The following is a 107,420-nucleotide window of genomic DNA, read 5'->3' as shown; positions in this document are numbered from 1 at the left end:
GTATGTTTATTATTTTTGTTCAAACTGACAAGGATTTGGAGAGTTCTAGATGTTCTGTCTGGAGATCTCTCCATAAGAATGACAATGAGTTTGGTTACATTAGCATTCATTTATTATCATGATAAATTTGTATTTTGTAACAGGTTCATTATACTGCACGGTTTGCTGATGGCACTGTGTTCGATAGCAGCTATAAGCGTGGAAGACCTCTTACAATGCGTATAGGTGTTGGTAAGGTACGTCTATCAACTAATTGAAATACTGAAGGATGAAAAATGAAGAAGGTTGGACAGCATGAACATTACAGGAAAAAGTGGTTTTGAATGTCGGTACAGGAGAATCACTGACATGTGCATAACTGTCATAAATATTAGATCATTTTTTAGGATGGTATGGTATATGAGATTTTCTGTGTTTCTTGGATCAAATGGTTGCATAGGAGAAATCATGCAACAATCGAGTCTCACAAGGATCAAAATGCAGATCACATGCTGAAACAGATTTTGCTGTTCCATACAAAGAGGAAGCAACTGTGTGAAATCATATATGGTCTAGTAAATCATCAAAGAATAAAGCAATATTATGTAAATATCGACAAAGTTCTAGTCATCTTTCGAACTGATCAATAAGAGGTCAAAAGATAAAAATGATGTAGAAGTATAAAGGTTTTGAACTTTTGCTCTTAGGAAATATATCATTACCAGCCCAATGTTACTTCTTTATATTTACAAAAGCGGAACATAGTGTAGACAAAAGTAAATAGTCATGTTATGGCTACAGACAGATAAGCATTGCAACAATTGTTTCTGCAACATTTATCCATGTTATAGAAAATTAACATTTCATATTTACATAGAAAGGAGAAGATAGAATAAAACCACAAGAACTGGTGAAATTCTGCATTTGTAAATAAATTTTAGATTTTTTAGTTTAAACTATCCTATGTCTGCAGTTAATTGTAGGCATAGTTTTTTCGTGTTTCTGACTGATCGTTGACACCATAATCTCAAATGCTCACTTTTTATGATTTGCTCATTTGTCTATCTTACTTAAAGGTCCTACCAGGACTCGATCAGGGAATTCTAGGTGGTGGTGGTGTACCCCCAATGCTTGTTGGTATGTCATCGACTAAGCAAGCCTTGAGACTTTTAGCTTCTTCCTATCTATGTGCATTCTTGGTTTCTCAGACATGTTGTTCATCTCTTAACACTTCCAGGGGGTAAGCGTAAACTTCTCATACCGCCATTGTTAGCTTATGGGCCAGAACCAGCAGGATGCTTTCAAGGTAAACTTCCACATTTTCAATCGTAATATCTTAACGTTTTCATTTATGTGTTGAAACAAGATTATTCGCGTGATTGTAATGTTCTAGAACTGTAATCCTGTGTATGGACTCAGATTTTACGGTTCAAATGTTCATGACAGTAATTTGCTTGAAGATTGGTAGATGATTTAGTGACTGCATCTTAGTAATGGTAGTAACTGCATTATTTGATTGTCACTCTTTTGTGACCATTTCCTCGCAAATTCTCCATTCATCCTATATAAAATGGCCTAATTTGGGAAGCCTAGTATATAACTTTTCCCTAGTGTAAGTTGTCCTGTCTGCAGCACTACTAAAAAGATGGTTGTTGCTTGTAGCAACTTGACTTATTATTATTATTATTATTATTATTATTATTATTATTATTATTATTAACTACTACTACTACTATGATTGTGAGAAGTTTAATTTGTATGCTAATTTTTTTTAATCTGTTCTCATTAAATCTTATTAGAACATGATAAAATAAAATATCAGGTCTGTTGAAACTTTGGAAGGTTTGCTGAAGTCTCAGTAATTTCCTTGGCCCAAGTATGTAATCTGAACATGAAGAGTTCACAAATAATGTCTTTCTAGTTTAGTGATCTCACAAGTAGAAAGTTTGTCCTCCATTATACTTAAACTATGTGGTGAAATCCCAATCATGACAGTTGCATGGTATTATAGATGAAATTATTTGAAAACTAATATTGAGTTCGAACATATCCTACTGTCAACAATTTTTTTAATTATGTTTATACTGAATATGCATAATTTCTGTAGGAGATTGCAACATTCCAGCCAATGCAACTCTTCTCTATGACATTCTTTTTGTTGGAGTGTACAAGTAAACATCATTGCAGCAATCTTCATGGCTCCCGGTAAACGAAGGGCTCACTATGCTAGTAGAAGTTCTGTACTTTTATTTCCTTCTTCACTAATATCTACAATTCTTTAGATTGTTACTCATGACAAAGGCAGCAGAACAAGATTTATTGTAAGCAGAGCGAAACAAGTTGCTTTGAAGCTCACTTCTGTTTTCACAATCTGTTCTTCAGCAGTATCTTCAACCAAATGAAATTTTTTGAACCAGCATTATGTTTTAGTCTTCAGCTTGTATCCTGAATCCTACCCCGGTGATTTATGTACATAGAAACGACAAATCATTTTATGTAAAAGTTGTACTGATGCACCATGAATGATGACAACACTCTATCCTAACTTTGCACAAGAAAATGATAAGCGAATGATGCTTAGCGTGCTTTTATCCTTACAGTGTCCATCACTATTCAGAGACTGCACCCATAGCAGATCATTTGTCCTGTTTGAAGCCTGCATCAGTCTCTTTTGTATTTATTTTATTTAATTATATTTATGTAATATCATTTTTTTTCTATTTAACTGGCCTCATGCACTTGAATTACTAACTATTTGTATTCTTTTAATGAGTTTGACACAAATCATTAGGTTTCAAAAATTAAGCAAAATTCTCTGCCGATATGTTTATACATGAATCATAGTGTCTAAAGAGAAATCCCAGTGCCCAGTGTCTAAAGATGTTTCATAATTAACTTCAAAGACATAGAAAAAATTATTTACTATATATATATATATATATATATATATATATTCACTGTTACCAAATTCCTTCTTGTCTAACCTAGAATGTTCTTTGGAAAAAGTTAGTCATCATGCTCTACCTTCTAAAAACCTGGTTAGGCACTGGCTATGATCAAAATAATGCAATAATAACATGTCTACAGAGTATCCCATGAGAAGTAGAATATTTTCCTCCCCCAGATCTGATTGCTCTGCACCATATTGTTGTTGTTGTCTTCTGATACATGAAATCCTCTCCCAGTAAGTATTCAATAAGAATACTTGAATCCGATTGTTCTGCATCAAACTTCTAGTTTCCTATCTGAACTCATCCCAAAACCCAACTTGTTCTATTTTGCTGCTCAAATTGGTTTCAATCCTAACTAAAGAGTATTGGAAGCATTTTAAGTGCACTGCAAAACCTGACCCACCACTATCCTACTTCTCATGTTAGTAGAAACTCTTCTTGCTGTCTACTAGTAAGTTGGTATATATTTATTTTAACTGCTTTGTTAAGCATTCCTTTTGCTTATTAGGTAAAATTTGGTTTCATATCAATGTCTACTTTGTTTGTTTATTTGTTAAAATTTCTGCACTCCCAATCAGCAAATTCTGGATTGCAGATTCAACTCACTTCATTTTGTATTTCCTGCTTCTCAGCTCTTATCAAACTCCTGGTTATTTGTGAGCTCTTGCAGATGATCTGAATGTTTCTTTGTGTGAAAAGCAGCTTGATTATTTGCAATCTCAATCTTAGATGGACATGCCACCTGGGCAATGATTATTTTAATAGACTTAATTCTATGTCTACTTTGTATAGCTGATCCCAATGCATGTTTCTATGGTTAGGAGGTGAATCAGTCTCAATGAGACCCATGTTTTCCATCACTGGAAGGAAAAAACAATAGTGATAAAGGAAAAAAAAATTGAGGGTTGCTGATGTTGGTTTGATGTTTGTTGCCAACAACAGCAATAGAAAATGGGCATGGAGGTGGTGGGTGGATGTTGTAAGGCCCTCCAAATCATCAGGTCAACTTCATTTGTCTGTATCTCATGGCTTTCTATTGCATTTGTAATACAAACAGTACACCAGTGGGTCACAATTACCAAGCAAAACCTCTCCTCAACAGAGGGAATCAGAACATGCTAAGCTCCCTAATGTTGCATCTTCCTTTTGCTTGGACTGGTGGGTGCTTTGAACATTATACAGTACCAAGAAGAACTAATTCTTCTGCCTTGATGCAAACAAAAACTTTTCTTTTCTTTTTTCTTCTTTTATAGTATCATTTTCCAGCTTTTGAATTTTATCTCTTAAGATCAGGATTCTTGTTCCAGCTTTCTTATGCAAGTCCCTCTGTGACATACAAATGCAATGCTTCATTTTGATTTTATCTGAAGTTTATCTGGCATGGTTCTATTTAGATTCTTGACTTCACCTTTGATTGCATGATTAAATTCTAAATTAGTTGCTTGTCTCTTTTCCAGTACAGTAGCATCTAGGTGTTAGCTCCAGTATCAGCACTCTTGCCTCAGCTTCCTTGTATCAGTGCAACAATGCAAATGCAATGCTTCACTTGATCTGTTTAAAGTTTAGTTTGGCATCATTTCAGTTTTGATTCTCATTTCAGCTTCAACAGGGAATGTTTATTGATTAAATTTCTATTCACTCTTATTCTTTTTTCATTTTGTTTTTGTTGCAACACACCACCCTACTCAAGTACTAATATTGTCTTGTTTAACCAAAACATGAACACTTTTGATGGTCTCCCCTTGTGTCTGATCAGAGATGAGGTTTTTTCCTAGCAAATGCTTTGCTAATACTATTCTGCTGATTGCTTTGGCTGCCTGCAAGAGAGCAGAAAGACAAAAAAAAAAACCCTGCAATTATAACTGAGAAAGAACAGTTTTAGGTTCATCTGAAAACCTGCCCTTTTGCTGCTGCTGGAGTTCCCACTGTGATGGTCCCAAACATTTGATTCTTCAAGAATTCTTGGAAGGGTCAACCAACTGAACTGGCTGCTATCTTGATAGAACATTACATTTGTTAGATTGTTGCAAAAATCAGCCAAAATTGTGAGACAAATTAATGTTTTTGCACATTCTTAAATGTGCAGTAACAGAAGGAAAACAATGGAGAATGTATTATTACCTCTATGCAGTTCCCACATCTCTAGAAATCATTCTCTAAAAGATTTTCCACTAGAAAATCTTATTCCTTGCTCTCATCAATCAATTTAGCTCATCATTGAAGGTGTCATTCTTTATGGGGAAACTCCTGCCTTTTTTTTTTCTTTATATTTTCATGACAGTGATATCATAAACATACATTTAATACATTGGCAATGTAATTAGCTGCTTTAGAAACCAGTGGTAACACCATCATCTTATTTTGGTTTGTTTTTGCTGTAGAACTCTCATCATGTTACAGAAACCAAGATCTGTAAAAACATGCTTGGTTAATAAATAAATAAATAAATAATATATATATATTAATGACAGGGATCATTTTGCCTTTGGAGTGGATGATGATGATGATGGTGTCCTGGTTTTGACCATGAAAGGAACACAAAGAACTTGATATGGTAAGTTCATTGCAAGATGTTCATTTTGCCTAGTTTTGTAGGATTGCATTCAGTCAACCCTCTCGGTTGTTAAAGAGTCGTTTGAATTGGCTTTTCTCTTTTCATCCACGCATTTGTATTATTGTAAAATGGACGTCGCAGTGAGAGGTCGAAGAGGAAAAATAAAAGGAGAAAAATAAGGGAAAAAGAAGGGAGAAGCGTCCGCGCCCTTAAAAATCGGTTTTTTGGCTCCTCCGCAGCCTGTATCGACAGGGGAAGACTCCCAATTGGGGATTCCCTGTTTGGCATGCGCGAACCCATCAAGACCCAATCTTGGTGCGAGGAACGCCCTCCTAGGACGGGTTGGCATCGGCCTCCTGAGCTGGAGTCGGGAGATTTCGATCTGGTTGATCGTTGTGTTCCCTGCTCTTTGGTCCTGGAGTCGAAATTTCTGGAGGGGAAAGGGGGTTATCTGCAGCCAAGCTCGAAGGTCTGGTTGCTTGGAGATAAGGGGGGCTTCCGGATTCGTTGTCAAAATCTCTTCTTGGTTGAGGGCCTGTATCGATTTGTTTGTAGAATTTTAATCATCCGTTTCTTCTGGGGGGATTGAAAGAAAGTTTCAATCCCCCATGCAGAACTAGATCAAAAGTCCTTTTTTTTCTTGGGGGTGTTTCGGAATGGCAGAAGAGGAATCGATCGAGCTCAAATTTAGGCTCTTTGATGGCACCGACATCGGCCCGAACAAGCATGATCCTTCCACCACCGTGGCATCTCTCAAAGAATTCATAATCGCTCGATGGCCGCAAGGTGAGAGCTCGACCGTCGTGGTGTCTGTTTGTAGAATTCTTTCCTTATTATAAATCTCTTTCTTTCTTCTCTGCATTAAGTATTGTCGATTTGCGATTATGTTCAGGATTTAATTACTCTCGCTGGATGGTTTCTTTCTTAGACTAATTATTCCTTGCAGGTTTCTCAATTGGTAGATTTAAGTTAAGCTTTTGGGCACACACAATTCTTTTTTGATATTCAACTAAATGGTTGGTATCTTATAACTCATTGAGAGATTGTGTCTACATGATGAATGTTGTGGTGTTATATTATAATTTAAATGTAGACATCAGTGATAGTTTTCTTAATGATGTCTGCTTATAAACTGTCCTTTGTTCAACTTCTTTACAGAATCCTAAAAGGAGATAGTCAGCTGTTCTTTTTTTTTTTTTCTGCTTTTCTGTTTGTGATTGGTCTTGTGGCAGGTTCTTATTTGATTTCTGATACATGTGGGAGACATTACTACTTCTTGTGAATCGGTTAAAACGGCATCGTTTAGTGCTGTACATTTAGCCTTGAATATTTCCATACAAAATCATATGATTCTAGTTGCATTCTGTGGACACCAATCAAGTAATTTTAGAATAGATGATCTTGTAGTTACATAAGCAACTTACACAGAGCCAACTGTTGACTTGTTTTACATGTTAGATAAATATCTTTTCGATCCATTGGTATGAGGATTGCCATTAGCTACTAAGGCTTTCTATTGCGTAAACTCTTCATTCAGTTGTTATGCTTTGAAGCATTCAACTTCATGTATCGTTCTTGTTTCTTTTTTTTTTTTCCTGCTAAACTTTACTACCGAAGATGGTTTTCTTTTTGGCTTTGTTTGTAGACAAAGAAATTGCTCCAGGAACAATAAATGATGTGAAGCTCATAAATGCGGGAAAAATACTGGACAACAACCAGACTGTTGCTGAGTCCACGGTGTCAGTTGGCGGGCTTTCTGGTGGGGTAATCACTATGCACGTTGTGGTTCGGCCTCCTGTGTTTGACAAAAACAATGGTATTTCATTTGATTCCTAACTGCATTTGACAAAAACAATGATGCTTTACTCCACAATATATATCATGTTGGTAGTTTAAGCTTTAATTATATATATAATAATATAAAGTGACAATGCATTCTCCATGCGGACCACTTCTGTTGCTCATTGTAAATTACGCTTGAGTTTGATTATCATCACAATGTGATGCTGATTGCTGCTCTATGTATTCATTATTCCAGCACTTCAGATCTATTTGCCAGTTTAGACTGTGTGTCATACCGATGGATCCAATGTCTTCTATACCACCATGATATTTCTCATTATTTAAAATTGTGACTTTCGTTTATCCATAAAAAAACAAAGTGATTGTGACTGCATCTTCTGGACTGTGGATTATGCTCTTACTTTGGCTACAAGTTTGGAATTTTTGTATCACTGTCATGCTTTTAATTGATAATTTGACTTAGTTTGACCAGATGCTAATTCATAACACTGTCAACTTGCTGGAGTCAGGCACTACCCAGCCAATATGACCAGGTAGCTGCTCACAGCTCTACTGTTCTTCTTCTTGTGCGTGTTGTTGGGGCAAATAGCTCCCTAGATTTGTTTTATGCCGTTGCATCGTGGAGCTATATTAGTGTGCCCATGGCCTGCCCTAGTGGCACGACTTGAGCTGGATACGGCCCCTTTGAACTGGGTGGTCTGGCTCCTATATCTGCTTAGCTGAGCTTGAAGAGTGGTCATTTGGGTTTAAAATCCTAGAACCTGTCCAGGCTTTGTAAGAGAGAAAGAATAGATACCATAAGAGCAGTAGATTGCTCTCTTAATCAGTGATCTCTCTTTCCTTTTCTTTATCGTGGATGCTTGTGAGCTTTATTTAAATAAACATGGAAGGACACTTCTTATTAGATAAACTAGTGTCCGTGAGCTTCTTTTATTGCACTTGTTTTTTGTGCATCTAAGAGCAGTTGGTGCTACTGATCGCATGCATATTGTCCGACTACATAAATAGGAAACAAGAGAACAGGTGGGCTCTTTAGTTATGGATGGCTGACACTCTGAGCAGTGAAGTTGGCTCACCTGAAATAGTCATTGGCCATGAGCTTTTTCAAGGAAATACCAGAGGTCATCTAATATATTATATGTGCTAACCTCCATTTCGAGAACTAGCTGCCGTTGTAGTGTCATGTATAAATCATGACCCTTGTGACACATAATCTTGTTTATTCTTCCCGGACTGACTTCTGAAGTCCAAGATACTTCAGATCTTGTGAATGGCATTGCTACCATAGGACATTCTAGTAGGTGCTAGTTCTATGAAATTGTCATCTTTGTATATCTGTAATGCTGGTGATGTTTCTTTCAGTGCTTCATTCGGCAAATACTCATGTTATCACTTTTATAGCTCATAGCTCAAAATGTGCCCCAAATGTATAATGCTATCTATTTTACTGGATATATTTTGTAGAAAATTTCAAGTATACTTGTCAGGAGTTATTTCCTTTATGCACTACTATTGACGACGTGTTCTAAATGTAAACATGCTGATTCGTAGTCTTATCATACAAATCTGTGGTCCAGTACTGATATGGTTCTTCTTTACAGAGAAAAAGCAAGTCAAATCCCCAAAGCATAACAGATGTGGCTGCTCAATCCTCTGACTCAACAAATTGCTATATTTTGGATCTCTTTTGTTCAGCTCACTTTGTGCTCAAATCCTAGCTTAACGTTTAGCTGACCGTGGAATCAAATTTAACAGCTCTGGTTTGGATCTCTTCGGCTTGTCTCGTGCGAACAACAGTCCCTAACAATGCGGAGGAAAGTCGACAAAATCTTTTGTAAACATGCAACATTAATCGTTGTATAAATTGGAGTCTGAAACAAGGCCATTTGTTGCTACTTTGCTATGAAGATAGTATGATTGGGTGATTCTTTCCACGATTTGTTCTGTTCATTTGAGTCACAAGTTTGACAATATTACATGTCTTAAAATGGAAGCAAGCTAAAGTCTAAAGGTTTTGGGACAAATCAGCAACTCAAATGGAATACTTGGAAACCAAGAAACACTGTCCATGAATTGTTTGTCCTGCCCACCTTAACACTTGATTGTTGGTGGAATGTCAAATCTTGCCATGCATTTGCTATTTTACATCACCCCTTAGATGATTATTAATAATCAATCATCTAATCTTTTAAGTGTATATATCCTTCATTTCCACTTTCTCTTTCCCATTGTGTAAGTAATCAAGAGAGATGTAATGTGTAGTTGCTGCAGCATCAACCTACTCTTTGGTCTTGAGTGCATTCAGATCACCTTCTCTCTCTCTCTCTCTCTCTCTCTCTATATATATATATATATATATATATATATATATATATATTTACTAGTTAGTATGGACGCTTTCTCTAAGAACAAAAAGAGAAGATAATCCCTTCTTCTTTAACTCTATATATTTTACATTTTTGGCTTTTCTACTGTGATTAAAGCTTTGAACCAAATAGTGGTAGTGAATTACTGATGGTTTGGTGGGGTTTTTGCATATGAGGAAGCTTCAGAAATTAGATGAGTCATAAATGAAGTCCTTTCAGCATGCATATTTCTGCACTCATCCACTCTATTATCTTCATGAACATTACTTTCATCTTACTTGCCCCTCCCTTGCTGATGAACTCACACTTCGGCTCATACCCAATGATTCAAAATCATTGAAGTGGCGAAAGCAGAATTTGATTAAATGAGTTTTACTTGCTAAGATGAGCTGATAGATACATCATCATACAACATCGATCACATACAGAAACTGGAGAGAAGGGTAAGCCTGTACTTGCGATTTCTTATTTAGTTCCACGTCGTAGTAGTACATGGATATGGAGGTTTAGTATGACGTATTATCGTACATGGCTTCACCATCGTGGCGGCGGTGGTGGAGCAGGTGTCCCAGGATGGCCATGAGGAGGAGCGAAGGGGCCGGGACGTGGTGGTGGTGGCGGCGGAGGGCCAGGAGGAGGCGAAAAGAGCCAGAGAGGTGGTGGTGGACCATGCTGTGCATGAGGCGGCGGCGGCGGCGGCGGCGGCGGCATGAAGAGAGGAGGAGGAGGAGGAGGAGGCGCATCTAGCCACGGCGGAGGAGGAGGTGGTGGAAGATCGGGAGGCTGCCGCCCTCTGCGGAAGAAAGGGCCACCGGGGTGACGGTGGGGGTACATCTTCTTCCTCCTCTCTCTCTCTCTCTCTCTCTCCCTGCGTCCTCTCGGTGGAGGAGAACTCAGAATAAATAGGCTCAATCGGCTCTCCGGAATGGACGAGAAGGTGGCGGTTTCCCGAACTCACAGTCAAAGCTACCGTTCAAAAGAAGAGAAAGGCTCCGTGAGATCACTGTAAGAAATTTCGATCACTGCTTTAAAATATTCTTAGATTTCATTCTTAAATTTTAAATTAAAAAAATTATTTTTTGGTGATTCTATATGAAATCTTTTGTTGATCATATATATATATATATATATATATTGGTATCGAGATAGATTGAGCTAAAATGGTTTCTTTTTGTTGTATTATAGACATCCAGTCCCAGTCAGCTTTGAAGGCTGTCACTTCAGCGTGAGAATGTATCTGTCACGACGGAGAATTGAGGCGGCCAACTCAGGATGAGGACATTCTTCGCTGCGGAGATAAGACATGTCTCTCTCCATTTATTTCCTCGTTCTCACCAACCCCTCACTGTGTCTCCCGTACTTTTTGTTGGATTTCCTCATTCCCAACAAGGATCAGTGGGTGTCTCAATATGATCATCTTGCTGGTCCATAGCTTAAGGGTTCTTACACGGGCTAAGAACTGTCATGTTGCTCCGAGATTGTGGTTTTTGTACCTCTCAAATAGCGTCTGTAATCTGCCGATGCTCGTTGTTTGGATGATTAAAGCAATAAAAAAGTAATGTTAGAAGCTCAGTGGTCAGCTGCAATGACAGGAATATTGATCGATCCATCCTTGAATTGTGGATGAAGAAGAAGAAACATAGTTCTAAAAGGGAACGGCCACTTACACAATCAAACTATTATAGCACAAAGGTAACGACTACATCATGTCTTACAAAGACGAGGCGACATGGATAGATGATCGATTTATGTTAAGTTCATCCACAACATGAACAGCTGCAGAGACTTTATTTGGACCCTTAGAACATGAGCACCCGCACGATCATAGTCAGGCGATCCTTCAAGGAGGTGGCGGGCCATGTCGGCCAGGAGGAGGAGGCGCGAAGGGGCCTGGAGGCGGCGGCAGTGGAGGGCCGCCGGGTGGAGGTGGGAAGAGCCCAGGAGGTGGCGGTGGACCGTGCGGTCCAGGAGGATGCGGCGGTGGCGGCGACGGTGGTGCAAAGGGAGGTGGAGGACCGGGAGCCGGCGGTCCCCTGGGCGGGTCAGGACCTCCGGGTCCTGGACCATGCGGGTGGTGGCGGTGATCGTGCATCTTGTGGTTCTTCTTGTTCCTTCTAGAGATGAAGTCTGAATGGTTATATAGACTGCAGACTGGACCGGAAGGTGGGATTTCTGTCAAACCTACGAGTCATGGCTATCTTCTCAGTGAAGTTTGCTGCTTGCTTCGTCTGTATGTCTTCCGATGTCGGTCAATAAATGCAACTGGATATGACAATCTTTGTCAAACATCGCCAATCGATATGATTGTGTTCGGCACACCAATTCCAAAAGTCTTCTTGAGATAGGAAACATTATACTCAGTTACGTCTCTTAGTGCACGGAGAAATCTATTGGGAAGAAGGCCAGTGACAATGATGTTGATGATATGAAGAGGAAGAGAAACCAACTTGAGATAACAGCTCTATGTGCTCATGAGACAGATGATGACAATATAGTGCTATCGAATTATTATGCATGGACGGAAAACTGCTCACTGTAATGATCATCTTTATCTCACAGCATTGCTTATGGATCCATGATGATGCTTATTACACTAAATAGCTAAAAAAGTCAGAGATCCATAATGCACACGATATTAGAAGATATCAAATATACAGGCATAAATGACAGACTCGCCACTTACCCTAATTAGTTTTTGGTCACCATCAGGTCCTGCATAAACTGCTGCTTAGTTTACATTGAAGTTTAATACCCCATGCATGCTTAGAACCAAAACTAAGAGAGGAACGAAGGTGTGCATCACACATCTTTGCCATACTTGGTATTACTTCTGCCATGGATAAGGGGAATTATATTTAATCAGCATCCTCTGCAGTGAAATCAGGCTCTGGTGGTTTTTGCAATCTCACCAACTCCATGACACTTCTGTTCCGGAGTCGATGAACGCTGCGGAGAGCATTTACTGCAAATCGCGATGCGTAGATGGCTGCAGCTAGGCTTGATGTGCCTCTGACCAAGTTCTTCCTGAGTCCTGCCTCTTCTTCCTTCCGTCGGAGTTCTGCTATCTTCCGCTTGCTGTAGCGCCGCCATGCAGCTTGGATAAAGCAAGCAGCCCAGGTCCTCCACTGCGGCGAATAGAAGCGAAATGTATGCTGCACTTGTCTGCTATGGAGGCGCCTGAACTGGCTTGCCACAAATTTTAATTCATCAGCATTTAATGCAAAAGCTTCGACCTCCTTCAAGGCTTTCACTGTCCTAGTGGAAGTTGGCAGATTACCACCGGACTTTGGATCCAAAGCCCAGGTCAACAACTCTTCACCACAGAAATCACGTTCTTTCAAAAGAATTCGATTGAAAAATCCACTTCTTCCACCATCGGTGGTTATACTCTCCAAGCGTCCTCGGATGATGAAGAGCATCTCATCTACAGGATCACCCTCCCTCAAGATATAAGTATTCTCTGTATAAAGAGTAGGTTTTAGCCGTTCACAAATCGCATCTAGCAAACGCTCATCCATGTTCTCGAACAGAGGGACCTGCACACCAGAGAGCCTACAAAATTCCAGATATCTGAATGATAAAGAAAGTACTGATGATCAGACAGACAAACCTACCCTCGTCACCAAAGCTAAACAGAGATGACGTTTGATATCCCGCCTAAGGTCCTTGGGAAGGCTCTGAACCAGACCTTCTTCATCCACTCCTCTCGTCTCCAACCACTTATACTGATCATATCGTCTAACTCGTTCCCTGAGTTCTGATGGTAACATCCGGTGGTGCATCCACTGCTCTGAATCACGTCTTTTAACTCTCATCTCTTCAAGTCGTATTGTTATCGACTGAAGATATGTCTGAAATGATAGTAGAAAGTATCAGATAATAAGTGTCCATTTAACTGAGAGCCGCTGAAACAGAGATGATTGTCGCAAAACAAAAAGCCATTTATAAAGAAACATCAACGTCGCCAACTTTACCTGCATGTTACCTATAAGGAGGGCAAAAAGAATGAGTCCAAACACAGCAATTGCAATTGAGAAGATAACCTCCTCCAGAAAAGTACTTGTTTGCAGCCCTTGGCCAAGGGTACTGTAGGCAAGTATGAATGGTAAACATTACATAGCAGAATACTAGAAAATTCAAGGCAATTTCTATGTGCCGATGTAAAAGAAAATCATTACCTCAGATTCTGCAAACCCCACCAGAAACAATAAGCAAGTTTGGAAAAGAACTTTCTTGATGCAACAACACCAGAGGTCAAAGACTGTGCAAAGATTCCAAAATTGAAGGACTGATTGTTATCATCAGGTGAACAGTAATTCAGAAGATCCTGTCCACTGGCATTCTTCCATTTGTCATAACCATCAAGATGCTCATTACCACAATACAAGTAATTTATGTTACAGACAGTGCTGTTATTCTTACAAGCTGAATGCCAACAATCATCTTCACGCTTAACAGACAACAAGTACCAGCAAGCACCAACTATCTGCACAAATGCTAATAACTACAATGAGAACAATAATTATTCATGTAATATAAATACCAAATAGTCCAAATTTATACAAGACCTAGAAATATCAGACGGAATGTGTTTCTCAACCCGACTCTTCAAATTCAAGATTTACCGAGCCCTTAGAAAATGGGCCCATGCTCAACATGTTATAACCATAGGCATAATTCCAAGATCTGACCTAGACTGACATACATCCTGAGGCTCTTGATACAGCCACCAGACAAGTCAACCATCACCAATTACCAATTTCAAGGAAACACAAAGAACTAACTAATCAGTATATAGTCACAAATTTAGATTAGTTGTCATAGAAGTATCAACACTAAATCCCCAACATGGTTAGAGACAAACAATCTATGATTCTGATGGATAATAGAAAACTAATACAGAAGCTAGAAAGACAAACTGCTGTCAAACTCAATCCAGCATGAAAATAAGAAAAGCCTATACTATTAAAAATAGTAGCCTATGTCCTATGTCCAACCAAAGAACAAACAAGTAAAAGGTTATGCATAAGAATATAGAGAGCAAGGATTGAAATATAGTACCGTACCGGAGTTTCGATATTCGCTCGGTATGGTACGGTACTACTGTATACCGAGTGGTATACTGTTCGGTATATATATATTTATATATATATATAAATAAATATATATATATATATACCGTTCGATATATATATTTATATAGATATATATAATAAAATCGTTCAGTATACCGTTCGGTATATATATGTGTATATATATATATATACCGTTTGGTATACCGTTCGACGACGTCGCCTCTCTCTTCTCCCCACGGGGCAACGTCACCAAAATCTTTTATATATATATATATATATATATATATATATATATATATATATATATACCGCCCGGTAACGTACCGGTCTGCTAACGGACCGGTACGTATCGGGCGATATTATTCAAAATTGAAGACCTTGATAAAGAGCACCTAATCCAACAATTATCTACAATTACAGGTACCAAGAAGTATCCTTGATCTAGTCTTAAGTCTGAGGATTTAATTTCCACGGTACAAGGAGTTACCAATAATATGCCAACAAGATAATTGGCCATTGACATTGATCCGTCGTCGAGGCTTCTTCTCCCCGCGCGGATGAGGAGAAGTTGCCGACGATGCCTCGTTTCTTCTGCCCGCATGGGGAGAAGAAACGGTTTCTTCTCGGTTTCTTCTGCTCATTTTCTTCTCCCCACGAAGCCTCGGCGGTTTCTTCTGCTCGGTTTCTTCTCCCCATGACTTCTTCTCCCCGCGCAGATGAGGAGAAGTCGCTGACGATGCCTCGGCTTCGACGACTTCTTCTCCCAGGTCCTTCGCTCCTCGCGGAGAGTAACCAACTTCTCGTTCATCATGTTCGCTACCACACTCCTCCTGAGTGACTCCAACAGCATGAGAGCGAGTATGCATTTGCAACCCACCTGCGGTTGCTTAGGGCAAGGGTCCGACTTGCCCCATCTTGCTTGATTCGCCATGATGCTTTGCCATGGCGAGATTGCAAAGTTCCTTCGTTGCTTGCTCGAATTGCTTGTCGGCTCTGATACCACAATGTCACAGACTTAGCTGGAATTGCCTAAGTCGTGAGGCACCCTTGCGGCAAAGACGCGAACTTAACTTGAGTTGCCTGAGTCGTGAAGTGCCCTTGCGCCAACTTTTCGGACTTAGCTGGGATTGCCTAAGTCATGACGCGCCCTTGCGATATGCGTCTATAAAGGGTCAGCCAATTTGCAACCTCACTCAGGTCGCGAAGGACCTGTAAAAGAGAAGGTTGATTAGTTCAAAAACGAGCGGCGGACAAGTCCTGACGTCTCGCAGAAAAGGAAGCTTTACAAGCAATTCAGCGAGCACCTTGCATGCATAAGAGAAAAGAGGGGAGGGAGAAAAACAAAGACTTTAGAAGGTAGAACGAACAGTTACAAGTCCATAAACAACTGCTCACCGGATGCTGGGCGCGAAAGCAAGTTCCCGTCAAGTTAACGTGCGAACTTGTGAAGATTGTTCAATGCCCGACAATATACTAAAGCCCCATCCAGCCTTGTGCCACCCAGGGGGTTCCAAAGTGCTAAGATGGCTGACGTTTCACGTGCAGTTGCGGCTTGCAGAAAACAAGTCGTGGCACGCGAAAACGGAGCCATTTTGGGGCAGTTCGACCCGACGCGGCGAGCGGTCACACTGCAGCGTTGCAACCTGGTCGAATATGCATTTTTACAAGCAAAAACACACAAAACCAAGGCAAAGTAGGCTGTCATATCTCTGTACAAGCATGCAAGAGCGACGAACAATTCGTTAAACGAAGTTGTTGCGGGTGGCGACAATCGTTCGTGACAGTACGCTACCTCGGCGACGTCGCCTCCTCTTCTCTTCGTCGCCTTAGATGAGGAGAAGAACATAGTCTTTTTCATCTCCTCATCTACGGTGTTCAACGAAGAAGGCGACGAAGACGTTGAAGGCCGCAAACGTCTCCGGCCTTCAGCAAAGAAGAAGCCGCAGAATCGCAAATAAGGCGACAAAGGAGACCACCTCTTCCGTTGCTCTAGCCGTCGCTTGGATGTTACCTCCTAGATCGGGATCGTTGAGGGAGGGTGGTGCCGGATCGGACGCGTTGAGGTTCTCCTAATTCTTCCTCTTTTTCTCTCTCTTCTTCGAATGCTCTCTATTTCTTCTTCTCTCTCGACGCTTCTTCTTCCCTCGTCGTAGCCAGGCTGATACTGCCTAGTAGCAGGCGGTCACAGTCAAAATTTTGGCCATTACTGCCTGATACAGCCCCGTAGTCTGATACGTGGCTATATCAAGCGTTCCGCCCGGAACGGGTGGTATCATTCGAAATTTAAAACCTTGTTTTGTACCACATAAACACATCAAACACCCACAGTAAATAGCATGCAGTGAGATCTCAATCTAATGCCAAACAATCTAAAGTATTAATTAGTTGTCTACCACTGCCAACTCTTGGTTAGGAGAATTTAGAAGATCACACTATGGCTATGACATATATCATGTTAGTTATGCACCAGAATTCATCAAGAGAAATTCATAACCACCTATTATCTCCTTTAGGCATGATCTCTTGGTTATTCTACAAAAGGAATCAACAGGAGAAATAATATGTCATTAGTTAATTGGTTAGTTAAAAAGAAATGGAAAAGGATACTCACATGACAAGCTAGCATATACCACAATAGATAGTACGCAGCACCAGCCCAAGCACTTTCCGCAAAGACACCAGCTGTCCTTTTCAGTTCTGATGTTAAAGGAAGAATGCGAAGTAATCTAGGAATATACTGTAGCAGAACAATGGCCAACAATGCATTCTTTGTGGCCGATACATCAGAACCTTTAGATCTTTGAAGAAACCTCCAAACTACAATCTGCATGCAATTATTGAAACTGAATTCATCTTGCATAATGATATGAAAACCAACAACAAAAAAGATAGAGCTATTAATAGATAGAACAAGCACAAATAAGCAACAAAGAAGTTCAATAACCAAAGAGTAAACTGACACAAATGGGGAGCAAAAACAGTCTTTGTGAAATAAACCAAAATAAAAGGAAATCCTTTCAAGTTTACTCTCATATACAAAGCAAGAAACTAAAGATATATGCTTATATAATAAACACACACATGGACAGAAGAGAACTGGGATACACCAAAATGTATGACGGACTGTTTTAATGTTTAATTTTTTTTGAATAACTTTGACTAGTTTAGAGTGTCTTTTGCAAGTTTCATAAGTTGTCATATGACAACATATCCTAAAATCGTATATTAGTTATTAAGATTGCCCAAGAAGAGAATATTAAGAAACCAAACTAAAGGAAGAAGACCCTCATACTTTTGATTGAAGATTTTAAAGAAAAGAAACGAGATACCTTTTGGGCTTGATTGATTCAAGGGTTTTAATAAGATTTTACCCTATAAGAAAATTGATGTGCCTTAGTGGGAGTTATTGTATTCTTTCTTATTTTTACATTTTTTTATATTTTTTCTTTGTGCTTCGAGTCTATAAAAAGGGGAAACGGGATTATAACTAAAACATCATAAAATAAATGAATAAAAATATGTTTTCACACATTATCTATGAGCGGTATGAGACTATATTTGTTTTTCGATATATGATTTCATCATTCACGTGTGATACATGAGGAGATATGACGCTTCATCATCGGTGTTTTCTCCTTGAGATAGAACGAATCTAGTAATTATCTTTTTTTTTCTTTTTACTATATTATCTTTCTTTCCTCTCTCGTTTCCTTTCTCTATTCTCACAACTATAAGAAAATCTTCCTCTATTCATCGCGAACTTGTTCAACGTCAAAGTATCACAATAGACCCTCAATACTTCTTATCCAAAAATCAATGAAACACAGATCAAAATCAACATTGTTAAATATAATCAAGAATGCCTAGCTTGCAAAGAAACAATTTTTTTATCATTCATATGATCTCCTACTTGTCCATCATGCCATATCAAAATAAAAGATACCAATGGTATGATAAGCTACCTTGATTTGTCATTTACAACCAACCAAACAAATTTTTTTTCTCTCAAATATATGCTTTAAGATGTAGAGATTATGAACAATTTTTTGGATTCACAAGTTACATGGTTTATATTTTACTTCCAACTTTTTTAATTTGATTTATTCTTTAAAAAAATGTGAAGGAACATTTTCAATATAGTGAAGAAGCAAAAGAACCATAAATGAAATCCATGATTAAGTTATCAAACACACTCTATGTGTAATCAACAATGAAAGCTACAATAAACAATATAAGATAAAATAGATGGAAGGAAAACATTTTTCAGCAAAGTAATTGTGAATGAAGAGCTTTATGACTTCTATACAATAAATATCTAGCTGAATACATAAGAGTGCAACACACCTGTGGAAGTGGTAGCACCGAAAGAAAGTCAACAACAAAGTTGCTCCTTAGGTACTGCTTTGCAATCTGTGTAGGGTCAATAACAAGTTCACCTCTGCCAAAAACCCGGGTTGATGGAGCAATGTAAGCAGTGCGGAATTGAAGAGCCATTCGAATAAGATAGAAAAAATCAATGATTGTTCGCAATGTAGTTGATACAACTGCTAGCTTTCGGTCTATACCAAGACACATTGATTTTTCATTTTCATCTTTGATGGGAAGATAATAAAATAATGGATCCACTGATACTGCAAGAATACATGATATTAGAAAAAGCCTGTTCATATGGAAAAGAAATTTGTCTTGAGGATCAAAAATTTTCTTCTCAGATACTTTCAGATCTTCTGGAAAAACTTCCTTGGAAGCACCGAACCGAAGAGATCGACCTAGCAACTTAAATCCTTCAGATCCCTTTCTCAACCCTCCCTTGGAGGATTTTGTTGAGCTCTTTGATCCTCGACTAAGTCCCTCAACATTGAATGCACATCTATTCATTCTGCCAGTGTCAGAAGTACAGGAAAATGTAGGGCTTGATTCTTCCAGCCTATGAAGAAAAATCACAACATGAACAGTGGTAAAATGTAAATTCAGTAGAACAAAGAAAAAGAACATAGTAATTTCATGTTCTATAACAAGTTCACGCTGTCAAGTTGCATTAGAAAGTTTCAACTAAGAATTCATGGTTTGCTAAAGGAAACATTTTTCAGCACAAATGCACCTAGCCAGAGAACTTGTGGCCCCTTTATAGCGACATTGTATATATTCACCTCCTCACACAATCAATTCTCTAAATCCAGGTTTTAAATCTAAGTCCACTACTAGTTTCAATGATCTACATGGTAGCAGGATATCGGGAGGCATACTGCCATGCCATCTGGTATTAGTTGAAAAAAATTATTAAACAGATAAATACAAACCCAAACTATATGATCCAATACCAATCCCTGCTCAAATCAATACCGGTCGACATACTGACTGGTATTTGATAACATGATCCAAGCCATGGAAATTATCATGGAATTCTAACCATGTTTAGGACCTAAACTATAGGTGAGTTTATAATCCAAAAATAATCTGTTTTCCTCTTCCATTTCACAAGAAAACCACTGAGTCATTTTCCAGAATTATGAATTCAAGATGGCTTGCACTGTAGTTTATAAAGCTTAACCCTGTATGTTGCACATTACTGTACAAAATAATGTTTCTATGGGAAGTGTGAGAACTCTCTATAAATGAAGAATAAACAAAAGAAAAATGTACAGTAAGCATATAACCTCTAGAGAGAATGCCCTAAGATAACATTTTGACATGAAAATGTATCTAAATCAGGACCACTTTTAGTAAAAAATAAAAAATATAACATACATTTTGTTAATGGAGTAATGCAATATTAGATGGAAAAGAAACGGCCAATTAATATACAAATTGGCAAAATGGCTTCAAGTAACAAAAGATATTGTAAAATAGGTATACAATGATACAAACATTTAAAATTAGGCAACTTGTCAATAAACACACCTCACAAATTTCTCTTTCTGGCCATCCATATATTGTGCTTTGTAACCACAGTCAAGCATCTTGTATATCTTGTACCACGAAAACTACAAACTGTTGGCTATCATGACCTGCTGAATTATAGGATGTTGTAATCCAAGAACCAACCTGAGCATAAACAAAGAAAATACCAAGATCATGTGAGGCACCTACACAGAAAAGCAATTAGCCTTGTCAACCACAAAAAAACATAACCTACAAAGAGAAAATTGAAGTTTATAATACTAATAAGATGCCAAGATTTGCCTCATTATTCTATGTGAAGCCTCATTATTGGTTTACATATTTCAGAAATAGGATAGGATAAGATAGCTTTCCCAACATAAATGAGAAGAAGCTTTGCATGACCATGCATCATCTAGCAGAAAGAAAAAGTAAGCCACTGAACTGGACAACTAAGTACAAGAATCAAAAGAAATATAATTTTAGATTCAGATTAACTGAAGTGCCAAACTTCAACTTCAATGTACGTGCATATATTACATAAACACAAGAATATGCATATACTTCTTAAAGGAATTGAATGGTAATGAGACAATATCATAAGTTGGCAAAAATTTTATTTGAAATATGTTAGACATGTTGTCTTCATAATCGTGTTTAGCAGCTACAATCTATTGCAGTCAAGCATGTTTGCATATATACAACAAAAGAAGTTGCAGGATACACAAAGGAATAGCACCAAAAGCTTGCTATAACAGTAATCTTTGTAGGGTTGAATTTTTTTACTTAATTTATTCTGAGTCAAATTGTAAATGTGGATGGTTTTTTTTTCCCTCAAAGATAGATGCACTTGGTTTGTGAAAGAAATAAATTTCAAATTTTCTTTTTCTGTGTTGTGTGGCCATCACAGTATACAATCAACAAATCAAGTGCCTAAATAACCTCCTAGAAATCAGAGCAACACTAGGTGTACCACTCTGCAACAAGTTTCATGAGTTCTCAGGCCACTGCTCACAAAAACTTGATTCAACATGCTACTGACATCTAAAACTATGGGTCTTATTACAAGATATAACTGGATTGTGCTTATCACAAATCGGATCAGTAATAGTGCAAACTGACAAATAATGGATTTAAGTTTAACCATCAAAATCTTTGATCTTTAGGGTTAAAGATCTTTTGACAAGCAGCCACCACATGATGCCACATGGGTGGTGTCACTTCATCACTAAATATGGAAAGGAGGTCAGAAAAAATTGAACAACCTGTTAGATTATGTGGTCCTATCTAATTAGATAAGATATATTATAGATTTCATTAGATTTTGGTTATAGTTATCAGCTATAAAGGAAGTCCAACTATGATAGAATTTTTTAGGAGATGATCTTGATAGGAGAGACTTTCCTAATTACCATCCTAAACCCTCTGCTCTCGCCTATAAAAGGACATGACCTCCTAAGGACAAAACACCAAAAATTGATATTACTGTTCTATTATCAATCTCTCTTAGTGCCTCTTTCATCACTCATAGTGGTCTTGTGAAGGATTAGGAAGAAAAGAGAACGTGAGTCTAATTCTCCTTACAAAACGATATCGCTATAGTTTTTAGGTTCGACGGTGGTATATTTACAAATCAGATAAAGATTTTCTGAATGACATCCAAAGATACATAATTTTGATATATCGTTATTTGATTTATATTTTGATATTAAATTTTTTTGTAAAATAGTAGCATATTGCAGTTTTTATACTAACACAGACAACATGAAAGAAAGTGTGCTGGCATTTTATGTAGTGTGGTAATTCACAATGATGTGCCAGCAACACATTATATCACTAGCTAAAGCAAGAATATTTCCTTCCTCATCTTTTTGTTTAACATAGATTATAATCATTAGTTTTACAGTATATTGGAAATAACTGATTTTCTTAATAAAAAGTAAAAAAACCCAAAAACCAAATCGCAAGTTCTGAAAGGTTGAAACTAAGGTTTTCGGTACAAAGTCTCTGGTGTTCCGGATGCAATTGTTCGTGGCATGCTAAAGTGTAGAATAACGATTTCAATCCAAAATTTCCACCAACCAACGAAAACCCACATTAATACATGCCAAAAACACAAAAACCTAATCGGTCAACGAGCAAATTCAGGCGCGAAGTTTGAGATCCAAGATTAAATTCTAGAATACAAGCATTAGCAGTAAGATTTGACGGCCCAAAAGAAAAGGATTGGAAGGCGGTGATCGCGAAAATTACCTGGAGAAGCTTAGAGAGGATATAAGGGCTTTCTTGATTTTGCTCAAGAGGGAAACCAACTGAAGAAGATCTCGCACTCTCCACCGGCAAGGAGTGGAACTTGGAGCACCGGGAAACAGAGGCGTCCGAACCTGGAGGACCTGCGAAGCTAGGAAATGGCAGTCCGATGAGGCCGACGAGAAGTCTCAACTCTCGAAGCCCTCCATTCGATCCGACCCGAGTCGACTCGGAAACAAACTCAACTGAACGAGTTCAACAATTGGACAGCCGAGCCACCAGCAACCTCTTTTACGAGTGCGTAAATACAGTATTGCCCTCTGACTTTACAAAATTACATGGGAGTCCAACAACGGACACACTTCTCCCACCCAAATATAAATTACCAGGAAAGTACCTTTCTTGTTATTAGGTGAGAATTGGGCTCCCAGGCGGGGACCCACCAAACGCACAGCAGAAAATTACTGGAAAAAGTAAAATAAACGACACCTGGCATCACACGGTGGAGAGCTGCTGTCATGGAATGGCATCTCAGACGACAATCTTTGATCAGACGGTTGATGTTGATTCACAGGAGAGAACTCGGGATAGAGGGTTAGTTTGGTCATATAATAAGATAGCACGAAAAGAAAAGTCAACAGGACACCTTATTTTTCATATTTTATATGAATATTTTATTTTCATTGGGAAAATTATCTTTATCCTGCAAGACAAGTGCCAAGAAATCATAAATAAAATATATCTTAGAGAAAAAAAATGGATGTTTAAGGTTTATATTACAGTAAAAAGGATGATAGGGATGAAAGAGCAACAAATATAATATTTTTATTTTTATTTTATAAATTAAAATAAATACCATTAGCAAAATTAGGTGAATTCTTGAAAAGAAAATCTAAAAATTCGCATGCATCAATTTTTAAAAATTCCTATATATTATGTGAAAAGATATTGACCCTCGTCGAATCCACCGTTGCCCTACATCGTTGTCTCTCCTTCCTTTTGTCCTAATGGATTTATCGATGTTTTTATCGATTCCATCAAACCCGTCTTGCCTTCGTATGAAGAAGAAAGGGACATTATCTCTTTTCTCACTTAAGGGCTATAGGAGAGTATAGCAAAAGCAAGACACATAAGGGAATGTTTGACAAGGATTATTGAGATTTGCAAAGACAATAATGACTCTTATGCCATTGATTCCTTGTGTAAAGATTACGGATGATGATGTTAGTCATCTGTGCAGTACACGAGGATAGTGAGCATAAGGTGGCGGGTATGATGGGGGCCAAGGGGTGAAGGTAGGAGGGAACGATAAATTTATTAGATCAGACGAGAAGGAAGATGGTGATGAAGACGATGCAGAGATAATATGAAACGGAGGTAGAGGCATTTTTCTTAGAGGTATTTTTCAAGAATTTATCCATAGAAAATTTTAAATATTTTTAATAATAGAATTTTTTAAAAATAAAATTTAAAAGTATATAATTGGGGAGTCGAATCGCCACGTCGGAGCAGAAAACGGAAACGAACGACACCGGTACACGACACATAAGGAAATGTTTGATAAGGATTATTGAGATTTGCAAAGATAATAATGACTCTTATGCCATTGATTCATTGTGTAAAGATTACGGATGATGATGTTAGTCATCTGTGCAGTACACGAGGATAGTGAGCATAAGGTGGCGGGTATGATGGGGGCCAAGGGGTGAAGGTGGGAGGGAACGATAAATTCATTAGATCAGATGGGAAGGAAGATGGTGATGAAGACTAATAAGTGTAAAAATGGCGATGTAACACGCCATGACGTCAGCCATGCCTGGACAACACACTGCCCAAGGAAGTCGGCATTAACGCCTAACTTAGGCTTAGTTATTCACGCCACGCCAACCCCAGGTCAGACGCTATCAGCCTGCCTCCTGCAAGCAGCTACATCAGGTAACATCAAAACTCATCTATAAATACCCCAGAGTTCTAAACGAACAAAGGGGGGGAGGACGAACTCACACACAACACTTGTATGGAGGCATCTCTTCCTCCAAAACCCTCTCCACATCGCTAACTTGATCGTCGGAGGGGTCGGGCCGAGCTCCCGGTCTGACCTGTGTGCAGGTCCGAGACGGTGTCGCCTCTTCCCAGCGCTGCGGCGGAGCTTTCTGCCGACCCGACCTCCCGACCCGAACCACCGTGCTCGGCCTTCGGGAGACCTCGAGGGACGGAGCCCGAGATCCCTGACATCCGGACCCCCGAACCGAGCTGAGACGGCCTCGAAGCCACGGCTTAAACAGATGCCCCCCGCATCATTTTGGCACTAGAAGGAGGGCTCGAATGTCGAGGGATCCTCATACTGATCCCGACGAACTCCCTTTCGAGGGATCGTTCCTAGCAGAAGCGTAGGCCGTGCGTCCCTTGCGCGATGGGTCGCGGGCTGACGACCTCCCCATGACCTCGGAATGCTACTGGCGTTCATTCGACAACCCGGATCTGCTTCCGCCCGAGGGCGCTCCGAGCGCCCCCTCGCTAGTGTCATCTGAGGCTTTTCACGACCTCGCTCGTCAAGTCCGAGCTCTGATGGATATGGTGCAAACCATCATCCCGCTCATTTCCCAACCGACACCCCCACTTATGACTCAACTGCTACGGCAACAAGAGCCGCCCGCTTGGGCCCACGTGACACCTCCGGAGCCTCCCGCTTCGCCTCGAGTGCGACCGACCCCACTCGGGGATCCAGTGATGGCAGACCCGAGCGACCCCCCGAAGCCCGAAGTATAATCTCCGGAGTCAACGAACTCCCTACGAGCCCAACTACGCTTTCTTAGTCAGCGGCTCGACGAACTAGAGAAGGAGTTTCGCAACTCAGAGGGAGAGCTCGGGATGGACACACACCGAGGATCTCCGTTCGCACCAGAGATACGAGATCATGCCATTCCCCCGAACTTCCAGCTCCCTTCTTTGGACGCATACGACGACTCCACTGACCCGACGGACCATGTCGCCGCTTTCCGTGCCCATTTGGTACTGTACGGAACGTCTGACGCTTTAATGTGCAGGGCATTTCCCACGACCCTGAGGGGACCGGCCCACACATGGTACATCGGCCTGAAGATCGGAGCGATCACTTCCTTCGGCCAACTCGCCAAGGACTTCAAGCTCCACTTCGCAGCCCATGCCCGGTCGAAGCCCTCCGCGGCATTGCTCCTCGGATTTAAGCAAAAAGAGGACGAGCCCCTCTCACATTTCGTGGATCGCTTTGCCACGCAAATCCGGAGCTTACCGGACACTCACCCCTCTCTGTTAGTGCAGGAGTTCATGGTAGGCTTGCAACCTTCCAGATTCTGCTGGTCCCTCGTAGAGCGACCCCCCACCATAGTACCAGATATGCTCCAGCCAGCCAACCGGTACGTCACGACGGAAGCTTGGGTGACCGCAAGGAAGAAGAGTGATGCTGGGCGACGAGCCCCATAGCAACGGTCAAGCACCCGCGGTTGCTATTCGGTGTAATCCTCGTGCAAGGAATCTAGCCCCTTCCTTAGTCTCTTCCAAGCAAAGGCTCCATGTTTACCTGACCACCTCTTGGCTCACGGTTAGCTTCGGTCTAACCCCCCTCTTTTTTGCATTCGCACGGCTCGGTCGGAGAGGCCCGAGTCCACCTCAATGCGGCCTACCCGCTTGAGCGGTGCCCCTCGGCCGCAGCCTGCCTGCGCCGAGCTTCTCGGCCATACACCGCCGAGTTCACCTCAGTGCGGCCTGCCCGCTTGAGCGGTGTCCCTCGGCCGCAGCCTGCCTGCGCCAAGCTTCTCGGTCATACACTGTCGAGTTCACCAGCGCGGCCTGCCCGCCTGAGTTGGCTCTTGGCCCGAGCCACTTCCCTTGGTCATACAACGCCAAGTTCACCTCAGAGTGGCCTGCCCGCCTGAGCGGTGTCCCTCGATCGCAGCCTGCCTGCGCCGAGCTTCTCGGCCATACACTATCGAGTTCACCTCAATGCGACCTGCCCACCTGAGTTGTCTCTCAGCCCGAGCCACTTCCCTCGGCCATGCACTGCTCGAGTTCACCTCTCGCGGCCTGCCCGCCTATGTCGTGCTACTCGGTCACATGACCATCGCGACCACGCCTGCGCGGTCTGTCCGCCTGCGTCGTGCTACTCGGCCGCATGACCAACGCGACCATGCCTGCGCGGTCTGCCCGCATGCGTCGTGATCCTCGACCGCATAATGCCCGAGATCACACTTGCGCGGCCAGCCCGCCTGCGTCGTGCTCCTTGGCCCCATGTTCCCGAGACACACCTGCGCGGCCAGCCGCCTGCATCGTGCTCCTTGGCCCCATGCTCCCGAGACACGCCTGCGCGGCCAGCTCGCCTGCATCGCGCTCCTCGGCCGCATAATGCCTGAGGCCACCCCCTCGATCGCATAATGCCTGAGGCCACCTCCTCGGCCGCATGATGCCCAAGCCCACACTTGCACGGTCTGTCCGCCTGCGCCGTGCTACTCGGTCGCATGACCATTGCGACCACGCTTGCGTGGTCTGTCCACCTGCGTCGTGCTACTCGGCCGCATGACCAACGCGACCACGCCTGCGTGGTCTGTCCGCCTGCGTCGTGATCCTCGGCCGCATAATGCCCGAGACCACACCTGCGCGGCCTGCCCGCCTGCGTCGTGCTCCTTGGCCCCATGTTCCCGAGACACACCTGCGCGACCAGCCCGCCTGCGTCGTGCTCCTTGGCTCCATGTTCCCGAGACACGCCTACGCGGTACGCCTGCGTCGTGCTCCTTGGCCCCATGCTCCCGAGACACACCTGCGCGACCAAACCCGCCTGCATCGGGCTCCTCGGCCCTTCGGCTCCATGTTCCCCGAGACCTCGTCCGCGCGGCCAGCCCGTCTGAAGACAGAAGCCATGCATTAGACTCCTCTTATACAACAACCGACGCATAGCTCCTTTCGGGGGGGGAATATGATAAGGGTAAAAATGGTGATGTAACACGCCATGACGTCAGCCATGCCTAGACAACACACTGCCCGAGGAAGTCGGCATTAACGCCTAACTCAGGCTTAGTTCTTCACGCCACGCCAACCCCAAGTTAGACACTATCAGCCTGCCTCCTGCAAGCAGCCACATCAAGTAACATCAAAACTCATCTATAAATACCCTAGAGTTCTAAACGAACAAGGGGGGGAGGACGAACTCACACACAACACTTGTATGGAGGCATCTCTTCCTCCAAAACTCTCTCCACATCGCTAACTTGATCGTCGGAGGGGTCGGGCCGAGCTCCCGGCCTGACCTATGTGCAGGTCCGAGACGGTGTCGCCTCTTCCCGGCGCTGCGGCGGAGCTTTCTGCCGACCCGACCCGCCAACCCGACCCGCCGACCCGACCTCCCGACCTGAACCACTCTTCCCGGTGCTGAGGCGGAGCTTTCTCCCGACCTGACCTGTGTGCTGCGACGGAGCTTTCTGCCGACCCGACCTCTCGACCCGAACCACCGTGCTCGGCCTTCGGGAGACCCCGAGGGACGGAGCCCGAGATCCCCGACATCCGGACCCCCGAACCGAGCCGAGACGAGACGACCCTGAGGCCACGGCTTAAATAGATGCCCCCCGCATCAAAGACGATACAGAGATAATATGAAACAGAGGTAGAGGCATTTTTCTTACAGGTATTTTTCGAGAATTTATCCATAGAAAATTTTAAATATTTTTAATAATAGAATTTTTTTAAAATAAAATTTAAAAGTATATAATTGGGGAGTCGAATCGCCACGTCGGAGCGGAAAACGGAAACGAACGACACCAGGCTGACTTGTTTCCCTTCTTCTATAAGAACGCTTGCGGGTACTCCTCGCTACTTCTCTCTCTTAGACGCATGCGGCGTGCACGTGCGACGTCCCCAGGATCGGCGGAGAACGCCGGTCTATGACCTTGTTCCACCGAGTAACACTCTCTTCGAGATCGGAAGCAATGGACGGCCCCTCTTGCCCTCCCGTCCGGTGGAGATGCCGCCGAGAAAGCTGGGTTGATCCAATGGAAGAGGAGGTAAAAATTATAGTGTTCCCTCTCATTGATTGTTGGTGAAACTTCATTGATTGCATGGTTTAAATACTGTTATGACAGATCCATGTGGCCATCAATGGTAAGTAATGATACAACGGAAGTAGAGGAGGTAAAATAGCAACCATCTTCTTTGATTTCTGCTTAGAAACTATGTTCTTGCTATATCCCAAGTCTTACCAGCAATTTAAGCTATGCCCTAAAGTTGATTGTTTGGTGGAACCTTCATTGATTGCACGATTCGTTTAATGTCATGCACCGACCAATGTGATGATAAGCAGTGATTCAACCTGAAATTTCTTCGTTGGTCATCTTCTTAAGTTTTATTTTAGTAAACAAGCTAGAAATTGGATATGATGTTTGATCCAATGGAAGAGAAGGTAAAAAACATCCACCTATGGTTTCTTTAAGTTCTTTTAGAAAAAAAGAAAAAGAAAGGCCTGATGCACAAAGCTCACTGACATAGTCGGAGTGGCTGTTTCAGTTCTTTATGCTTTGAAATGCTATTGAGAAATGTTCTAGTGTTCCAATTCTCACCGGAATTTTAAGTGATGCCCCCTTTTCCAATGCTTTGGTCAACCTTTATTGATTGCATAATATGATTATACGATGTGCAGATCAATATAACCATTGAGTGGAAAGTAATAATCCAACATGCAGTTTCATCATTTGGTCCTCTATGAGTTTTGTTTGGTTCACAAGCTTGAAAGTGACATATTATGCATATGAAATCTTACATATATTTTTCCTTTTTCTTGGCAAATGTTTTCTTTCCAAGAAATGAAATTTGTCTCCCATGTAGAACTGCTCTGTATCACAATTTTGGAATTATTATCTCAAATGCCCTCTGTTAGTGTAAACACCTTTTTTTTAGTTAGTGTAAACACCCTTTTTTTCTTAGCCGTAACCCGGGAGGTCGTCTCGGCTCGTTCGGGGGTCCGAATGGTGGGGATCTCCCTGGGGCGGTACTCGTTTCCACCGGGGTGGTCGGGTGCGGCCTCAGACTCGGGGCGATGCGGCGACTCTTCCTGGGCGGGGGTCGCCGGCGCGTCCCGGACGGGAGACCACGGCTTGATACCTGCACGATGGTCGGGTCCGCTCGACCCGACCCCTCCGACGATCAAGTTAGAGAGATGCGATCGCGGTTGTTTGGGGAATCCAGCCTGACCTCTTCCCTCTGGCTTGAGGACGCTTATAGGGGAACCTGGCATTCTCGGGTGCGCCATCCCGTCGGTCGGGGCCGTATCTCTGATGGCGTCCGACATCGCTGAGGACGTTGCGTATGGGAACGGGGGATCGCAGGGTATGGGCGAGCTTCAACCGCTACCCACTTCTGTCTCGTCCTACTGTGCTGGGTCAACTGAAGGGGCTGCGGGCTCAGTGAGGCTAACGTCCGGACGCAGACCGTTGCCCTCGTTGCTCTCCCTGGGGCGCCGCACCTGTCCACGTGCGGGGGGGCGTCGCCGGGAGTGGGGTTTACCATTTTTTGCCATATCATATCCCCCCCCCAAAGGAAGCCATGGCTCGGCATCGGACGGTGGGGATTCGAGGCATGGTTTTTGATCGGTAAGCGGCGGTTCCTTTCGTGGGTCGCGATTGGGACTCAGGTCAGGGGCGAGCAGGCCGCGCTGCATAGGTGCTTTGGTCGGGGAACACGTCTCGGGTGGGCAGGCCGCGCCGAGGAGGTGGTCTCGGGAAATATGCGGCCGAGGAGCACGTCTCGGACGGGCTGGCCGCGCCGAGGAGGTGGTCTCGGGAACATGTGGCCGAGGAGCACGTCTCGGGTGGGCTGGCCGCGCCGAGGAGGTGGTCTTCGGGAAACATGCGGCCGAGGAGCACGTCTCGGACGGGCTGGACGCGCCGAGGAGGTGGTCTCGGGAGATATGCGGCCGAGGAGCACGTCTCGGACGGGCTGGCCGCGCCGAGGAGGTGGTCTCGGGAAACATGCGGCCGAGGAGCACGTCTCGGGCGGGCTGGCCGCGCCGAGGAGGTGGTCTCGGGAAAACATGCGGCCGAGGAGCACGTCTCGGGCGGGCTGGCCGCGCTGAGGAGGTGGTCTCGGGAACATGTGGCCGAGGAGCACGTCTCGGGCGAGCTGGTCGCGCCGAGGAGGTGGTCTCGGGAAAACATGCGGCCGAGGAGCTCGTCTCGGGCGGGCTGGCCGCGCCGAGGAGGTGGTCTCGGGAAATATGCGGCCGAGGAGCACGTCTCGGGCGGGCTGGCCGCGTCGAGGAGGTGGTCTCGGGAAAACATGCGGCCGAGGAGCACGTCTCGGGCGGGTTGGCCGCGCCGAGGAGGTGGTCTCGGGAAATATGCGGCCGAGGAGCACGTCTCGGGCGGGTTGGCCGCGCCGAGGAGGTGGTCTCGGGAACATGTGGCCGAGGAGCACGTCTCGGGCGAGCTGGCCGCGCCGAGGAGGTGGTCTCGGGAAACATGCGGCCGAGGAGCACGTCTCGGATGGGCTGGCCGCGCCGAGGAGGTGGTCACGGGAAACATGCGGCCGAGGAGCACGTCTCGGGCGGGCTGGCCGCGCCGAGGAGGTGGTCTCGGGAAAACATGCGGCCGAGGGGCACGTCTCGGGCGGGCTGGCCGCGCCGAGGAGGTGGTCTCGGGAAATATGCGGCCGAGGAGCACGTCTCGGGCGGGCTGGCCGCGCCGAGGAGGTGGTCTCGGGAAACATGCGGCCGAGGAGCACGTCTCGGGCGGGCTGGCCGCGCCGAGGAGGTGGTCTCGGGAAAACATGCGGCCGAGGAGCACGTCTCGGGCGGGCTGGCCGCGCCGAGGAGGTGGTCTCGGGAAATATGCGGCCGAGGAGCACGTCTCGGGCGGGCTGGCCGCGCCGAGGAGGTGGTCTCGGGAAATATGCGGCCGAGGAGCACGTCTCGGGCGGGCTGGCCGCGCCGAGGAGGTGGTCTCGGGAAAACATGCGGCCGAGGAGCACGTCTCGGGCGGGTTGGCCGCGCCGAGGAGGTGGTCTCGGGAAATATGCGGCCGAGGAGCACGTCTCGGGCGGGCTGGCCGCGCCGAGGAGGTGGTCTCGGGAAAACATGCGGCCGAGGAGCACGTCTCGGGCGGGTTGGCCGCGCCGAGGAGGTGGTCTCGGGAAATATGCGGCCGAGGAGCACGTCTCGGGCGGGCTGGCCGCGCCGAGGAGGTGGTCTCGGGAAAACATGCGGCCGAGGAGCACGTCTCGGGCGGGTTGGCCGCGCCGAGGAGGTGGTCTCGGGAAAACATGCGGCCGAGGGGCACGTCTCGGGCGGGCTGGCCGCGCCGAGGAGGTGGTCTCGGGAAATATGCGGCCGAGGAGCACGTCTCGGGCGGGCTGGCCGCGCCGAGGAGGTGGTCTCGGGAAACATGCGGCCGAGGAGCACGTCTCGGGCGGGCTGGCCGCGCCGAGGAGGTGGTCTCGGGAAAACATGCGGCCGAGGAGCACGTCTCGGGCGGGCTGGTCGCGCCGAGGAGGTGGTCTCGGGAAATATGCGGCCGAGGAGCACGTCTCGGGCGGGCTGGCCGCGCCGAGGAGGTGGTCTCGGGAAATATGCGGCCGAGGAGCACGTCTCGGGCGGGCTGGCCGCGCCGAGGAGGTGGTCTCGGGAAAACATGCGGCCGAGGAGCACGTCTCGGGCGGGTTGGCCGCGCCGAGGAGGTGGTCTCGGGAAATATGCGGCCGAGGAGCACGTCTCGGGCGGGCTGGCCGCGCCGAGGAGGTGGTCTCGGGAAAACATGCGGCCGAGGAGCACGTCTCGGGCGGGCTGGCCGCGCCGAGGAGGTGGTCTCGGGAAAACATGCGGCCGAGGAGCACGTCTCGGGCGGGCTGGCCGCGCCGAGGAGGTGGTCTCGGGAAATATGCGGCCGAGGAGCACGTCTCGGGCGGGTTGGCCGCGCCGAGGAGGTGGTCTCGGGAAAACATGCGGCCGAGGAGCACGTCTCGGGCGGGTTGGCCGCGCCGAGGAGGTGGTCTCGGGAAATATGCGGCCGAGGAGCACGTCTCGGGCGGGCTGGCCGCGCCGAGGAGGTGGTCTCGGGAAAACATGCGGCCGAGGAGCACGTCTCGGACGGGCCGGCCGCGCCGAGGCGGTGGTCTCGGGAAGCGTGAGGCAAGATCGTCGTTCTTTTTAGGCGTTGAGAAGTTGTAGTGGCCGTTCTCCACGTCGTTTCCCGCAGCGGCTTTGGGTCCGCATTTATGATGGGGTGTTCGTTGGTCTTCCCTGATGCGAGCGGGTGTGCGGATGAGCTGTCGGCCGCTAGGGGGAGACGAAGGGACGTCTCTTTCGGCGGGGTTTTTTTTTTTTCTTACATGAATGGCGTATCCTGCCCGTTTTATGATTTCTGCTGCTGAGTCTTGGACCTCGTCGTTTCTTTCTGCCATCGCACCTTCTCCTCTCCTACGCCACAATCCCACAGTCGCTCCCTCGTCGTCTCTCTTGTTCGTTCCAAAAGCCGGTAAGGAATGTCCTTCTCACCTGTCTCTTCGCCTTCGTCCCTCGACAGAGTTCGGGAGAGCATGCCTCCGTCTTCCCCGGACGAGGAGGCGGCGCGAGCCCTTGAGGCGCTAATGTGGCCGCACGACCTCGACTCGGTGGTGAGTGGGTCGTCGCTGGAAAAGCTCCGGGAGCGCTATTACATCCCAGAGGAGTTTGTCCTGGTTGCCCCTGATCCGGGGCAGCGGTCATACGACCCGATCCCCCGAGGTTTTGCGCTGACCCAAGATGCCCTAGAGGCTGGGTTGCGCCTTCCCCTCCACCCCACCATTGTTTCCTGCCTATCTCTCTGGCGGATTTCGCCTTCCCAGGTGACGCCTAACTCATGGCGGTACCTGGTAGCGTTCTTAGGGGAGTGTTACTATGCTAACATCACCCCTACCCGAAACCTCTTTCTCTCATGTTTCCGCCTTCGCAAGGGGCCGGGGGGCTATTTCGTGTCGGCCCGGGCTGGCTTTCGCGTCGGGGGAGCCCCTTTGAATAATAAAGGGTGGAAGGGGCGGTTTTTTTACGTTAGCTGGCCGAGGGATTGGGGCTTCGGGGTTCGGTGGGCGGAGAGGGTGATAGATAACACAGTCCCGGACTTGAACGACGAGGAGCGTCGGGATTTGAAGAGGCTTCGGGCAATCCTTCCCGGTTCTCAGGCCATCCGAGCTATGACCGAGGAGTGGCTAGCCGAGGCGGGTCTTAGCCCGGCTTTCGGGGGTATGTTTATAGAGGGTGTTCTCCACGTTTTATTTGTTTTTACAGTTTGTGACGGTTTTGCTTGTCTTCTTCGTAGGAATGAAGCTCCTGTCCCTCCGTGGTGGTCGCTCTTCGTCGGCTTCTTCCCCGCGCCAGTCCGCTGCTTCCCCTCCGCGTTCCCCAGCCGACCCGTTGTCCGGTTCGGCGGGTGCCCCATTGGAGATCCCCGAGGGACGTCCGTCAAAGAAGGCGAGGACGACGGGTCCGGGGAAAACCAAGGCGGGGACCACTCCTCCAACAATCGTGGGCGTCAAGCGGACCACTCGGGAGGAGGGGCCTTCCCGATTTGAAGGGCCTAGCCAGGGGGCGGCCGGGAAGAGGGCGAACCTGCCCACGGTGGATGATCTGTGCGGGCTACGCACGGGGGCCGACGAGCCCCTATGGGCAGCGGTGATGGGCGAGCTTCCGACAGGGGAGGCTTCCGACCCGCTGGTCGCCCGATGGAAGGGGCTGTCCCGAGGGGACAACGTATGGGCCGGGGGAGATCCCTCGGCCGCCTTCCTTCGAGGCGTGCTCCACCCCGACCTGGCTCGGGACCTGTACACCATGCCCTCGGAGACCATGCTCAGCAAGGCGGGGAGGTTTCTGACACTGGTAAGCATTTCGCTAACTCCGGGCATCCCTGCGACTGTGCGCTGACCCTTATTTTCTTGTGGCAGGGCCTCCATTATTCGACGGCGCTGATGGACCGAGTGCGCGACGCTGGCCAGATAATCTGGGACTTCAGCGAGCGCAACTCCGAGTTGTGTCGTCAGCTAGAGGAGATTCGGACTGGGTCGGGCCCCGAGGCGGTAGCGGCTGCGGAAAAACGCGCGACCGATTCCGAGGAAGAAGTGGCGCGTTTACGAGCCGAGCTCGAGCGGTCGGGCGATTCGGTCAAGGAGCTCCAGGAGTTCCTCCGCTTGGATCGGGCCGAGCTCCGCCAGTCGAAGTCAGAGGCACTTGGTCTCTCCAAGAGGGCGGGGAAGGCCGAGGCTGAAGCCCGCGCTGCTTCCGAGGCGTTGGCTGAGGAGGTTCGCCTCCGCCCGTCAAAGGACAAGGAGGCGATCGAAGCCTACAAGAAGTCCGAGAACTTTGAGCTCGGACTGACCCGAATGGGGCGAGTATCCTACGAGTACGGATACAGAATCGCCCTGGGTCGCTTCGGTTCGTGCCCTCCCGGCTCCGAGGTGGAAAGGGATCCGTTCGCCTCTCACCCCGTGGACCTGGAGGTGGACATGCCGGAGGACGTTCCGTTCGACGACCGCCCGAAGACTCCGGGAGAGGAGTGAGGGTCGTTTTTGTATGTCGAGGTCGAGGGTGTGAGGGTTTTGTGTATGGGTTTGTTTTTTAATAAGATGATCTTTTCCTCCGATTTTCTGTGTTTGCGTAATGTCTATGTCTTCAGACGAAATATTTCCTAAGGTTCTGTATGTTCCAAGTCCGGGGCACGGGGTCGCCATCCATTGTTGCGAGCCTGAATGTCCCCGGTCGGGATACTCCGATGACCCGATAGGGTCCCTCCCACTTTGGGGCAAGTTTCCCCCTTACTCGGGTGGGGTGGCTGACCTCGATTTTGCGCAGGACCAGGTCCTCTAACTTTATCGACCGGGGTCGCATGCTCCGGTTGTAGACCCTCGCTACGGCTCTTTTGTAAGAAAGGGCTTTCTGGTGTGCGTCGGCCCGTCTTTCCTCGAGCAGGTCCAGGTTTGATCGGAGCCCTTCGCCCGAGGCTTCTTCGCTGTAGTCTGCCGTCCGCGGAGTCGGGACGGCTACCTCGGGTGGCAACACGGCCTCGGTCCCGAACGTGAGGCTATAGGGAGACTCCCCGGTCGGGGTCTTGGGGGTAGTGCGAAGCGCCCACAGGACGCTCGGGAGCTCGTCGATCCAAGCCGATCGGGTAGCGGACACCCTTCTCTTGAGTCCGTCGACGATGGCCCGGTTGGTTACTTCAGCTAGCCCATTCGCCTGGGGGTAAGCCACCGAGCTGAACCTCAGTTGAACTTTGTGCTTGGCGCAAAACTCTTGGAATTTCCTGCCGGTGAACTGAGGTCCATTGTCGGCGATGATGGACTGGGGCAGGCCGAAACGGGTTATGAGGTTTCTCCATACGAACCTTTCCACTTGCGACTCCGTGATGGTTGCTAGGGGCTCGGCTTCGACCCATCTGGTAAAGTAGTCCACTCCCACGATGATGTACTTCCGCTGGCCGGAGGTGGGCGGGAGAGGCCCGAGTATGTCCAGTCCCCATTGCGCGAATGGCCAGGCACAGTCGACGGGGGTGAACAGGACCGCCGGCCGTCGGGCGGTACGGGCGTGCTCCTGGCACGCGCTGCATCGCCGCACGAGAGCTTTTGCGTCCTGGCGCATGGTCGGCCAGTAGTACCCCTGTCGGAGTACCTTGTGCGCCAGGGTTCGCTCGCCTATGTGTTCCCCGCAAGCCCCTTCGTGCATGTCGGACAGAACCGTCCAGGCTTCGCTCGGCTCCAGGCAGCGCAACAGGGGGCGCGAGAAAGACCGTTTGTACAGCCGTCCTCCTTCCTCGGTGTACCACGCCTGCGTCCGACGCAAGCGCCGAGCTGTAGTTGTATTGTCGGGCAGGGTCCCGTCCTGCTTGAAGCGTAACATCTCCTGTACCCAAGTGGCCGGCGCGCCGTGAGCGACGGTGGCGACGACCTCTATGGCTCGGCGGGGGAGTTCTTCGGTCTCGGGTCGAGCCCAGGGGGACGTGCCGGACGCCAGTTTAGCCAGGGTGTCGGCTCGCTGGTTCTCGCTCCTGGGAACATTCGACAATTCAAAATGGGCGAACTTGGCGGCGAGGCTTCTTACCTGTGCTAGGTATTTCGCCATAGTCGGGTCCCGGGCCTCGTATTCGCCGTCGAGCTGCCTAGCCACCAGCTGTGAGTCGGTGAGGACGCGTATGTCGGTCACCTGCATTTCCAGTGCCAACTGGAGCCCCGCCAGGAGAGCCTCGTATTCTGCCTCGTTGTTGGTGGCTCTGAACTCGAAGCGGAAGGAGCGCTCGATCGAGCGGCCGTCAGGTGTTGCCAGTACCAGACCCGCGCCGGCGCCTTTCGCGTTGGCCGAGCCATCTACGTGGAGGGTCCAGGTGTCGCGCAGCGGCTCGAGTTCTTCGCCGGAAGTCGGGGTCAGCTCCGCAATGAAGTCTGCCACGGACTGGGCTTTGATGGCGGTCCGAGGTATGTATTGTTTGTCGTGCTCGCCGAGCTCCACTGCCCATTTGAGGAGACGCCCTGCAACATCGAATTTGGACAGGACAAGCCGAAGCGGCTGATCGGTTATTACCTCTATCGGGTGGGCCTGGAAGTAGGGGCGGAGTTTCCGCGCCGACAGGACGAGCGCCAGCGCCAGCTTTTCGATCGGCGGGTAGCGTTCTTCTGGCCCGCTCAGCATGTGGCTGACGTAGTAGACCGGTAGTTGATCGCCGGAAATTTCTTTGACTAGAACCGAGCTGACCGCGTGCCGAGAGACGGCAAGGTAGAGACTCAGCCTCTCCCCCGGGGAGACCGAAGCGAGTCGAGGGAGGCTGGCCAGGTGTAGCTTCATCTGCTCGAAGGTCGTCTCGCATTCCGCCGTCCATCGGAAGTTCTTCGGATCCTTCAGGGCCCGGAAAAAAGAGTGGCAGCGATCTCCCGATCGGGAGAGGAAACGCGATAAAGCGACTAGCCTCCCGTTAAGGCGCTGCAGGTCTCTGATCGTCTGAGGAGGCCGCATGTCAATGATGGCCTGTATCTTTTCCGGGTTGGCGTCAATCCCTCTCTCGTGTATGATGAATCCGAGGAATTTTCCCGAGGTCACGCCGAAGGCGCACTTGGTGGGGTTGAGGCGCAGGCCGAACCTCCGCAGAGTGTCGAATGTTTCTGCCAGGTCGGAGGGATGAGCCTCCGCCGTTCGGCTCTTTACGATCATGTCGTCGACATATACCTCCATGTTTCGTCCGATCTGGCGGGCGAACATCTTGTTCACCGTCCTCTGGTAGGTTGCCCCGGCGTTTTTCAACCCGAACGACATAACTTTGTAAAAATATATCCCTTGCTCGGTGAGGAAGGCTGTATGTTTTTGATCTTCGGGTGCCATCCTGATCTGGTTGTACCCGGAGAAGGCGTCCATAAACGAGAGTCGGGCGTGGCCGGCCGTGGCGTCGACCAGCTGGTCGATCTTCGGCAGGGGGTAGCAATCTTTTGGGCAAGCATTGTTGAGACTGGTGTAGTCAACGCACATCCGCCAGCTTCCATTAGGTTTTTTGACGAGGACTACATTGGAGAGCCACTGTGGGTAACTTGCCTCTTCTATGAAACCGGCCGCCAGAAGCCGGTTTACTTCTTCTCGAATGGCCAGTTGCCGATCCGGGGCCTGCCGCCTGGGCCTCTGTTTCACCGGCCGGGCGTCGGACGAGATGTTCAGGTGGTGCAGCGCGACTTCCGGGTGGACTCCTACTAGGTCGGCTGGCGTCCAAGCGAAGATGTCGGCGTTGACTCGCAGAAGGCCGACAAGCTGCTGTTGTTCTTTTTCGGGGAGTCCCGACCCGATTTTGACTGTTTGATCGGGCCTTCCTTCGACCAGTGGCAAGTCGACGGTGGATTCCTTCGGCTCGGGGCGGGGGGTTGGTTTTTTTCCCTCCCGGGGGTCTTCCAGCGGGGATTGGATCCTTGCTCTCTTGTTTAATGACACAGCGGTCAAGTAGCAGCGCCTGGACTCCCAGGAGTTCCCCGCCACTTCCCCGACCCCATCGTGGGTCGGGAACTTGATGGTTTGATAGTAAGTTGAGATGACGGCTCGGGTGTTGTTGAGGGTTGGCCGTCCTAGGATGGTGTTGTATGCCGTGGGGAGGTCGACCACCAGAAAGGAGGTCATCACAGTTTTTGCCTTCGGGAAGGCTCCCAAAGTTAGGGGCAGGGTGATGACCCCTAGTGACGAGATTGAGGCGCCGGTGAACCCCGTGAGTATTGAGCATATCGGCTTCATGTTCTCCTTTACCAGGCCGAGCTTTTGGAAGGCGTCCCAATAAAGTATATCGGCCGAGCTTCCAGTGTCGACCATGATTCTTCTCACTTGCGCGTTGGCGATTCTGGCTGATATCACCAGTGCGTCATCATGCTCGGCTAGTTCAGATCCCTCGGTCGGGAAGGTGACTTCGGGGCCTTTTTCAGGTTTGGAATCCTCAGCCCGGGAGGCCCTGGCGTATGCCCTTCCACCCGCCGTGGAACTCCCTCCGGACGCCGGCCCGCCGGTTATGACATCTATGTGTCGCTCGATGGGGCCCTCCGGGCGTGGCGAGAGCTCCTTGTCTGGTCGGAGGTATGAACCGAGGTGCCCTCGGCGGATGAGCTCCTCAATTTGCCTTTTTAATTCTCGGCACTCCTCGGTGTCGTGACCGGGCTGCCGGTGGAAACGGCAGTATTTAGAGCGGTCCGCGAGCTCGCGCGGACTCCTCATTGGGTAGGGGTCTTTGAGAAGGCCTTTCTCCTTAATATGGAGAAATATCTCGGTCCGAGAGGAGTTCAGGCCCGGGGGGGGGGACCTAGGTACCGCATCGTTGAGGCCGCCGGCCCTGCGTCGGGAGGTGGCGGGCTGTTGCTGTTGGGACTGCTCTGGCTTGACCCTTTTGCGCTCGTCACGCTTCCCGACCATCCATGCCTCGGCAGCGACGTACTGGTTCGCACGCTGCAACATTTCGGGAACCGAAGTAGGGGGTCGCTCCACCAGAGACCAAAAGAATCGGGTAGGGCGCAGGCCCATCATGAATGCCTGCATCATCAAAGAAGGGTGAGCATCAGATAGCCCGCGGATTTGTGTGGTGAAGCGGTTCACAAAGTGAGAAAGGGGCTCATCCTCCCTCTGGTTGAGCCCGAGGAGCATCGCCACCGACGGTTTCGGCTTGGCATGAGCCAGGAAGTTAAGCTCAAAGTCCCTGGCCAACTGGTCGAAAGAGGCGATGGTCGCGGTCTTCAGATTGCTGTACCACGCTCGGGCTGGGCCCCGCAGGGTTGTCGGGAACGCCCTGCACATCAGGGCATCGGACGTCCCGTATAGCGCCATTTGGGCGCGGAAAGCAGCCACGTGGTCGGCCGGATCGGTGGCACCTTCATAGGCATCTAATGACGGGAGCCGAAAATGCGGCGGGATGGCCTGCTCTTGAATCTCGGGGATGAAGGGGGACCCCTGGTGTTGTTCGGCCCCCGGGTCTCCCCTGGTCCGGCGAACCTCGCGCTGCACCTCGTCCAGCCGGCGGCCTACGAGGCGTAACTGGGCCCACAGGCCCTCCGCCGAGTCTGAAAGTGGGGCTACGAGCGTCGGGTGCGCCGTTGGTTCCTCCGCTCCTCGGCTCCCGGGTTGGGTCAATCGGCGCGGAGGCGAAGCGGGAGACTCGGGGAGCGGTGCGGTGTTTTGAGCGGCGGGCCGTTGCCGCGGCGGGGGTAAGGTTGAGTGTGAAGACGTCGGGGGAGAGACCAGCGGGATGATGGTCTGCATTACTCCCATAAGGGCCCGAACCTGGTGCGTGAGGTCGTAGAAGGCTTCGGGTGGTACGGGTGACGGGCCACCGGGATTGGCAACGGGAGGCGATAGGCCCGGATCGTTGAATAATCGCCAATAGCGCTCCGAGGTCGCGGCGGGGCGCTCGTCCCGAATTCCCTCCTGTTGGGAGTGCTCCTCCGTCGCGTCGGTCGTGTGCGACCGGATGGCTGGGGGTTCGTCGGAGTGAGCCTGTGGATCGCTTGGCATTCGGACCGGCCCTCCTTCTAGCGCCATTATGTTAGTGTAAACACCTTTTTTTTAGTTAGTGTAAACACCCTTTTTTTCTTAGCCGTAACCCGGGAGGTCGTCTCGGCTCGTTCGGGGGTCCGAATGGCGGGGATCTCCCTGGGGCGGTACTCGTTTCCACCGGGGTGGTCGGGTGCGGCCTCGGACTCGGGGCGATGCGGCGACTCTTCCTGGGCGGGGGTCGCCGGCGCGTCCCGGACGGGAGACCACGGCTTGATACCTGCACGATGGTCGGGTCCGCTCGACCCGACCCCTCCGACGATCAAGTTAGAGAGATGCGATCGCGGTTGTTTGGGGAATCCAGCCTGACCTCTTCCCTCTGGCTTGAGGACGCTTATAGGGGAACCTGGCATTCTCGGGTGCGCCATCCCGTCGGTCGGGGCCGTATCTCTGATGGCGTCCGACATCGCTGAGGACATTGCGTATGGGAACGGGGGATCGCAGGGTATGGGCGAGCTTCAACCGCTACCCACTTCTGTCTCGTCCTACTGTGCTGGGTCAACTGAAGGGGCTGCGGGCTCAGTGAGGCTAACGTCCGGACGCAGACCGTTGCCCTCGTTGCTCTCCCTGGGGCGCCGCACCTGTCCACGTGCGGGGGGGCGTCGCCGGGAGTGGGGTTTACCATTTTTTGCCATATCACCCTCCATTTTACTCCTGGACCGTTGGGGGAGTTCATGATTGAACATATGTATGTTACATTCTGTTATATGTAGTTATTTTTGGCAGGCACCAAACATCAGCACCAGCAAAATCCCAATCCCCTTTGTGATCGTTCCTTTTTAGGAAAACAATAATGAATGTTGAATGTTCAAACCAGGAAATGTTTGTTCTCTTCTCAATTTGTAATAAGCATAGATGATATGGAGCACATGAAAGCTACTAGCATCCAGAATGTACTTATGCATGAGGCTGACTTGGGAGGGGTAATGTGTTGGTTTACAATCAGGATTTGATATTTAGCCTTCAGGGAATATGACAATGTGATGGATCATGCTACTCAGATCTTAAACAAGGTTTAATTTCTGAGTTGTATTTTTATCCTGATCTATGGAACCTAACTTTATTGTACAGGCTATTTGTCACACAAATGGAGGAAATTTTCCCGTGGAAGTGAAGCAGACAAAGAGGAATAAAGAAGCAGATTCAGTTGGCTTTGCTCAAGAGTTGACAATGACATCTAATAAGAAGTGCCAAAATGAACCAGTTATAGGGCATCAACCTGGCACAAATGGAGAATCAAGCAAGTTTCAAGACAGAAACAGTATGTTCTTAAGATCACAGTTACACTTACACCTATGGAGTTGGGTTCAACAACCAAGTTCAGGACATGTTATATTTCATATGTAGTGATTAACATCTTTCATAAACACAACCACACTCTTATAAATCATCTCACATTTACAGGAGTTCTAAGTACAAAAACAGCAAAGCTGCAGCTGCTTGAGATCTGTATTGCAAATTGCTGGAATCCTCCATCATTTATTTTGTCCAAGGAAGATGGATCTGACCTCCAAAAAAGGCAGGTTATGCTTAGTGTTTCTTAGCATTTCCAAGATACTAGTATGAGTAGTATCTATCTTTTTTGGATTGCTTACAATATAACATTGTTCCATTTAGATTAGTTTTTCATCTGTATATTAGAATGAAAGTTTTTCCTTCTGCATTTCATTGAATGATAAATCTACTCATATTAACTCAAATCAGTACCTTTTTTGTTTTTTCTCCTGAAAGTAGATTCACCATTCTTTTCTATTAAGTGTAAATGGAAACACTGGAGCAATTACACATGATGTTTCATGAGGGTTAAGGTGTTTCACAAAGGAGAAAAATTTGATAGCAGAACATTATACAATATACAACAGGACATAGGCGCAAACAGCCAAAAACCCAAACGACCCTCCGAAAAAAATACCAAACAAAAATACAAGATGCAGCAAATGTGACAAGTATCACTCAGATGATCTGTTCAGTCGTCCAAGAAATCTCTTATCTGCATTTGCTATGCAGCCTCAAGATATTGTTGGATTCTGGATTAGGACATGAAATGTTCGACTTTAATGCTGAAAATTCTCTGATTCTGTTCACTAAGATATTTCCAGCACAGAAAAAAGAAGTCTCAAATATTTTTATGCTTTCTATTGAGACCAGGTAGATAACAAGTGATGAAAAGTGAGTGGAACTCATTAGGAACTTTTATGAGATTTTATTTTTGGGTGGCACGATAATGACTTTGTATGGTGTACAAACAGCAGCAAATCAGGTCATCAATATTATTGATTGTTCATTAGTGGGTGGCACGATAATGACTTTGTATGGTGTACAAAACAGCAGCAAATGACTTTGTATGGAACTGACAGATCGACCATTAGTGGGTGCAGGTTTGTCAAGAACTTTGATGATTAAATCGGATAGACCAAGTAGTGGAAGAGACACCGGTGAAGATGAAATCATAGAACAAAGGCCTTTGGTAAGATTCAGCCTAGTACAGGTCTATTCTGGATTAAGAGTGAACCTTTTTTTTTATTAAGAGTGAACTTACTCTACTAAAGGTACTCTATGATTTAATTTGGTTATCTTTGTCCAGCTTGTAACAGATATCAACTTTTTAAATGCATCTTGTGCCTGAAGATCTTCCAAACACTTGGGTAGGCACCATTAAGGTTCTTATCAACCCTGCAGGAGTAATGATGGTAACTAAATTTACCACTCTCTTCAATGGTGCTTGAACTGAACAGAGGAGCTGCCACCAGCATTTTAATGCATTATAGATTTATAGTACCGAGGTCATCTTTCCTTTTATGTAGATGTGTAGGTTGCTGTTTTTGTGGGTGATGCTCTCTTGTAGAAATGCTCCTGTTTATGTTTTTTGTATGTATGTTTTTCTTGTTATGGTTTTACATTTGAAGGGTTTGAGATTAGATTATTAGATTTCTTGTGATTATTTGAATTCTAGTTTTTCCAGGGAATATTTGTAGGGTTTTTGTCAGATTGAATCTGGATCGAATCTAAGTATGATTTGGTTTATTGATCCAAAATGAGGATCTTTATCCGAAATTATGGTTTGAATAACCCATATTTTTCAATCTAAGTACATGTTTAGAATGAGCAATGAGAGATAAATTATAACTAAGAATAGTTGAAACCAAGGTTTGCTATACCGCCTGATACGACGTAGCTAATCAATACACGTGTCAAGGAAAATAACATTTTCTTTAACTCATTTCAGAATATTTTGAGAACTCGATAATTATGATATACCAACACTTAGTACACTGACACAAAACCCAAGGATGTACCAGTTCTATGAGACAGTTTTAGTTTCAATATTCAACAGTTCTAACTAATCCAACATGAATTTACAGCTCTTTTAATAGTAATTTATTGAATTTGTTATGTCGGTCACAAGACCAAAGACTATAACCACATTTTAGTGTTTAAACTAGCTGAACATGCTAGTGATAGTTGAAAGCACATTGAGAAGGAAGCTGAACAATCCAGGCTGAAGTCCCAAGTCTATTAGTAATAATAGGATATTGTCATACGTTACAACAGGATATTAGCTATCATTAATATTTGTTTGGTGTCTCAATGCTTCGCGTAAACACAAGCACATTCACTTAAAGCTGAAAGCACGATGCTTGCAAATTAACAAGATACACATGCGTCAATGTTCATTGGATGCCAATGGCAATGCTTGGCGGTTCCTCGATGGTCAAACTCAAGGGTAATGTTACTTCAAGAATCATGTCATCTTCATCTGAAAGTCCATCCTGGTGATACATTGGCAAAGAAAAAGGGTATATACTCGTATCTATCTGTCGATGAATCATGCTTAATATCGTGAAGCTGTCGAGCTAATTCTAGTAATTTTGATCCACCAATCAGGGATCCTGAAACAGAAGATGAGGAAAAATCATATCCAACAGCATAGATAGAAATAATTCTTAGTAACATACACAAATGAGATATAGGAAGCACCTCGGATTTCAGCAAGCACCTTCATGACTTCCATCTCCAGATTCTGGAGGTTAACAATAAAAGATAGCCAAGATATTGAAAACACTTGTCTTAAATAATTCTCCAAAAAAGGAAACTATGTGAGAGAAACAGTTTACCATGTATGGCTGCCAAACTCTCTTCTTTGTACACACCCAGAGGTGAACCATGAACAGACAAGAGCATCTCACCATTCTTTGGTAGCCTTAGGGTCTTCGGCGTCATGCCAAAAGATAACCTGTTACTAGTTGCCTACAGTATATATTATATGTTTCATTAGGCAACCAGAAAAAGGTATCGAAGAGAGTACAAGAACACAGCTTGGTGATTTCTAACAACAACTTAGAAGACCATTAATCCACATGGTAATGAAATGCATGTATGAGTAGAACCTTCAAATAAAAAGATAATAGAATGAAGAACAAACCCCAGGAGTTTCAAATGCATCTCGTCTTCCTCGAATCTGATTTTCGGATGGCTCATCTAAACCCTAGCATCGAGGAATATGAAGCAGTAAAATCTTCTAAGCACGACATATGTTATTCTACACCAATAAAGTTGGAATAATAATATTACATAAATAAGTGAACATACAAAATCAGGCATCTGAAGGTTTGCAGTCTCTAGGAGGTTCTTCTTCACTGCCAAAGTCATAAAGCAGAAAGAAACATATTAATATTCTCAGAAAATAAAAGACAACATAGAAAATAATGTCCCAACCTGAGTTGACTGAAAACTGAAGGCCACACATTGCTGGCATATTGAGAGCATTACTAATTGAAGCACGAGCAAATTTGCAACCACCAGGATTTTCAAGTAAATAATCCTCCCTGTTTTTCCATTGCAACTCAAAAACTTGGTACTTCTCATTCCTCGTCACTGTTACATTGGGCAAGTTCTCATGGAAAAATTTCAATGCAGGAGTCTCCAGCTGTTCTTTGCTGAGGTACGATCGAAGCAAGCGCAACCTCGAGAGCAAGTTTTCAGTCTCTGCTATACAAATAGCTTGGATTGCAGAAGTTCGCCGTTCAACTGCAAAAACGCAAAGGATAAACCAAACAAATTATAAAGGAGGATGCTTTCCAATGGAGGGGCAGATAGAAACCAAACCTAAACCTAACCAACTAACAATTATAAAAATATTAATTTAATGAAGTAACAAGCTTATGAACTTCAGAAGATGCACCATGCCATTAAACCCTTTGAAAGACTTGGAAAATATGTTGTCAACTAGAGCTATGAAATAAGAAGGTTAGGTCAGCAGAGGAAAGTGCAAAACAGAGTATAGAAGAGGGAGTGTTTCATTACACTCTCAGGTTGATTCATTCTACACGGAATTAAAAAGATAGTTTCAAATTACTGACAATCTTAGAAATTATGAGGGTACTTCCATCATCAACTTAGCAATTTGATGGTTGAATTTGATATAGATTTTAAACTTAAAGTCCTGAAACCCTAGCAGAAGCCAGATAGATAAAATCAGTTCAGCAAATGTTGACTTCCATGTAGTCGAAAAATGTCATATGTTCCTTGACGATGTCATTAACGATGTCATTATACCGAGAAGTGATGAAATGTCATCAAACTGTCAAACATTTTGGTGACTGAGCTACAATTTTCTCGCAATCAAATATTTCTTAAGTGAATCAACAAGCCATCAATCAGGCTTACTATTAGATAAACCACTAACGAGCTTGTGTTTAAAGAAGAAATGGAGCAAATGTGGTATAAAAAGCATTCAGCTCTCTCTCTGCCAACCAATATTGCAAGACAAAAAATCTACATAATTTTCCTGGCATTCTTACCAACAGCTATTGTAGCATGTACACTTCAGAATTCTTGAATGCCAATTCAGTTATTAAAACATGCAGTTCAAGGTCATTCTACCTTGTCAATTCAACCTTAATATCAGAAAATATCATAAACCAAGCAATCTAACAAATCTGCAATTGCCGAGTTGAGCTAAACTATGTCCCGATGATGCATTAACTATACTAAACCTACACCAGTTGTTCAACAGTTCTTGTAGAAGAGTAATTTAGCACTAGGAGAAGACATGCAAAAGAGTATAAACATCATCTTTTGGAGTGAGATAACTCATTAATGTTAAATGCACTACCGTCATAGGCATTGGATGAACATACGGATTCAAGATGAACTCAAATCATTGGTACCAATATGTACATTCGGAAGAATTTAGACAACCTACCAATTCATGTGCCAACTGAGAAGTGAATTTAACTAAAGAGGCTCTTAATTCCTACCCTTCAAATGCCTATCCAAGAGCGACCAACAAATAACAAAAGTTGTTACAAGATACAGATCAACGATTTCATTGAATAAGCTTGACAGATGAACCCATACCTTCTCGACTGTTGAATGCACGTTGTCGCTCCTCGAAATCGAGGGCACCATTCGTAACCGGAACAGCACTCCCGTCGTCCTTGGGCTTCAAGGGAGATTTTTTTACTGTTTTCTTCCTGCCCTTTCTCGGCATCCCAAGAATCTCGCATCAAACCTAAGCTTACAGTTTTCTGGAAAATCAAGATGAACTCGAACAAGACAGATCTTTGCTTTCGATTTCGTTTGATGAGCTGGTTTTCTGCTGCACCCTCGCTTTGACTGAGACGAGAAAAAGGAGGGTTTTTTCCTTCTAGACGATTGAACACAAGAAGAAAGAGAAAGTACCGTCCTCCGCCGCTCACTGCTACCAACCACCCCCGCGCCCGTTAGTTGTCGGGAGAGGAGGAGGAGGAGGAGTCGCCGCGTTCTGCCCTTCGAGACTGCGAGGAGGTTGGGAATTGGGTGGGAAACGGAAGCTAGGGCTTGATTTGAACCGTGCTACCAATTCTGATTCCTCTGCTACGTGATTGGCGGTCTCAGAGTCGGGCCCAATGTGGGCCCCATCCCTAAGCAGCGTGGCGAGACGGGCGAGCCTTGGGACCGCGTTACGTTAGTGTCCCTGTCACCGTTCCCGAGAGACCCAAATCGAACCGGGTTCATCTTTGAATAGCTCGAACCGGACAGACCGGGGGTTGCTCGTCTGCGCATCCGTTCGCCGATCGAGTTCCGACGCTCCGAATCCCCAGGCACTCTCCACTCATCTTCTCCCAACTCTCGATGTCGAGCTCGAGGTGCGGAGAGCGAAAGCGCGTCTTGGAAACAGGTGCCCGATCTTTGCCCTAACCCTAACTAAATCTCTCCTCTTCCTAGCTCTCCTTGGAGCCTCTTATTCTGCTTGAATTCTTGCATGATTTGGTGCCTCTATCATCGCTTGTGATCCAAGGTTAACTACATTGTTTGATAACTCGACGATAGGTTCTTTGCTTTGACGTCTAGTCCGCATCTGCTGTAGTAATAATCGCAAACCCTAACCGTCCCGAACCCTATTTAACAAAGCTCTTCCTCGACAATTCATCGGAATAAAATTTTTCGATAAGAACTACAGTCGAGTAACGAGGTTTTAATTTGGGCAAAACTCGACCAAGTATAAAAGAAAACATGTGATGAGCCTTATGAATCAGGATCATAAAGCAATGAATTAATTTAATTTCTAACAAATTGGCAATCGTAGGAGCCCTAAATGTTTTGATTTCATTGAAATTCAAGCATTGGTAAACCAGATATGCTCTTTTTATTTTGAAAAAAAAGGGATTTTCTTCATCAATTGTTTCTCAAGACAAAATTCAAGTCAAGGCTCGAATACTTGTTTGTCTCACCAATGCATCTAAAATAGTATTTAAAATCAAATCAGTCTGCTGAAACTCTGATATGCTTTTAGTATAGATTTAACAACTTAATTTTTTATTTAAAATTTATATTTAGAATGATAAAGCTATGTAACGAGAGGATTTCATATAAATTTGGGATAAGCTTTTCTTATAAACATGTAAGCTGAGAAAAAATAAATAAAGCAAGAGAGAGAGAGACCATAAATAAAAGTCGTGTAAGCTCCTAAAGACATCATAACTCGAGTTATTAATTCTAATACTTTATTTTTCTCCTTCCTTTCTTCTTTTTCTTCTTTCTCCTCTATTCTTTTTAAGGATATTCTTTCTCCCAAAAAAAAAACAATAATTTGCGTTTAAGTTGCACTTGATGGAGTGAGTTGTCTCGGAGCATCGCAGAGGAAGCATCAAGATGTCATAGATTTTATGCCATCAGTTAAAGTGTCTAAGCAACGATAATTCAAGATGTTTCTTTCAAATATGGATGAGATGCTTGTAACTAAAAGGGTTTTCAAGGCGAGGAGTGTAACACTATACATCCAATTTTAAGAACTTAACATTTTGTTAAGTTAATAGTGATATCATTTTTAACCCTATAAATCAATTGAAATCTCCTGCCTCTAGTGTGAGACTAAATTATGGTATCATTATCTTTTTACTTGACTTATCACCCCACCCTACATGAGATTCATCCCAATTGCATTTTTAAAAATAAAAGTGTTGAATGTTGAAAGTGTATTTTTAGGTAAAAGAAGATGGATTACATGAGATATTATGTAAAATTAGGGCAGGTTGTTTTACATAATAAAAGCATTACATTACCTAACAATTGACATCTTTATTTGAAATTAATGATTGATGTTTGAAATCTATTTGCTAACAAGATGGATTTGTTTTATCGGTTAAGAGCAATCGAATACCGATATTCGATTTTAGTTTGCATCCTTGTATATATTTTCCTTGTTGTAAATTAGTAACATTAGGGATTTTTAGTATCTTTTCATTTGTGATCATACTAAACAATTGTATAATCAAACATGTGTAATTAGCATGGACGCGTTCGCAACATTTTGCCAATAAAATTATCTATTGACCTTATTGTTTTCTTAGTTTTATCGGTTATTTTTCTGCTCATGTTCTCCGTTGATCTTATGATAGGCAAGGAAAGAAGCCACAGATCTGCAAGTAGTTGATGAAGATAAGCCATGAGGTTTTGAACCTATAGGACACATGCTATGTAATTGAACATGCATTAGGGTTTTCATCACTGAACAAGCTGAGACCTGCTACCAGAGTCTGATCAAAGTGGTCAGGAATGACTGCACTCGCTTCACTTGTGTTGCTGCTGCATTCACCAGCTGCTGGAGCCATCTCATTCTTTCTGGTGATGATTTCTGCTCTTTTACCAGTCTTCTTCTTGAGCTTCTTCACAACCTTTTCTGGGTCAACTTCACCAGTTACGATGGCTCTGTGGCTGTTCATGTCCACTTTGACAGCTTCCACACCTACAAGGAGTTTGATTCATGTTGCTGAATCCAGTTTGATATGTTGTATATGCTCACCAAGCGAGTAGCCGATACGTATATTATACCTTCAAGTTTTCTGAGAGTGTTGTGTACTGATCTTTCACAGGCTTTGCAATGCATGTACACTTTCAGCTCCAAAACAGTTTCCTGTTGTTTATGAGAAGCATCATGAATTGATAGCACAGAATAGAAGAATGGGCACATTTTGGTATCAAACTCACCTTCTTAGAGCTGCTTTTGCTTTCACTCATGTCATCTGTTATGAAATGTGGTTGAGATATTGTTAGAATCACAAAAAAATAGACATACATTTTGTGGTCTTTCCTTTATTATTACCCTTTAAGAAAGATGTTATTAATTTTGTAGGGTGGCAAAGATGATTTCCTCAAAGAAAAGAAAGAAGTGATGGGGATGATGTTGATATTGATGATCATGATTATGGTAGAATACTCAAGTCAGATTTAGAATACTTTTTTGATACCAGTTTTTGCAATTAATCGAACTGATTTGATAGCGGTGATATCGGGTGGTATATTAGCCTATATCTTTCGATGTCATCAAAAAATAATAAAAGTGCTAATCGACATAATCTTATATCTGAATTCCATCCAAACTTACAAATATAACCTTAATTGGAGAACTATGAATAACTCATAGTAGTTCTAAATACAACTTTTCTTTATTTAAACAAAAATCTTTTGTTCACAATTAATAATGATTATAAAATGTGATCATTTTGAACTAATATTGAATTCTTATTACTTCGTCCTTTCTTTCACTTCCAATCCAACGTGTTCTTAAGCACTTACTAATTTATGGCAGACTATATATATATGTATATATATGTGTGGGAGAAACATTTATTGAAGACATATCATATGAGATGGAATCCATACCTGATTGATTAATTTGTCCCACTGATCCATTTCAACAAAAAAAACTTACATCTTCCAATAAGATAATGGAAGCTGAAGGACAACCAAACAAGAGAGAAGATTCAACTCCAACATCAAAAAGGCAAATGACAAATCCTGGAAGAACAAAGAGAATTGACAATGGCAAGACAAGTTCTACTCACTTGAAGGGTTTCCCCACAGTTAAGTCGCGTTCCATTCCCCATTCACCTTTCATTAGAAGAACACAACCATTTTATGGTGTGCAGTACATACAGATCATATCCTGTTCACAGAGATAGAAATGAACGTGGAAGCGTGTTTTGCGTGGCTACTTGAGGTTGACCACCTTTTGCAAATTAAGAGGAAGAACAACAAATGAGAGAGAGAAAAGAAAAGACTAATTGTCCCCATGACACAGCTGTCTCCATGCGTATGCTTATCTGCTGCAACTGTGTACAACAAGTGCAGCTAAAATTAGCTTTATGGATTCTAACACCTGGTTTAAATTATTCCGTCTGCCATTGTTTCTTATATATATATATATATATATATATATATATATATATATGATAATTTAAAAAAAAAAAAAGATTCATTTAGCATCCAAATTTTCAAAAATTCCTACAAATTATTTTTTTTCTAAATGATAATATTACTCCTACCAATCATCGATATCACCCAACACTACTACTTGTCACTCGCGCCAAAGTGATGCAAGGCAAAAGGGTGGCCCGCACGATCTCATCCTCGCCCAAAGGGCCATGAGAAAGGATGCCAGATGTAACCCCCTTCGCTTATGCCTTCATCATTGGTCATCCATGCAATGAGTGAGGACGACAAGGGTGAAATCCACCAAGAGCCACTAAGGTTTGTAGAGGCGAGAACAAGTCGAATGAAGATTAACAAGATTTGTTGAGACAAGGGTAAACCCAACTAGACAAACGAGAGTAGAGATAGAGCAACAATATTTATCACTTATACCATGAGCAAGAATGACAAGAACAAGATGCATTACATTAAAGCAAGAGTAGTGGTATAAGATGAAGGCAATGACAAACCCACAAAGGCAAAGGTAAAACTATCTCTTCATATAAAAGGCTACTCTACAAAAAATTTTAGAAGTTGAGACGCTTCGCAAAAATTTCTTTAAAATAAATATTTTTTAGTGTGTGTGTGTATATATATATATATATATATATATATATATATATATATATATATATATATATATATATATATATATATATATATATATATATATATATATATATATATATATATATATATATATAAACTTGCACATCTGGTACCTTAATTTCCACAAATATTAAGAAATCTGTTTGTCAATAGAAAACGATATAAGAAAGAAAGGCAATCAAAGTGCAAAACTTTGCAGAGTCAATACAGGTGGAGAAACTATTTCCATGATGACTAAGATCATCATCACCCAAATCACAATGCAGTAACTTTAATCTGATGCTAAGATCGGTTCTGCTGGACTGTAATGTATCTTTTAAGACCGTAGAAGCTACTTTGCTAAATACAACATTCTATCCTGCATGGAATTTATCAAACAGCGAGAATACAATGAGAACTTGCAATAAACCCTCTCGTAGCCAATTTTTCTGTCTCAATAACTAATGCAAGTGATTCTGGAATTTTGTTCCTTTCTTTTGTACTTCACTCTGACAGCTCTGAACCAAGAACATACGACGACATCAAATTGTCTCAGCAGTAATTAGCCCTTGTCTTGCAAACTCAGAACCATGACATGATTCCAACCAAGCCAAGATATGTTATCACTGGGGAGCAACCATGACAAGAGGTGCAACAGCATGGCACTACAGGAGAACTAGTAGGGAAAATCATCAGAGTGATACTTGAAGTTCTTAAATATTCAATTTTAATTTACAGCTTCACAAAAGCAATGGGAACAAGGAAGCATGATGTGATGTACGCACCTTCAAAGAAGCTATTGTTCGCTTCCCAACCCAAGAATGCATTGGGCAAGATGCGTCAGGTATGGTTCTGCTTGTGAACTGCTGCTTAGGATGGGAACTAAACTCTGGAGCTCATCATTGAACTCCTTTTCGAATTTCCTGCATGAAAGGAAGCAAACCCTAATTACAGATGCAATAGAAGGTGACGTCCAAAATAAGAATTTTCTGAAGTGTACTGTGCTTCATACATGATGGAATCACATATTATGGTATTCTCAGCTGCAAGTTTTAATTGCCGATTCTTATTCTTAGATCTCCATGGTTTAGATCTTCCCAGTCCAAAGGAACCAGTTCCATCATTTGTGCTAGCTACTTCTGGCACATACATTGATGGCACTAACAGCTGGATAGAAGCAGCATACTGAAGGCAAACTGATTTTAACTTCTCAATTTTCTGCACATTGGAAAAAATTTAATGTTAATGTTACTAATGAGTACTCATATTAAGTTCTAAACAACTAACAGTTCATCTATTTAGTATTTCCATTAGCTATGTTGGGACGTCTGCTTATTGTATCGTATGAGTACATAAAAGGCCTGAGATGCATGCTAAATATGGGCCAGCTTACAGTAGAGAGGGGCATCACAAAAATGAGCCCTCCATCAGCATATAATTGTCATTTGTTTGCCTGACCCTAAAAAGGAATTAAATAAATAATAACTCTGAGTTGAATATGGGACAACTCAAAACCAAGCCCTTCTATCAACTCCAATGCCCACTGAGAGAAATACTAGAACTTCAGTATAGATCCAAAAGAAAATGGTACAAAAGTCAAGCTTAAATAGAAATGGGAAGGCTGCACTTTCTTTCTATCCTGATGAGCTCTTCAATGGTGTAGCTGAACTAGTAAAATTCTGTTTCATGAGAAGCGAAGTGGCAAACCACCAAAATTGTATGTTATTCCCTTGGTCTGAAACTTGAAACTGTAGGTATATAGGTTAGGAACCACTCCTGCCAGTTCCTAGGTCTATTTTATTCGGACTGGACCAAAAAAATTGAAAAGGCTTGATGGTAGAATAGTTAATGCAGCTGCTAATTGATAGGGTTACAAAAAGATCAGAGTTCAGAAACATTAAACAAATGCTGAGCATAATTCATATTAATCCAAAAAAGAATGTAGAAGCACAAGGACACTATCAGTGACCAACAATTTTAGAATCATAAACAGAAAAAACCTGCAATAGAATCATACATATATATATATATATATATATATATACATACATACATACATACATATATATATCTCCAAAGAATAGAGATAGACCAACCTTAAAAACCTGAGGTAAAAGAAGCAAGCATTCTTTCAGACATTTCTGGAGGAAGAAGTCATGGAATTGGATTACCTGCAAGCATCACCTAATTGTGAAATAATAATGTACTAAATAGCATATTAAAGTTTCACAACTTCCATGTATTTTATTTGAGTAAAAATGTTCAAAACCTCATCTACACTCTTCACAGTTTGAAGTCTGTCATGCATCAAATGCCAATTTGGTTCAAGGACCTGAAAGAGTATACATCATTAGGGAATGAATTCCAACAAAGCCAGACTGTACATCAAAGGAAGATGGATTTTACCTCGAAAGTTAAATAATGCAAAAGGCTATTGATAAATTTAATCATGCTTCGGCAAAGAATAGAAGATCTGAGGATGGCCGTTCCAAGAATGTTGATGGCACGAAACCCCTGAATGATAATTACTGGTTTATCCAATGAAGTGGATAAGAATGATTCAGACAAATCATCCAGAAGAAAGAGAAGCAATCATACTTGATGTACTTGCCAGGCCATGCAAAGTTGACGGTTTACGTGTTTGCAGTGGAACAGGAGACGGAAAATCAACTGGTATTTTGTTAGAGCTTTTCTTGGAATAATTAGTGATAATGGCCATTGAACCTGAAATAACCAACATGATAAATTTTGTCTCCAAGAGGAGCTGCTAAATAAAAGAAATCAACTGAGAAAAAGTGAACAGAACCTTGTAACTAAGGCAGAATGTCTCCAAGCCAGTGATACTGAACAGCTCAGACTGAGGATCAGAATCAGGAAGTCTATTACCTTCTGAAGGTTCAGTGGAATCCAAATCTTTAAGTGTGCTTAGTCTTTTGAGCAATGAAACTCTTTCCTGGTTGGTGAAAAAATTTGGAACTCATAAATAATAATGCTCCCCAAAATCAGCAAATGCATGCCATAATATAAGCTTCATAAATTACCACACAACATGTCAACTCCTCATGACATGGATCTGAAGCAGCAGCTGTTGAACGCAAAGCCAGATCAAGAAGTGACTGTAAATCAAGTGACAGAGAAACCATATTAGAAATCTGATAGTGAATTTCACTGGTACATAAAAAGTACAGGTTCCAAATCACTAATAAATAACACGAAAGAACACCTGCAGCTTCTCAACAGAAATTTCCTCAGGTCTTTTAGCAAGCTCATCTCGAGAAATATCCATAAAATGAACCAAATAATCACCCTATGAGACCATGAGGAATGTTAGTAAATTTACAAAAACAGTAATTACCTCAAGAAAGAATGCACAACATGGAAACAAATAACAAGAGCACGAAGCATATAACACACTATTATATAAAACCAGCAATTTTTCTGCCATGTTGTAACGGACAAACTTCTAAACAAGATGTTGGATGTAATGCTTATGTCTGTCCGTTGTCTTTAGGCACGTTTATACTTTGTACAGCAGGTAGAGGGGCGGCCGTAGGCTAAATAGTCTCATGTTAGTTGGGTTTGTGGCCTCTTTAGGCTTGTAAATAAAGGTTGTGTCATGTAGACACGTGCGAGAGCTTTTCGGTCTATAATGGACCATTTTACCCTTTGTTGTGCAACTATTTAGAGCTTGTAAAGTCTGTTTGTAACTTGCATTGTCTATGAAGTGTTTTTCGGACATGTTTGCTTGTGGATCCCGATTGAGGCGTTCTCTTTAACCCGTTCTCTCTTTTGTTGGTCCTAAGGGACAATGGGAGGCTTCGGGGAGGCTGACCTTTGCGGACGGACGCGCGAGGGTGCCGCACGCCTTAGGCAAAACCAGCTAAGGTCGTGACATTATGGTATCAGAGCGGGACAAGCACTCATAGAAACACTTGACATGCAAACGTGGGGGACCTAGCGGGGCTGCGTTGAGGGCAGTCAGCACACGCGCGACCGTTTGAGGGAAAACGGGTATGGAGATGTAGGGAAAAGAGTCGCTCAGAGGAGCGAGCATCCGAGATTGGCATTCAGAGGAATGGCCAACCCTTCGCGCAAGAGGCACCACGAGAACAGGCAAGCTTGGTTGAATTTGGAGCGCACAAAGGTTGGGATGGCTGAGTTTGAGCTACGGCTCAACGTTGACAACTATACTTGATGGTGCTCTAGGCAAGCGAGGCGCTTGGCAAGAATGAGACCATGCAAGGTGGAATGAGTTGCTCAACGACCAAAAGAGTTATGCAAAGCTCACAGAGGTGAGGGGAATTGCTAACTCGAAGAATTTGGTACTCATGCATGGGCTTGTATGCGGACGATGGAATGTTCGTGGCCATCCCAAAGCGACCGAGACTCGGCGCCATGGAGCATTGAAACTTTCTCTTCGTCATGTGAAGGATACGTCCGGAGGAGGCTGAAGTGTGCAACGAGTTTTGCATGTTGCTAGGCCTTGAGGGGTGCGGCGGTGGCTGTATTGACGTGGAGGCGCAATCTAGCAAGTGCGTTTGCAAGAGGCAGAGCAATGCATAGCTTGTTCAGCAGATCGGAGTAGTCCAAGGGGATGATGGTCTCCGAAACGAAGAGAGATGTTGCTCCAACGGGACAGTTATCTAGGAGGGATAAGTCTCGGCACTCCAGAGGGAGAATCATGTGAGACGGACTTCACATGTTGAGGAGGAGTACCTCACAAACAACAACTTCACGAAGCTCGATGGACTGAGCAAGCGGCGAGGAGTTGTCGCATGATCTCGCTCGAGAGAATGCATTGGTGGATGCATTGCGAGATCAAGTGGGGGAGCAACCTGAAGCAACTTAAATGAAGGCACACTTAGAGTCGATATGGAGATCGGACTCAAGGGAGGGCTGACCCGTGGAATGGAGGGCGAGAGGGCCACCATCGACTCAATGCAAAAACGAGGAGCGGAGCAACTTGGGTGTAACTTGGCGAAGTACCCAAGCCGCATGAAGGGAGCCAGCAGAGAAGTTGGAACATGGAGCAGAAGCACAGTGCTTTCCTTAGACAGAGGTCAAAGACATGAACTCTTGCAGAGGCAAGGGTAGGATCATGTTGTTCCATGGATCCTTCATTCTGACGGAGCGGACTCATCTTGCATGGTGCCAAAGACGAAGGGAGCTTCTGGGCACATGCACCTTATCTCGGAGGAGCATTTGATGGAGGAACTAAGGCGACTCAATTTGCGGAGGCGAAGTTGGGTTCAGAAGGGCCTTAGCACGGGGCAAGGGGACGCAGAGGCGGGTACTCTTGAAGAATATGCCACAGTGTTGCCATTTGAGTTGCTATGAAGGAAGCAGTGCGTAGCGGAGATTGTGCTGGTAGGGGCAGAGGCCCAGGATCTAGACAATGGTGCACAAACTATAGTGAAGTCGGTGGACTTCGGGAGCTACTAGGCGACGGACTGTCCTAGAGCGGTTCTTCATCTAGGTGTGACCCAAGAGTGGGTGGATGAAGGTCGATTGCCAAAGGAGTGAACAAAATCGAAGGTGGAGGAGACCCTGCGATGTATTGGCAGAGGCCACACATGGAGGGTTCACAATTCGAGTTTATTCCACAAAGATCAGTATGCAATGGAGATGTCACCAGGAGGCGACATGGTGCAGCGGATCGTGGTGGAACAGTTCGTGGCAATGCGACACACACGACATCGTCCCGTGAGGGATGAGATCATATGGAGGTATGATCGGGAGCTACTGGGAGCTCCGCTTTGGTGAACAACACGACGACAAGAAGGGCTATGGATTCAAGGAGTGAAGGCCATGGTACCGCAAAGGCGGGTCTTCCGGGCGTGCACCGAATTTTGCATCGGATGAAAACCTTGGTCATCAGCATATGGGGGCTGTGTTCCACCAAGGGAAAAGTTCGAATGCAAGTACCAGTGAGTTCCATGGGAGGGACTTGATCATACAGAAGTATGATCGAAGCAGCTGGAGAGTTGGACTACTCCAGAGCTCATATTCGCTTAAGGGAGCCCGACAAGTCAGAGGACAAGGTCGAGTAAGCGAACGTTGCTACCAAGGAAGCTAAGGAGAACAGAATTGGTGCAAACTCTACAACGTGATGGCAGAGGCCATGCATGGGAGTTGCAGTCTGTCTTTCCATCGACCAAACGGACTGCTTGGAGAACACAGAGGTGTTGAAGCAAGGGGTCGAAAGGGGCGAAGAAGCGACGATGAGTCCAGAGGGACTTAGCTACCCAAAATCAAGCATCAGTCAGAATGGAGGTGGACTCAGAGGAGTGCCACAGAGACATTTCTACTGATCATGCAGAAAAGGGATACAGAGGCGAGGCGACGGATAGTAGGGCCATGGGCCTGCCAGCGCCATGGTACCGCAGAGGCGGGACTTCCGTGCAAGTCATTGATCCCTTGCTCTCATGGAGGGAGAGCGCTTGGTCGTGAAAGGGGCCGAGGAGGTGGAGCATGCAGAGGCAATCTCCAAGTACCGAGACAAGGCTGAAGGGCAGAGGCCAAGAAACTTCGTAAGACCGGTGTCAACAAGTTTCTCATCAAGATAGCCGTAAGTGAAGGACTTCGGGTCATGCAAGAGTGCACGACCAAGGAACGAAGCAGGCAGTACGCGGTGCTGTACCTTTGCTACTCAGTGGAGTAGGCGGCAGGGTTGATGGAGAAGACGGTACAATCCCAAAGGCGACCTCATCTATCAGAGAATTACTCCAAGTTGGGGTGAAAACTTCCCGCATTCCAGAAGTTCGATGGCATTGAGAAGGTGAATCACAGTAGCCAACTCAACGCAAGGAGTGCAAACACTTCAAGTGCTTCAGAAGTGTGAGCAAAGAGCAGGCGAAGTCTAGTAACCAGCTCGATGCAAGAAGTACAACCTCGAGGAGGCGGGCGAAGTCAAAGTAACCTTTGCCTTCTCAACTCTTAAGAGAATGGGCGAAACCGAGTACCCTAGTTCTCTTATCTATCCAGCAGAGGAGCTCTGCACAAGTTCAAAGACCCTTCGAAGATAATGGAAGACAATAGTTGTCAAATCCTCACCAACGGTGATCAGTGCTACTGAGAGTAGATCGTCCGCTTCATTTCCCAACGAAATGCCAATCGAAAGCGGAAGTGATGCGAACCTACTTGGATGTGACAACTAACTGAAAGAAGAGTCAATGAGCAGATTTTGTGGAGGAAGGACCCAAAACTTCATAAGTTTGCGAGGCGATGCTTGTTAAAGCTCCAACAAGCATCCACCCAGTTCAAGCAGCATGTGGAAATTTTGAGAGACTGACGCAGAAAAGATGGTCTTTTCCCTTCATTTGGTGGATCCGCAAGAATCGACAAGGATCAACACAACTCAGCCAACCCCACACCAGAGTCAGAGTCATTGGCGAGTTGAAGCAGCATGGCGGATCAAAGGTTCGACTACTCAGAAACAGCAGCGGAGAGCAGCTGGGAGCCAGGAGGCGCATTGCAACTGGAGCAGAAGATTGAAGACTCAGCAAAGGCGAAGGGTTGCAATGTTCACAAAGGCTTCGACGAGGACGTTGAAGGGATAAGTGGGGGAGAATGTAACGGACAAACTTCTAAACAAGATGCTGGATGTAATGCTTATGTCTGTCTATTATCTTTAGGCACGTTTATACTTTGTACAGCAGGTAGAGGGGCGGCCGAAGGCTAAATAGTCCCATGTTAGTTGGGTTTGTGGCCTCTTTAGGCTTGTAAATAAAGGTTGTGTCATGTAGACACGTGCGAGAGCTTTTCGGTCTATAATGGACCATTTTACCCTTTGTTGTGCAACTATTCAGAGCTTGTAAAGTCTGTTTGTAACTTGCATTGTCTATGAAGTGTTTTTCGGATATGTTTGCTTGTGGATCCCGATTGAGGCGTTCTCTTTAACTCGTTCTCTCTTTTGTTGGTCCTAAGGTACAATGGGAGGCTTCGGGGAGGCTGACCTTTGCGGACGGACGCGCGAGGGTGCCGCACGCCTTAGGCAAAACCAACTAAGGTCGGTCGTGATAATGTGGTGAATTCCTCCTGAAATGCCCTCATATATATGTTCAAAATTCCTAAAATTTATCTAAAATGAGTAAACTCTAATAAGAATCCACTGTAATTTCCTGTTTCACAATAGTAGCTTCTGAAGAAACTCTCTTGTATTAATATCCCTTCAAAAAAAACCCTTCTCGTTCCTCCTCTATACCATAGACTGCTCATTGTTCTTAGAGAATATTGAAAAATAAGTCCCCAGTTACCATCCAACTCATCAATCAAACACAATACCAAATAAAAGTATGGATATAAAACTCCTATAAAACAACAAAATTGAACACATACAATTTACAGTTTCCTATTGGCTTAGTTTAGTCATATTTTAAGAACTGTCAATGCATGTTTTTCTTGTAAATGTTTTGCAACAGAAATGGACAACACTAAATCTAATTGAAGTTGCTCATCATGTACTTTCTAAGTAAACAAGCACTAAATTTAAATGACCTCTCCATACAGACGCATGACTTAAGTCTCCAAAATAACATTCAAAGTCAACCAGAACTAGGTTTGTTTATTCTAAAATAATATGCATCATGTTAACCATAATACTTGTAGATGAAATGTCAACCTGGACTCTCAAAGATAGTCCAAAGACTCCAAACCTTCATGCAATTTTAATTAGCCTTTAGTAAATAAGTTCAGAGAAAAGCTATCAATATAGAACAACATAGTATTCTCAAGAGACTCTATATCTACAGAACAATGTTAAAATACAACAAGGTTTAATTTAGAAGTATATATAGAGTATAAATGCAGTACCAAGAGACACCAGTTTGTGTACAGTACAATGAATACTTATTCGATATGTGAATTCAACATCAAGTGCATATGCACTTAAATTGTAGATGTTCATATTAAAATGATAACAGATGTATCTTAGGTTTAATGGACATTCTACACCATGACTTCTTTGTCAACGATATTATAAAATAACAACAGTATACTTGCAGCATGACTGATCAGATATCAGAGAAGAAAAATCCATTCAGTGTTAAATTTGTGGAGACTGGAGATCATGAACATACTCAATGAAGAATATCCACCAAAATAATAACAGATGAACTTAGGTTTAATGGTTGTTCTACACCATGACTTCTTTTTCAAGGATATTGAAGATTTTATAGAATAACAACAGTATACTTGGACTGATCAGATGTCAGAGAAGAAAAATCCATTCAGCATTAAATTGCAGAGATCATGAACAAACTCAAATAAGAATATCCACCAAACAAATTATCTCATAGAAAGCTTGTAGCAGAAACTGGCTCAAATATAAACATGACATGTGAAGAGGAAAATTAGTTTACACTGAGTTATTCAAAACTAGGTAAACACTTAAACTGATGTTGCTAGGTACATGGGCCATCAAATATGCCCTACCAGCAATTGAAGTAAATACTATTATGAGTTACCTGGTCAAGAAGAAAGTAGCGCTTCATAGACCGCAGTTTTCCGATGAGGTCATACTGCAGAAAATAACGGTTATTGATAATTGAACACACACTAACAACAGATAATCCAAAAGAAGTCACAGAAACCATGATTTAACAATTTTACCTTATGTTTGATAAGATTCAAGAGCTCACCACTTGCAAAATCGTAAGCAGATTTGATGCATTCAAGATAATGATGGTTTGACTCAATGCTTGTCAACTTTGAATTTTCTGATAAAGGTACCTAATCATGAGAAATTCTTTGCTTTCTTAAAACTCACTTGAAAGGAAATATGCTCTGGAGAATCATCCTTTAACTCTCTCTCCATTTGGAAAAGTGAAATCCTAATCTCTTTCCAGAAGAGCTTCATCATAAGAATTTACCTGAACATTATGCCCACATTCCCTCATGACATTCAAGTATTTTCCTGTTGTCAAGATTATCCCTGCAACACTGACAAGGAAACTGGGAATACCATCTTTGAGGCTATAACGCTGTACCCAATACTTGGTATCATAATCCTGAGTAAGACTTTCCTAAAGAAATACAAACAAAGATCCTTTAGAGAAGAACACTAAAAGAAAGGTTGCATCAGTGTGCTTATATAAAGTACCTTCTGCAATGATTTGTTTTCAGCAATAAAAAATTCACCATAAGGGTCATCAATAACACCCTCATATACCCACCTACAGTTATACAATAATAAGCAAAAAGATAGGAGAGAATTTTTCAGCACAATGTGCCAATCGTTGTAGTTATAAAAGAATAATTTGACAAAAAAATTGCATCAAAGAAAAAGAATCCACTACAAATCAAGAATCATAATGTTCATAAATGAAAATTTGAGAGAAAACACCTCTCTAATATTGCCAGGTATGCAGAACTTGCACGTTGTGTCATCTTCTCAAGCAATGATCGAACTGCATTATCACCTGCCATTGCTTTGGCCTGAAAAATATACAAAAAGAAAAAATAAAAATAGTGACAATTACAGGATAAAACATGTTCAAAACTGGAGCATATGCACAGAACCCAATAGTAAAGGGCACCACATAGTCTTCTAAGAAGGAGCACAAAAGTTTAAATGTACACGATTATAGTATAATAAAAAATCCACCTATATAACTATTATAGAAATTAAAAAAAAAAAGAACTGGTAAAAGTGATGTTATAAATGACTTTAGCCACTCAAGTATTGGAGACTGTGATGTCAAAGTGTTGAGGAACATCAAAGAATGACAACACAGAGAGGCAAACATAAACACAGTAAAATTTGGAAACCAAGGTCGTATATAAGATGTTTTACCTGACTCTGCAAAAGGTTAAGCGTAGTAGCACCTGAGAAATTGTTGGAAGAAGCCTTCTCAACCACAATTGACAAAGCATGCAAGGATCCCATCATAGGCTGCAGAATACAGTTATTAAGGTTTAAAACAATCTATTGATAAGCAGCCAAAATTAAGTTTAAGATGTTGGCGACTAAAAAAGAGAAGGAAAGATCAAAACCTGGCAAAAGAACCATAATCCTTGAACTGAGAGCCTTCCAAGGAGAAACTGATGTTCCAGTTGTGCAACCATTGCCTGGTAATCCTGGTATAATTTGAAGAAAAAAAAAAAGATAGATGTCGGAAAGCTGAATAAGCAATCACCAAGTTCCACAACATAATATCTTTGCCATGGGAGCTGGCAATAGTTCTGATTAGGATCCAGAAAAGTGTCAAATGATACTATCATAATAAAAACCTATAGAGCATATATGACACATTATTGTAAGAGCTAGAATATAGTCTAGGTCCGTTTCCATGTCAAATACCAACTACAACTATCCAACAGCAGGTCTATTGCTAAAAATTTTGTTACTACTGCAACTGCCTTGGTATCTGGTGATGTTCTATTTTTCTGTGGATTAAGTAAACAAGAAAAAATAATGGCTGCTAGGGCACCTGAGTGACGAGATACCATCAATTTCGCCACAGTCCTAATACAACAACAACAACAAAAAATAAGGTCCCAACTATTTGGAATTGACTACATAAATTTTTACCGCCAATAAGCTTTAATTTTACTAAAAGTATTTAACTCTTTATTTATAATTTCTAATAAGATTTTCCTAAGTCTTTCTCTACCTCTCTCTCATGCTACTAATAGTAATTGTTTCATCTCTTCTAAGTATAATATCTATAGTTCTTAACACATATATGCACCATCTTAAACGATGAAGAACAAATCCAACAACATAACTGTGACCCATATATACACCACCACAAACCCCAGACCTACTAATAGATTAAAAACGAACCCAACAACATAACTGTGAACCATGTATACAATCAGAATTTGCTTTCATATCCTCTCCTTTTATCTCCGCATTTGAATGCCCCAGCAAAAAGACCTTGAGAGAAATGTTGGTTCGTAGACTTTTTTCTTTTTATTTGTCTTACAAAGCTAAAAGGCAGAAGTATATCCAATTAGTGCACATGATGGAGAATCAATAATGGATGGATGGATGGATGGACTGATGGATGAATAGGTAGACCAAGTTAAGGAACTTCAGCAGTGCCTTTAAGTACAGATTCATTGTTCCAAGATAATTCACTGACTATGTGAAAATAGACAGAAGACATAACTAATTGACAGTATCCAACAAAATGAGCCTGCACATGAGTAACAAGTTTGATAGCATGTGAGAGTGTGAGAGTGAAGTTTTTCTATACCAGAAGGAGTGCTCTTAATGCAGCAGCAAATGCATGGTTAACCAAACCACTTTTGAAATGTGACTTGGACTCCACAAAGTGATTGATCAACACATAGTTCTGACAGAGAGGGAAAATCCTCTCTGTCAATTCCTGCACTAAGAGAAGTTAATCAGCCCCATGAAAGCTGATCGAACTGCTTATACATAGAAAAATTTAGTGACTGACCTGCAGTGCGAGGTCCATGGACGGATCTATATGAAAGATAACATGGCCTGCCTTACCCCTCACTCTCTTAATTGAAATGTAGCGCCCCTCGATGCCCACTAGAGCGGACAGAAGGTCATCAATGACCAAAAGCTCCTACGCATCCAAAACAACTACACGGTTCGTCATTCCTCCCACAGTAAATGTTAACCACCTCAACATGTCGAACTTTACCTGAACCGAAACTGGGTATGATCCAATGACATTATCTGAACCACGACTGCAAAGAGATGTATCAAAGTTTTGAAATGTATCTAAAAAAACTCCATAATGCAGTCGATTACGTCCAAAAAGGAAATTTAAAGAGACTTATTTCACTACTAAAGTTAGCGGCCAGTAAGCCGATCGAACACGGAGGCGGACCGCCGTACCTGAAGGACTCCATAGAGAAGAGTCTCGATCCCGCGGCCTGCGCTGGGGCTTTGATTTCCTGAAATGTTTGCAGAAATAAGGGAAAGAAGCAGGGATCTGGCGGCAGAGGCCGACTGAGAAAGAGGGAAAGGTTAGAGAGCACGGAACCTGATGGAACCGGCCGGTGAGGAAGGGGCGGTCCAGGTTCCATCGAGGGGTACCGGGGGTCGGGTCCATGGCGGTGGGACGAAGCTCCTCAGATCGAAACCCTAAACTTCAACCCCGATCGTGGCGAGCGAGAGAGATCCAAAGAAAAGGGCGGGTTTCCTCTCGAGCTTATTTTTCCCATCAAAAGAAAATTAAAAAAGAAGCGACAAACTTCCATATATATCCCTAAAAATGAGCAATATTTATTTTTTTGCCCTTCTAAATTGAAATTTAAACTAACATTAATGCCTTTTAAAAAATATTCAAAAAAATATTTTTATTTATTTATTTTATTTTGTCTATCTACAATGATAATTATGACTAGTAGTTAACATGAACTTTAAAGAGGTTTGATTTATATTATTCAAAGACATATATTACTAATCACAAAGGTCCACAGATTGGGATTCACGATGGGTCCCGCTGTAATCGAACAATGTAAACATGCCACCTGGCCGGGACCCTTGAGCGTTGTCGCCTCTCTTACATCGGGAAGTTTTCCCCGGATCTTGAGTCCCGCCATTTTATACAACCATGGCGGTAATATCGGAGCAGAGCAGCCGTGGCTCAGTGGCAAAGAAGCGAACCGCCCCGCTCTCTGGGTGGAGTGTACTGCACTCCCCCTCCATCGTTGCCACGGGCTGTGGTTCTCACTAGGCCTCCTTGTTCCTCTCTTTCTTGCCTTGTCTTCCCCTCCGTTCTCCTTCAAATGCGACGCTTTTAGCGAACACAGCATGGCCGAATGCGACCGATCCGCCGCCGCCAGATTCCGCCCCTGGCCGCCCTTCTCTGCCGCGACGCTCCGCCGCAAGCTCCTCGACGCCGTGGCCTGCGGCGCCTCCGGCCACCGCCGCGGCCGGAAGGAAGACCTCTGCTCGCTTGCTTCCCGCCCGACTACGAGGCGGCTGGAGGAGTTGATGAGGGCCGAGGAGCCGGAAAGTTGCTCCGACCGGGGGGCGGAGGCGGAAACGAGGCGAAAGATCGGAGCTTTCGAGGAGCTCCAGCGCGCGGCGGGGTTGCTTCAGCTTGGTGACGGCGACGGGGAGCTGGACCGGCGGAAAGAAGCGGCGGCCGAGGTCAGGAGGCTTGCTAAGGACGACCCGGGGGCGAGAAAGACGTTCGCCACGCTTGGGGCGATCCCTCCTTTGGTCGCCATGCTCGATTCGAAGGATTCCGAGCTCCATCTCGCCGCGCTCTACGCGCTCCTCAACCTTGGGATCGGCAACGACTTGTAAACCCTCTCTCTGTCTCCTCTCTCTCATCCAAAGCTGGCTTTCATTTCGTTCTGCCTCTTAGGTTCTCTGTTGCTGTTGTGGGTGGTGGTGGATTCGGTTGCAGGAACAAAGCGGCTGCAGTGAAGGCCGGCGCCGTCCACAAGATGCTGAATCTGATCGAATCGGGGAGTTCCCCATCGGTTTCGGAAGCCATCGTGGCCAATTTCCTCAGCCTCAGCGCTTTGGATTCCAACAAGCCCGTCGTCGGAGCCTCGGGCGCGATCCCCTTCCTGATGTCTGCCTTCAAAAGTGGTAACTCCACGGCGAGGCAGGACGCCTTGCGCGCACTCTTCAACCTGTCCATCGCTTCCACCAACGCACCCCGCCTCGTCGACGCCGGCCTCGTCCCCGCGCTTTTCGCGTCGATCGGCGACATGGAGGTGAGCGAGCGGGCGCTCACGGCGCTCTCCAACCTCGTCGCAACCGGCGAGGGGCGGCGGGCGGTGAGCCGGTGCACCGACGCCGTCCCGACCCTCGTCGACGTCCTTGGGTGGTGCGACGCCGCCGGATGCCAGGAGAAGGCGGCGCACGTGCTGATGGTAATGGCGCACAAGGGTGGGCCATGCGACCGGGCAGCCATGGTCGAGGCCGGCGCCGTGTCGGCGCTCCTCGAGCTCACACTCCTGGGCTCTCCCCTCGCCCAGAAGCGAGCTTCCCGCGTCTTGGAGGTCCTGACAGTGGACAAGGGGAAAAAGGTCACCTCAGCAGCCGCTTCCGGCGCTGTGGCGGTGTCGGCGCCTCTCTCCGTGGCCACGGCGGCGGAAGGGAAGGGGGACGACAGGATGAGCGAGGAAAGGAGAGCGGTGAGGGAATTGGTCCAGCAGAGTCTCCATAGCAACATGAGGAGGATCACCCGGCGGGCGAATCTGCCGCAAGACTTTGGGCTGTCGGAAAGGTTCACGGCGCTAACCACCACCTCGGCGACCAAAAGCTTGCCTTTCTAGGAGAAGAAGAAAGCCCTGTACATGAGGATCACTAAGGCGATGATGAAGGCTTTTTCCTCTGCTTCTCTCTCGTCTTCTCTCCTCTGTTCGGCTAAAAACTACGTCTTTCCTCTGTTCGCATAAAAACTACATCTTTTTACTTCCTTTCGTCTTTTCCTCTGCTTCTCTCTTGTCTTCTCTCCTCTGTTCGGATAAAAACTACATCTATTTACTTCCTTTCGTCTTTGCTGCAGGTTTTGGTTAGATTATGCTGCACGGTAAACAAGAAAAAAATTCGATTTTGGGATCATTGACTCCATCTGTCTCAGAAAGAACCAGTTCTTGGCCTCTCTGATCTGTTTCCTCTGCTGCATGGGTAACACGTAGGTGCGACTGAGTTTGACGTTGTCATCACTGCTCCCAAGACCCTCGTCCCATATGCTGTAGACCTTTACACAAAGAAACACGGAAGAGAGTCAGAGGGCTATCCAACAAGAAGCATGAAGCTAACAAACAGCTCTACTTAGCTGAAATTTTAGCTGCTTGTGAAGAATCTTTGGCAGGATAGATTGTTTGTTCACTTCTGAGGAAGATTTTGGCATTTTCCAGTATTTATGACTGTTTTTGTCATTTAGTTAAAGAGTCAAAGTCGGTGTGTTGGAGTGCCTTGTTACCTTCACGGTTCTCAGCATGGCCTCATTAAGAACAGTAGATTTCTGCTTGACGAAAGGTGTGGGAATCTCTGGCATAAATGTGTGCCTTGGTTGGTGTAATGTATGCATGGGAAATGATAAAAGATAAAGCACATCCCTATTATTTATGGTGGTGCTGTACTCCCTTTAGGTCAATGGGGAGCATTCTCTGTTGTTCTGATGCTCTCAGCAAATGGGAATTAAGACCTGAAAAACATGTTAGGAATTAAAATTTGAAGCTTTCAGCAAATGATGTCAGTTTGCAGCAACTTGGCACCATCTCTGATGAAGTTCTCTAAATGCATGCATATGCTGTTAGAGCACAGAGAAGGGCAAATAATAGTTAGGAGCTTAGAACAAGACTCAGGTGTCTTCCACTGGTTGCTGTTCTGTAGAAGTGATCCATGCAAGGATGGAACCAAGTAATTTGACTATACTGTACTTAATTCACTTATCTCTATAATTTTAAATCACATCTCACAAATTTTTAGAACTGAAATATTATTTTAGGTTGAGGATTGGAATTCTCATCTTAAAATTTAACATCTGTTCTATAAATTTAGTCCTATAAATTTAACATCTGTTAATGTATCAAATTAATTTTAGGTTGAGGATTGGAATTCTCATCTTAAAACATTTTCTAGTGGTGATAAACCTCATCTATGATGTATGGACTTGGGATTAAACTTCATTTTCATTACTCTTTAGAAAGAAAAATATAAAAATGATGGAGAAAATGATGCTAGATTAATCATAAACAAAATCCAGTAGCAAATGGGGGAAGTTGGAAGGACAATCATGCCAAGCCAGCTCAGGATTGGATTTCTTGGTTTGGGGGGAATAATGGACAGGGTGTAGGAGTGATGGAGAAAGGGATAGGTTTCTAAAAGGTGCCTCAGGTATAAACCTCACAGACACCCATCATTTTCACACATTAAGAACAGTATGTGAGGATGTTGGTCCTCTTAATCAATATGTTTGAGACATTTGATCTACCAAATACCTACCACATACATGAAATGCTAACTCTTTGGTCTTTACTTGAGTCACCAATAGATCAGAGTTCTTCAGCAGCAGTTCTTCAGCAGCCTACATGCATATGTTTACAGAATTACAATCACAGAAGATGATGACTTTTGTGATAATCTTTTCTTGCCATTTGGATTGTTGTTATAATCTTACATAATTTGAATGAGAAACTCATTCATCAATGTATGAACAAGTTTAAAGCTTTTCTAATTAGACATGCAGGTGGGGAAGCTGGGTTTGCATAGAACAAGAAACTTAGGAGGAAGTCTCTAAACTTAAGCTCAGTGCCATATGACTAGCACACGAGATCTAAGTCATTCTTATTGATGAAGATAAAAAAAAATTCAAAGAAGAAAAATATAAGCTTCCTTCTCATTTATTATCGCAAGGAATGTAATCATAAATCTCTTCTTATTTATTCTCTATTGTCATCCAAGGTGGATAATTACAAGTTTTCTTCTTATCCTTTATGATAAATAAGGTAATCATAAACTTCTTTCTCATTCATTATGATGAGAAAGAAACGCCCTTCTCATTCTCAAATATATAAAAAGATATCTTAAGCCTAATGCACGGGACTCATTTTGAACTACTCGAACCCAAATTTGGAGACCTCATATTACTAGCTTAATCGACCCTTATAGACGTAGGTCTTCGTGTATGTGGCACATCGAGAGCACGATATTTTTGCCTCGGGAGTATGATATTTTTACCTTGAAGATATCTAAGATATTCTTGTGCACAAGGATTTGGACCATATTGGGCTGACTAAGATATTAATGACATTTTCCCCTAACATTTTAGTGATAAAAGGAGGGCCTGATGTCATAAAAATATTCATTTACCATTCCTCTCAATGAACGCTCTAATAATGAGGTTGCACCTTCAATCCACAACACTTTTACTCAAGGGGCAACTATTATCATTCTCATATGTGGACGTGTCCACCTCGGCGTAGACGCTGATTGGGCATTAGCGTCTGTTCAATGACCCAGGCCCCTCACCCCTAAGGATGAACTCGAGCCACCTACCCGTTCTTGTTGAGGTGTTCCTGAACCTCATCCATTAGGTTCAGATGCTCATGAGCATGTTGCAAGGTATTGCCCCGCTCTTATCTCAACTAGCTCAACAAGTGACACATTATCTCAGCCATCATCTCATCTAGCCCAACTGGTGATGCCTCAATCATCACTAGTAGCAACACCCATTAGAATCCCCTCGACCAATGTGATGCCAAAATCTCAGGATCGCTCGATGTTTGTCAGACTGCCAGTTGAAGGAGCCCCCTATTCCCCAATGGTGGAGTTCAGTGCACTGTCACACCACCACTCTGCTCCACCTGAATTCGAGACTCAATAAGTGAATTCAATGGATGACGAATATGAGATGTGATGGGAATTTTAGCAATCTAAGGGGAGAATCCGATCGATCTCACCTCGGGTCGATCCTCATTCACTCAAAACATTTAAGAGGAATCAATCCTGATGAACTTTCACCTTCTATTGCTAGAGGCCTTTGATGGCAATGTCGACCTAATAGAGCACATTATCACCTTTGGCGCCTAGATGTTACTATACGATACATCGGATGTCCTGATATATCATGCCTTCTTGACAACGTTAAGGGGTTTAACATGAGAATAGTATACTTGCTTGAAGCTCCTCTTAGTTGACTCCTTCACTCAGCTCATGAAGGAGTTTGATCTCTGCTTTTTCGAGAATGTGCGCCCAAGGCCATTGGCAACAATGTTTCTTAGACTTAGGAAAGGGAAGGAAGAAACACTCTGCAACTTTATTGCTTGATTCGCTAACAAGATTTAATACATGCAATAAGCTCATCCATCGCTTACAATATAGGCTTTCATGATGGGGTTCAAGCCATCTCTTTTTTTTTTGTCATTAGTGGAAAGGCCACCGGTGATGATGCCTGACGTGCTCTAGAGGGCTAACCAATATATTGTTATGGAGACAATAGTCTCGAGTAAGCATGAGGAGACATACAAAAGGTCGAGACACGAGTGACTATCATTAGTCCTGACCCCGAGGTCACCCAATGAAGAACATGAGGTGAAGAATAAATAATCAACCTAAGCTACCACACCCAAGATTCGAGTCGACTCTCTTGAACATAATTAGAACTGAAATCTTTTTACAGATTAAGGAAAAAGGGCTCTTGAAAGACTCTTAATTGATAAATACACCATTAGACAAGGGGAACAAATCTAAGTACTACCATCTCCACTGTGATTATAGCCATGATACAGAGGACTATCATGATTTAAAGGAGCAAATCGAAGAACTCATTCATCAAGAATTCCTTAGGAGGTTCGTCTTGAGGCACCAAAAACCTTTGCCCCAACCTTAAGGGCCAGTGGAGAGGCAAATCAATATTAACATCGGTAGACCTACCTCGGGAGGAGATAACTCCTTGGGTTATAAACCCTATGCCCAAGCTACCATCCAAAAGTGCTTGAGGTATGAGGACGACTCGGAAATAACCTTCAAAAAAGAAGAGACATCGTACCTCAATCTAAACCATAGCAATGCCTTGGTGGTCTCCGTGAGGATGATTAATTCTCAAATGAAAAGGGTTATAATTGATACAGCCTACACATCATGTTTGGAGACAAACCCTGATCCAAAACAATGATAACCTAATTCATGATGATGAAATTTCTAATAAGGACCGACATCAAAAAGTTGAGAAGCAACTCGAAAGAGTCACGCTAGTGTTATATGATGGCGATCTCCTTACCAAAGGAGGCCCAGCCTAAAGTGTTGTCGATCAATCTCTGAAATTTTATCAAGTCCCTCCAACATTCGGAGCCGTTGGAGCCACTGATTGAGGCACCCCTGGACAAAGCCCACCACGATGAGAAGAGGACTTGAAGTTTGCCATGGTAAAAGGAGGACTTGAAGTCTACCACAATAGGGGGAGGACTTAAAACCTGTCATGGCAAGAGGACTTGAAATTTGCCATGGTATAGGGAGGACCCAAGATTTGCCATGATAAAGGAATGACTTAAAGCTCGCTATGGCTAGAAGACTCGAGATTCGCTATGGCAAAGAGGGGACATGAAATCTATCATGATGAAAAAAGGATTTGAAGCGCGCTATGACGGGAAGACCCGAGATCCTCTATGATAGAGAAGAGATATAAAATTTGTCATGATAAAAAAGAAGATTTAAAACTCACAATGATAGGAAGAACTGAGATCCGCTACAGCAAAGATGAAACATAAAATCTACCATAGCGGAAAGAAGATTTAAAGCATGCCATGGTGGGAAGACTCAAGATCCACTATGGAGGAGAAGGGACATGAAATATGCCATAATGGAAAGAAGATTTGAATCCTGCCATGGTACAAAGACTCAAGATCTTCTATGGTGAAAAAGGGGCATGAAATCCGCTATAACGAAATGAAGATTTGGAGCCTGCCGTAGTGGGAAGACCATAGATCCACTATGACGGATAAGAGATATAAAATTCATCATGGTGGAAAGAAGATTTAAAGCCCACCATGATGAGAAGACCCGAGATCCACTACACCAAAGAAGGAACATGAAATTCGTCATGATAGAAAGAAAATTTGAAGATCGCCACGATGGAAAGACCTAAGATCTGTTATGACGGAAATAAATTTTGAAGCCTACCACGGCAAGAAGACCTAAGATCTATTACGCCAGAAAATGGACTTAAAATCTACTACAGTAAAGGCACAAGGCCAAATATGCCCAATGCACTTGAGTCGGAAAAACCAAATGGCGTCGAGGTAAATCTATTACGACGAAGGCACAAGGTTAAATGTAATCGAGGCATGTAAGTTGAGAAACCAAAATAGCACAGAGGTAAATTCACTATGATAGAGGCATAAAACCAAATGTGTAGAAGACATATGAGTCAAGAAACTTAACTAATGCCGAGGTAAATTTGTTATAGTGGAGGTACAAGGTCAAATGTGTCCGAGGTATGTGAGTTAGAAACCTAACTGACGCCGAGAAAAACCTAGTACAACAAAGGCACAATGTCAAATATACCTGAGACATGTAAGTCATAAAATCCGACCAGCGTCAAAGCAAATATGCTATGATAAAGGCATACGACCAACTGTGCCTGAGGTGTATAAATCAGGAAACCTGGCTGACGTTGAGGTAGATCCGCTACGACGAATGAGCAAGGCCAAATGGGCACAAGACATATGAGTTAGGAAGACCTAAACCACATAAAAAGAAATCCACCATAATGGAGACGCAAGGCCAAATATGCAGGATATTCGTAAGTCAAGAAAACCTAACTCACATGAAAAGAAATCCGTCATGATGGAGACAAAAGGCCACTGTGCCCGAGATGCATGAGTTGGAAAAACCCAACTCATGTGAAGAAATTTGCTATGATGGAAGCATAGGATAAAATATGTCCGAGGTATGTGAATCGAAAAAATCTAACTTACATAAGTAGAAATCTACTACAATGGAAGCATAAGGTGAAACATACCCGAGATGTATGAGTACAAAAAAATCCAACCGACATGAAGGGATCCGCTATAGAGGAGACGCAAGACCAAATACGCTCAAGACATGTGAGTTAGGAAAATCCAACCTACACTAATATAAATCCGCTACGGTGGAGGCACAAGGCCAAATTTGCTCAAGACACATGAGTCAAAAAATTGACCAATACCAAGATAAATCCACTATGGTAGAAGCGCAATGCCAAATATGTTTGAGATACAAGAGTCAGAAAAACTTGACCCACGCCAAGATAAATTTACTGTGATGGAGGTATAAGGCCAAATACTCCTAAAATACATAGGTCGAAAAACCCGACTCATGCCCAAAGAAATCTGTCACAACAGAGATACAGGACAATATGTGCCCGAGGTGTGTAAGTCGGGAAAATCTAACATATGCTGAGTAAAATCCACTATGGTAGAAACATAGGCCCAACGTTCCTGAATACCTGAATCAAGAAAACCTAACCCAGAAGATGAGATCCCGAATACTCCCATGTTGGATAAACTAAACAATGCGCTTCAAACCCCTCTTTCAAAAACCTCGAAGCACACCTTCGAGGGGGACAAATGATAGGAGATTTACTATCAATTGATAGGTGGTTATCACATGAGATCCAAGTCACCCTCTACCATTATAATAAGGAAAACATAAACTTTCTTCTTATCCGAGGAAGGCAATCACATACTCTATTCTCATCCATTATGACAAAAAAGGCAATAACAAAATTCAACAACTACAAGCTTTCTTCTCATCCATTATAATGAAGAAGATAATCATCCTCTAAAGTATAAAATAATATTTTAAACCTAATATAAAGGACTCGTTTCGAACTACTTGAACTCATATTTGAGGATCTCAAATTACTTATTATCTTATGTGTCAGAAGGATCGAGTCAAGAAACCCCTCTCAATCTCGATCTTCATATAGATGACTCCTAGGAGCATGATTTTTTCATCTCAAAAGTACCATCTTGATGAGCTTAATGCTTGCTTCCATTAGCTGGGAGATACACACCTTCATCGTACAGCAATACTTTGACATGTTCAGGAACATTTATTTCTGATATATCACTCAAGATCCATGTTCAACTCCTATTGCTAACACAAACACGAAGAACTCTACAGCCAATTGGGTCACACTCAGTATACATTTAGCAAATATATGAACAGATTAGATGACAACATTAAGATTAATGATGTTTTTCTAACATCAACTGCCAATAAACTGTTCATGAACATCATGCCCTGTTAAGCATTGATGCAGACATGGGACAATAACAAGACAAAACATGGATAGGTTGACAAGCAAATCTTATAGGAGGACACATCAATGTGTATATTATATATTTGTTGGTAATTTTTGTATTTATTCTTTCCAATAAATTATAGGATAATTTCCTGTTAATTAAGGATGTCAACAAGGTTCGATAACTCAAAATTCTGGAAATAGAGCAGTGCTTCAAAGAAACCAATCAAACTTTCTCCTTCTCGGAGAAGATTACAGTTTACATGTACCTTTAATTGATTTAAACTGGAAAATTACTCCAATTTATGGGCAAAGGAATTTTAATCTCTCTCTTAAATTCCTTAATCGATTTCAATACCGAGTGGTTTGATCCTATTAAAACTATATTCTTCTAATAGATGGTAATTGAGATGTAGGAAAGAGAATAATAAAATTCGTGCTCCCAATTCGATCATTCGAATGTGATGATTGTTTTGTATCGACGATCAAGATCATTTTTGTTTATCAGGAGATGATCAATCCAGCTCAAGTATACTCAATCAAGATCAAGTCCGGAATTTAACTCCAACTCCAAGATAAGCTGATTCAACATAAAGGAAATGATGATTATTCTGATAGATATAAGGAGTAGAAATTATCTATCTTTCCACTTCTTCGACATGGAAGTATGTGGAAGAATGCAACTTGTAACCTAAACATTTGAAATGACAAAGAGTGGGACACCATGTTCAAGCCACCGGTGCCATGAATTCAAAATCCAGCGAGGGAAGGGGCCTCAGATGCCAATTCTGCAACAGTATCGGCGGAGCGATCTTTACCTTTGAGCAGGACGACAAAAAGAAAGCTCAAACGGGCTATAAAAAACTTGGATCAAATGCCATCCTTTATTGACCACTGATACGAGTAGCTCCTTAATCTTGTTAATCTAATCTTGAGCAGCTAATTAACCTGACACACCTTTGCATGCAGGCCAATCAAACAACTAATTAATTTGCCTGTGTTGGTAACTGAGAAGATAATGGTGGGTTGGACATGGCCGTCCTCCTCCTCATCGTGGTCCAATCAATAGCTGTCGACCGAACAGGCCAATCAACAGTCGACAGGTGGTCTCAGGAGAATCTTATCTTATGTTTCCCTCTCTTTTCATGCACGCTTATTGATCCCTTCTTTTATGGTGGATTACCGACGTTACGCGTGATTAGCTATTAATGTAACAGATTTGAGATGGATAGAGAGAGAGAGAGAGAGAGAGAGAGAGGGAGGAAGTGGAAACCCTAGATGGAATCTTCTCTATATAAGGACGAGCAAAGAGAGGAGGAGAGCATCAGATCTGAGCTCTTCTACATCTTAGAAGTCAGCTTCTCTATATGAGGAAGAGCAAAGAGAGGAGAAGAGCATCAGATCTGAGGTCTTCTACATCTTAGAAATCAGCAGTTATGTTCCAGGTTTGATCTTACAGCCATCTCTTTGATGGTGTGAATGGTATGAAGGCTGACAGAAGAGAGTGAGCACACAGCGGCAATTGCACCGATCCGATGCCGTTTCTGTTGCGTGCTCATTTCTCTTTCTGTCAGCTCTCTCTATCTCTCTTCTCCTTCACAAAAGAACGGCACCAGCACTGATGATAAGAGGCGCAGGAGTCGCTGTAAGACAAGTGTTAATGGGAAAGGTGTGTCTGGCGTCGACATCTTCGCCCTCTGGAGAGAAGGCCACGCGCGTTTAGGGTTCGTCTTCTTTACTTTCTCTGTGATCCATTTGTCGCACTTCTTTTATCTTGTCTCTGTCAGGACTGTGAGATGTCTCATCTGGCTCGGATATCCATGGAGAAAGAATGCGTTTTCCGAGGAAGAGGCGAAGTACTCGGTGCATGAACTATAATGGTATGTTTATTGTACTTTGTTTCTGCTCTCGGACTACGGATGCTTTGAGATCTGGTTTTCTTCTCATTCCGGCATGCTTTGTCTGTGGTTTCCTGTGCATCCGAAACGAGATCTGAGGTAAGAAATCATGATAATAATGCTATGGCGTGTTTATCGTTCTCTCTTCTTCTTCCTCTTCTTGTTCTTCTCCCTTTCTCTCTGCCAGATCTAAGTATCTCTTCTGCCAGATCTATCTTCACTTTTCTTCATGCTGCCTGTCGATTAGTTCTCCTGATGTACTTGCACAGAAGTTTGCATGGCTTCATGGTTCCAAAACCATAGGTTTACTTCTCATTCTGGTCTTCTTCTCATTCCGGCATGCTTTGTCTGTGGTCTTCCTGTGCATCGAAACGTGTTACGAGATCTGAGGCAAGAAATGATGATATGCTATGGCGTGTTGTGTGAATCCTTCTCTCTTCTTCTTCTCCCTTTTTCTCTGCCAGATCTATCTATCTTCACTTGTCTTCATGCGGCCTGTCGATTAGACCTCCTTATGTACTTGCACAGAAGTTTGCATGGCTTCATGGTTCCAAAACCATAGGAAGAAGTGGATCTCAGCAGCAACACCCGGATCTGCCTTCCATCTTAGGCTTGTCTCCTGTAGATTATTTCCGTACTTTCTAATTTCAGTATGTGCTTTCTTGGTCTACACTGTGCTGCAGATTTCTCTTAGTTGTTTTCCTGGATCTGTAGCTCCTGCTCCTATCCAACTGGCAGTTAGAAGTTCTTGCTCAAATATTCAATGCAGCTACCCACTTGTGTCAGCAGATCTTGGTTCTCTATGAGACATTTCTAGGTAAGAAATTGTTCCATGGTTGATGATCACTCCTTGCATGTCATATTTTATATATGTTTGGAATTATATATTCCTTATTCTTGCCATAAGCTTCAAGTCTTTGTTCAACCAAGTGCAAGCAGGAAGATCTTTCATGTGAGTATATGCATATGGCTTTTTTTTGCTTTGCCTTGTGACACCAAGTAGGTCTAATGACTGCAATATCATAGGGAAGAAGGTTGGCTCTAGGTAGATCAGTGGGTTATACATGGAAAAATGTGGATGTGGATGGGAAATGAGTCCCAAATATATATTTAAATCAGGATAAACATCAAATCATGTCATAATGTTACCAAAAAAATTGAATGTTTGCTGCACTAGTGGGGATGACCTAATTTATTTCACGAGAGTTCATCGGCAACTGGAGCTTTGAAGTATAGGTAAGCTCTCTCTCTCTCTCTCTCTCTCTATTAATTGAGAAATCATTGAAGAGAAAGAAAAACATGGACATGCAATTGGTAAACCATATGATGTGGAGTTGTCTAATAAAAAGGACTCACTTGATCATATACATACTATTTCTTTTAATCTTGGTCCTAATAATAAATTAGACATGAAACATTACCCCTGCTTTATTCTACTCAAGTAGAACTCAGATTTCTGTCCAAGAATTTAAAGTTCACTTTTTGGTAGTAGGATAATAAAATTTAAAGTTTGAACTTTGAAGTTTAGATATAATGACTTCATTTAAAGTTTAATGATAGCAGCTAAAGTTTACATACTATTTATGCTTCATAAGTACTTATTTTAGCGTACCGATGTTTATGTCACGGCATATTATTTGTGGATAGATTGACTGTATCATGTTATGTTGAATTTTGGTCTACTTATTGATTAGTTTTAATCTTCTACCTCCTCAATTTGGCTTTATCCTCCATTTCATGAATATGCATTTAGATTTTCTCTTAAAAGCTTGACTTGAAATAAGGTGAAAACCATATGAAAATTTTTCTATTTATCTGATTATAAAGGCTTTCAGCCTCGAGCAACTGTGTTTCTCCAATCCATCTCTACTTGGTGATTATACTTAAAAAAGGAAGACTAATCACCAATGTTGAATCTATGACTATAAAAGGATTTCTAGCTTTTCATATGTAAACATTTGAAAATAATAGTTCGGATTTGTTTTTTGGGTCGCACTACTTAACAAATTTATTTCTTAAAACATATTATGTCTATATTTCTCGCGATGCTTGGCTTCTTTAATACCTATCTTTATGTATGTTATTTCCTTGTATATCCTTTTGTAATCTCGCTCTTGTAGACACTAATTTGCTTATGCAGGTGAAATGCTGTCATCATAAACCTAGATTTTGATCTTAGCAGGTTGTTCTTAGTTGTAGATCGAATTGGAATATACAAGCAGTTAATCTCGTGTAACTCGTTAATCTGATTTTGTTTATGACAGTTCAATTCTTACAATGAAATTGTATAAGATATAGATACTGCTTTCTTATATTTATTAATGTGATAATCACTTTGTAGTAGGGTTTTTGTGTGCTATTTTCTCCTCCAAATCTCTTCAAAGTTGTTATCTAATATCACTATACAAAGTTGTTTGATTCATGGATTATCCTTAATTTGAATTGGTAAATTTCATACTTGTATTTGTGTAATTGTGGTTAAACTTTCTTTTAATATAGTGTTTCAGTATGCATTCATAAGTTGCAAAATTTTCTTCTATAGTTTGTCAAAATGATTGGAGTTATTAGTAATTGTATGATAATAATTTTAGTTTGGTTAACCTTAATCTGTTTGATTTTCTTTTCTTTTATTGTGGATTGATATTTTAACTGATACAATAAGAGCCATTAAAGGATATTGGGATTCATTCATCTCTTGAGATATAATAACTTTGTCCTAAATTATAATAGATATGCATTTTTCATTCATCAGTGGATAATTCTTCAAATTGTAAGCAACTTGTTTTCATTACATTATGTGGCTTTAATATAGAGATTATACACTTCTCAGTTGGGGTTAGGATGCATGCCATCCATACTAAGCTACCGTGGAAGATGCTGATGAAAAGGTAGGTTAGCTTTCTAAATATTCTTCTTGTCGTCTTAGAGCATAGAGCCATGTAAGCTAGTGCTTTAGCAAGATCTATCTATTACATTAGTGCTAGAATTTTTCTAGTCTCGGCATCGTCTGCTTAACGTATTTGTTAGTCTACGGAGTTATTCGATAAGCTGATGTTGATGTTTACATGCTTTGAGTTCATAAAAATATTACAATTTTAACAATTAGTCAACAATTTTGAGTTAAATCTCTTTTGGGTATGCAACGAAGCATGATCGTAATCCTATATAAGTTTAATGAAACTATCATCACCTATTTGTCGCAAAGCGGACCAAAAGGTGTCCATCAAGAGAGTGGCTTTGATCAAGTAGTATGAGAGAGGGTGGTGTCTGATAGAATTTTTAGGATCCTTGTTTTCGGTCTCTTAGATCATCATATAAATCTTATCTTAATACCTACTTTCTTCTCCATTTCAATCTATCATGATATTTTATGACCGCAAAATTTACGATGAAGCAACAGTGACATGGAGGCAATAGAGAACAGAACAATCATCTTAATGAAAATTCATTAAGCTTTTAAATGGTTTGCCAGTGGTGAATAATTTAGCAACATCGAATATCTTTCTCTATACATTGCTTTTTGGACACTGGAATCTGCCTTGTTGAATCCAAATATCTTTTGTTGTTGCAGCTGGGAATGATGCATATCTAGTCTTTTTCCTTACACTAGCAATTAGAAGACAAAGTCGTGCCATGTAGCCATTCGTGTATGATCTGCATCCATCATGGTTTTAGATTTTGGGACAATTGTAACTTTTAAGATCGTTCTACTTTTAAAGATCATTCTACTATAGATTGTAAAAAAATTAATATCATCTGTAAGTAAAATCAGCTTGCATTTTGTGTTTATAGCGGTCGAGCTGGTTTGGTTCTGAGTTATTTCTTTTCATTTTAAACCATTTTTTTCATCGAACTTGGTTAAACCAGTGACCACAATTTATCGTAGGACTAACAATGACGGGCATTCTTCAAATATTGTTTTGAGGATTTTTCATGCAAGATTAGGAGGTCAGAAGCTCACTGCAAAAGACAATATATTATCATATTGTTTCAGTTTCTGATACTTTGTACCGGAAGTCGGTATCAGATTGAGTATTAGTGCTGTTGTGGATGCAGATATGAGGCCTGAATAAACTGAAGAAGATGGAATTCTGCTTTCTAAACCAATAAAACAGTAATTATTTAGGGATGCTTTGTTTTAGACTACTGATGATTAACTAATATCTACAAAGTGCGCCGAGGAGTTTAAAGAATTCTTCAGAACATCTGAAATCTTATGAGAGGTGAATGCTATTCCATGATTATAGACCATTTGAATGCTGCTGCATTTTAAAGAATCTCTATGATCCAAATAATTTTTGACAGCCCTAGGCATGTTATTGAGCTGATACTTGATTTTAGTCAGCACTGATACCCAATATAATGATCTTAAGAAGGCATACACAAATCTTGTGTTCTGTAGATATGCCAATCTCCTGCTATGGAAGTTCAAATTCAGCAAGCAGGTATAACAAAGACTCAATGACTTTGTTCTTGTGTCAACTTTACCTGTTGATTTAGACTAAAGTCTTTTATTCTGGTGGTATGAAAACAATACATATTGCAGCTACTTGATCTCAAGGAAGGATTACTGCATATGCCTTCATGGTGTTGAAAGGATTACAACCAGAAATAGAAATCTAATGTGTTAAGTATCAAAGTCTTCATGGGAGCAGTTGAGGCAGAAGGAGAATAGAGATTGGTGGTGTCAGTCCTTTGCTTCCTGCAAAGGATTCCTAAACATACATTCATATTATGGTTGTATGTCTTTGCATAGCAAATTACTGCCACTGGATTTTGTTTAAAGAGGGATTACAGCCACTGTTTCAACACATAGTGTAAGTGATTTGGGCTAAATTCTTACAGAAATTTCAAGCAAAAGAGTAGCAAATGCTGCTAAAATCTGCCCCTACAATATTGAATGAACTATACAATTCTGTTCTTCCTTGTATTTGTTGCATTGTACTGTTTAGTTGTGCTGTCAATTTTGTAGTCATTGGAGTTTATGGTGTATGTGATTGTTCTTTTTATCAATATTATCATTGCAAGGAATAAAATTATCAGAAATACCCAAAAAAATCATGAAAATATGAACAAACAAGAAATATTTGATGCAGTCAAAATGTGAGTGAATGTGTTATGTGTATGAATATTGTGATTTGTATGATATTATATTGTGATCCATCATTGTTATTATCGACTTGATGATAACTGTGATGTAACATTAGGGATTAATTTGGGTTTTAAATGAGGCGATTTTGCTGTATAGACACGCGGCATATGATGATTGGCCAGTAAAGGATGCCCCCACCAGATTGTACCAAGTACTCGGGCCATAGGGCATGCGACCGGCTTACCACAAGCTGTCTTGTTCCCTTACGTGAACATCTGCATCGAGCCAAGCAGCGTCTAAAGGAATGACGTATCGTGTAATCTTTTTGCAACTGGGACCCAGTATTTGAACCATTAAATTTCTCCCACGTCTTCAGCATGGCATAGACGATGCCTGGCTATGAACAGGTAATCTCGATCAGGAGCGGACACACGGCCGAGTGTTCCCGAACAAGACGACGTGGATCCGCTCGCTTCCATAAACGTCCTTTCCTCTTCTTCGACGGCTTCTTTTATCTTGGGATCGAAACCCTCCGACCTTCAAATTCTATTCCCGAATTCGCCCTCGACTTCGATTCAATGGCTTCCGCCGCCACCGCCTTCTTCGCCCCCCTGTACGCCAGCCCTTCTCCCCATGGCGCATCCCGGTCGTTCTTCCATCGCTCTGCCTATTTCTCGTTCGGACTGCCTAGGTCCGCCTTTCGGGCCCTCAAGCACTCATTCCCGTTGCATAAAGAACCCGGATTTGTGCCGAAACCGGTGAGGGCCCCCGGCGTGGCCTATGCCACCGCAGCCACGGAGAAGAGCATCCATGATTTCACTGTAAAGGTACGACCTTGATGCGTTCCTAAGCTTATATTTCTGTGTTATCCGTCCTAGAAAACGTGGAAAAATGAATGTGTGATTAGAAGCATATTGTTGGTTTCTTAAAGATTTTGAACGGGTTTCAGTTAAACCACTTTAATACTAAAAAATGTGACAGTTCATAATCTACTGAAAACTTCGGTGTGGTCAGGAAGTGTCATGTTTTAGATGCTTGTAATTTGGAGGTGTTGGTGAACTTTTACGCCCTGGCCGAGCTGTCAGCACGGCTCGGTCCAATCCCGGATGCGCAAGGTTGCCCACGTGGAGCTCGGGTGGTGGAAGTGAGCGTTGGGTCGGGTTGGGTCCGAGCCTCGCCTCCCGAGTCCGATCTTCTCTCTTAGCGAGTGGCCTGCTTCTTCGTTGTCGTCTATGTGCATGAGGTCGGGAGGAGGACTTCCCGACTTAGATCCTTCTGAAAGTTAAGTTAGAGTTGAGTGGAATAAGAGAGAGTTGAGTGTTCCAAGTCTCTCTGCATTAATTAGGAGGTTCGCTTTTATAACTGTAAAGTGGTGGTCGATCGTACACGGTCCTTTAATGGCTGTCAACTTCTCGGACGGTTGGCTTGTATATTGCGTGCAAGCGTCATCCGACCTGTACGGACCCACACCGTGTGGTGCCGTTTCAAGCTTTCTAGAGCCACTCTGCGATATGTGGCGCCGACTTGTACGACATCGAATAGTATGAGGGCAAGCAATCATCCCGTTCGGGTCTGAGGTGTCGCGATCCTCGTGGAGGGCTCGGGGGTTAGGTCGGCTGATCAGCATAACTCGGATATAGGACTGGTTGAACAACACTGTTCGAACATCTGTTGGTTGAACAACACTGCTCGGGCATGGACTTGTCCGAGCAGCACCGCTCGGACCCACATTTGGCCGAGCAACTATTCGGATAAGAGACTCAACCTAGCAATGGAGCTCGGGCATTGACTTGGCCGAGCAACACTAGTCGAGCTCATGTTTGGCCGAGCAATTGCTCGGACATCAACTGAACTAAGCAGCGACTGATTGTAAATGATTGGCCGAGCAATGGAGCTCGAGCATTGGCTTGGCCGAGCAACATTACTCGGGCCCATGTTTGGCCAAGCAATTGCTCGGACATTGAATGGACTGAGTAGTGACAGATTGCACATGATTGGCCAAGCAACTGCTCGGACATTGAATGGACTGAGCAGTGACAGATTGCACAAGATTGGCCAAGCAACACTGCTCGGGCACTAGGGATTGGACTAGCCAAGCAACGTAGCTCAAGCATTGGCTTGGCCGAGTAACACTACTTGGGCCCATGTTTGATTGAGCAGTTGATCGGACATTGACTGAACTGAGCAACAATTGATTACACATGACTGGTCGAGTAACACTGCTCATGAACTGGGGACTGGATTAATCGAGCAGCGTAGCTGGAGCATTGGCTTGGCCAAGCAACACTTCATGGGCCCATGTTTGGTCGAGCAGCTGCTCAGACATTGAATGAACAGAGCAACGACTGATTGCACATGACTGGCCAAGCAACATTGCTCGAACTCTAGTGACTGGATTGGTCGAGCAACGTGGCTCGAGCATTGGCTTGGCCGAGCAACACTACTCGGGCCCATGTTTGGCCGAGCAGTTGCTTGGACATTGAATGAACTGAGCAGCGTCTGATTGCACATGACTGGCCGAGCAACACTGTTCGGGCACTAGGGACTGGACTGGCCGAGCAACCTAGCTTGAGCATTGGCTTGGTCGAGATTTATAACTTGAGCACATGCAACGTTGTAGCGGCCCTCGGCGCGCCCCCAACCCGCCCCCCCCCTCTCTTTTTTTTTTTTCTTTTTTTATTTGCACACCTTGGGCTTATCTACTTCCGACCTCGCTGTGGCAGGCTTTCTTCTTTCCCCGGTCTGCTCACATGGGTAGCTCTTGGCGGGACCTCTTGTGCGACTCCTCGCACTTTATTGCTACCAGTTCCTTAGCAGTAACATACTGGTTGGCCCGCTGGAACGATTGCTGGTGGCCTCTCGACCAGTGATTAAAAAAACCTTGAAGGTCGTAGGCCCGTCAAGAACGCTTGCATAACCAAAGAGGGGTGGGCATCTGGAACCCTCGGATTTCAGTAGCGAAGCAAGCGACGAAGAGGGAGAGGGATTCGTCCTCCTTTTGCCTTAGCCCGAGGAGCATGGCTATGGACGGTTTAGGTCGCGTGCTGGGTAGGAAGTGAAGCTCGAGTTCCCTTGCAAGCTGATCAAAAGACGAGATCGAGGACGACCTCAATCGGTTGTACCACATCCGAGCCTCGCCTCGGAGGGTGGTAGGAAATGCCCGACACATTAGGGCATCAGAAGTGTCGTATAGGGTCATCTGGGCCCGGAAGGAGTCACCATCATAGGCCTCCAACATCGGGAGACGGAAGTTGAGGGGATAGGTTTGTCCTGAATTTCTTGGGCAAAGGGGGACCCAACTGAGGTGCTTTTCGTCGAGCTCCTTGGATTTATATAATTCCCTTTGAATCTTGTACAGACGCTGATTCACCAACCACAATTGGGCTCGAAATGAGTCATCCGTCGAGTTGAATGATAGGGTGTTGGCTTCGGGGAAGGTCGAGGCAGCGCGTTCGGGCATAGGGACGTTGCGCTCTGTCGTTGGCCTCGGGTGTCTCGATTGCTCTCCGGTTGGGGGATGGGCATCTTGAGCCAGAGGCGGCTGGTCGACCGGGGTGGCATTGTGACGTGTAGGGATGAGCATAGGTTGGATCACGAGTGACGACCGTGGGGGGAGAACCGTCTGTTGAGCTAGCTTGGGTATGAGGGGTGCAATGGTTTGCATCATCCCGGCTAACGCTTGCACATGGTGGGTGAGGTTGAGGAACGCCTCGACGGAAATGACCAACTACCCTACGCCAGCCCCTGGAAGCAAGAGCCCGGGGTCGTTGAGCAAATGATAATAGCGCTCCGAAGTTTGAGCCGAAGCGCTTCCATTCATATGCAGGAGAGTAGGGAGCTGCCCTCCGAGGTCAAAGGTGGAGATGGTGGCGGGTGCCTTCTCGCCAAGGCGTTCGCTGGGGTTGTTTGGTGGTGGACACTCTTGCCACATCGAACCCTCCTTCTAGTGCCAAAATGTTGGTGAACCTTTATGTTGTGGTCGAGGTGTTAGCACGACTCGGTCCAATCCCAGATGCGTAAGGTTGCCTACGCGGAGCTCGAGTGGTGGAAGTGAGCGTTGGGTCGGGTTGAGTTCGAGCCTCGCCTCCTGAGTGCGGTCTTCTCTCTTGGTGAGTGGCCTGCTTCTTCGTCACCGGGCCCCTACACACAGGTCGAGGTCGGGAGGGGGATTTCTCGACTCGACCCCACCGAAAGTTAAGTTAGAGTCGAGTGGAATAAGAGAGAGTTGAGTGTTCGAAGTCCCTCTGCATTGATCAGAGGGTTGGTTTTTATACCTGTGAAGGGGTGGTCGGTCATACATGGTCCTTTAATGGCTGTCAACTCCTTGGGCGGCTGACTTGTACCTTGCGTGCAAGCGCCGACCGACCTGTACGGACCCGCGTTGTGTAGCGTCGTTCCGAGCTTTCCGGAGCAACTCTGCGATATGCGATGCCAACTTGTACAACACTGAACAGTACAAGGGCAAGCAGTCGTCCCGTTCGGGTCTAAGTTGTCGCGTCTTGTCAACTTGGAGCTCTTTTGTTGGCACTGACGTAGTTGTTGACCGTTGCCACGTGGACGGTGCTGGAATATGTCATATCAGGAGGAATTGATGAATTTAGGAGAAAAAGGAATATGATCTCCATTATTGTTAAGCAGATTTTCTGTCAAATTATTTCTAGATCTGCTTTTATTTTTAATTCTGTATAGTGCTTACTCTAAAGTTATGATTACAATTATACAAAGTGAGGTAAGACAATTAAATAAATCTATTTAGAATAAGATAAAGCTAAGGCAGTTAATGAATATGCTGGAAACTTCAGTCTGATCAGTAATTAAAGATTTCTGAGGTGTTGGAAATTCGGAGGAATTAATCTTTTGTGAGTTTGTTCGGTGAAAAGGAAGCACATTTTCACTGTTTTTAACTAACCTTGCTTCCAAAGAAGTTCCATTTGCAAAAGTAGATCTGCTTTTTTGTTGTGTATGCTGCTTATTGTGAATCTATAAATACAATTGTGCAAAGTGAGGTTAACTAGATTCAGCGTGTGGATTTTGCAAAGGTTAGAACTTTGTATGTGATATAGACTTGGGAGATATGGGTGGCGTACCCGTATATTTAAAGATGAAGCAGTGTTGCAGAGAATGGAAGTCTAAAGTGCTTAATGAGCATACTGGTATTTTGAAATTCAAAATAAAATTATCTGTCTTGTCTTTTTCTTACTCTTGTATCCTTCCCTTATCCTATATCTATATCGTTTCTCATCTCTTAATATTTTTTCTTGAGAGATTTAATATGCATCTTTATTCTGGAAAAGTAGTTGTGTCAAAGATGATGTCAATTCTGATGTGTGCAATTATAGTCTACCTTACTCTCTCTTCTTGAACAAAGGATAAATATGATGCAGGATATTGATGGGAAGGATGTTTCTCTGACCAAATTTAAAGGGAAAGTTTTGCTGATAGTTAACGTTGCTTCAAAATGGTGATTCTCTGTCCATTTGTAATTAAATGCTTGTGCTTGGTAGTAGGTACTACTGCTCAATGTTTGGCTTTGCAAACCTTTTAATGATAAAGTATTTGTTTCTAATTGTTAAGTGGGTTGACAACATCAAATTACACGGAGCTCTCTCACATTTATGAAAAGTACAAGACACAAGGTATGCTAAATTTGTCAAGTGGATAAGCTTTTGTATTAATTGTTTTCTTTTTCCTATCTTTAACTTTATATTTCCTAATTGAAGATGGTCTAGATCATTCATTGGATATTTAATTTCGACCTGCAATTCATGCTTTCACATCCATTTCTCTTATTATATGAGGAAGATGAAGAGTAACTGTAGCATTGTCATATAGCTTAATATATCAACTTTGAGGGAAGCATTTTGGGAATTCAATTGTAAGTGAAGCCCCAGTGTTGGCTGTTGATAGTACTCAATTCCTTTGTGTTTATTTTTAAGAGTGAAACTTGAACTCATGGCTAAGTTACGATTATCCTGAGCACAAGATTTGTATTCATTTGATTTAACAACAAGATCTCATCCCTACTTTGCATTATTTTGCTTGCATTTTAACTGCAGACATTCAGAAAAACCATTTGCATGAATATGGAAATATCATCTGTACAAGAGCACATGTATCTCCTAAAACGATACATCCCACACTTCCATGAAACAGAAGTGGATATTTCTAATATAATCTGTCCTCTGCTTTATAAAGATACATGCCTATAGCAACGTCAGGTTCTTCATATCTCTCATGCCCCTCTTATTCAACCATGGTGGGACCTTATGGCATTTGCTTTCAGGTGCTGATATCTGATTACTAAAGATTGAAAATTGATATCTAAAATCATATTTCATGGGCTTGAGGAAGTGGATGGAAGTAAATTTATGTAATAGTTGAACAAGATCATTTAGGAATTGTTTTGTATGAGGATGGAATATTGGCTGAAAACAGATAAATTGTCTGCTGTAGGGTACATGCTGTTGTTACTGTGAGATATACCTAAATGTTCACAAAATCTTAATGCAGGATTTGAAATTTTGGCCTTCCCTTGCAATCAATTTGGGGGCCAAGAACCTGGATCAAATTCAGAGATTAAACAGTTTGCCTGTACAAGGTTTAAAACAGACTTTCCTATCTTTGACAAGGTACGACATATTAACCCCTCTAGATGCATTCTTTTTCAGCCAATGTGAAAAATATATGCACATATATAGAAACTTCATGTTTAAAGTATATTATACATGACAGGTTGACGTTAATGGACCAAAAACTGCACCAGTTTATCAGTTTCTCAAGTCCAGCGCTGGGGGATTTCTTGGTGATCTAATAAAGTGGAACTTTGAGAAGTTTTTGGTAGATAAGAATGGAAAAGTGGTGGAGAGATATCCACCAACAACTTCTCCTTTCCAGATCGAGGTGTGTAAATAGACTTAACAATGTCATAATCAGACACTAGGCACTAGAAATCCTATTAAATGCTAATTCTGCATAGTGACTCATTGGTGCTAGTATAACATGTGTGCATATCATGAATTCTGGCATATAAGCTTCTTCAGTGATTCTAATGTCGAAAAGAAAGCTTGAAAAATAAGAAAAATGAGTGTAATGTCTATATAATGGAAGCAACTTGTTCCTCTCATGACATGCTCTGAGATGACTGAGATTCAATGTTAGTTTGTGTTTCTTATTTTGCAAGACAGAGGCATTGCATGAACACTGGAAATTGCTTTGAGGAATGCTATTCAAATCACAGTTTCCATAATGCTGAAGCACGATTGATATAGAAAAAGCAAAACAGATAAATTTTCTTGCTAGATCACTAAGAGGTATCTAACAGGTTGTACTTTCCTTGAACTTCTCAGTGAAGATCAAGCTTAATAAACACTGTTTTGTTCTGTCGAAGTACTTTTTATGGTCATTGCAATCTGCTAAATTTGCACATCCACATGAATTGCTGATTTAAACCACAGTGTTTGAAGCTAATCATGAAAATATTTAAAGATGAGTAACCATCATAGGTTGGAAGTGCATGTGGATACTGATTAAAACCAAAATGTTTGAAGCTAATTATGGAACCATTTAAGAATGAGTAGCCATCTCAGTTCAAAGTGCTTGTGAAAATCTCCATCAACTACAGAAATAACATATCTAAATTGTGGTCAAATTATTATATTTTCCATATGCTTTTGCAACAAGATTTTTGTATGATGCACCTGTAATCCGTGTTTCAGTTGACATTAATGACAAAATGGTAGGACATTTGATAGTCTAAATGTAAAAACTCAGTCATCTACTGTATTCTGTTTCTGGAGGTAGGTTACCACTGTAGATGCAGTGGGACAGTGCCTTTACAATGACAGCTTGATTGTAGTTGATGTTGATATTATTGTGTTGCTTCTTAATAAAGCTTTAGTTTACATCTCACACACTTCTACTTTCTGTTGCAGAAGGATATTCAGAAACTCCTTGCGGCATAATCATTTTGATCCAGTATGAATGTGAATAGAGCACTGAGCCATGCTTGCTAAGGACAACTTTTTCTCCCATTTCTTCAGTTCTAAACCTGTAATTGGATGGCTCCATGCATAACCGAACCAGATGGATTTATAGTTCATATTCTGAAAGCTTTACTCGACATATTATTTGATTACATTTTGTTCAAGTGCACTCAGCATGTATCTAAAATAGTAGATAAGGTGTCCTCAGTTTAGCTCTATGCTATCAGAAGTACAATACTGGAACAGAGTACAAGTTGGTTCCTAAATAAGCAAGGGAAAATATCAAATTGCTTTCTGGGATACCTGTTGGAAAACTGAAAATTCTATTGGGCTTATGGATATTCATCACACTTTTTTTAATAAAGAGAATATTTATGACATTTGTTTGAAATTGTTGACAACTTTGGTGCTAGTACATTGTGATCCTTGGATGAGTTTGATTCTTAAAATTATTTATGCTGTAGCTTGCATTACAATTTTCTCCATGTCAATTTTATTTTATTTTGCTGTATGTTGTTGGATCATTATTCTTGTCTATGAGGCTTTAATGCTTCTCAGCTGGGACCTTCAGCTTCAAAATAAATGATCAAAAATGCAAATTTGACCTGTTCACTTGCTCTGGTTGTAGGACTGCTAAATGGTAGATGGATGAAATTGGCCCTAAACATCTTAACCATTTGATAGAATATTGTTCATCATCTTCCATCTGCTTGTGGTGGGCTAAATTTTGGACTTCATTGTGCCAAGGAAGGGAACAATTTGCAGGAGTATGTGCCATTTACCCAAAAAAAAACCTCTATTTACAATTTTTTAATGTATGTCAAAATTTTGCCATGTTAGTCAATATTTTTTTAAAAAATATATCAGATCAAATTTTAAATCCTTAATCTTTAATAAATAGATTTGATATACCATCATGAAAGTAGTATTGAAGGTGTCTTTTATCACCATGTTTCATGGCTAGCAGGATGATATCATGTGTCCCTTCATCTTCAAGATGCAGTCAACAGGTAGCAGTAAGTTTAATCTGCTGTAGGCCCTCAAGTGCAGTTGAGTGCATTTATTATGTTGCAATGAAGTGTGGACAGCTTGCAGTGTTGTGTATTGAATTATGATAGATTAGACTGTCTTTAATTCAGTATTTCTTTATTTAATGCAGTGAAAGTTTTAAGATCTATTTCATTGCTTTTTTAATATAGAAAATTTCTGACTCAGAAAAATGTTTCAGGCAGTGGAAATGTTTGCATAAGTTGTACAACAAAAGCCACATATACAAACCAGAAAAGACAACACCAAAAACAAAAACAAAACTTGGTGTTGTGTAGTAGTGCATATATGATACATCAAATTGGGAATAAACGCCATCTTCCTCGATCTCAAGCGGGGCAGAACGAGGATTAGGAGTTCTATTCCACACAATTGGCGAAGCCTTTCGTTTCTCCTCCTTTATCTCGTCGCAATTCGTCTCCCTCGATGGGCAACACCTCCTCCATGCTCACCCAATACGACATCGAAGAAGTCCAGGAGCACTGCAACCACGCCTGTGAGTTGCCCTATGCCCAGTTTTTTCTCCGTTTCGTTCTGATTTCTACATGTTGACCGATCTAGGGCTTTGATTAGGTTGTTTGTTTGTTTGTTGTTTTTGTACCAGAGTTTCTTTCTTTAATATAAAGATTGGATTTTTAGTTTCGCAGCAAGAGATTGTATCTCTGTACCACAGATTCTGCCAGCTCGATCGTAACAGCAGTGGATTTATACCCGGGGATGAGTTCTTGTCAGTGCCGGAGTTCGCAGTTAATCCGCTTTCTCAGGTTTGCTGCTACTCGTTGTTTGGAGCTTAATTTCGATGTGTCTATGTGGTTTGATTGCTGTGGTTTTGTTGCTTGTTTCAGAGGCTACTAAGGATGCTGGACGGCTTAAATTTTAAAGAATTTGTTGCTTTCCTTTCTGCTTTCAGTCCGCGGACAAGCTTGCAGCAAAAAATCGAATGTGACTGCTAATAGTGTTTTTACATACATTCTTTTTTATCTGTGTTTCTCTTTCTTGTTGAACATCACATTGTTTCTTTGTAGTTATATTCAGGGTCTATGATTTTGATTCCAATGGAAGAGTCACATTCGATGATATATTGGGCGTATTACGAGACTTGACGGGTTCTTTTATAAGCGAGCAGCAGAGGCAGGTTGGTGAGAATTTCTTGTTGTTAAGTATTTCCATTCAATAGTGGCTGCTTTAAGCAACTACATTCAGAAAAATTCATAATCTTGTGGAATCTTATTGTTCTTCAGATTTAGGCTTCATTCATGTATAAAAGATTTGAGTAATTTGTGGCATGATGTGATTCAAGTTGTCTGGATGACTACAGACTTATAGTGGAAGTTGAGGTAGAAAAGAATAAAATTTCAAGTAATTGGATATGATAGGCCTTAAGGTCAGTGGGCAGAAATTGCATTTCCTAAATGACTGAATAGGATGACTTCCTTGATGAGATTTCACAGTTTATTCTTTAGGTCCAACTATTTTCTTGTGATTTTACGTAATGTGACATCTTAGAGACAATATACCATGAAGAAAATTTCAACAGGTCATCATGGGATCAGATTTTAGTTTCATACTTAGTTTATTCTCAGAACTAGGTTGCCGTACCGTACCGTACCGGTGTTTCGACCCGGGCTCGGTACCGGTACGGTACGGTATACCGCTCGGTACACCCAGGTGTACCGAGCGGTACACTCACGTGTATCGAGCACTGTACGTTGCTACAGTGTTACGGTACACTGCTACAGTACTCGGTATGGTACGGGGCGGTCCGTGTACCGCTGGCCTATCGGACCGGTACGTACCACCCGTACCGGGCGGTACAGTCCGGTACGGCAAACCTTGCATGAGAAGAACTCTAGGATACCCTCATATATTATGATAGTTGATGACATTGTTTTTCGAGCACTGGGTGTTGTACAACATTTAACTGCAAACTAACAATTCTTAATGAGAGGTGTCCTAGATGTATTCTGGTCATTTGGTACTTCCATTGGCCAGTTACATGGGGTTTCTGGTTTCTCCAGATGGCGCTTGCTTCATGTGCTGGCACAATTTGGCATGGATTTCTCATGAATTACACAAGTCCTTTATTTGAAAGAGTCTATGCCCATCCATGGCATGTCAGAAGTCTTGTGCTTGTACCAATCTGATACAGCACATGCTGGTTTCTGTTGACCAGCTTGTACCATTTGCTTTCATAGAAAGAACTTCATGAGTTTCTTGTCTTTCTTATATAATACACATGTAATTTGTAACAGATATGCAGTTGTGCAACATTTGCACTTAAATTATCTTTTACAAGACTTTCTTTTAATGGACAGAGAACTATAAAATAGCATGGTGCTCTTATGAATTTGCATCTAACATATATGACTGTTCAAGCCTGGACCGGTATATGCTACCCGGTGCAGACCATCCAGGCAAAATTTGATACTATGACATGCGGACATCATGACATGTTGGACAAATATATTACTTTAATAACACAATGGTTAATGAATGGCCTAGTTGATTAGGGATTTCTGTATTATTGTATTGGAAAGTTGTGATAGGATGAGAATTAGTTCAGTTTGCTGAAAAAGCTGTGCTCTCCTTTTTTGAAATTCTCTGTGGAAAACATGGGTGAGTTGAATTGAATAAGTTCTATGCGGTATTAATATGTCACTGTTTTCATGTCTAGATCTTGTTGATTTACCATAAAACACCTGCTTAACTTGGATGTATATATACAATTGATAAGTATTCTCTTGGTGTTTTTCTTCTGTATTTTCTGGGTGATACTTCAGCATAGCTCAAGCTCGTTCAAGTTTATATACTTCTTTTGGCCCACCATTATCTACTTTTTCTTCTCAGAAAGTTTTGACCCGTGTCCTTGAAGAAGCTGGCTACACAAAAGATTCATCGCTCGTCTTGTCTGACTTCATGAAGGTTTGCATGTCAAATTGTCAATTCTTTGGTACTGGGAATATTGTCTGTTATAAATTCTTTTAATAGAAAAATATTTATCTGTATCTCTTGTTGTTAAAAGATCTAAGGTTCATCTTTTTCCATTCATAGTATTTGCATAGTATTTCATCTTTTTAGTTTCCATTCAAATGCATGGTCTTAAATATTAAACTTGGGTCATAAAACATTATTCTTCTGTTTTTGACCAAAAATTACAAAGAATTGGCTGTATTTCCAAACATGATATATTTATATGATAGTAACATGCCTGTTTGTCAACTTAACAAGAACAGAATTTAGATCGGTTATCCCAAAAGATTTCATTCAAGAAAAAAGATCTTTCACTTGGAACACTCAATTTGCAGAAACATTCTCCAAAAAAAAAAAAGATTTCTTTTTGCTCGTGAGTGCTAGAACTGCAAAAACCAGCAACTTTGACACAAAAACACAATGCTTCTGGTGATTTGATGTTGCAAAAGTTTTGCACTATGCTTGATGTATTCCTAAATTTCCATTAAGAACAGATAATAGCACGGTTACAATCTTTTGAAATACATGGATTTCATATTTTTGATGGCTTGCTGCCTGCAGTCTTGCTGCAATATATATGGACTTACAAGAATGTCACAAAAAATGCCATTATGATGTATGATTATTAAATTCATTGATCTTCTAATCAAACAGATCTGTTTCTAACGGATAAATGTTTATGGTATTCAAGTCTGCAGACATGCGTCATGTACTCTGCAAAGCATATGACAAATGGTGGTTATAGTTAATGTGCTTCTTTAGTTTATTGGTCTAAGCCTATATGCATGTGTATGGTGGATGCATGCGTTCGCATAAATGCTGTGTATGTATCTGTGATGTGCATGGCATAGATGATTTGATGAGTGGGTTGGAACCCCCAAAGCAATGGTTTGGGCTATTATACAACTCTCACCTGTAATTGACACCTGCCTAATGACTCTTTTCAAGCAACGCCATAGATGGACCCATGAGAACAACACCAGAATGAAGATGCCTTTTGGGTTATATTAATGGGGCTGAGTTGTCAGCAATATGTGATAACATTGGCTGATAGGTTTCACTTTGCATCTTGGTACAACCATGCCTCTTTCTCTTGTTTTCTTGCCTACTTTGATGTGCTCTTATTTTACACATTGTTAGCCATTGTTGCAATTCATCCTTTTGGTTTAGTCTACTTATGTTTCCTGTTGTTTGACATATCAACAATGAAATTACTATGGGATATTGTACTTGAATTTTTTTTCTTGCAGATTCTTGGCAACTCTGATTTGAAGATGGAGGTTGAAGTTCCTATTGATTGAGAAGCATTGCCAAGAAATATTATCTTTTCCTACTAGAGTCTGATCTGTTGATGATGAAGCAAGATACATCTCTCCTTTCCCTCCTTTTTTTTAATTCTGTTAATTCTTCACAATATTTGTTGAAATTTCAAGAGATTCATGACCACGTAATAGGATTTGTATGCTTTTTTCTGCATTGGGTGTTGCTCTAGTCAGGTCTTTTCCAAACTTGGAGAACTTTGTTGATTCAATCATCATGATCATGTATATTTAATTTTTAGATTGAGCTCTGATGTTTAAGTCGATATGATTGTTTTTCAGAAGGAAAACAGTTTTAAAATGTGTTTCCTTCAGCAGTGCTTTCTACAATCATGTCTTGCGAAGAAAAGTTGGGGTTTATTGGACTACAGGCTTTTTCCTTTTGCTTGTAATAGATAGAACTATGCAAAGGTAAGACAGTCAATTTTGGTGAGCTTTCTGCACGACAGAAATGGTCCAAATGTGCCATTGTTCTGATATGGTTTGAGAGTTAATTATTTTGGTGGCAAATCCTTCTTGGTAGCATACTTGATATCATGGTATGCAATTTCGAATGGTATCGTCCGGTATGGGCGGTATGTACCGGTCCGACGGTATACCGGTACGCGGACCACCCACTACCGGATGGAACATGCTACAGTTTTACATTGTAGCAATGCTACAATGCTACAGTAAGAGAAAGAAATATATAAAATCGCTTGGTACGCCTAGTATACCGCTCGGTACACGGTATCGTACCGTACCGAGCCAACCTCGAAATATCGGTACAGTACGGTATTGCATATCAAGCAAAAGATTTTTCTTGTCTTATCATCTATTCAATTTGTGTTAGTAGAAAATTATAATGTTTTAAGCATTTAGTTCTCAGTTTGTAAAGGTGTGTCATATTTTAGATCACAACTAAATGCCAATTTTGAGTAATTTACTCCTTGAAAACTGAACCCAACTGCATAGAAAAACTGAATATTAACTTCATATACCTATACCACATCAATTAAATTGCTATAGTTTAAGCTAATGACAATAGATTTATCTAATTTTATGTACAATCGCTTTTATCATCCTTCCATGTAGGATTAAATTGGGATGCCATGTCACTGTTATGAAACATGATATCTGCTACAAGAAAAACAACACTTGATTGCATCAGCATCACTTTGTAGTAATTTTTAAGATGCTGATAACTTGACATTCCAATGAAGTAAATGGTTCATCAGAAAAGGGCAGCCACTACCAGTGAGATTGGCTGAACAAAGATTCTGCATCCCACTATTGTGCAGCTCAAGGATGCTGGAGAGCAGCACCCACTGATGCACATCAAAAAGGAAAAGAAAGAAGACACAATGGATGGGTGGCCTTCCTCCATTTCTCCCACATGTATATGGATCCTGTCACCTTATTGCAAGGTTCAAACTTACAAAGTATTGGTTTGGCTTTTTCTAGTGCTCCACCTCTTTCTTCTTTCTCTGCAGGACTGGTTAGACTGTTGATAAGCTTGATGTCATGAGGTTAGCCATTCATGTGATTATATTAATTTAAGCCTGCTATCAGCATTACATCATTGAATGGTGCCCACTTTGTTAGAGTAAATTATGAACTCACAATGGTTTGTTTCCATTTTAACAACTCAATTATGGTGAAGTCCCACTTAAGTTTATAATCACATAATTGGAGCTCATAATGCCATTCCTTTCAATATTTGTTAGAAATTTAAATTATAAAGTCAATAGTAAGATATTTGAGATTAACTTAGAAGATTAAGTTGTTAGATGGTGACTCATACTCAATATGATGTTATTTTTTAATCACTTTTTAGTATTAGTTTTACTCATGCATCCCCTATTAATATTTGGGTTGATTATTCATATTTATTCATGAGGATAAATCAAATTCTTGTCTTTTTTTTAATATACTTTTTGTTTAAATAGTAAAAGTGAATTTTGATCAGATCTTCTTAATCAGCTAAGATATTCAACATCTTAATATACTTTATATATTTGTATATATATATATACATACATATATATATATATATATACATACATATATACATACATATATACATATATATATATATACATATATATACATACATATATACATATATACACATACATATATACATATATACATATACATATATACATATATATATATGTATATATATATATATACATATATACATATATGTATATATATATATACATATATACATATATATATATATATATACATATATACATATATATATATATGTATATATATATATATGTATATGTATATATATATATATGTATATATATATATATATGTATATGTATATATATATATGTATATATATATATATATATATATGTATATATATATATATATATATATATATATATATATATATATATATATATATATATATATATATATATATATATATATATATATATATATATATATAACATAACAAGTAACAAGTAACATCTCTCGTTCACTCCTTTAATTCTTAGTAACATAACAAGTAATCACATTATGATCAAATTAGCTGACCTCCTTTTACAGGGAGAGGAATTGTGTTTGCGCTGAGGAATTCAATGATCTAGTCGCCGAAGTTGGACATGCTCGTCTCCCCAAAGACGGAGGACGAGAGGCCAAGAGAGGAGGCGAAGGTGGCGGTGGTGCTGTCGCCGGCGAGAGACCGCTTCAGCCGGCCCAAGTCGTCGGCGGCGTCCATCATCGTCGGCCTGGACGATGGGCTCTCCTGACTGCACAGCAGGCCCAGCTCCAGCAGCTCTCCAATGGCGGCCTCCCACAATATCTGCACCTCCGGCATTTGCCGCCGCACCTCGCTCGCCAGCGCGGAATCGACGATTGCCGCCGCGCGGCCGTGGTAGTGGCTCTTCACCCACCCGTGCATGCTCATCTCGCCCTCGAACATCTCGTCGGTGGGTCTCCTTCCGGTGACCACTTCCAGCACTACCACGCCGAAGCTGTACACATCCCCCTTCGTTGACGCATTCGATCCATATCCATATTCTGTACGACATGCGCATTAGAGAGAGAGAGAGAGAGAGAGAGAGAGAGAGAGAGAGGGAGGGAGAGAGAGAGAGAGAGGACCTGGAGCAATGTAGCCAATGGAGCCACGGAGCATGTTGGCGGTGGAACTCCCGGTGTTCTCCGCCGTGTTCCCAACTCCGACACTCATCACCAACCTTGCAATCCCGAAGTCAGAGACCAAGGCGGTCATGTCATCGTTGAGAAGCACGTTGCTGGGTTTCAGATCGCAGTGGATCACCTTCACCGGAGAGTGGTGGTGCAAGTAGGCCATCCCTTCCGCGATGTCACTGCAGACGTTCACCCTCTGAATCAAGCTCAGCTCGGCAGAGCCCGAATGGAGGCGGCTCTCCAGGCTGCCGTTCCCCATGAACGGCAGCACCAACGCCTTAAAGTCCGGCAGGCTGCATGCCGTTATGATCCTCATCAGGTTCCGATGCCTGATCCTCTTCAGAACTTGGCACTCTCTGTTGAAGCTCCTCGTGGAGTTACCCGCTTGCAGGTTCAGCACCTTCACTGCAACAACGGTTCCATCTCTCAGGACTCCTCTGTAAACATGCCCATAGCTTCCCGACCCAACCAGTCTTCCCTGATCGAATTCCTCCGTCGCCGCCACAAGCTCCCGGTAGCTGATCCGAGGGTAGCTCGACCTGACTACCGGCGATGAACCACCAAAACCATCCCCTGCCCTCCCTATGCCCATGCCTCTTATCTTTCTAACCACCATCACACAGCATACTGTCAGCACAAACGCCACCGCCGAAGCGCCGACGGCCACAGCTATCAAGAACTTGCGAGAATTAGACCATCGTCGGCGTCGAGGGCAGGTCCTTCCGACAACCGACCCGCAGAGGTGAGGGTTTCCGAGATAGGAGAGGTCGGTGAACGACGAGAAGACTCCACCGGTGGGCACCGATCCATTGAAGTCATTGTACGAAAGATTCAGCACGGTGAGACCGGCGCACCCGTTGAGGCTCGACGGGATCTCCCCATCCAAGTAATTGAAGGAAACATCAAGCGTCTCGAGGTTTTGGAGATGACCAAGTGCGGTCGGAAGCTGTCCTCTGAGGTGGTTATGTGACAGATTGATCAGCCTCAGCTCAGCACAAGACGAGAGCCGAGAGGTGATCTCGCCGGCGAGCTTGTTCGCGGACAGATCGATCTCTTGCACCTGATCCATCTTGCCCAGCTCCTCCGGAAGAGGCCCCCGCAGCCGGTTGTTCGACAGGTTGAAGTATATCTTCGCAATGCCTGATACTTCCGGGGGAATCCTCCCTGTCAATCTATTATACGACAGGTCCAGCTTGTTCAAGCTCATGCATCGCCCGAGTGTTGCAGGTATCGATCCAGAGAGCTGGTTCTTGTGAAGGTACAGTTCACTGATCCGAACAAGGTTTCCGATGCTGCTCGGTACTTCACCAGCGAGCATGTTTTCTGACAGATCAAGCAGACCAACCGAGACGAGACCTCCGATCTCGGAGGGAATAAACCCGACGAAGAAGTTGCAGGACAGAAACAATCTCTCCAGCTTCGGGAGCTGCCAGATCTCCTTTGGGAGCGTCCCATTTAGAAGGTTGCTCGACAGGTTCAACAGGGTCAGGTTGGAGAGGTTTGAGATGTCAGGAGGGATTTGGCCGGAGATCATGTTGTCTTCCATGTTGACGATGGACAGATTCTGCTTACCCTCACCGATCCTGGGTGGCAACGATCCACCAACACCGAGCCCTGCCATCTCAAGCTCCTGGAGGTGGGAACAGTTGGAGAGAGCTAAGAAGAAGGGCTCGAGGTTAGTGTTGCTGTCATGGCTTAGCAGATTGTTGTGAGACAAGTGAAGGACTTCGAGTTCACTCATTCCCCGCACTGTCTCGGTGGGCAGCTCACCTGAAAGGTAGTTGTTCTCCACGTCCAGTTGAAGCAGGCGCGACGAGTTCGAAAGCCACCGAGGTAATCGTCCGGTCAAATCGTTCATGTAGAGATTGAGGATGAGCAGATATTGAAGACCCGTTCCCACTTCCGATGGGATCTCACCAAACAGAGCATTGTCGGAGAGGTCGACGACAACCAAGTGAGTGCAATTGTGGAAGATGGCGTCTGGAATCTGCCCTGCGAGCTTGTTGCTGCGGATGTTGAGGTAGCCGAGCTTGGTGAGGTAGGCGAGTGACGGAGGAATCGTACCGTTTAGCAGGTTCCCCGAGAGATCGAGGATGGTGAGGTTTCTCAAGTAGGAAATCTCCGGCGGTATGTGCCCGGTGAGGTGGTTCTCCGACAAGTCCAGCGTGTCAAGGCCGGTGAGGTTGGCGAGGACCGGTGAGAGGGCGCCGGAGATGAGCTGGCGGCGGAGGACGAGGTACTTGACATGGAGATGCCGCCGGTTGCATCTGACGCCCACAAACTGGCAAACTCCGGTGGTCTCGTTCCAGTTTGGGAGAACCAGTTGGGACTGCAGTGTGAGCGAGCTCTTGAAGGCCAAGAGGGCAGCTTTCTCCTGCTGGATTGGCTGCTGCCGGTTAGGCAGGAGGCGGTGGTGTTCGGCCGCGGCAATGTTTTGGAGGAGGAGGAGAAAGATGGCATGCTTCATCACCATGAACTGTATCATGCTTACCAGTGCATGATATGTAGCTGTGCATCATCTCTTTAACTGGTAGAAGAATGAATCAGGTAGTAACAGGATGAGATATGGTTGACTGCAAGCCTTTCCAAGTAGTAATAATTATGTGATCCAAGATATTGTAGTTTGTGGAATCAAAGTGGTGGCTCAACCAGGAAAGTGCAGCCATATCAGAGCTTCCTGTTGAAGGAAGTGGATGAGAATGATGAGTTTCCAATAACACAGTAATGCTGACTTTGGGAGAAAGCAGAGTGCCATCTAATCTCTGGTGCTCAATTAGTGCTTGAGGTGATCATCTGCAAGAAACACTTCATTAGCTCAAATCATGAAACCAGGTGGGTTCTTTGTGGGACTTGGAATCTCAACATGATAGTGGGAGTACCATAGAGGGGTAGAAAAACATGACACCAGGTCAAATTTTGTCACACTAGTAGAAAATGTGAATGCAGCAAGCTCATAACCTAGCTTTTTTCTAGCAGATCTCAAGAGAGGTCTTTGTTTTAGGGTTCTGAGTTTGAGTACAGACTGTTTTTTGACATAACTTTTCAGTAATATAATGATGTCTGCATCAATCCAATTCGGTTCGAGATTACATACGCAAGAAGTATGATGTGGGATCGAACGCTAGCTCTGTGACCAACCTATATGAAGATTGAGGTCATGTGGGTTTTCCGACGTGGTCTATCCGTTACTTAAATCAGTAATTAAAAAAGATAGAATAAATCATCACTAACCTTGATTATTGTACCTTAATGATTTTTTTTATAACGAGTTAATCGAAGGAATATTCCTTGATACTAGTTAAATATTTTTTTTCCCCTTGTTTTCATATTATTCTTCGAACTGTTATTTTGAATTGATATCCATATATTCTGGTTATTGACTGGGTTCTACCTTTTCACTACTAATTATGCTATTACATGTCCAGTCACTAGTAGGTGAATATTTTTCTTATCATAACACCATCATGTAAGTGGATGTAACCCTTCAAGAAATATAAGAAGGGAAACACAAAGCTTAACAGCTTCTTCTACCCACTGAATCATCACTGGGAATCTACTACTGTAGGGTAGGTTTAACTTTAAGCATCTAAAGATTTAGGCTTTGAGAGCTTGTTGTGTGGGTAGTGATCAATGTGATCACTTTCTAAGAGAGATGAGAGATGTGTTAAAATCTCCACTTTGCTAAAGTTGAAACCTTCAGATGATATTGAAAACTAATCCATGCTGAAGTCATTATTTATCTCTAATGGATTGTTCTACCCTCCACCCTCCATCTTAGGATGCCTTTGTGGGCTAATAATATCTAGATTAATCAAGCATTCAACCCAAGTATGATTGTGTCTTACAGATTGAGGCATGATTAAGATCTAAAACCATCCACCCTAATTTATTAGGATTCCTATCTATGCTTCTACCATCTGTTCAATTCAAAGCTTTTAGCCATAAGTCAGGATCACATTTTCTTGAACTATTAGGTTAAATTTCAATGACCTTGGTGAGATTAATTTCTTGAATTCTACAAGATCACCTAAGTTGTGTTGGAGTTGGAAGTTCTTGAGATTGTTTCCAGAGAGCTCAGATACTGGTATAGATGGATTTAAGCCTAATAAGTCATATAATTTCATGATAACATCAGTAAGGCCATGAAGAACTATGAAGATTCATGTTAGATAAGCATAAAATAGAGAAAGGATCAAATTCATTGCCTGCTTTTTTCTTTTCCCTTTTTCTCCTACTTATCTTTTTCAGTGAGATTAAGTTCTTCCAGAGGATGTCTGTTAATTTTCTGCATAAAGAAGGAGAAAAAGAGGACACTTATCAAACTAAATGTCAATCCTAAAGCAGATGAGGAATCACTATAATCTGAAAGTATCTCATTAGTATAATGTCAGAAACAAGGTTGATGTCAAACACACATCACCTATTTGCTGAGATGATTTGAGCAGCAAATCAAGCTGTCCACTCACATATGGCATGCTGTGTCACACTAAGTGATAATATAGGACAGCATTAAAGATAAGATTGGCATGGCCCTGTCGCAGAACAATATAGAATGTTGTCTGAAGAATATGCAGGCAAACATATCATTGCAGAGAAGCATTAGGCTTTTGAGAGCAACCAGAGATGTATTTTGGAATGTCACCTCTGAAAGCTCAAAGCAATCCAATTTGTTCATATTAATTAAACCATTTTGATGCATGTGTACCCCTTGCAATTGTTAAAATGGATGCTCTGTCTGTAGTGAATTGACTGAGTTGATGCAGATTTTGACAATGGTTGCAAAGATAGCATCCACAGAGCTCAGATCTTGCTTGATCAAACTCTCCTCCTCCAACAAATCTGATATGAGGAGATAGATGAATCTGAAGTTGGATTTGATATCCTTGATGTTGTCAGGCAAGAAAAGTTTCAATTCAATAATCAAGATGATCAATAAATATAAGACAAAGAAAAGCATACACGATTTACATAGTTCGGCATTCTCTGTCTATATCGAAAAATCTAAATTTTTTGTAAAATGCAAGGAAAAGAAAATTTTTCACTTGGTCTAACGCAAAATACAACAAGATTTCCTCTCTTGTTTGGCATCATCATATATTGTATGGTTCTTTCTTTTTCAGTTTATATTTGAAGCCTGTATGAGAATCATAGCTGATGATAGTAAATTCTTCCTGTACATGGTTATAAGTCTTAAGTTAACAATATGCTAAACAAGGTGTCATAATCTCTCTCACCCGAGTTTTATGTTCAAACTCATGATAGTAAGCCCATCTGATGTGAGGTAATCGTAATCTTTCTCATTTAAGGCTGCACATCTTCTTCAAAGGATTAAGCATGATCCGAGAATCAAATCCTGGATAGGTACACATGAAGCTCAACCTAATACTAAGTTCTTCTGTTGGTCCTCTTTCGTTAGTTTCGATAGGTTTATTTGCGGGGTAAGAACAGATGAAATGAATCTGAGAAGAAGAAACACAATGTTGCTAAGCCTGCTTCCTTGTTCACAGTTCTTTATGTTTCATGATTCATTTTCTTCTCTGAACCCTTCTTTTTTTTTTTTGCTCTATATAAGAAATGCAGCTTATTTGGTGAATCATAGCAATGAAACAGAAAGACAAAAGCTGAATCTGATCTTTTTTTTCTTTTTGGTATGTAGTAAGCTTGCATGAATTCTTTGCCAATACTTTGGTTCTGGTTCTACTCCATGAATTTATGAATTTTTTGTTTTTTTTATTCTTTCTCTCTGTTAAGATCGACTGATTGCCAATGCTTCTATTGCCCTTCGAGGAATTGCACATTGTGATCTGCCTTGCCCAATTCATGATCCAGTAAGCAAAGCTTCCCAGTTCAGAAAGATGCACTCTGTTTTTCCAGTGTTCTTGCTGAGTTAATGCCTCAACCACAGCTTTCTTCTGTTTGCTGGTCTTTCTGTATCTGCACAAAGAGATCAAGTTAAGAAGAAGGAATACAAAGTTTGGATTGCAGTTAGCTCAGAAGCTTCATTGTTCTTCAGAAATGTCACAAGACCTCAAGTATGTCTTTTACATGTAGCACTTGAACCATTGATTGGATCAACCTACTACTCTTTTCCCCCTCTCATGCAATGCACACTGCTTTCTTGTTCCAAAAAAGCATACAACAATCCAAACCATGAAAAGCTCAACAATCATCATCACATCTCTGCATAAATGATACATCACATTGTAAACCACAAAAAATAAAGCTTTTTTTTATTGATATCCAACTCTGTTCCACACCAAGATAGCATCATTTGATTATTACTCCAAACTCATTGTGGTAGACACAGCAAACCACCCAGAGTTCTTATTCACATAAGCATATACTAATAGTAGCCTGGCCGGCTGCTTTGCCAAAAAAGACCAACAGGCAAACAGGAATATAACACCTTTCTCATAATCTCCCCTTCTCATCTTTCCCTCCCTTCTCCACCAGCACCTCACGTTCTGAGAAGACTCCTCCTTTGCCATCCTTTACTGCATTCTCCAAAGTAACTCCTTCCCAGTGATGCAGGATGGACCTTGGTGACTCTGCCGTCGCAGTGGAAGAAGCGAAGGTCTGGTAGACCAACAGTCCATCACCGGGAAGCTCCTGCTCCACCATGTCATTGCAAGCATATCCATGCAGATCAACCTTCTTCGCCCATGTGGCAGCCAGCCCACGTCCTCCGAAGATGGTGACTGCAACGGTGAACTCAGAAGGGCCGAAGCACCTGAGGACTCTTTCGACCAGGTCGTGATAGTTCAAGGAGTAAGGGTTGAACCCCATGGCTTCGTAGCTCGCGTAGCTGAAACCATCCTCAGGTGTCACATGGATTGTAGAGAGTGCTGGACCGTGAATCCCGTTCATGGAGTATCCACAGGGCTCGAAATCAAAGTCGCATATTTCCATCTCAGGAATGATGTCGGAGATCCCAGAGAGCTTTGTCATCTCGTTCGCAGAAGAATTATTGCCATCAACTGAGTTCTTGAAGAAGATCGATGCGCGTTCAGCGTCCAGCCCGGTCATACACATCTCCAGAGTAACCAAAGGCAGCTCAGGTTTCTGGGTAGCATAGTATATATGCCATTTCCGGTTCGGCATCGATGGATCACCAATCACATAAGCTTTACCGCCGGACTTGAGGCTGCCAAAGAAGCCATTCAGGACAGAGACTTCCTCAGAGAAGCTGCGGTGCGGAGATGGCTGCGCGCCGGGGAAAATGAAGGTCCCACGAGAGTACTTTGCAGAGAGAACAGAGAGCGAGAGGTCTGCAGCAAGATCAAGGATTCTGGGAATGGAAAGGAGGAGCTTTGTCGTCCCACAGGTCTTGAGAATGATCTTGTAGGGGTACACAAAGAGGCTCGACTCAGAGAGGACATACGAATCGAAGTCCTTGTTCGACAGTTGAGACACGATGGTGCACCGTGCCAAATCAAGAATAGAATCGATCTGCGCACGCGAGATGGCGCGCAGTCCACGACCCTGGGGGTCGACAAAGATGGGCGCCTCAGAGAAGGTAATCTCCAGGCGCTTCTCGTACCCCTCGAACCCAATTGGCGAAACAGGGGGAGGGTGCGGGGAACCACCCATCGAGAATGTCATCGGGTGAGTGCAAGAACTACAGAGAGGGTTGATGGAGAAGAGAGTGGGAGACAAGACGAGAGATTGAGAGATGTTTGATTATCAGAAAGCAGCTAGCCAGAGATACGTAAACAGCTCGAGGAACAAAAACAAAAGCACGGGAAATCCTACTCTACCGAAGGGGACATCTGAGGAGATATCAGGATGGCTTCCTCACGCACTGCGAAAGATCGAAATGATGAGAACAAGAAAATTGTCTGAATTGACATGGACACAGCTAAAACTAAGCAAAGATTCAATCTTTTTCTCTTACGTTGGAGTAAGCAGCAGACTGGAACTTCTCGATTCCACCGTGCGGTCGGATGTCTTCAATGCTGTAGCCGAGGGGAGCTTCGTACTGTAATGAACTACTACTACTGCTAGACTTCTTCTTCCCACCCTTAGACTCCATTAATTCATCCACACTTCTGCAAAAAGATAAGACTAACAACGCAATGAGAATCAAAACCAAAATCGATATGCACGAGAAGAAAAATAATGTTTTGATGTTGGCTAGAGAATCGAGAAATCTTTAAACACGATTGCGAAGAGTAGGAAAGCAGGATACATCAAGAAGCAAAAAAGATCAAAGAATAGATCAACAAATGACCAAAAAAATCAATCTATGGCGAAGCACCAAAAGACAAAAGAGAGGAAGAACAGGATCCGCCAAAAACACAAAAGATTGAAGATAAATACGAACGAACAAGAACCGTTCAAACTTACAAACTGGGAGCCAACAACACCGGCCGGAAGCGAGAAAACCAAGAACCTGACTAAAGAAAAAGTTTCAGACACAAAAAAAAGGAAAATCACAAAGAAACCAAACAAAATATAGAAAATTAGGGATAGAAACGAACGCCGGTCATATTTAATTCCCGAAAAGAAATAGGAAGATCGAAAGAAACAAACGTGGTCTTTTTTTGTCGCAAGAAAACATACGATCTAGAGGCGAGAAGGGTCTGCGGCTCGCCGGCGATCTGTTCTTCGCAAAAGATTCGCCTCTAAGATGGGTGGTGAAAGAGCAACACGGAGGAGGGCAGGACAGAGACAAGAGAAACGCAAAGGAAGCGGCGCCGAGAGGTGGGTGAGGAGAAAGAGGGAGAGGCAGAGGGGCTTTAAATAGCAGATAGGAGGGGGAAACGCCGAAGGAATCGGTAAATTCCCGGTGTTGGGTGCGTGGGAATTAGGGCCAGCTGTGACCGCCCCCCGTCTTTTCCTGATCTGTTACAACCACCTCTCTTTTCGCACCCGTTGTTTGGGTTCCCATCTCAGGTATCAGCCACGAGTGTCGCGGGCCCCGCTTTTGGGACTTAAATCTCGGCAGGGTAACAAAACGGGTGCGAAAAAATACTCTTCCCGAATCTGGTAGGAGCGCTAGTTTTTCTACTCATCGGTTAACACTCCAACCCACGTCTCTGAGTTGGCAACAAACGGGTCCCG

The 107,420-nt window shown here is 43.2% G+C and overlaps 11 protein-coding genes and 2 long non-coding RNA genes across 24 annotated transcripts in view; 7 read left to right on the top strand and 6 right to left on the bottom strand.

Annotated features, from left to right (window-relative positions):
- LOC135638159 (photosynthetic NDH subunit of lumenal location 4, chloroplastic-like) overlaps positions 1 to 2,572 on the top strand; it is a 3,386-nt gene extending 814 nt beyond the window's left edge. Inside the window, exons 2-6 of the mRNA XM_065151135.1 lie at positions 144 to 236; positions 1,056 to 1,116; positions 1,217 to 1,285; positions 2,087 to 2,184; positions 2,262 to 2,572. Coding sequence (XP_065007207.1) covers positions 144 to 236; positions 1,056 to 1,116; positions 1,217 to 1,285; positions 2,087 to 2,154 — 291 coding nt within the window. The 3' untranslated portion in view covers positions 2,155 to 2,184; positions 2,262 to 2,572. The remainder of the gene's footprint in view (positions 1 to 143; positions 237 to 1,055; positions 1,117 to 1,216; positions 1,286 to 2,086; positions 2,185 to 2,261) is intronic.
- A 2,920-nt stretch (positions 2,573 to 5,492) lies between these two features.
- LOC135637815 (membrane-anchored ubiquitin-fold protein 3-like) lies at positions 5,493 to 9,221 on the top strand. Its single transcript, XM_065150627.1, has 3 exons — positions 5,493 to 6,270; positions 7,130 to 7,300; positions 8,889 to 9,221. Exons 1-3 carry the CDS (start codon positions 6,141 to 6,143, stop codon positions 8,942 to 8,944), a joined length of 357 nt encoding a protein of 118 aa, XP_065006699.1. The 5' UTR covers positions 5,493 to 6,140; the 3' UTR covers positions 8,945 to 9,221.
- Positions 9,222 to 11,316: 2,095 nt separating this feature from the next.
- On the bottom strand, positions 11,317 to 23,119 carry LOC103985347 (putative cyclic nucleotide-gated ion channel 9). Of its 2 annotated transcripts, none has more exons than XM_018826455.2 (8): positions 22,862 to 23,119; positions 20,630 to 20,814; positions 19,073 to 19,655; positions 17,340 to 17,552; positions 13,832 to 14,139; positions 13,628 to 13,739; positions 13,268 to 13,504; positions 11,317 to 13,189 (listed from the first exon to the last, which is right to left on the bottom strand). In XM_018826455.2, the coding sequence occupies exons 2-8, from the start codon at positions 20,686 to 20,688 to the stop codon at positions 12,509 to 12,511; spliced, it is 2,193 nt and encodes a 730-aa protein (XP_018682000.2). In that variant the 5' UTR covers positions 20,689 to 20,814; positions 22,862 to 23,119; the 3' UTR covers positions 11,317 to 12,508. The 2 variants fall into 2 exon arrangements, with proteins under 2 accessions (XP_018682000.2, XP_009401285.2); XM_009403010.3 differs by having other exon boundaries at positions 20,630 to 20,773.
- A 5,601-nt stretch (positions 23,120 to 28,720) lies between these two features.
- Positions 28,721 to 43,893, top strand: LOC135638637 (uncharacterized). Of its 2 annotated transcripts, none has more exons than XM_065151843.1 (5): positions 28,721 to 28,887; positions 41,961 to 42,150; positions 42,294 to 42,408; positions 43,268 to 43,356; positions 43,474 to 43,893. In XM_065151843.1, the coding sequence occupies exons 1-4, from the start codon at positions 28,768 to 28,770 to the stop codon at positions 43,290 to 43,292; spliced, it is 450 nt and encodes a 149-aa protein (XP_065007915.1). In that variant the 5' UTR covers positions 28,721 to 28,767; the 3' UTR covers positions 43,293 to 43,356; positions 43,474 to 43,893. The 2 variants fall into 2 exon arrangements, with proteins under 2 accessions (XP_065007915.1, XP_065007916.1); XM_065151844.1 differs by having other exon boundaries at positions 42,294 to 42,412.
- Positions 43,894 to 44,386: 493 nt separating this feature from the next.
- On the bottom strand, positions 44,387 to 47,697 carry LOC135637571 (uncharacterized). Its single transcript, XM_065150171.1, has 8 exons — positions 47,574 to 47,697; positions 47,250 to 47,507; positions 45,606 to 45,917; positions 45,480 to 45,526; positions 45,313 to 45,375; positions 45,005 to 45,137; positions 44,868 to 44,910; positions 44,387 to 44,779 (listed from the first exon to the last, which is right to left on the bottom strand). Exons 2-7 carry the CDS (start codon positions 47,380 to 47,382, stop codon positions 44,876 to 44,878), a joined length of 723 nt encoding a protein of 240 aa, XP_065006243.1. The 5' UTR covers positions 47,383 to 47,507; positions 47,574 to 47,697; the 3' UTR covers positions 44,387 to 44,779; positions 44,868 to 44,875.
- Positions 47,698 to 47,888: 191 nt separating this feature from the next.
- LOC135637648 (uncharacterized) lies at positions 47,889 to 50,302 on the top strand. The gene is made up of 2 exons (XR_010496346.1): positions 47,889 to 48,051; positions 49,772 to 50,302. It is a non-coding gene; the product is annotated as an uncharacterized LOC135637648 (long non-coding RNA).
- LOC135637649 (uncharacterized) lies at positions 50,203 to 51,218 on the bottom strand. The gene is made up of 3 exons (XR_010496347.1): positions 51,036 to 51,218; positions 50,361 to 50,395; positions 50,203 to 50,286 (listed from the first exon to the last, which is right to left on the bottom strand). It is a non-coding gene; the product is annotated as an uncharacterized LOC135637649 (long non-coding RNA).
- Positions 51,219 to 52,394: 1,176 nt separating this feature from the next.
- LOC103985350 (gamma-tubulin complex component 2) lies at positions 52,395 to 65,363 on the bottom strand. 2 transcript variants are annotated; one of them, XM_018825750.2, is made up of 22 exons: positions 65,177 to 65,363; positions 65,029 to 65,087; positions 64,832 to 64,877; positions 64,619 to 64,753; positions 64,412 to 64,543; positions 63,204 to 63,287; positions 63,004 to 63,102; positions 62,554 to 62,645; positions 62,311 to 62,383; positions 62,081 to 62,233; positions 61,821 to 61,940; positions 61,676 to 61,729; positions 55,435 to 55,518; positions 55,253 to 55,327; positions 55,018 to 55,164; positions 54,810 to 54,935; positions 54,618 to 54,725; positions 54,481 to 54,543; positions 54,308 to 54,382; positions 53,224 to 53,429; positions 52,997 to 53,134; positions 52,395 to 52,887 (listed from the first exon to the last, which is right to left on the bottom strand). In XM_018825750.2, exons 1-21 carry the CDS (start codon positions 65,243 to 65,245, stop codon positions 53,008 to 53,010), a joined length of 2,127 nt encoding a protein of 708 aa, XP_018681295.2. In that variant the 5' UTR covers positions 65,246 to 65,363; the 3' UTR covers positions 52,395 to 52,887; positions 52,997 to 53,007. The 2 variants fall into 2 exon arrangements, with proteins under 2 accessions (XP_018681295.2, XP_018681296.2); XM_018825751.2 differs by having other exon boundaries at positions 52,395 to 52,876.
- A 386-nt stretch (positions 65,364 to 65,749) lies between these two features.
- On the top strand, positions 65,750 to 68,232 carry LOC135637586 (U-box domain-containing protein 4-like). 3 transcript variants are annotated; one of them, XM_065150203.1, is made up of 3 exons: positions 65,750 to 66,446; positions 66,512 to 67,481; positions 67,667 to 68,232. In XM_065150203.1, the coding sequence occupies exons 1-2, from the start codon at positions 65,950 to 65,952 to the stop codon at positions 67,431 to 67,433; spliced, it is 1,419 nt and encodes a 472-aa protein (XP_065006275.1). In that variant the 5' UTR covers positions 65,750 to 65,949; the 3' UTR covers positions 67,434 to 67,481; positions 67,667 to 68,232. The 3 variants fall into 3 exon arrangements, with proteins under 3 accessions (XP_065006275.1, XP_065006276.1, XP_065006274.1); XM_065150204.1 differs by having other exon boundaries at positions 66,554 to 68,232; XM_065150202.1 differs by having other exon boundaries at positions 66,512 to 68,232.
- Positions 68,233 to 82,397: 14,165 nt separating this feature from the next.
- Positions 82,398 to 90,245, top strand: LOC103985352 (phospholipid hydroperoxide glutathione peroxidase 1, chloroplastic). Its single transcript, XM_009403016.3, has 6 exons — positions 82,398 to 82,710; positions 87,268 to 87,344; positions 87,458 to 87,519; positions 88,394 to 88,512; positions 88,616 to 88,783; positions 89,815 to 90,245. Exons 1-6 carry the CDS (start codon positions 82,462 to 82,464, stop codon positions 89,842 to 89,844), a joined length of 705 nt encoding a protein of 234 aa, XP_009401291.2. The 5' UTR covers positions 82,398 to 82,461; the 3' UTR covers positions 89,845 to 90,245.
- Positions 90,246 to 90,388: 143 nt separating this feature from the next.
- LOC103985353 (uncharacterized) lies at positions 90,389 to 101,446 on the top strand. Of its 6 annotated transcripts, none has more exons than XR_010496369.1 (11): positions 90,389 to 90,632; positions 91,094 to 91,408; positions 91,552 to 91,676; positions 91,758 to 91,854; positions 91,938 to 92,047; positions 93,760 to 93,834; positions 95,133 to 95,241; positions 96,482 to 96,578; positions 96,674 to 96,709; positions 97,755 to 99,615; positions 99,688 to 101,446. XR_010496369.1 is itself a non-coding variant. In XM_009403017.3 (7 exons), the coding sequence occupies exons 2-7, from the start codon at positions 91,339 to 91,341 to the stop codon at positions 95,181 to 95,183; spliced, it is 528 nt and encodes a 175-aa protein (XP_009401292.1). In that variant the 5' UTR covers positions 90,389 to 90,632; positions 91,094 to 91,338; the 3' UTR covers positions 95,184 to 95,354. The 6 variants fall into 6 exon arrangements, 1 of the variants encoding a protein (XP_009401292.1); XR_010496368.1 differs by having other exon boundaries at positions 96,404 to 96,578; XR_010496367.1 differs by having other exon boundaries at positions 96,482 to 96,709.
- On the bottom strand, positions 97,792 to 100,833 carry LOC135637760 (putative leucine-rich repeat receptor-like serine/threonine-protein kinase At2g24130). Its single transcript, XM_065150531.1, has 2 exons — positions 98,310 to 100,833; positions 97,792 to 98,228 (listed from the first exon to the last, which is right to left on the bottom strand). The coding sequence occupies exons 1-2, from the start codon at positions 100,828 to 100,830 to the stop codon at positions 97,792 to 97,794; spliced, it is 2,958 nt and encodes a 985-aa protein (XP_065006603.1). The 5' UTR covers positions 100,831 to 100,833.
- A 3,126-nt stretch (positions 101,447 to 104,572) lies between the features above and the next one.
- Positions 104,573 to 107,079, bottom strand: LOC103985356 (S-adenosylmethionine decarboxylase proenzyme). 2 transcript variants are annotated; one of them, XM_018826518.2, is made up of 3 exons: positions 106,920 to 107,079; positions 106,252 to 106,405; positions 104,573 to 106,158 (listed from the first exon to the last, which is right to left on the bottom strand). In XM_018826518.2, the coding sequence occupies exon 3, from the start codon at positions 105,957 to 105,959 to the stop codon at positions 104,769 to 104,771; it is 1,191 nt and encodes a 396-aa protein (XP_018682063.2). In that variant the 5' UTR covers positions 105,960 to 106,158; positions 106,252 to 106,405; positions 106,920 to 107,079; the 3' UTR covers positions 104,573 to 104,768. The 2 variants fall into 2 exon arrangements, with proteins under 2 accessions (XP_018682063.2, XP_009401295.2); XM_009403020.3 differs by having other exon boundaries at positions 106,252 to 106,421; positions 106,920 to 107,070.
- Between the last annotated feature and the right edge of the window lie 341 nt (positions 107,080 to 107,420).

The sequence above is a fragment of the Musa acuminata genome, chromosome BXJ3-5 (genome assembly GCF_036884655.1).
Source record: "Musa acuminata AAA Group cultivar baxijiao chromosome BXJ3-5, Cavendish_Baxijiao_AAA, whole genome shotgun sequence".
In the NCBI taxonomy this organism is placed as follows: domain Eukaryota; kingdom Viridiplantae; phylum Streptophyta; class Magnoliopsida; order Zingiberales; family Musaceae; genus Musa; species Musa acuminata.
This window is presented reverse-complemented; position numbering and strand designations above follow the sequence as displayed.

Coding starts and splice junctions, on each gene's coding strand:
- LOC135638637 (XM_065151843.1), top strand. CDS start 28,768: ATGACCTTGTTCCACCGAGTAACACTCTCTTCGAGATCGGAAGCAATG. Junction 28,888..41,960: donor TTGATCCAATGGAAGAGGAG/GTAAAAATTATA, acceptor TTTATTGTACAG/GCTATTTGTCACACAAATGG. Junction 42,151..42,293: donor CAAGTTTCAAGACAGAAACA/GTATGTTCTTAA, acceptor TCACATTTACAG/GAGTTCTAAGTACAAAAACA.
- LOC135637815 (XM_065150627.1), top strand. CDS start 6,141: ATGGCAGAAGAGGAATCGATCGAGCTCAAATTTAGGCTCTTTGATGGC. Junction 6,271..7,129: donor AATCGCTCGATGGCCGCAAG/GTGAGAGCTCGA, acceptor CTTTGTTTGTAG/ACAAAGAAATTGCTCCAGGA. Junction 7,301..8,888: donor TGTGTTTGACAAAAACAATG/GTATTTCATTTG, acceptor TCTTCTTTACAG/AGAAAAAGCAAGTCAAATCC.
- LOC135637571 (XM_065150171.1), bottom strand. CDS start 47,382: ATGCCGAGAAAGGGCAGGAAGAAAACAGTAAAAAAATCTCCCTTGAAG. Junction 45,918..47,249: donor TGCATTCAACAGTCGAGAAG/GTATGGGTTCAT, acceptor GCGTTTTTGCAG/TTGAACGGCGAACTTCTGCA. Junction 45,527..45,605: donor TCAGTTTTCAGTCAACTCAG/GTTGGGACATTA, acceptor TGACTTTGGCAG/TGAAGAAGAACCTCCTAGAG.
- LOC103985353 (XM_009403017.3), top strand. CDS start 91,339: ATGGGCAACACCTCCTCCATGCTCACCCAATACGACATCGAAGAAGTC. Junction 91,409..91,551: donor GGAGCACTGCAACCACGCCT/GTGAGTTGCCCT, acceptor TTGGATTTTTAG/TTTCGCAGCAAGAGATTGTA. Junction 91,855..91,937: donor CTTGCAGCAAAAAATCGAAT/GTGACTGCTAAT, acceptor GTTTCTTTGTAG/TTATATTCAGGGTCTATGAT.
- LOC103985352 (XM_009403016.3), top strand. CDS start 82,462: ATGGCTTCCGCCGCCACCGCCTTCTTCGCCCCCCTGTACGCCAGCCCT. Junction 82,711..87,267: donor TCCATGATTTCACTGTAAAG/GTACGACCTTGA, acceptor AATATGATGCAG/GATATTGATGGGAAGGATGT. Junction 87,520..88,393: donor TGAAAAGTACAAGACACAAG/GTATGCTAAATT, acceptor ATCTTAATGCAG/GATTTGAAATTTTGGCCTTC.
- LOC135637586 (XM_065150203.1), top strand. CDS start 65,950: ATGGCCGAATGCGACCGATCCGCCGCCGCCAGATTCCGCCCCTGGCCG. Junction 66,447..66,511: donor CTTGGGATCGGCAACGACTT/GTAAACCCTCTC, acceptor TCTGCCTCTTAG/GTTCTCTGTTGCTGTTGTGG.
- LOC103985350 (XM_018825750.2), bottom strand. CDS start 65,245: ATGGACCCGACCCCCGGTACCCCTCGATGGAACCTGGACCGCCCCTTC. Junction 62,384..62,553: donor TACCTGGCAATATTAGAGAG/GTGTTTTCTCTC, acceptor GTATAACTGTAG/GTGGGTATATGAGGGTGTTA. Junction 55,165..55,252: donor AGGAGTTGACATGTTGTGTG/GTAATTTATGAA, acceptor TTCACCAACCAG/GAAAGAGTTTCATTGCTCAA.
- LOC135637760 (XM_065150531.1), bottom strand. CDS start 100,830: ATGGTGATGAAGCATGCCATCTTTCTCCTCCTCCTCCAAAACATTGCC. Junction 98,229..98,309: donor CATTGGCTACATTGCTCCAG/GTCCTCTCTCTC, acceptor CATGTCGTACAG/AATATGGATATGGATCGAAT.
- LOC103985356 (XM_018826518.2), bottom strand. CDS start 105,959: ATGACATTCTCGATGGGTGGTTCCCCGCACCCTCCCCCTGTTTCGCCA.
- LOC103985347 (XM_018826455.2), bottom strand. CDS start 20,688: ATGCTTGACTGTGGTTACAAAGCACAATATATGGATGGCCAGAAAGAG. Junction 19,656..20,629: donor CAGAAAGAGAAATTTGTGAG/GTGTGTTTATTG, acceptor TTTTCTTCATAG/GCTGGAAGAATCAAGCCCTA. Junction 14,140..17,339: donor GGTATATGCTAGCTTGTCAT/GTGAGTATCCTT, acceptor GCATTTGTGCAG/ATAGTTGGTGCTTGCTGGTA.